This window comes from Daldinia decipiens, assembly GCF_022478715.1.
Source record: "Daldinia decipiens strain CBS 113046 unplaced genomic scaffold F4813scaffold_58, whole genome shotgun sequence".
NCBI lineage: Eukaryota > Fungi > Ascomycota > Sordariomycetes > Xylariales > Hypoxylaceae > Daldinia > Daldinia decipiens.
This window is the reverse complement of record NW_026054601.1, coordinates 1-130,622: the sequence shown is the minus strand read 5'-3', so window position 1 is coordinate 130,622 and position 130,622 is coordinate 1. Positions and strand designations below refer to the sequence as shown.

The 130,622-nt window shown below is 47.2% G+C and overlaps 43 protein-coding genes and 2 non-coding genes across 45 annotated transcripts in view; 25 read left to right on the top strand and 20 right to left on the bottom strand.

The window, feature by feature from the left end:
* F4813DRAFT_400558 (uncharacterized protein) overlaps window positions 1-1,495 on the bottom strand; it is a gene marked incomplete at its 5' end in the record, with an annotated part of 3,455 nt that extends 1,960 nt beyond the window's left edge. The window contains one exon of the mRNA XM_049248282.1: window positions 1-1,495. This exon is cut by the window's left edge and continues 1,960 nt beyond it. Coding sequence (XP_049094823.1) covers window positions 1-1,495 — 1,495 coding nt within the window.
* Window positions 1,496-4,936: 3,441 nt separating this feature from the next.
* On the bottom strand, window positions 4,937-7,121 carry F4813DRAFT_376736 (glucosidase II beta subunit-like protein-domain-containing protein). The gene is made up of 2 exons (XM_049245158.1): window positions 6,819-7,121; window positions 4,937-6,659 (listed from the first exon to the last, which is right to left on the bottom strand). Exons 1-2 carry the CDS (start codon window positions 6,921-6,923, stop codon window positions 5,283-5,285), a joined length of 1,482 nt encoding a protein of 493 aa, XP_049094822.1. The 5' UTR covers window positions 6,924-7,121; the 3' UTR covers window positions 4,937-5,282.
* Window positions 7,122-12,137: 5,016 nt separating this feature from the next.
* F4813DRAFT_289594 (uncharacterized protein) lies at window positions 12,138-14,531 on the top strand. Its single transcript, XM_049240605.1, has 2 exons — window positions 12,138-12,554; window positions 12,622-14,531. The coding sequence occupies exons 1-2, from the start codon at window positions 12,234-12,236 to the stop codon at window positions 14,416-14,418; spliced, it is 2,118 nt and encodes a 705-aa protein (XP_049094821.1). The 5' UTR covers window positions 12,138-12,233; the 3' UTR covers window positions 14,419-14,531.
* Window positions 14,532-16,222: 1,691 nt separating this feature from the next.
* F4813DRAFT_376719 (uncharacterized protein) lies at window positions 16,223-18,934 on the top strand. The gene is made up of 4 exons (XM_049245157.1): window positions 16,223-17,027; window positions 17,079-17,188; window positions 17,256-18,148; window positions 18,221-18,934. Exons 1-4 carry the CDS (start codon window positions 16,869-16,871, stop codon window positions 18,673-18,675), a joined length of 1,617 nt encoding a protein of 538 aa, XP_049094820.1. The 5' UTR covers window positions 16,223-16,868; the 3' UTR covers window positions 18,676-18,934.
* On the top strand, window positions 18,935-20,621 carry F4813DRAFT_376715 (RlpA-like double-psi beta-barrel-protein domain-containing protein-containing protein). The gene is made up of 2 exons (XM_049245156.1): window positions 18,935-20,485; window positions 20,556-20,621. The coding sequence occupies exon 1, from the start codon at window positions 19,587-19,589 to the stop codon at window positions 20,400-20,402; it is 816 nt and encodes a 271-aa protein (XP_049094819.1). The 5' UTR covers window positions 18,935-19,586; the 3' UTR covers window positions 20,403-20,485; window positions 20,556-20,621.
* Window positions 20,622-24,080: 3,459 nt separating this feature from the next.
* Window positions 24,081-26,501, top strand: F4813DRAFT_289423 (general substrate transporter). Its single transcript, XM_049240604.1, has 3 exons — window positions 24,081-25,809; window positions 25,882-26,100; window positions 26,161-26,501. The coding sequence occupies exons 1-3, from the start codon at window positions 24,665-24,667 to the stop codon at window positions 26,414-26,416; spliced, it is 1,620 nt and encodes a 539-aa protein (XP_049094818.1). The 5' UTR covers window positions 24,081-24,664; the 3' UTR covers window positions 26,417-26,501.
* Window positions 26,502-26,752: 251 nt separating this feature from the next.
* Window positions 26,753-27,792, bottom strand: F4813DRAFT_289416 (uncharacterized protein). The gene is made up of 2 exons (XM_049240603.1): window positions 27,625-27,792; window positions 26,753-27,571 (listed from the first exon to the last, which is right to left on the bottom strand). The coding sequence occupies exons 1-2, from the start codon at window positions 27,637-27,639 to the stop codon at window positions 26,993-26,995; spliced, it is 594 nt and encodes a 197-aa protein (XP_049094817.1). The 5' UTR covers window positions 27,640-27,792; the 3' UTR covers window positions 26,753-26,992.
* Window positions 27,793-32,561: 4,769 nt separating this feature from the next.
* Window positions 32,562-33,640, top strand: F4813DRAFT_289342 (uncharacterized protein). Its single transcript, XM_049240601.1, has one exon. It carries the CDS (start codon window positions 32,686-32,688, stop codon window positions 33,217-33,219), a length of 534 nt encoding a protein of 177 aa, XP_049094816.1. The 5' UTR covers window positions 32,562-32,685; the 3' UTR covers window positions 33,220-33,640.
* Window positions 33,641-33,892: 252 nt separating this feature from the next.
* F4813DRAFT_394300 (aspartate aminotransferase) lies at window positions 33,893-35,589 on the top strand (the record flags this gene model as incomplete). The annotated part of the gene is made up of 5 exons (XM_049247542.1): window positions 33,893-34,015; window positions 34,104-34,146; window positions 34,276-34,326; window positions 34,423-35,072; window positions 35,140-35,589. 5 exons carry the CDS (start codon window positions 33,893-33,895, stop codon window positions 35,587-35,589), a joined length of 1,317 nt encoding a protein of 438 aa, XP_049094815.1.
* A 365-nt stretch (window positions 35,590-35,954) lies between these two features.
* F4813DRAFT_289388 (uncharacterized protein) lies at window positions 35,955-37,480 on the bottom strand. The gene is made up of 2 exons (XM_049240602.1): window positions 37,129-37,480; window positions 35,955-37,037 (listed from the first exon to the last, which is right to left on the bottom strand). Exons 1-2 carry the CDS (start codon window positions 37,273-37,275, stop codon window positions 36,063-36,065), a joined length of 1,122 nt encoding a protein of 373 aa, XP_049094814.1. The 5' UTR covers window positions 37,276-37,480; the 3' UTR covers window positions 35,955-36,062.
* A 195-nt stretch (window positions 37,481-37,675) lies between these two features.
* On the top strand, window positions 37,676-38,855 carry F4813DRAFT_376708 (uncharacterized protein). The gene has a single exon (XM_049245155.1). The coding sequence runs from the start codon at window positions 37,858-37,860 to the stop codon at window positions 38,737-38,739; it is 882 nt and encodes a 293-aa protein (XP_049094813.1). The 5' UTR covers window positions 37,676-37,857; the 3' UTR covers window positions 38,740-38,855.
* On the bottom strand, window positions 38,856-41,632 carry F4813DRAFT_376707 (tryptophan synthetase). The gene is made up of 4 exons (XM_049245154.1): window positions 41,366-41,632; window positions 41,154-41,241; window positions 39,892-41,090; window positions 38,856-39,829 (listed from the first exon to the last, which is right to left on the bottom strand). Exons 1-4 carry the CDS (start codon window positions 41,411-41,413, stop codon window positions 39,026-39,028), a joined length of 2,139 nt encoding a protein of 712 aa, XP_049094812.1. The 5' UTR covers window positions 41,414-41,632; the 3' UTR covers window positions 38,856-39,025.
* An 872-nt stretch (window positions 41,633-42,504) lies between these two features.
* Window positions 42,505-42,598, top strand: F4813DRAFT_t142. Its single transcript has one exon. It is a non-coding gene; the product is annotated as a tRNA-Arg (tRNA).
* Window positions 42,599-43,093: 495 nt separating this feature from the next.
* Window positions 43,094-43,609, top strand: F4813DRAFT_394296 (DUF1674-domain-containing protein; the record flags this gene model as incomplete). The annotated part of the gene is made up of 1 exon (XM_049247540.1): window positions 43,094-43,609. The coding sequence occupies one exon, from the start codon at window positions 43,094-43,096 to the stop codon at window positions 43,607-43,609; it is 516 nt and encodes a 171-aa protein (XP_049094811.1).
* Window positions 43,610-43,998: 389 nt separating this feature from the next.
* Window positions 43,999-48,196, bottom strand: F4813DRAFT_289269 (Rxt3-domain-containing protein). The gene is made up of 2 exons (XM_049240600.1): window positions 45,722-48,196; window positions 43,999-45,661 (listed from the first exon to the last, which is right to left on the bottom strand). The coding sequence occupies exons 1-2, from the start codon at window positions 47,923-47,925 to the stop codon at window positions 44,389-44,391; spliced, it is 3,477 nt and encodes a 1,158-aa protein (XP_049094810.1). The 5' UTR covers window positions 47,926-48,196; the 3' UTR covers window positions 43,999-44,388.
* A 5,281-nt stretch (window positions 48,197-53,477) lies between these two features.
* F4813DRAFT_289241 (uncharacterized protein) lies at window positions 53,478-55,008 on the bottom strand. Its single transcript, XM_049240599.1, has one exon. The coding sequence runs from the start codon at window positions 54,569-54,571 to the stop codon at window positions 54,080-54,082; it is 492 nt and encodes a 163-aa protein (XP_049094809.1). The 5' UTR covers window positions 54,572-55,008; the 3' UTR covers window positions 53,478-54,079.
* A 1,041-nt stretch (window positions 55,009-56,049) lies between these two features.
* On the top strand, window positions 56,050-62,987 carry F4813DRAFT_383713 (SPX domain-containing protein; the record flags this gene model as incomplete). Its single annotated transcript, XM_049245977.1, has 9 exons — window positions 56,050-56,132; window positions 56,216-57,404; window positions 57,457-57,801; window positions 57,857-58,638; window positions 59,547-59,632; window positions 59,712-59,772; window positions 59,839-62,171; window positions 62,233-62,341; window positions 62,396-62,987. The coding sequence occupies 9 exons, from the start codon at window positions 56,050-56,052 to the stop codon at window positions 62,985-62,987; spliced, it is 5,580 nt and encodes a 1,859-aa protein (XP_049094808.1).
* Window positions 62,988-63,329: 342 nt separating this feature from the next.
* Window positions 63,330-63,728, bottom strand: F4813DRAFT_394291 (uncharacterized protein; the record flags this gene model as incomplete). Its single annotated transcript, XM_049247539.1, has 1 exon — window positions 63,330-63,728. The coding sequence occupies one exon, from the start codon at window positions 63,726-63,728 to the stop codon at window positions 63,330-63,332; it is 399 nt and encodes a 132-aa protein (XP_049094807.1).
* Window positions 63,729-64,470: 742 nt separating this feature from the next.
* Window positions 64,471-67,091, top strand: F4813DRAFT_376697 (HbrB-like protein; the record flags this gene model as incomplete). Its single annotated transcript, XM_049245153.1, has 1 exon — window positions 64,471-67,091. A coding segment is annotated over exon 1 (2,203 nt), but the record flags the coding sequence as incomplete, so codon positions are not given.
* A 2,957-nt stretch (window positions 67,092-70,048) lies between these two features.
* F4813DRAFT_289124 (LIM-domain binding protein-domain-containing protein) lies at window positions 70,049-73,869 on the top strand. Its single transcript, XM_049240598.1, has 7 exons — window positions 70,049-71,047; window positions 71,124-71,332; window positions 71,798-72,241; window positions 72,332-72,640; window positions 72,708-73,022; window positions 73,078-73,104; window positions 73,200-73,869. The coding sequence occupies exons 1-7, from the start codon at window positions 70,747-70,749 to the stop codon at window positions 73,686-73,688; spliced, it is 2,094 nt and encodes a 697-aa protein (XP_049094805.1). The 5' UTR covers window positions 70,049-70,746; the 3' UTR covers window positions 73,689-73,869.
* Window positions 73,870-75,948: 2,079 nt separating this feature from the next.
* F4813DRAFT_t143 lies at window positions 75,949-76,068 on the top strand. Its single transcript has one exon. It is a non-coding gene; the product is annotated as a tRNA-Leu (tRNA).
* A 703-nt stretch (window positions 76,069-76,771) lies between these two features.
* On the bottom strand, window positions 76,772-78,315 carry F4813DRAFT_289076 (microtubule-associated protein). The gene is made up of 4 exons (XM_049240596.1): window positions 78,140-78,315; window positions 77,937-78,062; window positions 77,519-77,736; window positions 76,772-77,443 (listed from the first exon to the last, which is right to left on the bottom strand). Exons 2-4 carry the CDS (start codon window positions 78,024-78,026, stop codon window positions 77,392-77,394), a joined length of 360 nt encoding a protein of 119 aa, XP_049094804.1. The 5' UTR covers window positions 78,027-78,062; window positions 78,140-78,315; the 3' UTR covers window positions 76,772-77,391.
* Window positions 78,316-78,917: 602 nt separating this feature from the next.
* Window positions 78,918-81,377, bottom strand: F4813DRAFT_400544 (WD40 repeat-like protein; the record flags this gene model as incomplete). The annotated part of the gene is made up of 5 exons (XM_049248281.1): window positions 78,918-79,505; window positions 79,584-80,212; window positions 80,258-80,664; window positions 80,711-80,753; window positions 80,804-81,377. 5 exons carry the CDS (start codon window positions 81,375-81,377, stop codon window positions 79,317-79,319), a joined length of 1,842 nt encoding a protein of 613 aa, XP_049094803.1. The 3' UTR covers window positions 78,918-79,316.
* A 942-nt stretch (window positions 81,378-82,319) lies between these two features.
* Window positions 82,320-83,760, top strand: F4813DRAFT_289011 (protein prenylyltransferase). The gene is made up of 3 exons (XM_049240595.1): window positions 82,320-82,375; window positions 82,430-82,465; window positions 82,520-83,760. The coding sequence occupies exons 2-3, from the start codon at window positions 82,457-82,459 to the stop codon at window positions 83,720-83,722; spliced, it is 1,212 nt and encodes a 403-aa protein (XP_049094802.1). The 5' UTR covers window positions 82,320-82,375; window positions 82,430-82,456; the 3' UTR covers window positions 83,723-83,760.
* A 37-nt stretch (window positions 83,761-83,797) lies between these two features.
* Window positions 83,798-85,430, bottom strand: F4813DRAFT_383708 (phosphoglycerate mutase-like protein; the record flags this gene model as incomplete). Its single annotated transcript, XM_049245976.1, has 4 exons — window positions 83,798-83,982; window positions 84,022-84,097; window positions 84,164-85,108; window positions 85,164-85,430. The coding sequence occupies 4 exons, from the start codon at window positions 85,428-85,430 to the stop codon at window positions 83,798-83,800; spliced, it is 1,473 nt and encodes a 490-aa protein (XP_049094801.1).
* Window positions 85,431-86,307: 877 nt separating this feature from the next.
* On the bottom strand, window positions 86,308-86,958 carry F4813DRAFT_394283 (NUDIX hydrolase domain-like protein; the record flags this gene model as incomplete). Its single annotated transcript, XM_049247538.1, has 1 exon — window positions 86,308-86,958. The coding sequence occupies one exon, from the start codon at window positions 86,956-86,958 to the stop codon at window positions 86,308-86,310; it is 651 nt and encodes a 216-aa protein (XP_049094800.1).
* A 1,068-nt stretch (window positions 86,959-88,026) lies between these two features.
* Window positions 88,027-89,638, top strand: F4813DRAFT_376662 (uncharacterized protein). Its single transcript, XM_049245152.1, has 5 exons — window positions 88,027-88,354; window positions 88,411-88,627; window positions 88,701-88,944; window positions 89,000-89,063; window positions 89,123-89,638. The coding sequence occupies exons 1-5, from the start codon at window positions 88,052-88,054 to the stop codon at window positions 89,453-89,455; spliced, it is 1,161 nt and encodes a 386-aa protein (XP_049094799.1). The 5' UTR covers window positions 88,027-88,051; the 3' UTR covers window positions 89,456-89,638.
* A 157-nt stretch (window positions 89,639-89,795) lies between these two features.
* On the bottom strand, window positions 89,796-91,877 carry F4813DRAFT_400542 (uracil phosphoribosyltransferase-domain-containing protein; the record flags this gene model as incomplete). Its single annotated transcript, XM_049248280.1, has 1 exon — window positions 89,796-91,877. The coding sequence occupies one exon, from the start codon at window positions 91,875-91,877 to the stop codon at window positions 89,796-89,798; it is 2,082 nt and encodes a 693-aa protein (XP_049094798.1).
* Window positions 91,878-92,520: 643 nt separating this feature from the next.
* Window positions 92,521-93,358, top strand: F4813DRAFT_288958 (uncharacterized protein). Its single transcript, XM_049240594.1, has 2 exons — window positions 92,521-93,279; window positions 93,342-93,358. The coding sequence occupies exon 1, from the start codon at window positions 92,746-92,748 to the stop codon at window positions 93,205-93,207; it is 462 nt and encodes a 153-aa protein (XP_049094797.1). The 5' UTR covers window positions 92,521-92,745; the 3' UTR covers window positions 93,208-93,279; window positions 93,342-93,358.
* A 1,250-nt stretch (window positions 93,359-94,608) lies between these two features.
* F4813DRAFT_383704 (uncharacterized protein) lies at window positions 94,609-95,283 on the bottom strand (the record flags this gene model as incomplete). The annotated part of the gene is made up of 1 exon (XM_049245975.1): window positions 94,609-95,283. The coding sequence occupies one exon, from the start codon at window positions 95,281-95,283 to the stop codon at window positions 94,609-94,611; it is 675 nt and encodes a 224-aa protein (XP_049094796.1).
* Window positions 95,284-96,038: 755 nt separating this feature from the next.
* F4813DRAFT_383703 (putative dimethylaniline monooxygenase) lies at window positions 96,039-97,929 on the bottom strand (the record flags this gene model as incomplete). Its single annotated transcript, XM_049245974.1, has 4 exons — window positions 96,039-96,807; window positions 96,871-97,672; window positions 97,721-97,804; window positions 97,878-97,929. The coding sequence occupies 4 exons, from the start codon at window positions 97,927-97,929 to the stop codon at window positions 96,039-96,041; spliced, it is 1,707 nt and encodes a 568-aa protein (XP_049094795.1).
* A 505-nt stretch (window positions 97,930-98,434) lies between these two features.
* Window positions 98,435-100,175, top strand: F4813DRAFT_394277 (major facilitator superfamily domain-containing protein; the record flags this gene model as incomplete). Its single annotated transcript, XM_049247537.1, has 6 exons — window positions 98,435-98,575; window positions 98,629-98,824; window positions 98,882-99,101; window positions 99,162-99,308; window positions 99,360-99,733; window positions 99,790-100,175. The coding sequence occupies 6 exons, from the start codon at window positions 98,435-98,437 to the stop codon at window positions 100,173-100,175; spliced, it is 1,464 nt and encodes a 487-aa protein (XP_049094794.1).
* A 700-nt stretch (window positions 100,176-100,875) lies between these two features.
* Window positions 100,876-104,160, top strand: F4813DRAFT_394276 (uncharacterized protein; the record flags this gene model as incomplete). The annotated part of the gene is made up of 5 exons (XM_049247536.1): window positions 100,876-101,312; window positions 101,366-102,212; window positions 102,295-102,452; window positions 102,515-102,669; window positions 102,734-104,160. 5 exons carry the CDS (start codon window positions 100,876-100,878, stop codon window positions 104,158-104,160), a joined length of 3,024 nt encoding a protein of 1,007 aa, XP_049094793.1.
* A 280-nt stretch (window positions 104,161-104,440) lies between these two features.
* F4813DRAFT_383700 (uncharacterized protein) lies at window positions 104,441-105,324 on the bottom strand (the record flags this gene model as incomplete). The annotated part of the gene is made up of 4 exons (XM_049245973.1): window positions 104,441-104,674; window positions 104,764-104,862; window positions 104,931-105,048; window positions 105,104-105,324. 4 exons carry the CDS (start codon window positions 105,322-105,324, stop codon window positions 104,441-104,443), a joined length of 672 nt encoding a protein of 223 aa, XP_049094792.1.
* A 264-nt stretch (window positions 105,325-105,588) lies between these two features.
* F4813DRAFT_288670 (uncharacterized protein) lies at window positions 105,589-107,440 on the bottom strand. Its single transcript, XM_049240593.1, has one exon. It carries the CDS (start codon window positions 107,100-107,102, stop codon window positions 105,762-105,764), a length of 1,341 nt encoding a protein of 446 aa, XP_049094791.1. The 5' UTR covers window positions 107,103-107,440; the 3' UTR covers window positions 105,589-105,761.
* A 1,109-nt stretch (window positions 107,441-108,549) lies between these two features.
* On the bottom strand, window positions 108,550-110,031 carry F4813DRAFT_376624 (NAD(P)-binding protein). Its single transcript, XM_049245151.1, has 4 exons — window positions 109,856-110,031; window positions 109,748-109,800; window positions 109,524-109,692; window positions 108,550-109,471 (listed from the first exon to the last, which is right to left on the bottom strand). Exons 1-4 carry the CDS (start codon window positions 109,897-109,899, stop codon window positions 108,829-108,831), a joined length of 909 nt encoding a protein of 302 aa, XP_049094790.1. The 5' UTR covers window positions 109,900-110,031; the 3' UTR covers window positions 108,550-108,828.
* Window positions 110,032-111,156: 1,125 nt separating this feature from the next.
* Window positions 111,157-112,459, top strand: F4813DRAFT_376622 (uncharacterized protein). Its single transcript, XM_049245150.1, has one exon. The coding sequence runs from the start codon at window positions 111,259-111,261 to the stop codon at window positions 112,018-112,020; it is 762 nt and encodes a 253-aa protein (XP_049094789.1). The 5' UTR covers window positions 111,157-111,258; the 3' UTR covers window positions 112,021-112,459.
* Window positions 112,460-113,451: 992 nt separating this feature from the next.
* On the top strand, window positions 113,452-114,136 carry F4813DRAFT_288622 (uncharacterized protein). Its single transcript, XM_049240592.1, has 2 exons — window positions 113,452-113,668; window positions 113,738-114,136. The coding sequence occupies exons 1-2, from the start codon at window positions 113,551-113,553 to the stop codon at window positions 113,884-113,886; spliced, it is 267 nt and encodes an 88-aa protein (XP_049094788.1). The 5' UTR covers window positions 113,452-113,550; the 3' UTR covers window positions 113,887-114,136.
* A 338-nt stretch (window positions 114,137-114,474) lies between these two features.
* On the bottom strand, window positions 114,475-114,815 carry F4813DRAFT_394270 (zf-CSL-domain-containing protein; the record flags this gene model as incomplete). Its single annotated transcript, XM_049247535.1, has 2 exons — window positions 114,475-114,549; window positions 114,660-114,815. The coding sequence occupies 2 exons, from the start codon at window positions 114,813-114,815 to the stop codon at window positions 114,475-114,477; spliced, it is 231 nt and encodes a 76-aa protein (XP_049094787.1).
* A 360-nt stretch (window positions 114,816-115,175) lies between these two features.
* Window positions 115,176-118,266, top strand: F4813DRAFT_376617 (ABC transporter transmembrane region 2-domain-containing protein). The gene is made up of 3 exons (XM_049245149.1): window positions 115,176-115,994; window positions 116,047-116,262; window positions 116,315-118,266. Exons 1-3 carry the CDS (start codon window positions 115,488-115,490, stop codon window positions 117,719-117,721), a joined length of 2,130 nt encoding a protein of 709 aa, XP_049094786.1. The 5' UTR covers window positions 115,176-115,487; the 3' UTR covers window positions 117,722-118,266.
* A 1,565-nt stretch (window positions 118,267-119,831) lies between these two features.
* F4813DRAFT_383696 (putative sugar transporter) lies at window positions 119,832-121,647 on the top strand (the record flags this gene model as incomplete). Its single annotated transcript, XM_049245972.1, has 4 exons — window positions 119,832-120,709; window positions 120,785-120,969; window positions 121,079-121,289; window positions 121,374-121,647. 4 exons carry the CDS (start codon window positions 119,832-119,834, stop codon window positions 121,645-121,647), a joined length of 1,548 nt encoding a protein of 515 aa, XP_049094785.1.
* A 1,634-nt stretch (window positions 121,648-123,281) lies between these two features.
* Window positions 123,282-125,821, top strand: F4813DRAFT_288568 (uncharacterized protein). Its single transcript, XM_049240591.1, has 2 exons — window positions 123,282-123,562; window positions 123,625-125,821. Exons 1-2 carry the CDS (start codon window positions 123,424-123,426, stop codon window positions 125,268-125,270), a joined length of 1,785 nt encoding a protein of 594 aa, XP_049094784.1. The 5' UTR covers window positions 123,282-123,423; the 3' UTR covers window positions 125,271-125,821.
* A 9-nt stretch (window positions 125,822-125,830) lies between these two features.
* On the top strand, window positions 125,831-126,874 carry F4813DRAFT_376607 (uncharacterized protein). The gene is made up of 4 exons (XM_049245148.1): window positions 125,831-125,863; window positions 125,914-126,315; window positions 126,380-126,441; window positions 126,499-126,874. The coding sequence occupies exons 2-4, from the start codon at window positions 125,949-125,951 to the stop codon at window positions 126,595-126,597; spliced, it is 528 nt and encodes a 175-aa protein (XP_049094783.1). The 5' UTR covers window positions 125,831-125,863; window positions 125,914-125,948; the 3' UTR covers window positions 126,598-126,874.
* Window positions 126,538-127,710, bottom strand: F4813DRAFT_288550 (Adaptor protein complex sigma subunit). Its single transcript, XM_049240590.1, has 3 exons — window positions 127,387-127,710; window positions 126,675-127,290; window positions 126,538-126,610 (listed from the first exon to the last, which is right to left on the bottom strand). Exons 1-2 carry the CDS (start codon window positions 127,453-127,455, stop codon window positions 126,793-126,795), a joined length of 567 nt encoding a protein of 188 aa, XP_049094782.1. The 5' UTR covers window positions 127,456-127,710; the 3' UTR covers window positions 126,538-126,610; window positions 126,675-126,792.
* A 268-nt stretch (window positions 127,711-127,978) lies between these two features.
* On the top strand, window positions 127,979-128,743 carry F4813DRAFT_394264 (uncharacterized protein; the record flags this gene model as incomplete). Its single annotated transcript, XM_049247534.1, has 3 exons — window positions 127,979-128,011; window positions 128,094-128,280; window positions 128,343-128,743. 3 exons carry the CDS (start codon window positions 127,979-127,981, stop codon window positions 128,741-128,743), a joined length of 621 nt encoding a protein of 206 aa, XP_049094781.1.
* Between the last annotated feature and the right edge of the window lie 1,879 nt (window positions 128,744-130,622).

Below are 130,622 nucleotides of genomic sequence, written 5' to 3'. Positions count from 1 at the left end.
AGGGCTTCGCGAGAGTCGGGGTTGCAGTACCTCGACTGCGGTTGGGCATAGGTTGTCTAGAAATATCGTTGCCGACCATCATTTGCTTGTCAAGTCGCTCAATCTCCTGTAAGGGTGAAGTCAGGCTGATAACATTGTTCGTAGGCCGCGTACGAGTCGATAATCTAACGCCTCCGCCTGGTGTACCAGGTGAGCCCGAAAGCATCTGACTTGAAATTGCGCTCTTTTGATCGCCTCGACTCTGGTCATCAATCTTCATCGTTGGCGTCGGGGAACGGTCACAATAGCTACCATCCATTCCTACCACATCTGCCGGTGGCTGTAACCCTACCCTGTCGCTTGTATCCTTAGCGCCGTATATGCTAACAAAGGAACTTTCGCTGAGTACGCTGAGATTAGGACTAGCCATACGATTAATCTCGCTAGGATCAGCACTCGACTCGGAAATTTTTCGCATATGCATTGCACTAGTTCGTCCTCTTAAGACCGCGTTGCGCAAATTCTCAGTTTGTTGGCTGTGCTCGGAGAGGAAACTGGGTACTCGCCCGAGGCTATTCACATGCGCAGTCAAACGCGGCACGCCGAGGTTTACCACCTTGGGGACAGTAGCTACGGGGGGCGTAACGGTCGTGGCAGATTCAATATTAGGTTGATCCGGTGAAGAATGGCGGTACGAGCCGTCCGCCTCGACTCGTCTAACCATTTCTCTTTCTCGAACCAACTCGTCAATCCGAGTTTCTAGTTCTACTATTAGTGTGACGGCCTCGGCGAGGGCGTCATCCTTCATGTCCAGCTCGCGGATAATGTCTTCATGAAGCTCTATCATCTCTCCGTGTTGAGACTCAAGTTTCTCAACTCTCTCTTCTAACGCTGTCTGCTTCTCTCGTCGATGGTATAGCTCCAGCTTGAGATCGAAATTCTGTTTATGCAATGTTGACAGGGTCTTCCCATTTAAGTCAGCTGCCAAGTTTAACTTGCTAGAAAAGCGCATGTTATTATGAAAATTTCGTACCTGTTCCATGTGCCTTGCCCCCATCCCTGCATCTTTGGCCAATTCGTCGCTATTGTCCGACCACTGCCGTCGTCCCACAGAGGTAGCGCTCCTCTTAATAGGTGAGCTCTGCACATCTCTATCCCGGATGTCGCCGGTAGAAGCGCTCAAGTCGGTGCTTGGTTTGCTTGCATGTCTTTCGTTTCTCTCCCGCTGTAACCTTTCTTGCAGAAAAGTAGAGGCAGACGCTGTCGGTTCCCGTAGCTCATTGCTAGATTCCCTGGATAATCGTGACATAGGCCGAGTACCTATTGAGCTTCTGCTATGGTGATATTTATGTATCGGATGCGAACCTGTATAGGAAGCTTCCCGGGGGTACGAAGAGGTGCTGTTTGCACTTTTAGACGTCATCTGGGTGTTCGCGGTGCTGGCACTACTAGCTCGTGAAGGTGCGCGAGGGTACAACCGCTCGCGTGATTCCTTCTGACTTCCGCTACCATCCATAACGAACAATATTACAATGTTGTCACGTACTCTTTGCTAAGGAAGGTCTGGTGGTAGTGAGGGCGACGAAAACAATTGGCGACCCTATCGTTTGGAATAACCTCGTTCGATCGCGTGGGAAAAGAACAAGCAAAATTAGAAGTATAAAGTAGCGATTCATGTAATGACGAGGCGAGTCGATTCGTAAGATATGGGGTCGAAGGTGGGGATTGAAGCACGGTATTTGTCTGTTTAAGGAATTGTAAAAGATTCGATATCGAGATGGAACTTTGAATAATGTACAGTACGATAGATGATGTACTTCATACGATGTACGGAAAAATCGAGGCGCTCAATGGCCTAGGATAAGAGGCGTCATCAGCGGTCGAGCAGCTCAGTGGCTTGAGCGTCTTAATGCGTAGGTAGGTGGGTATGTAATGCGACAACTTATAAGTTATAAGTTATAACCAGGTTTGCTAGGACCGTTCTATTGTTGGCAGGTCGGCCGTTGGCTATTTGTGGTTCGCAATTCGCAAGTAATTAGTAGATCTAAATCTCTACCAATGTTTTTGTTATGCTAATAATAACCGTTGAATTGCTGTTGCTCCACAACTGCGCAGTGTAGAAGATGATTTTCAGCTGCAAGAGAGCTTGAAATAATAAAGCTGCTTCAACCTAGAACCACAGCTTATGAATGCGACCGTTTACCCATAAAAAACTGCGTTTACAAAGGTATTTCAAAGAGGCTGAGAACTCGAGATTTGTTGTCACACCAGTAGAAGGAAGACTATGTATATCGAGATAAGAGGTTGTTGTGTCTTAGGGAAATATGCGCATAGTTGACTCGTTAACTAGAAGAACCAATAAGAATAGAATTGATGCCCAAGAAAACAATGAGAATGAATTAAATTAAATAAAAGGCCGGTCAAAACTCTCACAAGGTATCCGGGGTAATAGAGATAAAGAAGGCACACAATTTCTATCACCCGGGCGATTATGGGATGAGGATTTTTCAAAGGGGTGTGTGACGAAGTTCACGACGATTAGGATGGATCATGGGAATTAGGTAGAAAAAGAAATCAGAGAGAACATGCACTAATTTCTTCTCTAAAAGCTATCGATAGCTATGTACTCCTGCTTCATCTCCGTACCTAACGTAAGAGTAGTTCCCATGCATCTAAGTCCCCCGTTTGGTCCCTTCGCGTCGGGATCTCTTCAAGCTAATGCATGTGTCTCAGGGGAACCTGCATATCAAGGGTTATCATTACTGCAAGTGGCTAAGGCCAGTTTAGAGGTTATGCTAGGAACAAGGGGCTAGCTCAAATATTAGCAGCTGACGGTTATGCTAGGCTGACTGGAACTGCTGGAAATGCTGGGAAGGCATGCCGATTTTGATATTCTAACCAATTAACTTAACCCTAGTTAAAAACCCTGGTTAGGGTTTGGTTACAGCCCGCCGTGAGCCGGGACTAGGTATGTACTCAGTAAACCTGGCTTCCATAATGCTGGGAAAGACTATGATTGGTCGAAGCAAAACATTCTCACAGGGTTCGTACAGGGTAGTTTAAAAGTGATCGTTTCCGACAGTTACAGTGGGCTTTTTTATTTATTTCTTTCCCACAGTGATGTGACGTTCAACACCATTGGAGCATCACTGTTCGGAGCCCCTGTGCCGAGCGCCTCACGTTTGTAAGAACTAAGAAGACATGAATACCATGTATGATAGGTAGCCTAGGTACTTTATGTAAAAGCAAGGATGTGGAGAGGAGCCTTTGCCTACATAGTAACCTTTATTTTTTATTTTTATATAAACTTGTGTCGGTACGGTAAAAGATCGCGAAGTATATTATGACCTCAAGTTTCGGTAGATCGTAAAGGAACCCATTGCCCATTCTACAGATCACCTAGGTATCCATTCGATGCACTTCCCCACGATGGCGCGAGCCTTGACCCTATCTATTATGTACATACATACTGGAGATAAAAGTCCACCTAGTGGGACTTGTATTGTATTCTAATTCCAGATGTCGTCATTAGCGGGACCCTTAAGTTGTCACAGTCTCGGTATCATCATCGTAAGTTAGATGTAAATGTGATCGTGTTACACTTCTCCTTAAAATCTCCTTATCAGTAACCTGCCCATAAATGAGCCTGGTAAATTTCTCTATACTAAATCTACACACTACCTGCCTGCCTAACGAGCTCTAGCTCTCTTTGCCCGTACTAGACAGGTCGTGATAGCATAGACTCCCCAAGGATAATTCGTCAATCAAATTCGGTTTCGCTCGCTCTCCATAATTATTAAGAATTACGAGTTACTCTTCGAGCTAGAATGTAAAAGGACATGAATATAAAGATTGGCATCCAAGAGTAATGAAGGGATAAGGGATGACCTAAACACCAATAGCATACCTGGTAGCTCAAACTCGATCAATCAACCTTTAGCTTAGGTACCTATATATCCAATCCTCAGCGTCAAAAATTACGTGGCCCAGCTATCAAGCTAATAACAAATAGCATGCAAGCTCCAATACTCCCACCATCAGGCGTATTGGTCGCAGAAGGGTATTACAAAGCTTATAGGGGCGACGTGGCAATCTGCCCGCAAGATTTCTACCCATTCTTGATGTATCCTATTGGTGATGTATGCGGCATGACGAGAGCATATCGTGAATATTGATATGCCATCATTAAATCAAGCTAAGATGATGGATCGTTGATATGATTTCCGGCTGCGTGAATTAATATCCTGTCCCTACACCCACAGCACATCTATTGGCTAGAAGTCTACCGATAACTATAATAGTAAGACTTCGCTTGGCCTTCGAAGCCCTTCGTCATATTCCGGGAAAATGCTACACGTTTTGGGGGATTCGATAGCAATGGAGAAGTATCCAACGATTGACGCTATCCTGGTATCAGCTAGACAGGTCTAGAGTTAACTACTACCTAATACCGGCCGCATGTCTTATAAGGTATGGTATATTATAGCCTTATCACAAATTAGTTAGATTGCCAATTATATATGCTCAGATATTTCGTTAATGTGATAGCATGATGGCGAAATCCTACGAAGAAGCTTCCTACTCGTTCGAATTATCAAGTGACGAGTAGATCGAGCAACTGAATCGAGAAGTATATTTCTATATATACCTTAATCTAGCCACTCTGACCCTGAATGAGCGGGATCATAGGCTTAAAGCTTAACTATGTGATATATGCCAGTCCGCCATACTTTCAAACTCCAAAGTTTCTAACGAAACACTGCAAATTCGACGAGAGGATTGTTTTCAGCTAACACGTAGTATTCAACATAAGCTACGACCACCTGTTTTCACGTAATCTTTTTATTTGACCTCGCGATATCGTTACCTCCTCTACGTTATATCTATGTATTGTGCCACTTAAATCATCCGAATAGGCAGCACACCAGCTATTAGTAGGGACATAGAAGCTGATGGATGATGCCATTAGCCTACTTACCTCTCCGTGCTGGCAGAGTCCCACTTGGTCTCGGCAGACTTGTCTTGAGGGTAACAGGATCGGTGAGTATCAAGTATTAGTCGTGTCACAAATCAGTGTGTATTGCTAGTCTGCCGTGAATGATGTATTTGTGTTCCCGTTAGGGGTAGATAACGAATCTGAGATGTGGTGCAACCCAAGAGACATCAATACGACTACCATAACGTGACCGGTAAGGATCAAGGACATTATCTCGTGTGGTCGACAGTCTTGTTTCGGGATGCTGAAGATGAACATAATTAATCCTACCTACGTAACGCCATTTGCTATGCCAATAACCTGTATTTTACAACTCCTCCTTGAAAAATTTCTCTTCGCTTCCTGCTTCCTTGTTTTCGTCATCATCATCGGATTTCTTGATTTCGTCGGAATCAACCACACTGTGAATCTCCCGGCCGTCTCCTGGAACTTCGACAACCTCGAGTTTCCAGCCCCTATCTCCTGCTAGCTTTTGCAACTCTTTCCTCAGTTCCTCAATCATCTCGGGATTGAGATCTAGCTTGGCTAGTTCCTCGTCAGTGAGTATTTCGACCTTACTACCTTCCTCTTTGCTGGCCCCCTTGGCCACCACCTCGACCAAAGAAGGGATGTTCGAACTTCGGAAGTTTCGCGGAGGAGCTAGCTGGTGTGCAGCTTTTCCGTCCTCACCTCGTCCGAGCATCTGTCGCCCTCCAACCACGATTCCACCAATCGTGATGGGAGCTTTCGCCTCTCCTTTGGCTTGGCCTACCATAGCCGACTGCGCTTCTAGCGTCTTTTGCGTATGCCAATCTGCCTCCTCTGCTTGCGACACGATGGTGCGACAGCTAATAATATTCGCCTTCTCCTCCTTGGGTGGCTGGAAAGCAATGTCTACGCATAGACGAGGGGTATGAACTACCATAAGGTATGCGCATGTTGTTACCTCTTTGATCCAACCAATACGGTCTTGGGTGCTGCCTGGACTGCAATGGTATTGTATTTCGATCGTCCGTTCTCGACCAGTCAGATCACATATAGTGCCGTCCGCCATTTTCTGAACCAAATACCGCTGGTCGCCCTTGATCTGGAGTTCTGTATTCGGTGGTACCGTAGTAGCAGCCTGCCCCTTGTCACCCGCGGGTGCAGGTTGTCCGCGGCGCGAAGAGCGTGTAGTGGAGTGCGGAGCAGGAACTCTTCCAAGGACGTATTCTGCAGTATTGGGATCTCTCATGGGGGGGCCGCTCTTGACACTGGCGGGAAGCGCATGAAATTGCACGACGTCGCGACCGTAACAAAAACTGTAGCTCCACCAACCAGACATATAGTAAAGACAGTTACCGTCAAGGCCGTTGATAAGATCCCAACCGTGAGCCGAAGCTCTTGCGAGTTCGCGGGCCTCCTCGGCCTTGGCTAGCTCAGTGGCTGTCTTATTAGGTGCGGGAGGAGATTCAATAACCGGTATGGCGCATAGGTAGCGATGGGGAGGAGCGGTCATGATCTCATAGAATTCGGCGAGATTTCGATCGCCGTCACCGATACTGCTATCAACGTCGGCCCCATCCTTAGCAGGTTGTATATTAGATATGATATCGTTCTGGCCTGGCAAGTTGGTGTCATAGCTGGCGGGAGAGGGGCTAGCCCTTTCAACTAAGGCCTGCGCATCGATTTCTGATATATATGATTCGGAAAAGACTACCTCGAACTGGCGACGTACGTATTAGTTAGATACGGTGGTGGTAGCCGAGAGGGTAGACTACGACCATGTCTACCTACCTATGTAGGTAGGCATTTATATATATGTGTGTGTATTATATCTGCATATATCTGTATATATGACTATGTGTATAGACATGTAACATACCTGAGGATATGCTAGAAGATCGTGGTGGATGCTGAATCCTGGCTGGCGAGCCTGGCTTAACCCCAGCAAGCCGCCTAAGAGGAGTAGCAAGTTTTGACGGCACATTATGCCGCTTTGTCTGGGGATATATTACATGGACACAATCACTGTAGTTGTAAGTCTTCGTTGAAGTTGTATACGTGGTGTTGTATTGGTATGGGTATGGGTAATTGTAGTAATCGTAGATGCGCCGGCGGCTGCGCTTCGGGTTACGTACATAATGACAAGGTGGCCGATGGAAGATGGCATTATCTGATCTGCAAAAGCCGATAACGATAACGATAACGATAACTTACATAATGTCCATCTTACATAAGGTTACCCATAAGGTAATTGCTGCATGACCCGATGATTTGCCGTACATCCTTGGTTTGTTTTCTTGAAACAAGCTGGTCGGCAGCTAGCGAGTCTGTGTTACATTACTATTAAGTCGGAGGGGGGGGATACGGCACCCCCTTAGATACCGCACCCCGGTAACAACAAGGATGAATTAACCAATCATACAACAGGGTTTTACCAGGGCTCTACACTTTTTAATATAAATTCGATGTATTTTTAAAAAAACTTTTTTACACTTTTACTTTTATTTATTTAACTAATTAAAAGCCCTCGAAGAAGCCATTCAAGCCGTATGCAAAGGTATATTGTTATAAAAGGCTGCTTCTAATTGGGCCATTCCAAAATCTACATTTGCTGGACAAATCAAAAGCCGCGAATCGATTATTAAGGCCCATTCCGTACAATAATTTTCCGATTTCGTTTTATTTTACAAGAGCCTCAAAACGCCTCAGTTTCGGAGATTCTTATCGATAATAAGCCTTTTGATTAGGTGGCTATCCCTAAAAAGTCACGTGATATTGTTGAAGTCGCATAAAAATATTTTCGAATTGAACTTAACGAACCAATCAAACGATTCATCTTTGAAAAGGTGGGGAAAAGTGTGGATATATACTCATACCAATTGGCTATCCTCCAAGCTAAATGCGATAGCTTAAAATAGCTAGTGGTTCGGCTAAAGCCCGCAAAACGGGTTAAAGTTAACCCAGACCCAAATAATATTTTTGTTTAAATAGAAAATATTCATCGCATTAGGGAGGAGCTAGCGGCAAGGCTAAACCCGATTAGGATTAGCGACCTGGTTTTATTGGCTGGTTTAAATGAGCTATGCTTAGAATGGCAGTTAGATATTTCTTAACCAATTATATATTAATAATTTACCTTTTTCCCTGTAATGTACCGCGTTATACCTAAAAAGGTTAAAACCAATCCGGGGTGCCGTATCTAAGGGGGTGCCGTATCCCCCCCCTTCGACTTAGTACGAGGATACATTCAGACATCGTACGTAGGTACCTACCTCCTACCTAGGTACCTATGTACATACCTACATCATGTGCGTAGGTAGGTCCACCTTATTCATTTTACCCACTGCATGTTTTAATTTTTGATATCCGATATTTAAATCAGACAAAAGTCTCTAGACCACTTAGAGGTAAGACCAGGTTTGTCTCGTTAATCCGTTCTCATCCTCGCAACACGTCTCGACTTTCGTTCGCATAATGATAATTCCCTTCAGTGTAAAGATGGTCTCTTCTAGACGATCATCACCCCCACCCCGTAGCATCACTTCTCAGCAATTCCCGAGATATGTCCAGGTTATTACCTTCTAGAACAGGACTCTTGCTCGGTTTGCGGAGTGCGTACCTATCTCCTTGTCACCGAGCATGCCGCCGGGTTGCTCCGGATTGAAGATCCACATCTCTCGGTCCACCCGTCAATTTGCGGAGAACTGCCGGTGATACTATGTAGAGCTTTGATCGACAAACTGCCACATAGCAGCCTTAGACCATCTGGACCATCTGGGCCGTCTAAACATCCGGACATTGGATGCGGCTTTGTTAGCAAGAGAATTTGTTCTCCCCTCCATCTCTCCATAACTCCACGAGTAAAGCAGTAAGCGCACAAATCCCACTACTACCACCGCCGGCGTCTATCCGTAAGCCACTGGTTAGCATCAACCTCTTAGGCATGTCACACTACATGTTGGAGAGATCTAGGCAATAAGCACCGGAAGCACGATCTAATCTCCCGCATCACAGCAAAGCACGTTCTCGTCCTACTTCCTTACGTCAATTCCGCAATGTTCTGTTATCCGACGGATGACGATGATATGATGCCCGGAACGCATTTCTTGTCGCATATGGCTTGAAGCACCAATAATACATCATCGTTAGACATCGTCGGAAGTCATATTGCAACGAATGCCAAGCCACTGAAATTTAATTTTACAAAGCTGCTGTGGTGACGTGATGGTTGAATATTAGGGCTTATCCCTGAGCATTAGATATGATATGTCGACTGAGCAGACGAAAATAGTATACCTATCTGAAATCACCATCTTACATCGAGATATGTTCCTCTATTAGTAGGGATCGAGGAGAATTAGTTGAATCACCAACGTCATCATTCTTGACCTCCTTAACAACTTTACTGGGTTGGATGAACTCGGATGGGCTTGAACGTGGCGGCTACGAACGCGCTGCGAGAGCTTACCGACTGCTATTTTCGCTGCCCGATTACATCCAACCTACTGTTCTATGCATGGGAAGCATGAGAAGCATGGCCGTGCATGCATAGACGGGCGGTCAGCCGAATAAACAAAAGTGTGTGTGCACTGGGCATTCAACATCTTTGCGTGCCATACATACAATATCCGCCGGCAGCCGCTCGTCTAAGACCAGATGGATCTGCGAATATCTCTGAGCAAGATTGGGCCGATACCAAATCGAATAGGACGCACATCTCTCCATTATCCAATAACTCCCTCTCATCACAGAGCATTCATACATAGTAGTTTCATATGCTGCAAAGCCTCGTAGTAGGGCAACAACAGCCACAGCCAGCGATGAACATGTTGCTAGTGGTATTTTACATATTACATCCAATCTTAATGCTTCAATATAATAATGTACGATATACGTACATGCTCTGACATGTCAGGACATGTCCTGGTGCGCGGCCCACCGTCGGCCGCCAGGGATCTGGTCCGCTTAGAGAATCATCAGCCACTCAAAAGGGTCGCGGGGATGGTCGCCTCACTCTCAAGAAATCCACTTGACTCATCGAGACCCAATGAATACCAAATTCGTCGAAAACAAGGCAAACATTGGCAACTAGGATATGCAAGCTATTGCATGCATCTGTCCTTGACTCCTTGGACGGTGGGCACGAGGTTCTCCCTTGCAGACCGGTGCGTGGTCCATCTTTGGCATTTCTTTTTTCCCCCGGCGCCCATAAGCGCAGCACGGGGAAAAGAGAGATGAATGACTTTCAAGTGGACCTCAATAAGCAAGATTCCTTTAAGCGAAAGGAGCGGCCGTTCTATTCGTACATACATACATACTCATACTACCTAGGTACTACATGTTTTGTATGTAATCCGTATACAGCACTCTACCACATACGGATATGTACACAGCTTACGCACGACCGACCCGATAAGTCGATCCTATCGAAATGCAAGATGCAACCGGCGAGATTCTATCTCCCAGTTCTCCATACCTGGGTACCGACTTGGGTAGTACTTAATATATGTACTAGTAGGTATGAATTATTCTCTACCCATCTCTGTATGCAACCCCACGTTTTGGATGACGATGAGCAGAGAACGGATAAGGGAAACATGCATGACCAGGTGTGTGCATGCGTGGCTTTACAGCGAAACGAGAAAGATCCGGAAAGGAGCCCGAAGCTCAGAGAGAACACTCAGAGAATCGATATTTTTCACATTGTCGACATTCTACGGAATATGCAAAATTGCAACAACTTATTCTCCTACCCCTACCTATGCAGTCAGGCCTTACTTACACTACTATGAGGACCATCGGGCTCCGAGGATTTGCCAATGCCTTGAGAGATGGGATTCACATTTCCTCCATCGTCTTAGGCTCTTAGCTGGACCTAGTCTTAGCCCCTCTGCTATTTATTATCATCTACATAGAGATCCAAGTGGACCTTAGTCCCCTCTCCAATACCGAATTCGACAACTCGTCATTACAAAAATTGGAACTGACAGCGGCGCTACAATCTTAGCTACTCGTTAGACGACGCATCTAAGCCAAACGCTATCTACACTAACTACCCGCTTCACCTACTATGATCCTTTTGGATTCCGATAATTCTTAGTAAATTGCAATCACATGTGTTAGTTACGGTAGCATGGCTCGGTAACATGTCATACACTGCTGCTTACAGTACCCTGTCTACGTGTTTCTTTAACACCAGACTCCCGTCTGTCGCCCTGATGAGTTTGCAGAAACAACCGTGTTGGGTGCAATATGTAATAGTAAAAATGGTCGATCGCTGAATTGGCTGACTGCGTCACTCGGGCGAGGGGCCCCCCTTGTAAGGGTACTGGCAAAACTGACCTGTAAGATCCCGTAGCAGAGGTTCCAGCGTTGAACTCGCTCTGCATTTTGCAAGGTTACATCACATCAAGACCGTCAGTACTTGCAGCTTGTACGTACATGTTAGTTAGTTAGCCAGGCGCTGTCGTATTCTGCAGAACGAGACGATCCGGATGGTGCAAGTTTCCCATCGGCCCTGTCAGCACGTCTTGAAAAGTCCAAGATCAAAGTCCAAGTGGGCATCTCTTGCAGCAGAATACACAGGTCTGACAGGCCATGACGGTCCATCATACCCTCCGGAAATCCCTCCCCAGCGGGCTAGTATCGACTGACATCGCTCGTCCCCAAGCGCCCTGTCAAATCACACAAGTTCCTGGGACGCTAGCTTGTTTGGCATCCATTCAACGTTGCAAGGGTTTGGAGCCAAACCCGGCCAGGTTGCAAGGCCAAGAGTCGATCTAAGCCCGCGGGATCCTCGTAAATTAAATACCTACAAATCTACATACCTACATACCGGTACATGCAGATTGGGCAAGCGTATCGTGCGTGGGAGAAGAGCGGGCGAGGATTACAGACCCGCTGCAGCGCATGGTCCAAAGCCTCGTCTTGACTGACTGGTACATAATTAAGCAACGTCCTTTTGGTTTTCTGGTCTTTGGGTATCCGAGTCTGTGTTTCGCCCTTCCTTTTTCCCCATACTTTTCCCAGATCGGATTTCAGTCCGTCAATAGGTATTGTTCTCGCCTGATAGATCTTGTGTCGACGAGACAAACATAGCATCAATCATCCTTGTTGGGCTTTCTCTCGTCGAGGGTCTACCCAGCGAGGCTGTTTGTATTAGTGTGAAAGGGGGAGAAGGAAGAGTGAAGCGTTCTAGACGGTTAATTTCGCCTCGTCTATTGCCTTCCTTTCAGCATCGTTGAATTTACACACCATCATTGACCACTCTTCGTGCGAACCGGATCTTAGCATCATGAGTCATTGCTCAAATCCGGATCTTGAGATTAAGAAGCTCCGGGCTCTGCTGAGGAATAAGGACGAGGATCTTCGCAGAGCGCAGCAAGAAATATCGCAGCTACAGAATTCTGTTTATCAATCGCAAATAACACAATCCTCGAGCCCGAGCGTATCTGATGCTTCTGCTGTTCATAATGAGTTTCAACTGTCGAGTACTGCCACGCCTGCCGCCCCTGCCACACCCTTCCATCAAGATGGCATGTCGAGAAGTAATACAGTTCCTCGCAGCAATGGTATCCATGTGCATAATCGTCATGAAGGTGTTGCACGACAATCTGTAAGATCACTTCTGACCACGTCCTCGTGTGTGACTGGTCAGCTCCATACTGACGGGCGTTTATTAGAATCGGCACAGCAGTAACGTCCACACTATCAAGCGTGCCAGAACCATGTCTCAACAAACACCAACATCGCAGAGGATGGACCGCGTCGGTTCGAATATGTCCACACAATCTGCTGGCCCCTTCACTGGCAATGTTCCGATATCCCCCCAAACACGGATTCACAACGGCGGTATGCAGATGAGAAGTGCTAGCACGACGGACTTCGTAGATAGAGACGAACCTATATCATCATATGCCCTTGTCCACTCGCAGTCTATGCGGCCGTCTCAGTCGTCAAGACATCGACATGACATGCCTACCCTCTCCGAGTTAGGGCCTATGACTGGCGTGATGCTTGACCCCGAAGTCTATTTTGCACAGCACCCGTACCATGAAGAAACTCCCCCTACCGTAGAATCTTTTGGTTCATCCGTGCCATCGCAGAACCAAGATGTTGACGTGCCCCAATTCAATATTACTAATGTGTCAGTCTGCGGTTCGATGACTACAGCGCCTACGTATGATACTGCGCCAATGACCCGACAGAATAGTTTGTTCGATAACCAGTCTGTGTCCGGCGGCGTACGGATGATGAGCCTCGGATCGCAGATGTCTCAAGGCGGCGAAGTACATTATCACGAAGCTTCTCAACAGAATAACAGCAGCGGCGATAATTCGCCGCTAGGGAAGAGACCTTATTGCAGCGAAGACGCTCTTATTGCTGTAGGGTCGAGCCTCGCCCCTCCATTCGCCCATCAATATGCCCCTTCGGCACCTACCGACGCGTTCCTGGCGTCGGATATGGAACGATCGGTATCCAGTGCAAGCATGGCCAGTACTCGGTCAAGCTCATCCCTCAAGGCCCGGGCTAAAGATACGCTGAAGCAGCAGTGCCAGCGTGCTTTAAACGCACCGTTGAAGCCCAAACCCAGCACGGAGCAGGATCCAGCAGAATCACAGGCTAGTGCTAAGAAGGATGGCAAGACAGCCATCGCGAAGACCAAATACGTGCGGCCGAAGCAGCCCAAAGTCTATTGCGACCAATGTGACGAGCATAAAGACGGATTCCGTGGCGAGCATGAGCTTCGCCGTCATAGGGATGCCAAACACCAAGCTACTGTTAAGAAATGGATATGTGTCGATCCGGTTGCGCATGGCCTCCCGATAGGTATACCAGCTGTCAATCCTCTTAGTAAGTGCAAGGCCTGCAAGGCGCAGAAGAAGTATGGTGCATATTACAACGCGGCCGCGCATCTCCGCCGCACTCACTTCAAAGAGAAGCCGTCGCGGCAGAAAAACAAGGGCAACGGTAACAGCCGCGGCGACGAGGACAAGCGCGGAGGTAAGGGCGGTGGCGATTGGCCTCCTATGAGCGAGCTGAAGAACTGGATGAAAGAGATCTGGGTGAGCAAATACGAGCAGGACGACGACGACGACGCCGACGAAGACATGGCCCACCCTGTTGTGGATGTTGAAGCCGGAGGTATGGAATCGTATCCTGCCGATTTCAACATGCCGCACAAGGTAGCAAACCACGATGTGTTCGAAGTAAACTATGGCAATCTAGTCGTCAACACCGACGTCGGCTACATGAACGGGATGCCGCTCTCGTCCGCCGACTTCAACTTCAATAATGGCATATCGCCCGCCACCATGTCGCCAAACTTCAACTCGGATCTTTCGGCGATAACTCCCCAGGACCATATGAACCAATATAGCTCGGCGCTTTCGTCGTCTGCGACCGTCACTCCTATGACAGCTTACCACGAGGTACCGCATGTGGACGAGTTCGACTTCAACATGGTCTACCCTCAGTGATTCCCTTCGTCCGAGGTGATCGAATCTGCCTAAGCCCCTTAGCCTAGCCAAGTTGCGCTTCTAGTCGCTTTTTGCGCTGTTGTTTCCAACACGATATTCTTCGCTTATTATTTGACCCGTACATAAGCCGTACATACATTATTACTTCGTTTCGAATTGCATTTATTCCACTGGTTCAATAGAACTACGTATTCGTCACCAGCTCGTTCTCCGGCTCGGCGTAGCTATGGTAATTGCCCACCTCCTGGGTTCATCGAGGGGTATTAGCACCGTGGCGAACTTATACCCGAACTGCATACGAATACGGCGTTTTACCACGGGGGTGTTAAGTTTCGGTTATACGCGCCCACGGCCCCCTAGTGAACCATACCGCTCCAGTAGATGGTGCGGCTGTCGTTACTTGTAAATACGGTTCCCGATAGGGTATCTACAAGGCGTCCCGGCGACCTAGAGGCAGCGCCTCGCTTTTAATCATTTCGATTCTCGTCGCCAAGGCGCGGTTCTGGCGTTTAGAAACAAACCTTTTTCTTGCTTTGTAGGACGAGCTAGGGGAGGTGGGCGGCCCTCCAGGGAATCGCCGTCCCCCTGCGTTTACGTGTGTATATACTTGTCGCCTAGGCGGGTAGACGGTATGGAGAGGGATCCGAGTTTTGACATTTTGGCTTAGCGCGGAGTTGAGGAGGCTATAGCAAGCACAATACGGCGGCGGCGGCGGGCACGGCAGTTGATAAAAGGAGACTGGATTCTTTGCTGTTGTTTTCTCTCCGTCTTGGTCTCCTGGATAATGTCGGTGCGTGGGAGCGGTTATGAGGAGAAAGTTTCAAGTGCCCTGAGCTCGGCACGGGGTTGTGATGTTGGCCATCGGGTGAAAAGGGAGTGCATTAGATATGGGATGGGCGTGCTGGTTGGGTTTACCTATTCTTCCCCCTTTTTTCTCTTTTGACGTACTCGATTGTATTGTAATGCCTTTAATCAGTTCTAGTGGTAGTTGGATACTCCCCCTTATGGAGGAGTTGCCGTCCGTCCATGTATTTGGCGGATTAGCAATTAAGGTGCGAAGAAGCACACTTGCCAACTCAGTTTCTATTATCCCAATTCTTCTCGCTACTTGTGTCTCTATTTGTGCTTATGAGGCTTGAACTAGAATGGCCTCTCATTGTAGCGGTACAGAACTAATTAGCCAGAGCCAATACAAAATCACCGAATTCCTTATATAAAGGCCGATGTCTTTCGAACCCCCTTACTATTGGTATTTATTTGAGCTATTGGCTGGTTTTAGGATATATCTTTCTCTTACCATACCATATGTACTCTCTTGCACCGCCCACTAACAATGATTGTATATGTCGCAAAAAAAGAAATTCAGCTTGCTTCGGTCCGTCCCAGCTTCACTCGGACCGGTTAGTTCTCTTATTCTAACCCCCAACATCCATTAAATGATACCGAATTCGGGTTCAACGCCGGAATTTGGAATCAAGCCCGGTCCAACATATTTAGCGACGGAATGTTTTCCACATCGGGTCGCAGAACGGTAACAACCATAGGATGAATGATACGATGGACTGGTTGGTTTCAACTCATTGGATCCGGGTATGCTTCCGCGAGTCATAGGTGTCTCGACCCCATCAGGGGCATTCTCCATCCTTGATAATATTCTACTATCTCCCACATAATATCGGCAGCCATCCGGACGCATCTAAACGTGTACATGTCACATACATAGTAGAAAATCCCGGCAACGCGGGGGCATAGGATGATCCTCTTTGGGTGTGCAGCATAGCCTTGTTCCATATTTAGACCATGCGTGCTGTTGGTAGCATATGGCTTTTGGCTGTTTCATGCCGACATGCACCCGCAACAAGTGCATAATGCTTCTATTGATACCTTAGGTAGGTAGGTATAGTAAGCTGGTCGAATAGTCGTCTTATCTTGAATAATTAAGTCGGCTATTACTTTGCCGCAAGGGACGGATTAGTTCCCCTACATAGCCTCACATACTCTTAAGCGCTGATGATATAATACAACCCCCTTTGCTCCTTTTCTAGGTAGCTATATCGTCATTATCAGTCTCGTCAACCAAGAGAAGAATATAGTCAGCTTCTAACTTGAAGAACTACCATTGCATACCCATGTAGCATCGGAGCCCGCTAGCGTAAATATTGCAGTAAATTGGTTCCCCAGCACGAGGCTTTGAGAGGACATTACACGGCATACAATGTCGTGCGTGGTCCCTAGATAGAAGTACCGCCTCGTTCTGATAAGCTGACACAGGATAGGCCTTCTGCACCTTATTGTGACGGATCCCCCCTAGCTGAGAATGGTTGGTTTCAAAATAGCTACCGTATATAGTTGGTGCATATCATATCAAAAATGAGTATGCTTCCATAACGCATCGCTCAAACCAACTCCTTTCGTATAATCGGCCGCCGCCATATCATTTTCTAGACACAATGGGTTCATATATTTCAGTTGTTGACTGCAAGGCAGACTACAACATCACCTTAGATTGTTCTATTGGAAACACCACTATGGGCGAAACATCGATTACAAGGATCGGGAGCTATACTAAAGGACAATTTCCTGGAGATCCGGATATTGCTGGCATAGGAGTGCGTTCTGTACCAAGCCCTTGCGATACGCGGAAGCTTATGCGAATATAGATTCTTGCTGTTTTTGTTGCCGTTACCTCATTTGCGATAATCACCGGCACCGTGTCGATTATTTGGAAATTAGCAAAGAGGTTCCACTGGAAGACGACCTATAATGAAAAGTAAGAGAAACACAGGCTTCTGTGACTTGAGGGGTTTTATGATTTAGTTAACATACCTCTTTCCTAGACAGAAGAAGGAGAGACAGCATTTTACAAGTTTCTCTGATATCTTGGAAACTCTGGTCCTGGCTTGTAGTGATCAGCAGGTCTTCACGGGAGCTGCGTACGCGCTCACACTTCGGTACTGGAGAGGCTGTACGATCTCGGCCTATCACTATAACATCGTTGCGAATATGATGCTTCTCACCTGCGCCACGCACCTGATATCGGTCACCATCGTCCGAAACTATTGGAAGTTTCCATGGCTGGCCGCCCTTCGCGTCATCTCGATAACAGCTGTTTTCGCAGTCACGGGATTGCTCATGACCAACCAGAATGCAGACATGGAAATGCTATTTCCCACTGGAATACCGGACGCCAATGCGACTGATAGCTCCATCTTTCTCCCAGCTGCTTGCTTCCAGGGCGGATCTCATACGACCTTGGATACAGTAAAGGAGACTACTTTGAATGTCCATGCCTTCTTCAAGGACAATATTGCTCAGTCGACACCACGCAACAAAATCCAAGGCTGGAATTTATACATCCTCACCCTTCTCTTCTACGGGGCCGCTATAGTTGCCGAGTTGGTTAGGTTAATTCGACGTAGCAAAAGTAGACCCGGCTGGAGAGGTCACGTCGGCAATCAATTTCGAAAGTGCGGTAGCCTCGGAACGGCCGCAAGGAAGATCTCGCAGTGGGTATCCACGATCTACCTTCTGGCTGGCGTAATCTTGAGCTATGTTGTTACCGGCATATCGACACGCTATATATTCGAACTTCGAAAATGGGTTGATAGGTCAGGATGGATTAACCCACAAAACAACCAGAACCCAGAAAACGACGCCAAAAGCTTCGGCCAGCTAGTTCCTATAATTTCTAGCGTGTTGATCGTTTTTAGCTTCGCTCAGATTATAAGTGGTATGTTATCTTTCCTCTTCATCTTGTATGTCGTCTTCTTGGCTCATGCTTACTTGGTTTCTCTGCCTTTAGAGAAATGCACAAACCACAACAACCGTAAGCATAGCGACGAAGAGATGCCGTCGCAAGCTGGCACCGTCGAATACCTCGGTTCATCTAGGTACAACATGGTGCCTCAGTCGACTCCAGAAAAATATAAGCCGATGCACTATAGGTCGGTAGAAGCAAGTGCGGCCAGCTTTCCATCGCAAGTTGGCTTAGAAGACCAGTTGCCTTGGGGGGAAAGCGTGAACTCTGGTGGGATGGTGGCCACGCCACTGCTCAGCGGTAGCCCTTATTCCTCTGCCTCGGGAACACCAGGTACGCAACAGCCTATGACGAATGATTCCCGCCATAGCATCTTGCCCGAACGACATACACCGAAGTCGCGCAGTTTAATTAGAACTTCGAACCCTTCTCTGGAGTCGATGTCGAGGCCAGAAGGTGGGCCAGCAAATACCGACGGGTTATGGATTCGGCTGTCTTAGGGTTAAAAGATGTGTTATACCTTGTAGGTAGTTGTAATAATGTAGGTTAGTGATCTTGGGTTGGGGGTATTAGTCTTGATTATTTTGCTGAGTTATACTTTTAGCTGTACTTGTTATTGCTCCTATTGATATCCGTTTCTATAGCTAAGACTTGAGAGCCTTTAATTTATACAAACGAAGAAAATATGCGGATTAATGTATCTGTATACTGGAATCCGATCTAGGTCAAACAATGCAAAGATGTTGTATTGAGATAAATGGAGAATTGAAGTGCCCCTTGCTTTAAAGATTCAAATACCTACCCCTTAGGTTATAGGCTTACAGGCTTACAGGCTACAGGCTACAGGCTACAGGCTACCTCAGACTACAGGCTTACACAGGTACACTGAACACCCCTGCATTCGTACCTACCTACCTTTTCTTCTCGGTACTTGTGACAAGGTGGGTGCCCTGTCAATTCCCCGCATCCTTGCCGCCTTCTACCAACCCCCAACCTCCAACCCCGCCGAAAAACGAGAAACGGTCAAGAAAAAGGAAACAAAAGCTTGTTTTCGACTTCACGTTACTCGAAGTCATCTTGTTTTTTTCTTTCTTCTTTTCTTCCTCTTCTTCCTTAGATCGCATCATTTTCCGTGCTATCATCTACTCCTGCGAGCTTGAAATTAACACATCACCAAATCCGATATCCCCTCAATGCGTCTAGTCCAGAGGATGAAGATGCCCTCATCTATAATCGTCTTCGGCCTGCTTCTTTAGTTTTCTACCCGAATACAATTCTTTTCGATTCCTTAACAGAATGATAAAGAGAGTCTGCGATAGCCTTCGCTAAACCATCGTTTTGGCATCACGACCACATCACTCGTCTATCATTCATTATTAGGTCGTTCTAGATTATCAATGCTTTTGTCAGGATGGCAGACCGCGGTGGAGATGTCCCGACTGTACTTCCGCCAATCTATCAACTTCCAGAATGGGAGACGATAACTCACCCTCCTAAACCTCGACAGTCCCTGTTAGGCCGTATCCTTCCTTCGAGGGATGCTCTGGATGAACCGTTATCCGTCTCGGTTCAACGTTCAACAACCGCGGACCTTGAGCAAGCCAAAGAAGAGCCTGGTCGAGCGTCTACGCTCCCAACATATGCTCCTTCAACTGCCGAGAATAACACGACAAAATCTAGGCTTGTTTCTTCGTTGCACAAGCGTCTAGATTTGGTAGTTCCACCACATCGAACCTACTTCGGACGCTCGCGACGCTTTCTGTTTCTCTGCATCCTCCTGCCTGTCGCCATCTTTCTCTTCGTCCTTACCCCGCTGGCCATCGGCCTTGGTGTTGGTTTATCACGCCGCTCGTCCAAGACGCAACACTTGCCTCTGCCGAGCAACAAGAGCGTGTTCACTGGCGACTTAACATACTACGAACCTTCTCTGGGTGCGTGCGGCATACAGTCGAACAGCGGCGAGAATATCGTCTCCGTGTCTCACATTATCTTCGATGCCGCGAGCCAAGGGTCTGATCCGAACGCGAATCCGCTTTGTGGGATGAAGATCAGAGTTACGAGAGACTTTGTCGAAGCCGGCGTGGGGAACCGGAGCGTGGACGTCACGGTGGTGGACCGATGTGTCGGTTGTGCGGCTACAGATCTGGATTTAAGTACTGCCGTGTTTGAGCAGCTAGCACTGCTGGACACCGGAAGGGTGGTTGGCAACTGGGCATGGCTGAGCTGAAGAGCCCGTATGAGATCCGAATATGAGTGATGAAAGGCATATTGTGTTCTGTTTTAGGGGCGTCATTTGCATACGGAGTTCGGCTAACGGTGGTTTAGTATACCCCTTCCGCTATGATTTCGGGATATGTTGAAGAGTGTACGAGCGACTGACTAAATTACGATTCAAGCCCAGCTAAGAATATTTGACATCTCTAAGCACAATGCGCTACAGTGACTAGTTTAACTTGACAAGAAATCAATTGATATGAATTGATTCATGGATTTTCTAAATTAGAAGCCGGGGTTGCGGCTAAGCCACGGTGAGCCCGTCAAGGCGTCACCCCTCTATCGGCTTTAGATGTAGTGGCAATTCTTGGCCGGCTAGTATTAGGTACGGAGATGTCTCCGCAGTCAAGAGTTGAAGTGGCGAGTGATGATTGTCCGCCAAGTATTGATTTTCATCGTGTAGGTATACGACTATTTAGCCATCTTTGCCTCCGGTAATCACCGCTCCACTAAAAAGTTCGCCTACCGTAGCATTCCGAGGTGTCGGGTATAGCACTAAGACCATATTAAGGAAAACTAATGATGCTTCTCATTTGATATACCCACCAAAGTCAGTTCATCATGTGTACATGTACATAATATCTACTTACCGATAAGTTAGCCACTAGAGGAAGCACGCGTTTATACAAGCAGAATGCCGTCAAAAAACATGACTGATACTGTGGTGGCTAGGTAGTATCAAGTATCTTTCTTGACGCCATTTTGACAAGTCAAGTCAAATCCTCGGCGTGTCCCGGACTTAGCCAACAATCACAACAGGAGAGGAACATTAGGTTAGGATAAACTAGCAGATTCTTTACATACGAAGATCATCTGGAAGACAGTTCCAGACTCTAGTCTAGTAGGGTAAACGGGCTCTATTGCGGGGATATATCAAAACAATGACGAAAGGAACTTGGACAAGGGCAAAAACGAAAACACCGACAAAAACAAAACGTACAACACCAGGGATTCGCTGGTCGTCACCGACCCAACTACTAATCCGGCAGTAACTGGTTTATCGAGGGGAGAGCGGACGGGATCCCGAGCTTTCCAGATCTTATGGTCGTACGTGAAGGTTCGGTCTGACTTTTCGACTTATAAGTGTTTGTAGCCTTCAGCTCATCGTCGGGTTACGTAATCAAGCCCCCCTATTTATCCGTCCAAAGTTCAAACAGAAGATACCTAGGTTACTATAACATGATGGTTTCTGAACCGGAGTGCACACTTATGCATATTTGAGTACATATAAACAAGTTTATTAAAACGTCATCAAAGATCATCGTTCTAGAATTTCATAAATAATTAACTGGGCTGTAATGTAAACCCTTGCATAAGACACCTATATCTTGATCTTGTTGATCTGCGTGGTTTATATGCTAGTGTTTGGGATAATATCGGAGATCGATCTGTTATCATCCTATAAAATAAAGGATAGAGATGGGTCATCTGCGTTTTGGATCACGTTTGAAGATACCAATGCGGGAGATACTTCGAGGCAAGTGGGTAGACTACAGCTAAACGAAATGATCCTTATTCCTTTTCTTGTTTTGTATATCTACGCCCTTCGACAAATACATATTGATTGTCGAAGATGCTTGATGGGACATAGGCACTGTGTTTCCTAAGAGCGGTGTAAAATAATTAGGGGTCGATAGACGGAATATGATATCGTTTTCAAGATTCCAAGATTATAAAGTGAAATAGTCCTCGATGATATAAAATTGGCGGATGGCGTGCCTTGAAATTCCGGCATTTATTCGCAAAGGATTCAAGATAAGGAACCAGAAATAGATTAGTGGACCTTGGAAACGGATTCAGTCGATACAACGACGTCAATTAACCTTATCAGGTTGTAATCTCTACTATCATAGGCTTATTAAACATCGACGCTAGTAATGCGATCGGAACCGGTTTACTGACCAGTTTCGGAGAGAGCCCGGCCTCATGTTGACGATCCTACAATGAGTGGTGTAGGTATCGTCCGAATTTGGGCCGCCTGCACGTCTGAGGGTCATCACCATTCCTAACCCTTGGTCGAGGGATGATCTCCAAGCTACGCTTAAGAATTTAAGAGGCAGAGATATTTTGGCCAACGATATTGTAAGGCTCTCTACTGCAGACGAGTTCTAAAGGATAGATGCTGCTATAGCTGTCTAGGCACGCCGATATGTCCCAAGTGAATATGGCCTCAACAACATGAGACCGGAAGCTGAAGCCATCGTTGTAGCTTTCTACGACAGGGGTAAGCTCCAATAATATCTCTCAGAGACTCAGAGAAAGGTGCTGATGACACTATCGAATGGATGAGTATCTCCTACGAGATGTGGCTTTGATGGGGTAAGGCGCACGACTCCGTGGGGAATGCACGTGTGAGAGCGGAAATTTGGTTTCTGGGACGACGGGGATGATTGTTTCTATCGTACTACTACCAAGGAAAATTACGACTTCTATCCCGATTAGGGCTCGAGAGAAGCCAAAGGAGACGGAGAACAGGAATAAGCCCGTAAGCGCCTTTGCCATTACGCAGAAGCAACTGCTCCAGGTCATGCTCCAGGCTGTGGAGAAAATACGGGGTGCAAGATATGAAACGGGGACCAAGAGTGAGGCTTTCATTTAGGAGAAGCAATAATACTACCACGTCTACACTCGTCGAAACCGGGTTTGCGGTGGGTAACGCCGGGGGTTACTTAGAGAAGGAACCGGATGAGATCACGAACGAGAATATTAGGCCGCCGAGGTATACACTAGATGAAGTTATTGACGACAGTGCCCTCTCGGCTTTGCATTACATTTTATCTTATCCCCCAGAGATCAGATCTAAAATGGGGTTATTAGTGAGGAGAGGTGATGTGATCCCCAGCTTTATTACGATGGAAGGCCCGAATATAAGTTTGGGACTTATGCGGGGATATGTTTTCTCCTTTACTAGTGATATGATAGCCCCAACTTTCAATCGAACGGTGAACGGTGAACTACATTGTATGTATGTGAACAGTGGGATCATTCTAAATAGACTCTCTCATTGTTCCATCGGAACGCTAGGATACTGTGTATATATCCCGTGACCAAGCAGCTAAGCTGGGGGGGATTAAAATGGCACTGGTACGTAGAAGACGATACAAGAACCAAAGTAGAGGGCAAAAAAGTGGAAAGACGAGATTAATAAAATTAATACTTTCCATTTTAATAAAAGTCTCGATTGGAAAAGAAAGACGCATGTGACCAGAAAATACTATGATATAGCGCGGGGTCTCTCCATAGTATTAACAGTGCCGTACCACTGGTGCTTCAATATCATCGTTCTATCGCATGGGGTAACAGGAGATGAACTTCTTTTTTTTTTCTTGTCTCTTAATTTTCTTTGGCCATAGTCTCCTCACCTCGGCGACGGTGCAAAAAGAAAGAAAGAAATAAGAAGTTTTTGTTGAACTCGAGACCCAGGGCAGAGCCGCTTTGGATCCACAACAGGACCGACTCGGTACTTGCTCGGCCAGCCTAAAAAGTCCCCTTAAGATTTGTTATCCAATGACGCAGTCTGTTATGCTCGTATGAGCGAGAATTCGATTTACTAAGGACAATCAACTCTAATTTTTTAGAATAAGTACATCAATTCAATCAATTGTTCAAGTCGGGGACATGTAAGAATATAATCGGTATTCTGTATAAACTCGCGCGTGCACATTCTTCCTAAGGGGGCGAAGTTGGTCTCGGCATCCGGCGCTCGTTAAAAGCTAATAAAAAAACTAGGAAAGCCGGATCCGCCGGAGAGCGGCTCTGTCGGGACTAACCGCAGCTCCGCTCTTCAGTTCAGCATGTACGTGAGTTGCTCATGAGATGGGCCCATATATGTGGGTGCCCTACCTAATGGTTCCACCGGGGCCGCCGATCGACATTGGTACCTATCCCGACGTAAGGACTCGCGCGACACGCCGTCACGAGTTCGATGGGGTGATGACGCAGCGGCCGAGGTCAGGGGAAGGAAAGAAAAAAAAAAAGAAGTTAAGAAGTTTTAGTCTTAGTTGGTTTGTTGCGTATAGTAGAGTTTCTTCAAGGTTCAGGGAACACCGAATACCTTTAAATAAGACCGTAGGCCATGGCTACCCCTATGTATATTGAAAGAGAACCCGCACATCTCAAGCTTATCTTCAGCTTGACACAAGTTACTCATACATCATCTCTAATAATAATAATAACAACACATTATCATCGACAGGACAGCATAGTCAACACAGTATGCCATTCCTAAAACACCACACCGATCAGGTGGAAGCACCACATGCCGGGACTTCGAGCACGGCAGGCTCTGCTACCAAGCAGGAGCAGAGGTTAGAACCCTCGGCGGTAGCGCAACAGAGGGTTACCTTCATGGCAATCTTCCTCGGCGCCGTCGCGAGTATAGGAGGTTTCATGTTCGGATATGTCAGCGGTCAGATATCAGGTTTCTTCAGCATGAACGATTTCGCCCAGCGCTTCGGCGAAAGGGCGGACAACGGAGAATACATTTTCAGCGCGGCGAGACAAGGAACGATCATCGGTCTTCTCCCGGTTGGGTGCCTGTTTGGTGCCTTGATTGCCGGACAACTCGCCGACATTATTGGCCGTCGCTTGGCTATATCGCTTTCGGCTCTGTGGTCCTGCGTCGGAATTGTTATCGAGATATCGTCCGAGACGGTCTGGGCACAGTTTGCCGTCGGTCGTCTAGTCACCGGTATCTCAATTGGTGCCCTTTCCGTTCTCGTCCCTATGTATCAGTCCGAGAGTAGCCCGGCCATCATCCGCGGTGTCCTAGTATCGACATACCAACTCTTCATCACCCTCGGCATCTGGACCAGTTACATGGTCGACTGGGGCACTGTCGACATGCAATCGAGCGCATCGTGGCGTATTCCTAACGGTCTCGGTTTCCTCTGGTCCTTGGTCCTGTGTCTCGGCATCCTTGTTCTCCCCGAGAGTCCCCGACACGCGTACCGCAAAGGTCAAGAAGACGAAGCACGCAGGACGATCGCCAAGTTGGCTGGAGTCGACCCCCACCACCGCAGCGTCAACGATCAGATCACTGAGATTCGGGTAAAGCTAGATGAGGAGAGGTCCAGTGGTAAAGCCAGCTGGATCGAGATATTTACCGGACCCAGGATGCTCTACAGGACTCTCCTGGGTATAGTACTCCAAGCTGGTCAGCAGCTGACGGGTGCCAACTTCTTCTTCTACTACGGTACAACGGTTTTCAAGTCAACCGGTCTCAGCGACAGCTACGTCACGCAAATTATCCTCGGAACTGTTAACGTCGCAACTACGATCGTCGGTCTATACGTTGTGCAGAAGGTTGGACGTAGAAAGGCGCTCATCGCCGGTGCTGCTAGCATGATGGCCTGCTTCTTGTAAGTTTTTCCCCCCTTCCGTCACAGAAGCTTCGTTGTATTTTCATCGAAACTAACTCTTTGTCACCATAGTGTCTACGCCTTCGTCGGCCATTATGCTTTGGATTCGACCAACCCTATGAACACTCCCAAAGCCGGCTCAACTTTGATTGTATTCTCTTGTCTTGCGATTGCTGCATTTGCCATGACTTGGGGACCGCTTGTGTGGACTGTTGTCGCCGAACTCTACCCTTCTCGATACAGGGCTCCTTGTATGGCTTTGGCCACCGCTTCTAATTGGTTCTGGAATTTGTGAGTATAACCCGTCTACGATCTATATATACCTATGTAAGATGCTAATAGATGACACAGCATGATTTCGTTCTTCACTCGATTCATTACCGACACTATCGACTATTTCTACGGCTTCGTGTTTGCTGGTTGTTGTGCGGCTCTCATCTTTATCGTCTACTTCTTCGTGATGGAAACCAAGGACCGAAGCCTAGAAGAGATTGACACCATGTATCTTCTTCACGTCAACCCCATCAAGTCTAGTTCTTGGGACGGCAGCAAAGTGCCGGAAGGTGTTACTGAGGGTTCAACTCACAAAGAACACGCCACCGTTTAAAAAACGAGAATGAAATATAGATTGTAGAAATAGCATAGACTGCATAAGTTAATTTTAATTTGAACATATCAAAAGTACCAGTACCTACCAAGTTTTGCGGCATATTCTCCAGAGAGATCTTTTGAATTTGAATAATCATTCAATATTCACCTCATAACGGTCTAACCTAGTATTATATAGTCTAGTTACTGATTTACCTTGCTATTATTTTCGCACTGTGAAAGGATTGGGCTGATTGCTAGCAGGTAAGGCGAAAATGTGGTCAGAAAAACTGGAGTATACAACAACGACGAAGTGGGCTGCGGCGAAATAAAGGATGCATGTAAGAAATAATACATTTTATTGGCGTCCAGCTTCAAATTATTAATGGAGCTCTTCGGAGATTTGTAAAGCCTCAAGAGGGTCACGAGCTCTTACTATCTGGCTACTGACTTGCCCTCCCACCTATACACGAACCACCTAGTTTAAAGGCTTCTCCTGGAAGCGAACTTCTTAGTACTCAGTTATAACAACCCCAAGAAGCCTTCGAATTAGCTAAAGTTTTTATAGTAGACAACGCTCGGCCAGTCGATACCCCTATTCGTAAATCCCGTTACGAGTTTCATTCCTTGCTGCCTCCAGGTCACTCTCCCGATTATTATGGTCGTTGTTGGTTTCTACTTGAAGAAGCCAGTAGCTAGGATCAGCGAGCTGAGGAATCACTGGAAGAGGACCGTCGTATAAAGTCTCAGCTTTCCAGAATTCTAAAGCGTAGTTTCCGACAATAAGCTGCTGAGGCAGGTATTGCTGCAAGTTTGTACGCGTGGGTGTCGGCCCTTGGGTTTCGATCGAACCGTTCGCGGGCTGTTGGACGGAGAAGGCCTGTATGAAGGAGGCACAAGCAAGGTATGAATGCCCATAATGGGTCAGTCGTTCGTTGTCGCCGTCGCGAAGCGCTCTATGATTGTCGGGTTCATGCATCTGCTCAGACGGTAGTTTGTGTTCATCTGAGTTATGATTCGTATTATCAAGGGTAATTGCCCTTTCTAGGGTGTCTTGAATCGATGTGTCGACAGTAAGTTGTCCTCTCCCGTTACTTGCTGGGGTCATGCTGGGGTTGGCTTGAATAAGCTGTTCATGGCTTCCCTGTCGGTTTCTTCTACCGGGAAGAATCTCCTTGGGAGAATTAGCACAAACCAAAAGGTATACTATTAGTTTCTTAAACTCACAGCTTGATCAGACATGGCTAGGTACTCGTACTGGAATTTGCCTCAGCTCGTGATGTCTGCGTCTTCATTCTGCGTCTTCGTTCTTCAGATTGCAATTATTCCTGCCTAAGCACCGTCCTTCCAGCATAGTTTATGGGCATATTTATGGTCAGTCATCTCCAGAGTACCCCAATCGGTCCAGGAAAATCTTCATCAATTTACCCTCCCACAGTTACGAGGTGGGAAGTGTGATAAGTCATATCTCATGTAGTAATATCCGATTCGGTTATCTTCGAAGGATGGGGGGGGGACCTTTCGACGCCATTGTCCCTGGGTGGTTATGATCCAAGCTCCTGTAACCCCCTATCAAAAAATAATAAACGTCGGATGAGCATGTTTCTAGGCCCAAGATGATTTGTTCTATGCAGCTAAGGGCAACTGCTGATCAGTTCCCACCCTGGCCAAGGAAGAAGATAGAAAAATTATAAACTGGCTACGTACCAAGATCCACGAGGTGCAGAAAGCTATTGGCACTCGCCAGTTTCATTGAGAGTTATAGCTTTATTGTCACATTGAACTCATGCAGCTACCCGTTCATATTGTTACAATGCTACCGAATGAGATCCTTACATGTATGCGTGACAGGTGTCAATGCTATACCTAAAAGCATACGAGCTGAAATAATACTAGGTCAAGCTCTTGGCCTTTAATTCTGAAATGGCCTCATACGGCCTCATACTGATTTGTTTTTTATGGGCTGGATATGCTATATGATTTGGTTAGTCGTTGTTAAACAGACATATTTTCTCTGCAAGCCGACGAAACAGCTATCAACATCGGGGCTTAGGCAAGGCTTCTTTCTAACTGCTGGGATTGTCTTAGCTCGGTATTCATATCATACACCATTTGGCCACGGTAGGTACAAGCCCGGTTAATGGCGGTCTACATTGTGTATGGGATTAACGTAGCAATCAAATAACCTGAGCAAGGAAGGGGAAGTGGAAGGGGCCAATGTCCCAGCTATCCTACCTTCGTGGCCTGTAGACTAGATCTTGGCTGTCACAAATCCTTCGAAGACATATAGAAATACAACGCCATTTTCCGGCCCGGTGATGTATAACATACCTACCTAGGGTAGGCTACGTGTACGGATCGCCAAAGAGCCACCGTATGTATCCTTACAGGGTGAACGAAAGTGATGGTTATGTAAGTCTTAATGACTGACGTGGCTGCATGGTACTTTTTGGAGCCATTGCAATGAAATCGCCCTCGTTATGGCGCTGGGTGAGCTTGTGACGAAGAGTTGTGTCACTATCCTGGTTCGAACATTCGGATCATCCTCCTCGGGGACTAATACTGGGCCAATTCTAACTCAACAACACACATAAATTTAGAGGTTCATATGATAGTAGTTGAGTAAATGACAAATGACTTACAGTACAACTCGCTTGGCTTACATGGTACATACTCTCCGACTTGTGTACGAGTTACAGCAATATGGCAGCATTTCCGCAGTAACATTAAGTCATATGTCGGGCCGTATCAACATACGTATTTGTAAATGCGCCTAGGTCTAGACAAGGGAAACTTGCCTTTCTCTCTGAGTAATTTAAACATGACACCATGTAGCAATCTGCAAAGTAATTGGTTTATATGTTTTAAACGATATTAAGATCGATGATGCCTTGGATGGGTTAGCCGGTGCTCCCTTGAGGCAAGCAACTAAGAAACTTCAATGGAGAAAAAAAAAAATAAGGAACTGCGCAAACGCGTAGAATGTACCTTATTATTAGTTCTAGGTCTTGCGTGATGATTAGATAGTGCCGTTGGTGCCCAGAAAAAGGGGTGTGCCACCTCTCCCAGCGGGTAGATTGCCAACACCCTACATGCCGGCTCTAGGGATAGGTGACTAAGCTACAGTATATAAAGCACGCTTAAGTAGCTTACGTTCTCATTGATCTTCTTGGATTTGCTACTTTTTGCTACTTTTCCCGTGTGTATGAATTCCCATGGCGGTAAGATGCTGACTTTGCAATTAAGAAACAAGTAGAGACATATCCTGTATTTTTATTTTATTTTCAGGGGCAAATTTAGGCCACACATGTTTAGCGCGTATCGTTAGGTAGTAATCGTTGAACACGCGTAGAGAAAATATACCTCTATATGAATATACTGTGGATATGGTGAATGGTGAGTAGCTTTACCAGCCACTGATTTAACAATCAGACAGCGTTCTAAGGATGATTGTTACAGCCAACGAAAGAATAAGAAATTAGCCCTGATTATCAGTTACACAACATCATGCCGTCCCAATTTTCTAGAAGTTCAGGGTTAGCCAGGATAATGCTACTGAAATACAAGCTTCGGCAGGACAATGTAAAGCCTGTGTAGGTACTCATCTCTTTTTTGCGACTTAACACGCCATTCCAAAATATCGAAATGTTCGTAGTATTCATGTACGTGAGTCATACGCATGTTGGTTTGACAAGGCTGGGGGGGGTTTTACATTTTAAGCAACGGATACTGCTACGACGGAACAAGCCCCGGGATCTGTAAAAAAAATATTTGATATTGGCGATGCCCACTAGAATGAATCTTATTCGTCTCATTTTACAGGGCTACTAAACTAGTAATGGCAATAATTTCTCATATTTTTACTCAATGGTAGTGAGCGAAGCCTCTATTAGTATCTTTCGAGCTAACTAACCTAGGTTAGAGAGGCAATGAAAGAAGATCGCGATTATTCCTTTCTTGTACAACATACTACGGATAAGATGCCATCACTAGGTGTACTATAAACGGATAGCAATGCCGTGGCAACGTGGCTGGTGTGAAAACACCGACAAAAGTATCCAACATTGGGCAAATTAGGGAATATAGGCTGTCACCTGTGACCACGTAACATGTTAAGCTCTCATAGTAGGTAGATTAAGTATCTTTGAGCATTGATCCTAGGTAATAATAGGATGAATCATATCAGTAGCTAATTCCACAGTCGGTTTCTCATATTCAATCCAGCTAATTGATTTTGGCCCTTGAAGTCCTAACAGGTAAGGCTACCTCCCTCCGACCATAAAAGAACCCTCCAGGTCTTGGCTTTGTATCTTTTGTTGATATCGATTACATTACGAGGTTTCTCAATATTTAGTTATAATAGTATCTAATGCAATATTGACACCTTAATTTTTACCCTCTCCTGCTTGCTCTATTAGTACTCGAAGAATTAAGTTGTATTTACAATCTTAAGCTACCTAGCTGCTCGATGTTACTAAGGCAATATACTTGATGCTACTATAAATAATCCCGTCTCTGTCCACATTGCGGTATAACGCTTGAGCCTCTCGAAATAAGCGTGGTATCGTTAGAAAGCTGAGAGTTTAAGGCTTACAACGAGGCAGATTACTTTAAAGCAAGAGGCGCTTAACCCAAAACTTGCTTACGGGGAAAAGATGATATTTACTACTAACTACATACAACTAAAACTTGCGTCGCATGGCCAATAAAGATGACTTGCAGAAGGACCGCAGTGAAGTAAATTACCTACGCCAGGCGTACTGGGTAAGAATTTGGGGGCGCGTCTCGCATTCTTATAAATAAAGAGTCTGGATGAATCTAGGCCAACCAAATCTGAAACCTACGAGGCTGTCGAACATTTACGACTTGAAAAACAGCCGTTATGGGAACTTCATTTATGTGGTAGCAGCTGTTGGCCAAATCCCCTGAACGCTGTTTGGTTGGGGGGGCCGGTAGGATTCATGTTGGGTTACAGCAGAATGTCTTGTATGTTACCTTTCTGCTTCCCTCAAGAAGTAACCGTGATCATAACGCAGATCCTGATTGGCTTCCGTACAAAATAGCAGTACTCACTACTCACCGGAAAAGTCGTAGGAAATAAGTTGTGCTTCTAGGTATCCTCCACAAATTCCCCAGGCACACGGCAAAATATATATTATGTGCAAAATACGCCCTCTACTTCTGATAAGTTGAATACTACCTCGTATACTGGCCATTATTATGTATGTATGAAATAACTATCTATAACTAAGCAATAAATTAATAAGGTTACGCCAGGTTACGCCACCGCAGTCTTTGACATATCTCCTTACCGAGCGGCGATTTCAAGCTTACGAGAGATTAATCGAATTTCAGGATCATGGCTATGGTGGGTTGCGATGAGCTTATTGTCGCTACAGACGACCTTATGCCACATTGCGGCCCAGTCGCGATGTCGACATTTGTTAGATAGACTAGCCCCCTATATCCAAGGCAATTGAGAGATTTCCCAACCTGCATTGGTTCCCGCTGTAGCCGTATGATTGTTACACCCGCTGAGGCCTAGATCTGTGCCATCATACGCACATGGCAGCTGATATCAAGTCGATCGATTCTTCATCCTCCCCGCGAATCCTCCCTTACTACATCCTACATCACTCTATGATAAACATGCATTGTTTTCAGAGTGTGTCAGTCTCTGGGCCACCATGAGTCTAGGTTATATTTCTCTCTCAATCCCCCGCCGAGACCATTGTTAGTTTGGGCGTGTAGAGCACCTGGCTATCTTTGTTATTCCCATTATGAGACGTCTCCAAACACGTGGTGGCTTACTCGCAAACTATATCCCATTTGCCTCTGGTGTATAATAGCATGGACACAGTCAGCTTTGAGAACAAATATCTATCGAGTTTTGGCCATAATCGAATACCAGACTTGAGGTCTGCAGAACGCAAAAATTTAATTCTACAACTGTCTGGTTCAACTACGACGATTGCATTACCTATCAGGTACCTACCTAAGCTACATGTTATCCTGAGCAAAATTAGATTTATACTACCCATGACTAGGTAGTCTATATTTCACTTGCGTTAATAACCATACCATTCAAGAGCAGATCGCCACATTTCCTACGTCTACGGGCAGGCCCTTTGTCAAATGAGGCCCTGATAGCGAGTTTATCATCTTGTCATACCTTAGCCTTTCGATACCGCAAACGAGAGGACCGCAACGTTGAGAGTCGGCTTAAAAGAAACCTTATATTAACACCTCCACCCTGGCAGCGCTCAAAAGCTTTTGGTTGTACCTGATATGTCATCGAACGAAGCTGGCCTTAGCACGGGGCAGATCATAGCCATCGTCGCATCAACGGTGACGGCGGCGACGTTCCTAATCGCCGTTCTAGTAGCAGTGCGCTGCTATGTGATACGACGGCGGCAGCAGCGGCGCGACATCAAAGAGATACCGAAGCGTGAGATAGGAACATCATCAGATAGTACGGTGTCTCAGATAGAGCAAGGCAGTACCAATGAGCCTAGAAACTCAGCCGCTGATACCATCCGAAGCTCGATATGGGGAGATACAAGGGGTTCCGTCGACGTCCCTGCATCCATATTCAACAGCGATGAAGACGTCTGGGATAGTCGACAGTGGCCGCTACCACCGGGCCATTCAGAACGATACACGTTTTTTAGCGAGAGAAGTTCAATAACGATAGATGACACAGTAGAGAATGAGCAATTAGGCGGGGGAGATCACGACGGAAATATGGCCGGAAGAAGATCCAATATGGAGAGTAGATGTGATAGCATCTGGGGAATCTCCGAAGCAGGCATAGCGCATTGAGGAATGAGGGTTGTTTGTATGAGGCATGAATAATGATATGATGTCATTTGATAACTAAGATCCACGCCCTGTATGAGATATGTGGAAGACGGGTTGAGATATCAATACTGTGGCTTCCCTAGATGCATCGTGGATCAGCCCTTCATCGGCTTATTCGGATCTGATAAAGGAGAACGCCGGGGGACGGGGCTTGGATGATCAGCCGGGAATAAGCCGATTCGGAGTAGTGGATCTCAACTGGGGATAGGTATTGGTGCGCTAATAATTAAGCAGCGCTGAAAAACCTGGGGAAGGAACTGTTATCTGGGCAAAGAAGTAACTTTAGGTAACTTTAGGTAACTTTAGGTGATGTGCCAATCAATTGCCAGGTCCTTTACAGCTTTGTCGGGTCGCGACTTACTTAAACTTGATCTGACCTGGAAATAGCAAGCAGCCCCGGTCCCTGAGCTAATTCTCCATCAGCTAATTAATTCTCTATTAGGATCCGACATCGTTCGACAACTTTCCCAAACCATCTAGGTTAAAATTTACTCACACAACTTATTATTTCCTAACTTCGGACTTTAGGTAACCATCTGTCATTTGTGAAATCTTGAGTTTCTTGTTGTTGTTCTTCTTTTACCTTTCTTTCCCTTTTATCATCCTCAATCTCCGATAAAATACCTCTTTCACCATGCTTCCCGCACTCCGCATCGCCGCTCGCCAAGCTGCAACTCGTCGAGGATCGACCTCAGCTATTGCCTTCCAAGCTACGAGAGCTGGGTCCACCTGGGCCAATGTGCCTCAAGGTCCTCCAGTACGTTATTCTCATTGCCCTGTGCTCCTAACTTAATTGAAGCTATAACAAACGAATGAGAAATGCTAACGCTGGAATGAATATGTAGGATGTGAGTTTCAACGTCTTTGCTGCGGATTTATCTCGGATTCGTAAAGACCTCGTTTTTAGCAAATAGCTAACAGAAAGCTTTCCTACTACTCACCAGGCTATTCTTGGTATATACTTCTCTCTTAATATTGATAATTAAAGCTTGGAGTCATTCTGCTTACCTTGTGCAGGTATCACCGAAGCTTTCAAGGCCGACTCCTTTGAGAAGAAGATCAACCTAGGTATGTTAGGCATTCTTTGATTTCCCATTGCGCTCCCTATATCCCAATGGTCAAGGCGGACGTCAATACTCCCCGAATACTAACAGTCCTCTTCAGGTGTTGGTGCCTACCGAGATGACCAAGGCAAGCCTTATGTGCTCCCCTCCGTCCGTGCCGCCGAGGACAAGATCGTCGCGAAGCGCTTAAATAAGGAATATCTCGGCATCACCGGCCTTCCCGAGTTTACCAAGGCAGCCGCTGAGCTGGCTTATGGCAAGGGCTCATCTGCTCTTGAACGTCTGGTCATCACTCAGTCTATCTCTGGCACTGGAGCTCTGCGCATCGCCGCTGCCTTCCTGTCTCGCTTCTACCCGGGCGACAAGACCATCTACATCCCAACTCCTTCGTGGGCCAACCACAAAGCAGTATTTCACGACTCTGGTCTCAAGGTTGAGCAATACCGCTACTATGACAAGAAAACCATCGGTTTGGACTTTGAAGGAATGCTAGCGGACATCAAGGCCGCTCCCAAAGGAAGCATATTCTTATTCCACGCTTGCGCCCACAACCCGACTGGTGTCGACCCTACCACCGAGCAGTGGAAGGAGATTAGCAATGCCGTCAAGGCTCAAGGCCACTATGCCTTTTTTGATATGGCCTACCAGGGTTTCGCCAGCGGTGATACAAACAAGGATGCCTTCGCCGTACGACACTTTGTCGAACAAGGCCATGACATCTGCCTGGCGCAAAGCTTTGCTAAGAATATGGTACGTCAGCTATTTTCCTCTCCGCCTATTTGAAGCACCGTGGCTTGGCTAACGCGGATGGAACTAGGGTCTCTACGGAGAACGTGTAGGTGCCTTCTCCATCGTTGCCTCGTCACTTGAGGAGAAGAAGCGCCTCGAGTCTCAGGTCAAGATCATTATCCGACCCCTATACTCGAATCCTCCTCTCCACGGTGCACGTATCGCATCTGAGATCCTCAACGATCCGGCCCTTAACAAGCAGTGGCTAGGTGAGGTTAAGGGCATGGCCGACCGTATCATTTCAATGCGTGCCCTCCTCAAGGAAAACCTTGAGAAGCTCGGCAGTGCTCATGACTGGAGCCATATCACTTCGCAGATCGGCATGTTTGCTTACACCGGCCTCGATGCCGCCTCCATGGAGAAGCTAGCCAAGGAGCATAGCGTCTATGCCACAAAGGATGGTCGTATTAGCGTCGCTGGCATCACATCCGACAATGTCGGACGTCTAGCCGAGGCTATTTACAAGGTCAAGGGTTAAGCTGACCTCCTTTTCTACTTGAGTGAAGAAAGCTGGAAATTTTGCACACGGGGAATGTTCTGTACGATGTGAATATTTCGAGGGGAAAAGGTAAAAAAAAAGCACCATACCCGATATGATGGTACGAGATAGATAAATGACCTAAATGGATGGATTGGTTGGTAAAAGCACCTGTTCATTACGATATTCCTCTGAATGACAACGGTGTGGTATTCTTGATACATCTCTGCTATTTCCCCCCTTCCTGTCTTTTGCATCTACTTGGGTTGTCTCACCGAATGATGGACGGTAGACTGCCGATGCTTGTGATACCACCACTAGATACCTACACAAATGGAATTCATTACGATATGATATTACTGACGAAATAATAGCGCTTGAAATGTTCATTATGCCTGTGATCAACAGACTGGCCTGCTTCGGAATAACCAAGAAGAAAGTAGCGCGTTGGGGTTGGGGATTAGGTAAATGGATTATTTCAATCGATCCAAATCACCCTTGACTTCATTAAGCCGTGACTCCATCTCACGCCATACCCTAGCCATCTCGCGCATCGTCCGCTCTTTGCTGCTCGGTTCTCCATCATGCCCCCCTTTCTCGGCAGGCATCACTCCGTAGTCTTTTAGTTCTGCTTGGCGCACACGCAGGGTATCAGCAAGGCGCATCCGCGCATCACCCAAGTGTCGCTTATAATTAGTCAAGGCATGCCTCGCCTCGGGAGGGTACACGGCGCGTCGGGTGTCCCAGAGCAGGGCCTCGGCGGCAAGGGCCCAGACACGCACGGAAAGATTGGCCTCCTCGGCCCGTAGCTCGGCGGACCGCGCGGCGGGACCGTGTTTCGACTCGAGCACGCGGATGAGCTGGGCTAGGATGGCAGCGTGTCGCGCCAGATGCGTCGTTAAGTCGTACGCGGCGCGCTGGCGGGCAAGCGACAGCGCAAGCGCGGAACTGGATATGGTGGATAGTAAGGCGGTGGTTGTTGAGGCGACGGCTGGGACGGAGCGGTGGATGTAGGAGGGGTTGGTGTGGGGGTTGAGCACGCGGGCTAGGGAGTTGGCTTGGCGGAATAGGGTGTTGGATAGAGTGGCGGTTAGGATGGGGAAGAGAGAGGGGAGGTCGGAGAACGGAGGGCGGGATAGGAGGAGGGTGAGGGCCGGGGGTGATAGGGAGGTTGGGTTGGAGAGGAAAGGAGGGAGTAGAAGGAGGAGATCGAGGATTTCGGGGGGAGGGGCTTGGGATGCGGTGGAAGTTTGTGTTTGGGGTCTTGGTCTTGTTCGTCGATTTGGCTGGGATAGGTATTGTGGTTGCGGTTGCGGTTGTAGTTTAGATGAAGCGGCGCTGCTCGTGCTCGTGCTCGTGCTCGTGCTTGGTTCGGGACTGGCTGCTGCTGCTATCGCGCGGCGGAGGAGATGTTGTTTTGTGGCCTTGAGGCGGTAGGCTTTAAGTTCCTATATTAGGTAGATATGAGAACTTATGTTAGTCAATTGACTTATTATAAGTACATTTGTATTTGCTGGAAGGCGTCCGACTTGAACGTACATTGTGCACGGCATCCCGCTTCTTAGCTGCCGGGTCGTTGCTCCGTGTCGAGCCGTCGGGATTGAGAAGAGAGCCGGTGAGGGTCTTGTAGAGACGATCGAAGTTGGGGTTCTGCTTGAGGACGGCTTCGTCTAAGGGGGGAAGCATTGTGGTTTTTTGTTGGTTTTGTTAGAGGCGCAGTGCCTAATAGCAATTGGAAGGTATAGATTAGATTATTGTTGACTTGTTATATTTTTGCGATTCAAGTTCCACTAAACTACCTACATGTAGGTACCTATGTAGTAAGGTTAGAACTGAATAATACCTACATACATGCGCATGCCTCATGTACTGGGTACTTGGGCGGTGAACCCCGCGGTCGATAAGAATAAGGAAATCGCGAACGTGGAGCGCTGCCACATGACTTCAATTGCTCTATGCAGACACTCATAGAATGGATATATGCATATACCTTCTAAAGCGCTACAGTACTTATTTACATATCGGTATATAGCGCATTATGAACCAAAGAAAGTTATCTGCAAATCTTCAATTCCAAAAAGCTAAAGCTCGGGAATACTTATACCTTACAATCAATCAATCAATCCAACATCCACCACTAAATCCGGTGTCAATTCCACCGCTAAAAGGCCGACGCCAGCTTTTCTCAAATATCCATGTCGCCGTCGTAATAGCATAGCTCTCAATATAAGCGCTGCCAATCATACAGCCAACCGGCCGAAACACACCATGGCGCCAATACGACTCTCGGCGCCGTCGCCATGCCGTCTCTCCACGATTACATCCCACATATCCTCCAGCACCTCCTCCCAGCGAATACCCAGCACAACAACAACAATAGCAGCAGCAGCAGCAGCAACAGCAGCAACAACAACAACAACAGCCCTCCGCGCCTTCAGCAGCACCCCCCCAACCCCCCGGCAAAAACCCTCCCACCTAACCGTGCCCGCGGACAAAGTCCCCGCATACCCGTACGGCCGGTTCCGGACCTACAAGCAGGCCAACGAGGGCCTATTCGCCGGCTCCAAGATCCGCTTCGGCAACGTCGTCGCCCCGGACCACGGCAACAAGTCCCGCACCACCTGGCTGCCGAACCGGCACACCAAGCGCCTGTGGTCCCCGAGCCTGGGCGCCTTCGTGCGCACCCGCCTGACCACCGGCGTCCTCAAGACCGTCGACCGCCTCGGCGGCATCGACGAGTACCTCCTCGGCTCCAAGGCCCGCCGCATCAAGGACCTCGGCCCCGCCGGCTGGGCCCTCCGCTGGAAGATCATGCAGACCCCTGCTATACGCGAGCGCTTCGCCCGCGAGCGCGCCGCCCTGGGTCTGCCGCCCAAGAAGGAAGATGGCGGGGAGACGCTTCCCGGCGAGTTAGTTGCCGACGGCGTTACGTCTGAGGCTGTGCTGAGTGAGGTCGACGGTATGCTAGAGCGCGGCGACGAGTTTGTCATAGGGCCGGTAAAGGATGGCGAGGACTTGATCATCAAGGAAGACGGAGAGGCGATTGGAGAGGCTAGAGAGGCTAGAGAGGCTAGGGAGACTAGGGAGACTAGGGAGACTACTGAGGATGTTGAGAAACCCAGCGGCGACAACAAGGCACCTGGGGCATGATACGGCTTATTTTACTAGCTTCACGAATTCAAGGGTGTTCAAAAGCTCAAGTGTCGCAAGGCGCAAAGGTGGAAAAACAAGAGACAAGATACAAAAGATATGGCATTGTACCGTGTATATTAATTTGTACGAAATGCATCAAGATGCGCACACCTATATATCGCCCAATACCATGTATCATATTATTTTCACATTTTAGGGACCCTCCACGCCATCCAACGCCGAGTCTAAGAGCTTCGTAAAGGTTGTCCATTCTCGATCAACCCTAGAAAATAACCCTTACCATTTAGAAACGCAAATCCCATCCGATCTGGGGGCCTAGCTTAGGCAGCTCTTCCGCGACACTCTGTACATCCTTGTCACCCCTTCCGCTAAGACATATGACCACATCCTCGTCTTTCTTCATCGTCTTAGCCAGCTCGATAGCTCCGTAAATGCCGTGGGCCGACTCGAGTGCGGGTATAATACCTTCTAGCTGGCTCATAAGTCTGAACCCAATAAATGCTTCGGCGTCGGTAGCGGCGATGAATTTGGCCCTCTCCGAATCCTTCCAGGACGATAGTTCGGGACCAACACCCGGGTAGTCCAGACCAGCCGAGACCGAGTGTGTGTTTGAGATTTGTCCGAACTCGTTTTGCAGCACGTACGTCCTAACGCCGTGTAGGACACCCTTGGTACCTCCGGTCAACGTAGCCGAGTGACGGGTAGTGTTCACGCCGTCGCCGCCGGCTTCTACGCCTAGAAGCTTGACACTAGGATCGTTGGAAAAGGGATAGAACATGCCAACAGCGTTGCTGCCTCCACCAACGCAAGCCACAACGGCATCGGGTAATTTCCCCTTCTTTTCGAGCATTTGTGCCTTTGTCTCGGTGCCGATGACTGACTGGAAGGTTCTGACTATGGTAGGGAAGGGGTGAGGACCAATAGCTGATCCGATGATGTAGTGGGTATCCTCAAGATGGACGACCCAGTAGCGGAGCGCCTCGTTGACGGCGTCTCGTAGAGTCTTGCTGCCAGCTTCGACGGCGACAACCTTGGCACCGAGCAGCCGCATTCGGAATACGTTCAATGCTTGACGGCGGACATCTTCCTAAATTATATTGTGAGCTTTACTGCGAGTCAGATGCTGCATTCATGTAAAAGATAACTTACGGCACCCATAAAGACTGTGCATTCCATGCCAAACTTGGCGCAGACTGTGGCAGTTGCAACACCGTGCTGTCCAGCACCAGTCTCAGCAATAATCTTCGTTTTCCCTAGCCGTCTCGCCAGCAGAAGCTGCCCTAAAGCGTTGTTGATCTTATGAGATCCGGTGTGGTTTAGATCTTCCCGCTTTAGCCAGATGTTAGCACCTCCGGCGTGTTCCGTAAGCCGCTCGGCCAAGTGTAGCTGGCCGGGCCTGCCCATCCAAGGGTAGTAGGATCTGTATTCCTCCCAGAACTTAGGGTCGTCCTTGATGGCATTGAAGCCCTCCTCCAACTCAGATAAGCAGTCCATGAGCGACTCTGGCACGTATTGGCCGCCAAACTCGCCAAACCGCTCAGGGATCTTGCCATGAAGCGCAGCAAGTTGAGCTACTAGCGCGGCATCGTCATGCTCTGTAATTACGCCGTTGACCGTTACATCCTCGCCGCTGGGCTCTTTGGCCGCACTGATAGCCTCGATTACGCCGACTTCTCGGGTTGTCTCCTGAGAGTCTCGTCCACTTACATAGGCACAGTACTCCTCAACAACTTTAGCACCGTTGCCCTTCTCAGCCTTCTGCAAGGTCGTGATGATCTGTGAGCCTATAACGACACCATCGGCAATAGAAGCGACAGATTGGAAATGCTCCCGTGTCGACACGCCAAATCCGACAGCGGCAGGCTTGTCGCCACTATACTTCTTAACTCGCTGGAGCAAGTCGGGCAAGTTGGCATTGAGGGTACCCAGAGCACCTGTCACACCCATGCGGGATACGACATATATAAAAGAATCGGCCAGGGCACAGAGGATTCGCATACGAGTGTCAGACGTCGCGGGCGCAATCAGGGGCACATAGGATAAGCCTCCCCTGCTGCATAGTTTTCGAAAGGATACGGCTTCCTCGGGAGGGAGGTCACAGACGATGAAGCCATTGACGCCGGCCTCTTGACAATCTCGTAGTAAAGCGTCCTCGCCGTAGCTGAGTAAGGGATTGTAGTAGCCCATCAACAAAACTGGGGCAGTCAATCCCTTAGACCTGGCCTCGCGAATCATGCCGAGAGTGGACTTAATAGTGACACCATTGTCGAGAGCGACAGTGTTCGCGGTCTGAATCGTCGGGCCGTCGGCGATAGGGTCTGTGAAGGGTACACCAAGCTCGATCACATCTGTATTTTGTTAGTTACTGGCGTCTGCGCTCATCTTAGATCTGTCTATTTGCCACAACATACCGGCGCCACCTCTTTGCATTCCTACCAAGACATCAGGAGTGTCCTCAGGTTTGGGATAACCGGCAGTGACATATGTCACCAAGGCAGCCTATGCGTAGTTGTTAGTTAGTTGTTAGTTAAGTGGGAAATATAATCATATATGTATGCATAGCGTATACATAGCGCAAGAAAAAAAAAAAGAAGAAAAAGTCAAGTAATAAATTGGATCATACCCTCTTCTCTGCCTTGCAGCGCTTGAATGTCTGTTTGAGAGCCTCCATGTTGCGCAAGCCGAGTCAATTGGGTTAAGAGAAGCGAGAGACAGAGATAACTCGTAGGGACAAAGTTGGAGATTGACTCTTTATAAGAGAGAGTTGAGGTTGGAAGGTCTGAAGGTCTGAGTCAAAACGAAAGATGTTCTTGACTGGAGTTCTTGACCGGAGTTCTTGAGGGTCGGTACCTCAAAATGGATAGATATGTGTATTTCCGTTATGCCATATACAGATATTTTCCTAAAGCGATAATCGGAGGGGTGAATCATTTTTCTATCTTAACCCCGCCATCCCACTACGTTATGTATCCAAGTACCTAACCTAGCATATTGCAGGTGATGTACAATACAGCACCCTTGTGTGTACTTCCAATTATCCCTGTTTGCCGCTTCCCGAAGAGGTGGGCCGGCCCCTAGTAAAGGTAAAAAAATGCAAGGGACCAACCAGATTGATTGAGTCATAACGCCACTCTATGAAGTACGTAGTATTTATGTACATAAGGTATTTAGTTATTTATCCAAAACGAATCATTTTTCATTACTTCGTACAACTGCCTACAATCTCTAAATACCCAGACTTGATAGACTTGATAGAACCAAATTGCTCTATGACTACAGTACCTAACTATCATATCTATTACGCAGCCTTACAAAAGGTAACCTCCAACCCATAATAATAATAATACAATTGGCTAGATAATAAAAAAGGGAAAGACGGGTATACCCATCCACACAGATAAGTTGAAGGCTTAACGAAAAGAAATAGGAAAAAAAGAAACAAAAAACATACAACACCAGGGATTCGCTGGTCGTCACCGACCCAACTACTAATCCGGCAGTAACTGGTTTATCGAGGGGAGAGCGGACGGGATCCCGAGCTTTCCAGATCTTATGGTCGTATGTGGTTGTTGAAGTAGTTTTGTTGTAATATATACCTAGGTCATGGTGGCCGACCAGCCGGCATACAGGCAAACGTGTACCTTGAATAAGGAGTTAGATTTTTCGGCTTTTTAATAGGTCTACTACTTAACTCGGTCGAGCACAAACCGGATGTTGGATATAAAGCTAGTTTGCGAACACAAAGCCCCATCAACACCAATGGGGTTCATGGCCTAATGGTAAGGCGTTAGATTTCGGTTCCATCCTTGGATTCTCCGCCCTCTAAAGATTGCAGGTTCGATCCCTGCTGAGCTCGTGTGTATCTTTTTTGCCTTACTTACACTTATAGTGCTATTACTATCATACCTTAAAAAAAACCTTTTTTTATGGGCTGCTCCCGAGTCAGGATACTGACCTTTTACTAGGTAGTGATATACATAATAAAATATCTATCGGATAGATCTGTAGTGTGTGAGGCGATAAGCCAATCAGATGCAATCTCTCAAGAGAAAACGGAAGTCAAAAACACTTTCGATACCAAAGTAAATCCGCGCTAATATCAACCTCTCATCATATATACATACATGCATACATACATGCATACATACATGCATATATGCGTAACCTAGGTAGTCCCGTCTTCCTTCGTCCCTTTATCCATCATACAAATCGGAAATCATCATACAAGTCTGAACCATTCCATTCCCAATTGCCACATTTCCAGGAACAAGACCCTCGATTCAAGACAATCGTCTCGTAGAAATAAATCGAAATAGAAAAGAAAAAGAAAATAATGCCAAATACCCTCACGATGGCGTCCCGCCTCATCTACCTTACCCGACTCGCACGTCCATACATGCGCGCTCATCCACAACCATCCTTCCTCCAAGCACCCTCTCTCCTCTCCCTACGACACCAACGCCACGCCTCCAACAACTCCAACTCCAACCCCAACCCCAACCCCAACCTCAACCCCTTCCAATTCACACCATCCCCGCCGCGCCTACCACCCGACCAACAAGCCGAATTCGAACGACTCCAGCGCACAGCCAACACGCAAGAAGGCTTCAACCCGACCTCATCCCCGGACTTCAGCTCACCCATCGCTTCCGATCCCTCTACCACAGCAGCAGTAGCAGCAGCAGCAGCAGCAGCGCCAGCCGTCGAAGACGACCTCCCATCGGTCCCGCTGCGAAAAGGCGCCCCGCCCGAATTCGAAGGCGACGTCAACCCCAAGACGGGTGAGGTCGGCGGCCCCAAGAACGAGCCCCTGCGCTGGGGACCCGCGGGCGATTATAGCTTCAACGGGCGGGTTACGGATTTCTAGATGACTAGGTACCTACCTAACATACCTACCTAACATACCTACCTACCTTAGGCACCTACCTAATATACGACTGATCAAGGTCATGCGTCCTGACGTGGGTATTGGGTCACGTCAATTGAGGTCTGCGGGAGATACATACCTGACCCAGTCGAGTTACCGAGGTAGAACCCGTTACGAAGTCAGGCCGAGACGACCGTTCTCTGTCCGTTTGGTTATTGTGTAAAAAGACGGAGGAGGATGGTACCCTAGCCCTCGGCGAAAATAATCAACATCGTTATACGCGTTTACGTGTCTATCGCTTTGATCATGGTTACCTGCCACCTGCCTATAGGCACATAACCCGAATAACCTAATATATATCTCCACAAGGTACAAGTTGTCAGGGTGCCAGGGTCGTCTTAAGCTGAACGATTGCTCGATCAACAACAAGTTACGGAACCACCAAGCTATTAAACATAAGAGGTGGAAATAGCCATATCACTTGCGCAATATTGAAGTATCATCGGGTGGTTGTATTTTGTATTATCATACACTTTTCTTGCTCAAAACTCCGCGCTATGCTATATAGGGGAAGAGAAGCAACAACAGCCAGATAGGTAGATAGCTATCTTGGAAAATCGTCAAGGGTACGGAGTGTAGAAGAAAAGCAACGCTGTGCCGTATCCCTCTACTATGCATACCCCCCCAACTATAGCTTTTAAACATACCCGTTTTGTGACCGCCAATACAAGTCCTGCTACCTTCTAACCACTTTGTATTGATGTGATTCCAGCTCGACACTACGTAGAAGCACCTATAGGCTCACTCACTCCATGTTTTCCGGCTTCTTCTCTAGCATCAGCAGTCGTAATGGCATCTATCGTCTTTGCACCTTGGTCGTCCGTCAAACGGGGTTTCTCCCGAGCCCCGCCGTCCAGGTCGGGATTCATGTCTGCGTTAGACTTCTCTTGGCTTGATATTCTCATATCACCATTCAATGCAGCTGTAGGGCGATTCTCTTTATTGCCCTCTCTGTTGCCGTCGGCTGCCTTCCCGGCGCCCTTCTCCTTCCCGGCGCTAGAATCCCTTGATACGGCCACCTTACCGAAAATCTCCTTTTCCCCTATATCTACCACTTGGCTCCGGTTGACCTCACTCATGGCTTTTCTAATTCGTTCCCTGCGCGCCTTGCCGCGAAGCCTGCTTTGTGGCGCCGCACCGTCCACCCAGCGCACGCTTATGATCATAAAGCTAATCCCATCGTGGATTGACTTACGTCCGTTATAAGTCCCGCCGAATTCGCGGCTCTGGATACCGAAGCGCGTCGAGCTACTATATTTCTCGAGCGCGGGGAGCACGAGAAGCGTCACATGCAAATCTCGGTCAGCAGGGACTCGGACGGGACCCGAGACTGGTGGCGAAGTCAATACCTCGAGTTGTTGCTCAGCAGGTGCCGCACGTTGCTTCTTCGAAGTCGTAGGCTTGTACAGGTCCAGCAAGTCGATATCCACATCATCATTCCACTCGCCTCGAATCCAACCCGCATGAATACATGCAGCAACAACATCCGAGTCGTCTGTATAAATGTCCGTGCCCCAAACAGCTCGGCGAGAAGTAATCTCCTCGCGCGCGGACGGGCTTAAGTGTACACGAGGAATCTTAACCGTCAGGGTAGAATTTTCGTTCCCCTTAATCACGTCCATAGGCAAGGGGCGCGGGTTAGATGAGTAACCAAATTTGGCATGAGACGACTCTAGCTTCGTGGGCTTTAAAGTCACCTGATACACAATGTCGCCTAGGTGCTTCCGCGGCCGATCCGCAACGCTATCGAGCACCGCTTGAGACGAGATCTTATGTCTCGGTTTTGGGATAATAGTCGAGCCAGGTGCCGCCGTCTTCGAAGACGGGGCCGGCACTGCTCTCGGAGGTTGGTGGTGATGAGTAAAAGCAGCGAAATCTTTGTGTGTGGGAGAAGGTATAGGCGTGTTAGTTTTAAGACCTTTGAGCTGTCCATTTGCCGCTTGAAGGGGCGAAGGGGCTCTTTCCGTACCATGATGGTGATGATGATGATGACTAAAGAATATCACAATGAATATCGGTTGAAGCGCATGAATATGAGAGTTTGTGACTTACCGGTGATGGTGGTGGTGAGCGTGGGTTTTGGGACGTTTGGCTGGGCCAACTGGCGTGGCTCGACCGTTGCTATCATCATCACCCTTGCTATCATCATCTTTGGCTTTCCTCCGCTTTCCTCTCCGCTTTGTGGGGCCGTCGGCAAGTGCTTCTTGGCCAGGATGCTCTTCATCACGTCGCGGCGGGCCCGCATTTGAGAACTGGGGTTGCATGCCAGGTGGCACTGGGCTAGAGACACCGATACCGCGAACACCGCTTCCTATGCCGGAGAACATACGGCCGAATTCACTCTTGATCCCAGGCTCGCCGGCGGGACCCTGCAACTGAGGTTGCGCTCCTTGAACAGCTTGCGGCAGCGGGGAGACTCGTCCCTTGCGGTTGATTTCCTGGATGCCAAGGAAAGCCCTCTGATGGCCGGTTGGAGCCGGACCATCGTCTTGGGGACGCGGTCGACCCACTTCGAACACAACCGAGCCTGGCCCGCCGTTATACGCGACTGAAGGTGGAGGGGGAATCTCCTCGGTCGGTCTACCTCGATGAGCTGCTGGCGGCGGCGGTTGCTGCTGAGGATGGGCCTGGATAAAACGGTGCCTATCAGGCGACTCGAAAGGATGCGCAGGTTGTGGACCTGGTTGGCTTACGGGTACCACGTGAGGAGGCGGACCGGTTGCTGGGAAGCGTTCGTGAGGAGGTTGTGCAAAAGCAGGATGCGCCCCATATGGCGGTGCGGTAGTCGAAGGGAACTCGTTTGGTCGCGGGCCGGAATACGGCTGGCCATACGACTCTCTCGGCGGCGGTTGATCATACCCAGGCCGCTGCCAGGCTGCCGCATCTCGGGGGTCTGGTCTTCCATAAGGCGGCTGTCGTGAAAGCACCTGAGGACCAAGTTCTGCAGGGTGTTGACCATGCGGGCGACTCGGGTCGGATGTAGTCCTTTCTCTCCTAGCTCTCTCGCGCATTTCCATCTCCCTTTCCCTTTCCCTATCTCTTTCCCTTTCTCGCTCTCTCTCCATTTCCCGCTCTCTATTAGCTACGAAGGCGCGCTGCTCTTCGTAATGTATTCTTTCCCTCTCCCTTCGCTCTCTCTCCTGGAATTCTGCTTCTCGATCCGCAGCAAATCGACGCTGCTCTTCGTACGGCATGACTCGAGGTTGTCTTTCCGGCTCGTACCCCCCCGGGCCAGGAGGTCGCGTCTCTTCTCGTCTACCGTACACGGGTTCTCCAGGTGGTGGGCCCCTCCCCACGTCTCCAGGTCTCGGGGGTATACCATGGTAAGACCTTGGCTGACTATTCGGTCTAGGAGGTAAATTAGCAGCAGAGATCCGACCCGGTTGCTCCCTTCTCTCGTCGGCGGGCGGCATCGGCGGGCCACGTGGCGGATATGCTTGAGGGGTGTTGTATCGGGATAACTCAGGAGTTCCGTATATGCCCTGTTGCGGCGACCCAATTACAGCACCCCTATGATCTCTCGGGTCAAAAGGTCTACCTTGGTCCGGTGTTTGGGGCCTCCTATTATAAGAAGCGTATTCATTTGCAGGCTGCATCCTAGGTGACGCATGGACAGGCGCGGCATACGCAGGACCCGAAACAGCAGAAGTAGTAACAGGAGGCTGAAAGGAAGCTGGATGGCCGGGAGTTGGCTCGCGAGAGGCTGGCGGAGGACCTCCAAGTATTGACGATATCGACATGCTCCCTCCTGTGCTTCCCGTTCGCGGTATTGAATTGAGCGCGGGAAGTTCTCTAGCGGAAGGGAAAGCGCCCGGAGGACCGAGACTCACCGGCGGAGCCCTCGGCGCAGGTGGGCCGTTGTAATGACCCATTTGATGCGGATGAGGAACTGGAGGCGGCTGTTGATTTTGATGCTGAGGAGATGAGGGAGGAGGCATATTCCGTGTCAAAGAAGCATTAATAGATGATGAGCTCTGGTGTCGCGAATGAGTGGGCGCGGGATGCGGCGCGGGTTCTGACGCATAGGTAGGTGGTCTTTGTTGCGAGTAGAAGGGACTTGTGTCTGACGAATGTCGCTGGTGTTCGCCGTACGCGGTAGGACCTGCAGATACGGTATTCGAGGGATGAAATGGTGAAGCTGTTGTTACTGTAGAAGCCGGATTCGAGGCGGGTGGAAAAGGTGATCGGCCGTAGACTGGCGGTGATGCTGCATTACGAGTAAAAGGGTGTTGTGGTGGCGGCTGTCTCGAATCCATGGCCTTCCCACGACTTTCCTTTACCCACCTAGTGCTTAGGTAGGTATGGGGATGATGTAGTAGGATAGGCACGTCTGGGTAGGGTGAGCTAAGAGACCAGCAATAGCACCGGCTCCAAATACACCTCGGGTATTCTCCGTCGCGAAAGGGGGGGAAGGTAAGGCGGCGAATTTCTAGGTTTCTCTTCTTTATTTCTCCTCACTGCTGCCACCGATGTGTATCTTCAACCTCAACGCGCGCCTCTGTCATAAGGATGCACAAAACAGATCCAAGAGAGGAACAAGGTAAAAAGAGAATGATGACGTCGACGCGAAATAGTGTACTATGTTTTTCTTCTTCTCTCGGCAAGGGAGTAGTAGTAAGGTTGAGACAGACGGGTAAATCGAAGTAGCGCAGGAGCCAAAAAAAAAAAAAAAAAAAAAAAAAAACCAGAGATTCTCACTTGACCTTGACAGCCCAAGGAAGCACAGTCTCACAAACCCATACAATAGGTACACAGGCGCGCAGTATGTACACAGGTTTGTGGTGCTTCTTTTTTCCACGCTAGACCTTCCTTGAACTGCTTGGTTCAGTTAAACCCCCCTTGGACCTTGGTTGGTTGAGCTGGGGGCTGTATGGCAGCCCAGCTTTCATCAACAAGGGTTCGGATTGTTTAGATTTGCTTTAGAGCTTTGCACGAAAAGGTGTGAATGGGGGCGGGAGCTTATGAGTTGTGCGCCCAGGACAAGTGTGAGTGCCCCACTTACATGCATCTACCCTTGTACACCTTTATATATCCTGGTCGAATCCACAACGCCCACTTGCCAAGTACGCGGCTATCCGCACACCAAAAGTATCGGCCCCCTCTTGTACCTTACGGGTGGTCACTGTGTCAAGGGAACACGGAGTACAGAACACGCAGATGGCTCGCAAGTTGTTGTTGTTGTTGTTGTTTAAATCAAATCTAGGGGTTTCGTCGGCTGAGCGAACTGTTTTATGATTAACGGACTGAAGTGTTATCCTAAGTAATGGCGACAACCTAGCTAATGGTCAGGTGATTTAAAAATAGGAATCTATGTATGTAGGTTACTTGAGGAGCCGTTAAATTGACTTGAATTCTCGGTTGACCGCAATTGTGCACGTAACTTTGTACCTAGGCTAATGGAGACGGGGACAAGGAACCTGAGTCAATTGCCTACCCGAAACGGTTAGTGTCGTAGATGGCGCATCTAAAGCAGGGTCGCGCCAAAGAAAATAATAAAGTGGGGAAAACAACGTATATGATGACGATGATCCGAGGGACAAGATGAACATAAGACGTACGTGGATATGTACATAAGAGTTTGACGAGCCGTTTGCTTGAGTCTTAAGGCAATCTCTGATAGATAATCAATCAACCATCCGGTAGTTTTTTTTTTTTTTTTTCCTTTTCTGCCTCGTTGCAAATATCTATGCAAACAGATAGTGCGGGAACTAATAGTAAGCTTCCAGCAAGCTCAATAGAATCGGTAAAGGCCGGCAAATGTCGCTGATGACAATCATTGATGAGTTGGTTGCCAGTCTCGTTAACTCGGAATACCTACATAGGCATGTATTCAAGTATTGATGTGGGGGATGAAAGTTGTGTATGAAGTTCCGCGGTAAGAATAGCGGCGCTTATCAAAGATGTTGAAATATCCCGAGCAGTTCCAGGAACTCGGGCGAATCAGTGAGGTGGTGGTGGTAGTACCGTCGGAGTGTTAGTCGGTACTATAATGAGAGGAGAGATATCAGGGGAAATATTGGATACAGTCAGCGAAACCAAGCTCTTCTCACTACATAGCAGAATGGACGTCTGCTCTATAATGACCAAATGCGTATATTGTACTAATATGTATCAGGTATGCGTCTGTATATATATAATATGTTTTTGCGGGTGGATGTACGACGCTGCGGTAGAGTCACTCCCGCGCTCTGTCTCGCTGGAGATTACTGTCAGTGGACGATGGGGCATCCGACCTTGCATCATGCATTATTGCCGTCATGCAAGTCGCAGAAGTATCATCAATAACCCATCAACGGCCCATAGTCGTCTTATTCATGGGCGGCGCGGCGGAATGGGAGTCTACCAGCTGCAAACCATGTAAGCTTACGCACAGGGCGCCACGAGGAAACAAAACAAAACAAAAACAGGTATATATAGGTATCTGATGAGAACATTCGGAAACCTGGACAAATTCTCTACTCTGGAGCTGGCTGAACTGAACAATATAGATAGATGAATATTGGAGGTTGTCGGGAAAAGAAAGATTAGGTAGATTCGCCTAATGCGGCATCGTATCGATCGATTGGACAGGAACAAGCGACAGGAACAGGTAGGAGCAGGCCCCAGGACAGTTGCCAGCTATGTAGATGAGATGGTGCTTAGGTACATCCATGCATTAACTTAACTGGATCATGCATGTAACTACCTAGGTACCTAGGTACACATGCATACATTTGATACATGTACTGCATGTAGAAACCTTACATAAGTTGTAAAAGGACCTACACAGACGTCAAAGCATTCAAGTACCTGATTTTTTAGATGTAAGGACACATGCATGTATAATACCTAATATATACCTAGGTAGGTATTGTACGATATTTATGCCTCTATTTAAATTCATCCGTTTCATCCCCTCTTTCTATCATGGGTATTTCTCCAACAGGCGAGGAAAAAAAGACAAAAAAAGACAAAATAAGAAAAAATAGGAAAAAAGAAAAAAGAAAAAGGTCATTACCTCCGCACTTTTTACTTTACCATCGGCAACCCATTTGCGGGACTTGATGCGTGCAGGGATCAGATAAATAGTTTGCAGCTAACCCCTGTTACTAACCCCCTGTTGTTTTAGTCTTTGCCAGCGCATCCAGATCATAGAAATATGGGCTTCTTGTTGCCTTAACATTGCACCGAAGCTCTATACATGCTCGGTACTCCAACGCCCACCTATCTTATATAAACTCTATAAGTATTGTTCGCGTATTTGCAATTGCAACACCAGCACGATGCGATGCGATTGCGGCGTGTGCCTAATCTATATTTTATAAATTTACAAAGTCTTCAAGTGATCCAGATTCATGCCGACAAGAATGGTCTCTTGCATTCCCTTATTCCCCATCAACCCTTCACCTCTATCTTGACCGACTTTCCTCCAAGACAACTGTTATTCTAGTCCCTGTCAATCAAAAACCGTTCCCCTCTGCAGAATGCGGTCATCAGACCTCATAAATCTGCACAATTCATGCGGTGCCACGCTTAGCAGGCGTCGGTGTATCGTAACTGTATTCATAACTGGATATACGCGAGAAACCTTTAGCTGCTAGCAAATACAATGCTGTCTTTTTGTCTACTCCGACTTAACCAACCCGCGTTTATTCTAGCAGCACGTTGTTTATTTGTCTTAGAAACCAAGGTAGTAAGTCTCCATAGCGTTGGGCCGGACCAGGCAGAAAGGCACAGCTGCATGGCGATGTAACAGTAAACTCGTGCCAAATTACTGCATCCGGCGTTTAGCAGCCCTACACCGAAGTCCAGACGAATGATATGCATCAAATATTCTCGGTGTCGAGACCCTTCTTTGAGATGCCTGCCTGCTTACAGCAAACAAAGGAAGTTGTTTCGAAGTGAAGTTCGCAACGAGTTCACTTAACAATGTTGCTAGTATACATAGTATAAAAGGGGGTATCGTCGATAGCTTCACCTATTATGTTCTGAAAAGCATAGATTTATAATATCTTTAGTTTGCTCACTAGATTAGTTGTTTATAACAGGTATGTGTAATACAGGCATAATACTATGGTTAGGTACTTACCTAGGTAATCAGTCCACTTCAAATTCTTCATTATATTATTATATTAATATTCCTTCGAGCAAAAGAAAGGCAGCCATATCCCAGTCAGAAAGCTCACTGTAGACAAGAATAACATCATTATAACGGCGACGAGAGTTTTTATTAAATATCAAAAAAGCAACAAATAAACGAGCGACTCCGATCTATATTATTCCCCAGGCATGGTCAAAGAGTGCCACCAACGCCTAGCCCTTCTATCCTTCCTTAAATTTCATCCCAGCAAAGGTAATTCATATCCTCGTAGACGTAGACGAATATCTGGCCAGCAGCAGATCCTTACATGACCGAGCAAGCACCTGAGCTAGTTCCTTCGGGTGTGTGGAGGCCGCTGTCAGTGTCGCTGAAGTCAAAGAGACCCTTGCTATGGGTTGCGGGCTTCTGAGCAATTCTGGTATTCTTCATGTTGGCCATAATTGATATTGAGTTGTTTTGATATATTTATATCTCGAAGTATTGGTATTGAATTAATGTATATTGTAGTTTGGCTTTTTGGTTGTTTGGTTGTTTGGTTGTTTGGTTATTATCTTGGATGATTAACGAAAATACCTGGGCATCTCGTCAGATTTTATACTCAAAAGTCTAGATAAGCTTCTGGTTATCCCTGCCACGTTATTCTTTCACACATTCTTGCGAGCCTACAAATCTTTGAACGTGGTGGCGAGACTGGTCGTTTGACCTGATTTCTTCATGCCCCTTTTGTTAACTTCGTAATGGCACACACGCTAGCTTTGCGTCCAAGCCTATAAATAAGTTCTGCAAATTATTATTAACTTTTGGTCATACTTGAGTATTCTTTTATTCTTTGTATAAAAAATAAGATATCGTTTACTCGAACCCTTTCATTAATGTATTTCTCTTTGTGCAGGCTGCTAGAGCAAACGGAGGCACTGTCTACGGAAGTAATATCTTAGTCACGGGAATTTAGGAGAAACAAGCCCTACCCCTTGTGCTAAGGTAGTTTCTCTCTTCGTCGTGATGCTCGAATCATGCATCAGTCCATGTATGAGCTCCATCGGTACTGACTTCGACCTTGAAGACAGGACCACTGTCGCCGTTCGATAGAGCATAACCGTAGCACTCGACCTTTCTGTCATTATCTCTCTCCACCGTATCTCCTATCCGTAGACTTGAGATGACGGGATTCACCGTAATTTCCTGCACGGTTGGCTTGACGCTCTAGTTATCTGCTGACTCGCTGTCCGTAGCTTGCGGAGGGAACGCCTTGTAATCACGTTGCACGTAGTAATTATAGCTTTTCTCTTTCTGCACTATGACCCTGTCTAGCCACTTTACTTCTTGCGCATCTGCGAGCGCCATAGCAATGATCTGTACCGGGTAGCCGTGCTAGACGCTTAGTGACTTCCCATTCCGTTCGAGAGCTCCTTATCTAAGGCTAAGGCTTTGATTTAGTGGTAGCTTTCTACGTGCCTCGGCAATTATAAAACTGCGGACAAATTACTTGGATATAAATATCATTTTAAGAGCTGTAGTTTGTTATACGCCTAGGGAATGTGGCAATACGACATGTCAGATGCCGAATACTCGTTGAATTAGGGGTAGCCCCCTTTTTCATTCTAGTACATCGCATGAGCTTTTTCAGAAATCGCAGATGATGATTATAGATAGTTAACATCAAGTATGGCTAGTTATTATCACTACTGTAGTATTTTGGGCCACGTAGCGGGATCAGGGAGCTATATAATAGCGTTTGTTGATCTTATCATAGTAGTGATATCACATTATCTATATTGTTCTGATAGACCTTGCCACTGTCTTAAGCAGCCTCCTTAGCCAGGTAGATAGAAAATAGTAGCTCCTCGAAATCATCACCCATCCATCTAATCAAGCTGACGTTATATTTATCGAGTCATCACCCTCTTTAGTTGTAAATTCCAAGGCTGGAAGCTATACTGTATTTTATATACGGCCATCTCGTATAAGTTACCATCATTCACTCCAGCATTAGAAATGAGACTGTTATTAAGATATAGATAGCAGCATTTAGTAGTAACGACAAAGTAAAGTCCGCGATGTTGCCAACACCTATTTCATATATCATGATCATAATTTCCAACCCATGATTTTGGCGTTGGTGTGTTCTTTTTGTTTGCTGGTCTTGCTAATAGCTTGTAGGTAATATAATAAATCAAAGTCGCATGCTTGTACATAGATCCTTGGTATAATCGCCCCTAGGCCATCGAAACTAGCGATTTAATATTAGTCTTCCTAGAAAAGAAAGCAAATGTTGTATTCTGTGCTCTAACGAACCGTCTCTAATCGGCATGAGGTCACCTTCGGGTTTCCTATTGTTTCTTGGGACAGTGACAATCCTCACAGAGGACCTTGACTTTGATCATACGAAACGATCCTGGCTTGCCGCAAGTCTCGCAGGTAAAGGTAGTTAAAAGATATCGTAATCCATGATACGTTGTGATCTTCAAGATAGTGAACATGAAGTTGCGGTAATGTGGCACGGCACGTTGAATAATACCCTTCGCGGTCTCTTTGATGTACTCGATATCTTGTAAGAGGTTCACGAACGTTTTGGCAGCCTTGTTCACCCGTTCAAGTCGTAAGAGAGAACGGAGGCTACAGTTGTTGAAGACTACCATAATGATCTCATTAGGCAAATCAGCTAGACGACCCAATCCTGTCACGTCCATTTCAGCCAAAGGCTCGGACTCGGACCCAGTCGTGATGATTTGAAGAGGGCGGGCTGCTGCCGCTCGCTGCCGTCCAGCCTCGGCGGCTAGCCTACGACGACGGGCCTCTAGTTCCCGAGGTTGTCGATGCATATTGACCGGTCGATCGTTGAACGAATGTGGCCTATCGGGCAAAGTTTGTGCGATATTCTAGATCTGAGACTATGGTCTGTATCCGAAATGAATGATAGGTATTTATATGCATAGTAGAACCTTGCAGCCATGATCTTTCAGATGTTTCTGATTGGTCGCGCTGCAAACGCCCATTAGAAAAGGTATGGTTGCCTACAGACAGAAGGTTGGCTTGGCTCTGTATTCTGGTATCACGCAGTTTATCAAATAATATATAGCTATTTCTGTGTGAACCTTAGAGGAAGATATACATTTCTACCTGAAAAATTTCGATCTCTGTAGATCACTCTGTCAAGTCTGAAATTATTCTTGAAAAGGGGGTCTAGTCAGAGCTGGGCGTTAGGATAAATATGTAACCTAGACTCTTCCATGTATGGTTAGATATTACATTTCGTAAACTTATATTCGGGTTATTGAAATTCTGCCCGACAAAGAACTTCAAGCCAACTTATGTTAGGTTAGGTTAAGTAGCTATGTATATTCGAAGCTTTCAAAGCCTTTTGAAGGGGCAGAGAAAAAGTCTTGATTTATAAGACTAAAACCGACTAACAAGAGGTTTAGATGTCTACCTACCTAGGTACCTAGTTAGCTAACATGTTAAAGTAAGATACCTGGTACCTAAGCCTGTTTGGTTTTTTTTGTTAGGTTCAAAAAAGCTCAACATACATATATGGGATTAAAATATATCAACTTTCAAACAACTTTGTCAATACCCAATCAACTTGTACTTAGGTATTTATGAGGTATTTTGAGTGTGATGGAGGTACCTCTTCCCGTGGCTGGAGGCTGGTGGAGCTTGTATACATGGTAGCCACACGTGGGTCTTCAATAAGGTTCCTATTCGTCACCGGATTCTTTAGCGCATTAATGAACTAGACACTATGAACCCTCACCAGCTTATTACATATACACTATACGCATACCTATACACTTAACCTAGAGTACCTACATGTAGTGTATATCTATGTACTAGCATTATCTACTGCAACCGGCTTGCAATTATAAAGTGGGAAGAAAGTCATACTTCTTTACATTAGGTTAGACGCCGTTGTGGACCATCGCGTATAATTCTGATTTCACCATTTCATGCTGGACCTGGAAGGACGAAAAGCTTTCTACAGTTTCTACCGATTTATTCCACCCTCACCACTTCCACCATATCACCCTCAACGTTCCTGGTGACCCCCTCCTCTTCCTCTTCCTGCGATACTGCACACGCGCAACAAGCTCCCCACCATCCCGTCCGAACACAGACGGAGCCAGAGGATAGAGGAGGGAGTAGTGCTGGAATAATTGGAATTACTGGAATTACTGGAATTACTGGAATTGCTGGAATATCTGGAGAGGCCTACGAACTACAGCAGCTACCATCTGCTAGGGAACAGCGTCAAAAAGCTAAGAGGGACGAGAAGAGGCGCTGGCTTGACGAGCAAGACGAGATGAAGTTCTCTCATAGCATCCAGTTCAACGCTGTTCCTGATTGGAGCAGCCACTACATTGCATATAGCAATCTTAAGAAGTTGTAAGTTCTATCCTCGTCCTTGCTATCTCCTATCGTATATTATTTCTTAAATATTCCTAACCGTAAGTCATCACTCGCTGTAGAATCTACGGACTCGAGAAAACTGTGCACCAACCAGCTGTCTCCGACGTCGAAACACGACCGCTCCTACGAATCGAAGAACCCGAAACCGTCTTCGGTCGCGCTCTGGATGTAGAATTAGAAAAGATCTCGTCTTTCTATGGCGTCAAGGAGAAGGAGCTATTTGACGAAGTCGATGATCTGATGCGCGATATCGAGTCGCTCAATACGGATGACTACAACGAACCCGAGCTTGCCCAGAGGCCAGTCATGCAGCAGTATCCTGCCAGCGAACAAGTGACGCATACTCTTGGCACTCGGAGTTCTAAGAGCGCCCGTAGTACGCGTTCAACTGACGACGGTGTCGATGATAGCGATGACGACGACGACGATCAAGATGAGACCTCGGCTTTGAATAGGAGGCGCCGCTTGAGCCTTGGCGGCCGACGCCGCACGGTCCCGAGTGCCATGTTCGCTTCTACCGACTTGACGGTTTCGACCGATCTTACCAGGTCGCGTAGGTACAGCATCGGATATGATGACTATGCTGAGACGGCCCAGATGTTTTCTTCTGGCATCATGCTGAAGAAGCGTATCATCGGCCTTTATGTGCAGCTGTGTGAGCTTAAGTCATACGTACAACTGAACAAGACTGGTTTTAGCAAGGTACTTAAGAAGTTCGACAAGATCATCGACAAGGAATTTCGGCCGATATACATGAAGGATGCCGTCGAGACTTCCTATCCCTTTCTACGCGAGACTCTCCAGCACGTCGAGGAGAACATCGCTAAGATGGAGAAGGCCTATGCCGACACGGTGACGCATGGCGACGAGGCTCTCGCCAAGAAGGATCTTCGGTCGCACCTTAGGGAACACGTTGTCTGGGAACGAAACACGGTATGGAGAGATCTTATCGGTCTCGAGCGTCGCGCCGAGGCCGCAAGCCTTGGAAAAGGTCTTCTCGGCGCCCAGAACGACGGGATAAAGGTGAGGCTGCAAGGTGACGATGCCCCCGTAACACCTATTAAAGAAATTGAGACACCGTTTGGACGCTTTACTTGTCCGACCTGGCTGTTCAGCTCTACTATGTTTATACTTCTTGGCATCGTGGCTATCTTTTTGGTTCTACTCCTCGTTCCTATTATGGAGATGCCCGAACAGCAGAGCTGTTTAGCTATGCTGGTGTTTGTGAGTTTGCTGTGGGCTACCGAGGTGAGTTTTGACACATTATGTCTCATCGCCTACGTAACTAACTCTATTCAAGGCAATCCCTCTCTTCGTGACTTCTCTATTAATCCCTTTCCTCTGCGTGGTCCTCAGAGTCGTCCGCGATGATAGACCGCCATATAAGAGGTTAGACTCGGTAGATGCCACTCCTTACGTCTTCGCGTCCATGTGGACACCTGTTATTATGCTACTGCTAGGCGGATTCACTATTGCTGCAGCTTTGTCCAAATGTAAGATTGACAAGCGGATTGCAACCTTCGTCCTTAGTAAGGCGGGTACGCAACCGAGGACTGTACTCGTTGCCACTATGTTCGTGGCTGCTTTTGCCAGCATGCTCGTCAGCAATGTAGCAGCTCCTGTTCTCTGCTTTTCAATTATCGAGGTAAGTTTTGACCCCTTCCGAAGTGGCCTAACCTCTCTGACAAGAAGCTTCACAGCCTATGCTGCGCAACCTCCCTTTTGACTCTAACATGTCTAAGGCGGTGATCATGGGTATAGCACTGGCTTCTAACGTTGGCGGCATGCTCTCTCCTATCGCCTCACCCCAGAACGTTTTTGCGCTTAGCGTCATGGAGCCGGCGCCGACTTGGGGCGAATGGTTCTTTGTTGTGATCCCCGTGGGTATCGTATCGATTATTCTAATTTGGATCCTTCTTCTTCTCACTTTCCAGCCTGACAAGGGTACCACGATCGTACCGATCAGGCCAGTGAAGGAACGGTTCACTGGCTTGCAGTGGTTTGTGTCAATCATATGCATTGCCACCATCGGTCTCTGGTGTGCAAGTCATCAACTCCAGTCAATATTCGGTGACATGGGAATTATCGCCATTATACCCATCGTGTTGTTCTTCGGCATTGGCATACTTACCAAAGAAGATTTCAATAATTTCCCGTGGACAATCATCATCCTCGCGGCCGGGGGGTTAGCTCTTGGCAAGGCCGTGAAATCGTCAGGGCTCCTTCATACGGTGGCGGGAAGAATCTCCAACGAAGTGGACGGGGTAGACCTCTACGGAGTTCTACTAATCTTTTCAAGTTTGACTTTGGTGATCGCAACTTTTATTAGCCACACAGTAGCTGCGCTAATTATCCTACCGCTCGTGTCGGATATCGGAAAGGGCATGGACGAACCGCATCCTAACCTACTTGTCATGGGCGCGGTACTCATGTGTAGCGCAGCGATGGGGTTGCCAACTAGCGGGTTCCCCAATATGAGTGAGTTACCTACAGCCCTATTAGATGGAAGAATAATGACTGACATGTTGCAGCGGCGATAATGAAAGAGGACCCCACGGGGCAGCGGTACTTGAGTGTTAAACATTTTATCAGCCGTGGCGTACCGAGTAGTTTGTTGACTCTGGTGGTTGTAGTCACCCTCGGATACGGGGCCATGCGGATTATCAGAATGTAGAGGATTTGCCTAGGTTGAACTGGTAGTATGATGGTTGTATATGTTATACCTACCTAAGGTATGTTATAGAATATTAGATGGCTGTGTACATACGAGATGGAATATGGACGACTTTCTACATAGAATTTTAGATAATGTAAATTTGGACCCTGGTTATCATGCCATAGCTACTACAATCTGCGTATACTATATAAGGCTGGTTTGTGTTTGCATGTTGTACCTAATGTAAGGAAATTCAGACATGTGCAAGTACATGTGTTATTAGGTACCTATGTATTTAACACTGCGTATCCAATGGGAAGCATACGTGGATCCGGCATTTACTACTACCTAATAAGGGTTAGGAGCTTACCTATGTGGTCATAGCTTGAGGTATCAAAGCCTCAAAGGGTATTGTACCTTGTACCCACTTTCAATAGCTTCAACACAAACATTGGAAGTCTCCAACTCTCAGATGACATATGTACCTACAGTAGGTACATACCTTACCTAACTCATTACCTTATGTACCTACCTCTTACCTCCTACCTCCTACCACTTTGAACTTACACCAACTTAAACATACTTCTTTTCTTCTTCTTTTTTTAAGACCTATATAAAATATATGCACTTCCCACACGTCCTACACATTGCTACGAGGATCTACGAACCCAACTACTTCCATTGGACATATAAATACAACAATCAATGCCTATCCTCCCAGGATAGCTCCCGAGCACCATGCTCTCCGCATTCACGGCTCGCCCCATCATCGAGCTGAGGCCGCGCGACAAGTCTAAGATAGAAACAATACTAGCTTATGGTTTGTATCACCGCTTCTTAATAGTATCGTGCAACTGTTACCTATCTGATAATCTAATACCGTACTTGAGCTTGTATAGGCGATCGCGTTCTTGTTGGGCTAAACACGGGCTCTTTGAGGATTTACCGCCTGAACGACCTGTCACAATCTACTACTACCAACGGTACACACTCTCCGACTAGTCCACAACGAGAATCGAATGGAAGCTCCAGTACAAACCCCACAGACCTTTTGCGTGAAGTAGAGAAGTTCTCCACTCGCGCCATCGAGCAGCTTGCCATCATCAAAGAGTCTAATACTATCGTTTCCCTCTCCAACTACTACGTCTCCCTTCACGATCTCCAAACCTACGAATTAATCGAAACGATACCGCGAACCAGGAATGCCACCTGCTTTGCTATCACCAGCAACATCGTCAAGGATGCTGCCACCGGCATACCCGAGATTATCAGCCGTCTCGCTGTAGCTGTGAAACGGCGACTCCTGCTGTGGAGCTGGCACGAAAGCGAGTTACATGATGAGGTTACTGAGATTATGCTTCCTGAAGCCATCAGGACTCTTACTTGGGTAAATGCGACCAAGATAGTCTGCGGCATGAATGCAGGATACGTACTGGTCGATGTGGTTACTTTAGAAACGCAAGAGATCGTGGGACTGGGTGCCGCTGCGACCGGAGGGCAGGGTAGCAGGTTCGGTGCAGCCAGTATGGGTTATATGGGGCTCGGAGGTTACATGCCAAAACCGCTATCCACGAGGTTAGCCGAGGGGCAAATGCTGCTTGCAAAAGACATCAACTCGCTATTCATTGATGTGGATGGAAGGCCGTTAGAGAAGCGTCAGGTGCCGTGGCAGAGTGCGCCCGAGAGCATTGGATACAGCTACCCTTACATCTTGGTACTCCAGCCGCCCATCAAAGGTACATTAGAAGTGCGGAACCCGGACACATTGAGTCTCCTACAGACGATAGAGCTCCCCGGAGCAGCGCAGTTACATTTTCCGCCACCGACCGTTAGTCTTGCCCACGCCGGTAAGGGATTCCATATAAGCAGTGACCGTGCTGTATGGAAAATGGAGGCTACGGACTACGATACTCAAGTCAAGGAACTTATAGACAAGGCTAACTACGACGAAGCTATAAGCGTGCTCGGCATGCTTGAAGATGCACTGTTGAAGGATAAGACCGGCACCATGCGTGAGGCCAAGATGCTGAAAGCGGAAGTACTATTCAAGAAAAGGAAATTCGCGGAAAGCTTGGCATTATTTAATGAGGATGAGGTGCACGCGCCTGCTCAGAGGGTACTGAGGTTGTACCCTAGGATAATTGCTGGTGACCTCTCTGCTGAACCTACACAAGAGGAATCGTCAGAGGAGGAAGAAGAGCAAGAAGAGGATGAAAAGGTCAACGGCGACAAGGCCGCCAAGGGCGACATGCCTGTCGAGGTCGCATCCCCGTCTAAACCGGGCGCCTTCGCAAAGTATTGGATGGGACACCGCAAAACGGATTCCGATACAGCGTCCATCGCATCCTCTAAAAGGGGTGGGACTGATAATGAAGATGCCGCAAGCGTGAGGGTTATGCCAAAGAAGAAGAAGAAGGGCACGGATGAGGATGGGCCGTTAGAAGGAAAAGAGTTAGTCAAGGCCGTTCGCGAACTCAACGGCTACCTGGCTGGTACTAGAGCTCGTCTACAGCGATGGATCGACCCGGCAACTGGGAAGCTGAAACGGCGCCAGACAGAAGCTAACCGCGATTCTATGATAAACTTACATGAGAACCTCGACGTTCTACTTACAAACTCCCATTCGGAGTCCGATGAGCAACTTGAACACGAGCTGAAGCAAACTTTTACCTTGGTTGATACAGCACTGTTCCGTGGGTTAATGTTTGTTACCCCGACGCTTGCTGGTTCTCTCTTCCGCATCCCGAACTTCTGCGATCCCGCAGTAGTAAACGAGCATTTGCTTAAGCATAACCGGTATAATGAGTTAGTTGATTTTTTCTACGGAAAGAAGCTCCACCGCGAGGCGCTCACCCTCCTTCGCAAGTTCGGCAACGCGGAAACGGAGGGGGAGTCAGCTAAGCTGGACCTTAATGGGCACGTGGACGTCGAAGTCGTCATACCTGAACAGCTCCGGGGTTCGCATAGGACAGTCGGCTATCTACAGAGTCTGCCACCAGAGATGATCGATATCATTCTCGAGTTTGCTGACTGGGTCCTTCGGCGGGATCCCGACCAAGGCATGGAGATTTTTCTGGCAGATAGCGAAAATGCCGAGACCTTGCCGCGTGAAAGGGTTGTCCGGTATCTCGGCGCCATAGATGTCAACCTAGAAATACGGTATTTGCAACACATCATCACGGAGCTAGAAGACGGCACGCCAGACTTTCACAACCGGTTAGTAGAGCTATTAGTCCAGGCACTAAAATCAGGCGAGCGAGACGAAGCCTGGAGTAAGAAGCTGGATAGTCTAGTGGCATTCCTGAAAGCAAGCCAGCAGTACAGCCTTAGCAAAGCACTAAGCATAATTCCTCGTGATGGTGAGTCATCTAACCCTATAAATTATAGGGGAAATTAACAGCGTCGTCTAATAATATGTAGATTCTGTATTTTACGAAGCTCGGGCTATAGTATTCAGCAACATGGGCTCGCACAAGCAAGCACTGGAGATCTACGTATTCAATATGCAGGACTATACTAAAGCGGAAGAGTAAGTGATTACACAATCTATTGGTAGTGACTGTTAACTGACAAGAGATGTTAGATATTGCAATCACATTCACGCGCTACCTAGCTCTCGCCGGGAATCCTTTGCCGCTTCGTTGTCTGCGGACGAGGAAGATCGCGATCCCGACTCGAAGCCGTCTATCTACCACATGCTTCTCTCGCTATACCTTAATCCACCGGCACCTAACAAGCCAAATCTTGGCCCGGCCTTGTCGCTCCTTTCGAGACACGGTTCGCGTCTACCAGCAGAGTCAACTTTGTCCCTTATACCAGACGACTTGCCCGTGACGGAGCTCGAATCGTACTTCCGAGGCCGGATCCGCGCAGCTAATAGCGTGGTATCGGAGTCGCGCATCATCGAGGGGCTTCGCAAAACGCAGCTCATCAATACCCAGGCGTTGCTGCTGCTCGGCGACGGTATCTCCGGCGGGCAGAGCGGGCGCGGTAGGAAGGTAGTTATCGGCGAGGAGAGAGTATGCGGTGTCTGCCACAAGAGGCTAGGTAACAGCGTGGTAGCAGTGCTTCCAGATAATAGCGTAGTCCACTACGGATGTCTAGGAAGGCGAGGGCGCAGCATGAGCGGTAGCCGGAGCGAGGTGATCGCTGGGTCATGGGGGAGACACGGATAAACCAACTGATATCTAACACAGCTCATATACATAGCCGGGGAGCGAAATCGAACTATTATATCATCGGGGCAGGGGGTATTTTCGGGGCCCGAACGGTTGGTTCGTCAAGGCAGAAGGAATGGACCATTGTCGCATATATCGATGGCGCGCAGGTGTTCCGGTTCATTTAGGCCTTAGAGCATTCCAATGGGTATCGTTGCATGCTTCTGGAGAGCAGCGGCGATTAAGCAGGCAATACCCCCTTCGTGTAGTTAAATTGATAACGTTTTCTTGCTGCGTTGTTGGTTTAGAGAAGCATAGAAGAGTAGCCTCGAGCAAACGTCCACGTCGAGCATCCAGCCATCATTCCTCATCATCTTCTACTACCTCCTCCCCATAATTCTCCTCCTCGACCGCCTCGTCGACGCCAGCAGCCGTAATGCTCTTCCCGCCCCTTTTACCATCCCCAATGACAGCCGCTTCGTGAGCCTCTTTTTCCATGCGCGCTGTCAGCTCACTGTTTACATCGTCTTGTAGAGAAGACACTGCTTCACGCAGGGTGCGTAGGTATAACGTTTTGTGGTCTGTAGTGCCGGATTCGGGGAGGGAGAGGGATGTCGAAAGTGCAAAGGCTTCGGCTGACGATATCGAAGGGTCGGAGGAGTTGGAGTTGGTGTATGTTGCTTTTAGATAGGCTGCTCGGTTCTTTGCCGAGGTGTTATCGTCGGAAGAAGGTGCTGGGGAAGAGGCGGAGGGCGGCATTGTGGATGAATGTGAGAAGATGTGAGAAGATGTATAAGACCTGTAACCTGTAAACGATTTAAGAACATAAGGCATAAGGTATATGATTGTTTTTACTTGGGTGGAAGTTTAAGATTGTGGAACTTTAGATGATGGCGGGGCAGCAAGTAAAAGGAGCGCGGGGTGTGTGGCTAGTGCTATCTAGTACCTAAAGTAGGTACCTAGGTACATAACCATGTGGATGCAGCAGGTACATTCGATCTAAACGTACTTTTAGTGGCGCATCGTAACGTGGACACTAAGGTTTAATGTTGCATTCATGTTACATTTCATGTACCTAGTACCTAGTACATACGTTAGGTATTAGAACTTCATATCAGATCGGCGGCGCTGCAATAACCAACCTTTTCAACACCTAACCCACTTCTGTATTATACAGTTCTGCAATTGTATAATACCACCTATCTCCGCGCCGACTACTCGGCTACTGATAAATCTACATATTCAATCGGAGATATATTTGCGCTACTACACCCGTGTACGGTAATTGAGGAGCGCAAATCCATAGTCAAGATACCGGGGGTCGGGTGTCGATCATACATACCGCTGGTTCGGGGAGAAGATGTAACGGAATTTGGGAACTCGGACCTTTTTCTATCACACAATGCAGCCAGCACGATCCCAGCAGAGAGCACCGGGGAGCTTCTCTCCTCTCCCCGGTACTGCTTCTTCGGCTTCCACCGCCGCAGCCGCAGCCGCTTCCTCTTCCTCCTCCTCCTCCTCCTCCGCTTCCCTGAGACCTCAAATTCGTAGGATAGACACATCGTCAAATGACGATACTGTTTCCGTTTCTAAGACGAGAGCTCCTCAGAGCCCCGTTGTCAGTCCGCATAACTTCTCCCGTCCCACTCGACCTAGTATCGAGCTTCCGCAGTCGAGAACTGCCTCGCCATTGACCTTACCTCCTACTCGCGTCGGTCACGTAAGAAAGCACTCGCAAACCCAAGGCCATTTCGAACCCACGTTACCTTCCACGAGCATATCCAACCTTTCCCAAGTCGTCATGTCTCAGGCCCAGACACCAGCCTCGGCCCCAGCCCCGGCCCAGGCTACCGGCGCGACACTCTCGGCTAGTCAAATAGCCGCCCAGGCCGCCGTGATGCAGCACCAACAACATAGTCGTCATCGATCGCAAACCGTCCCTTTCCCTGGCAGCGATGCCCATGACTCCTTGAAAAGATCAGGCCCGAAGCCAATAACCGGTCACCGCAGCCCTCCTATGCTAAGTCTAACCGAAGCGAGCGCCCCGCGAGATAACGGCTTTAGCGCGCAAGGATATCATAACGGCCTGCTGGGAAGTCATGCTGCCGCTGCTGCCGCGGCGAATGTTGTCTTTCCAAGGTCTCCCCAAACTTCGCCTAGCATACCACCGCCAGATCAGTCTTTCCCTACACCTACGCCCCTAGCCGCTTCGGAGAAGCCTGTCAAGGCCGAGAAGTCCAAGGTCAAGCTATTTTCTCGGCCAAAGAAGATTGATACCAAGGGTGAAGCGAAAGAACGACCGATGCCGAGTCCCGGAAAGATTGGCTCTGCTCTGGCTTCGCTACAGCGCGCCAATTTTAGCACAACCAGCTTAGTAGATTCGCAGTCATTCTATAACCTGGGCAACTCATCTGCCGCCACAATCCGACCAGTTGACCCGTCTATGGAGAGAGAAGGCAAGGAAAAAGATAAGGAGAAGAAACACCACTTTCTATCGCGGCAGAAACATAAGCTTAGCAGTAAAGATGACTATCATCTCCCACTTTCCTCTGCTGCTAGCAACTCCCGACCCGTCGATCCTAGCGCGCCATCAAGCCTCTATAATTTCAACCTACCACCGAGCCCGGGTCCGAACAACAATATTGGTAAAAGCGTCAGCGGGCTAGACTTGCGACACGGAGGGCGTGCTCTCCGCGAGAAGCGGAAGGACGACAACGAATCGACATACGGGGTTGGCACGGAATGGCCCGGGCCTAGTAGTTTCGGGTCGGCAGCAGCAGCTACGCATTCTTACCTTTCGGAACCTATCGATTCTGTTAAATATGGGCTTCATAATATGTCTCTGGACGACGCCTGGCCGTTCTTGAGGGCCAAATTACTGGTCATTTTCGAGGGTGAGGATCTACGGTTGCCGGTGGAGGATTTCAACCGAGTTGTAACCATGCATATCCAATACTGCATACAACGCCGTCTGGCCCATATCATTATCGACGATCTACGAGATCTCCTTTCGACAGGCTTTGCCTCGCTTGACCACACACTGCGCACAACTTCTGAGGATAGGTTGATCCCCTCTTTAGTAGAGCTATGGATCTTCACATTCACAAATGTCTTACCTTATATGCAGGCAATCTTTCTCCCACTGGACCTAGAGTTCTCCGGCTGCGGATCCTTGTTGACCCCCGAGCAGGCGCGGGACTTCTGGGGCGGGGTGGTAGCTAATGCAGCACCGAATGCCCAGCTAGGCGGATCAAATGCCGAGCCGCATTTGTCACCGGCATCAAGCATTCTTAACGTTCGAAGGCTTGTACTGATCTCATACCGAGATTCCCTGATCCTTCCTCGGTACGAGAAGCTCAAGACTATATTCTCCCGGTTATCTCTTGAGCACTTGCCATCTTCGCTCGCCTCTCTCGCGTTAGCATCGCCGCCGCTCTTAAACGAGAGCATGACATCCCTCTCGACTTCACCAAATGATCCGTTATCGGGCCGCCCTGGAACAGCCATGTCGCTAGATCCAAGCGTCGCAAGCTACAATTCAACCTCAACGACAGTCTTCGGCAACGACTCAAATCCGTCTCGGAGCCGTGCTATCAGCAACGTATCTTTCGGCAGCGGGGTGTCCGACGGAGCCTCTACTGGTACCGGAAGTCTGCTCAGGTCCTTTACGCCGCAGACAAGAGACGGAGGTAGGGAAGTGCTAGGAAGCGTGCGGGAACAGAACGTGGAGGATAGCAAGCAGGTCACGGATATGGTAGGCCGTATGCTTCAGTGCATGAGCGTATTGGCTAGCGTCGACACAGGCGTCAACCCAGCCGATACGGACGAAGCAAGCAAGATGGTAGCCGAGCTAGGCCGGTTGCTCAAGTTAAATTGGCTGGGTAGAGGTCGGACTGGTAGGAACCGGAGGGGTATGGTTGGAGGAAGAGTTAAGCGACAGGACAACAATAGCTCTATCAACCATGGCCTCTTAAGGGAAGGGATACGCGAAGGTATTGAGGTAATTTAATTTTGTATCTACATAGCGTGTGTATTAACGCATCACTGGCGGAATTACGGCGTCTGGCCACACTGGATTGGTTTTAAGTGCATCACTAAGGCGGGCGACGAGAAAAGCTTTGAATTGGATCAATATCATATTATCTTTTGAATATCTAGCGGCTAGCCAAATGGTTTTAAATTCCAAGAAATCTATGTCTGCGTCGACCCCATGAAAAACGCATAATGAAATGGTACTACCTGGGATTTCGTTAGTAAGAAATTCTAGAAACGATGAATTGCTAGCAAAATATAAAATCTGCGGTGTCGTTCAGACATCCAAGGAAGGATTATGCTTTCATCTGCTCCTCAAAAGGCTCTGAGTGGAGCTCAAGTGGAAACTGCGAATGTGGTTGGAAATTTTCATCATGAAAACACCATGAATAGGATCTCGAGTATAGAAAAAGCCGACTAACCTGGACTAAGTTTGGAAAATGTTCCTAGAAAGTATACGGTATAGAAACCCTATTGTTGAGTTAGCAAAGTGCTGAGATCTTGTGATGCGAAGCGCAGCGGCACAACATGATCCCCAATCCATCCCATCACATGCTACCACAGGACGTGGATCGCGTGATGGGAAGTCAGACAAATAATACTGGCAAGTAACAGGCATCCACCGTAGCAGAATAGCCCGAACAGACTAGATTTCTTTCAAGGTCGATTCAGTTGGGAAAAGAAGACAACTTTTATAGGATGTCATCCTGTTGATTGGGGAAATATGCCGGAAAGTGGTATGCTTTTTGCATTGCTGGTGAAGGAGATAGAACAACAAACCTTTTAAAAAGACACTGCAGCAAGCGTAGGCATTAGTTTCGCAATCTGAACATGTCTATCTCCGGCTGTAGCCTCTAAAAGATAGATTGGGAAGGGGGAGAGAAGAATGTTGTGAGAAGGAAAAAAGATGAATTTCTAAAGCAGAGCGCGACGTTTGAAGCTTTTGAAGTCGCGCCAGCAGAGAAAAAAAAAAAAAAAAAAACTTAATGTGGATCGGGCGGGACCCGGGAGGTGGAAACGGATCAACCCCGCCGGGCGGAAAATTTGAGTGTCACGTGAGACAAACGGGCTGCTTAAGATACCTAAGGTTAGGTAAGGTTCCTGCCAATTGCCAGCTGCCAACGTTGCTGTCAAACACGGGCACTAAAAATAATATACATATTCCAACTTGCATAAAGTGTATGGATACAGTACTATTCAAATTGCTTATTCACTGTATGGATGCTGTTTATGTAATGTCTTATTGCCATACTACTTCCCGCAATCTTCCGAGTATTAGTCATTTCATACATGTGTGTATCCTGTGCATCTTTTCATTTCTGTCTTCTACATCTATCAGGCTGTCAGGTGACATAAAGTTAACGGATATAATTCTTTGAAGCAGTATTGAGCAAGCTGATCTCCTTGGTCTTTCGTTACCTCGTCCCTGGATGCAATAGTCCTTATGGCTATTATAGTTAACAGGATAAGAGCAAAAGCAACCAAACCGGTGTACTATGAGAGACCAAGTGATGTGTATTGTATGTATTCCAAGCTATTCAATGTCTTGGAGTGTAGTATAGAACATATAGTATGTTAAGATATGACTACGACTAAGTTGATACATGCTGTAAGCTCATGCCTACACGCCACACAAGTCAATGGCTTTAACTCTCCCACTCCATATTTAAATGCTGAGCTTGGATGGATACATGTCCAGGCAACAAAATGAAAGAGGATGATATTTTCGAAGGACTTATCAATTGAATGGCCAGGCCCAATATGAAGCCCAAAACGTTATCTTATATAAGTATAACTGCTAGTTAAGCCTATAAAATTCTACACTCTCCCGCTCTGCTATAACACTTCAACAATACATAAGACCTATTTATCCCCCTATTGGACCATCGGGGCTAGTCGGGAAGGAAGCGAAACTTAAAAGAAGTTAAGCTCTGATAAGACAGGGGCTAGGCCTTGTCAAATTACCACATATGCTGATATCGCGCACGTGGACTAGGTACAGTGCATTGGATACAGTATATATACTCTCGGGAATATTCATTACTCTTTTAGTGAATACTAAATCTCTGCGTAGATAATCTCGCACTGTTTACCTGCCACCTCTATTGGGCCTCCCCCAACCCAAAGAGCGAGAAAGATCCATTGGGATTACATACATCCACACATGTTCTCCCCCATCCACTTTCAATACCAACACTTCCACTAGACTAAATTATCTACACAGTACTCGGTACAATGTGTCACTAAATTATCATCGCATCGAATCTACCGAACTCAGCGAGCCGTACCACCTTTCGTCGGTCGCGACTATCGGATCCAACGAGAAGGCATATCGAAGAAAAGAATAAAGAATTAAGCGCGCGAAGTTCCAGCCCGTCCTCTAAGCCCCTCCCCCCAAACCCTATGTACATGTAGGTACTCTATGTATGTACTTACATACAGGGTACCTACCATCTAGCGGCGTCTAATCCAGAGGGTCAAGTCTCCCCGTAGGCGCGGAGAATAGCATATTCGTTTTATGATACCCTTCTATTCCATCTCATTCATCATATCCCTCCTTTTGCAAATAGCAAAATAGCCACCGCCTTACCTGGCTCAGCCCAGCTCGTTCATTTACTTCCACTGAATTTTACAGTCTGCCACTACCGCATTAACCACCACCTCTCTTCTTCTTCCTTTTCTTCTCTCCATCGTTACCTACCTTATACTTAATACTTTTCACGCCTTCTACTTACCGTGTCCCCCTTTCTTCCCCCAATTTCTCGCCCTTTTTTATTAGCCTATTACCCGCCGTCCGCGTTGTTGCAAACTATCGGGAACAACTTCGCTAGAAAATGAAAAAAAGATCGCTCACCGTTGCTGCTTAAGATCGAACCAACACTAAAATCATAATATAATACACCAACTTATGCACTGCATAAAATCATACCACGATAGCACCGTGTTAGCAATCTAGATCTACTGTCGATTAGTACTGTACTATACCGTACCTGGGTCGAATCTCACGACGCCAACGCCAACAACTAATAACACCCACTTGTATCGCATCGTGCACGTCCGCCTCTTTTGCTTCCGGCTGGGCTACCCACGCGCGCCAACGACACTAGCAACAACAGCGACGTAGCTCGGTCAATTGTTCCGACGACGGCGACGACCATACGATCATCATATCGAGATACATTCATAAAGTGATCGGTCTTTGGAGCGAGCCTCAGGTAGTGTATCTTGTCGCTAACCTAATCAGCCATTTTATTTCTGCAACCTCTGTGCTATCGCACAGCGCGCATCCGGAGATTCTATTATAATCGCGTTCTAGGATCAAACGAAATCATCCCTCATCAGCCTTCTTCTCTCTATACTCTACTCATTTCAACGCGATCTACATCTATATGTCTCTAATCATCTCCAACTTCGAATTACGCCTCCAGTCTGACCTTAAAACCGCGACGACGACACTAAAAAACTAGTATACACGTTTCATGATCGGCGATCGCATTGCGTCAAGTCGCATCCACCCATAGCATAACCAGTAGAAAGAGGGGGGAGCCTGTAGGCGTTTGCCCGTGGAGGGACGAGAAAAGGAAATTAAAAAATCCAAGGAACTGCTGCACGCAAAGCTCTCACCAAAGCCGATCGATCAATCACATCGGGACCGCGACGACGGATAAAAGCAACTAAAGCGTATGAAACAACGGTTACGGTTGGGCGTCGATATCCACGTCGTGGATAGTCGACACTATTAGAAATGATGGCAAGCATGGGACCCGGTGGCTTTCATCCAGGCATGCAGCAGCATCCCGGCGCTCATCCAGGACATCCTATGGGCGCTCCAGGTATGGCTCACAACCCAAGCCAACCGGGAGCTCAGCCGGGTATGCCTCCTCAGATGGCTGCTCACATGGCCGTATCCGGACCTGGTGGACAGGTCAATCCCGCGGCCATGATGGGAGCCATGCCTCCCGGTGCTGGTGGCCCCAATGCCCATGCTCTACAGCACCTGAACCCTCAGCAGCAGCAGCAGATATTCCAACAGCAACAATTCGCATGTAAGCCGAGAGATTTGCTCACCCTGGCTCAAGGCCGTATTGACGACAATCAAATCGTGCTAACAGCCCATAGTAGCAACCCAGAATCCCCAAATGATTGCCCAAATACAGCAGCAAAGAATGTTGCAGCAGAGGCAGGCGATGATGCAACAGCAGATGTATGGGGGCATTCCTGTGAATATGCAGGGGATGAACATGGGTAACATGACGGCTGCCCATTTCTCAGCTTTGAGAAACAACGCAAATATGCGAGTCGGCGGCAATATGGCCCATATGCAGCAACAGGCGCATCTTGCTCAGCAGGGCCAACATCAAAATCCTCAGCACGCTCAGGTAGTTATACGCACCCCCACGCGTTTCGAGCATCCCGATTCTAGACTTCGTGCTGACAACTATATTCACTTGCAGCATATGCTTGCGCAGCAAATGGCAATGCAACAGCACCAAGCCCAGCAGCAAGCGAATAACCAGATGCACCAAGGTAACCAGCCTGGCCATCCCGGACAGATGAATGCCCAGCAGATCCAAATCCAACAGGCACAGCTAGCACAATCGATGGCGCAACAGGTCCCGCAAGGCCCTCAAGGCCAGGGACCTCAACCTCAGCCCCAAGGGCAACCACAGCAGCAAGGACAGCAGCAACAACCGTCACAGCAACAGCAGCAGCAGCAGCAGCAGCAGCAGCAGCAGCAGCAACAGCAGCAACAGCAACAGCAGCAGCATCAGCAGCAGCAGCATCAGCAGCAACAGCAGCAACAGCAGCAACAACAGCAACAACAGCAACAACAGCAACAACAACAACAGCAGCAGCAGCAGCAGCAGCAGCAGCAGCAACCGGGTCAACAGCAACAAGGCCCACAGCCAGGTCAGCAACCGCAACAGAATTCGCAAGGTCCCCAGAGAGCCCCGACGCCGGCAGTTGCACAACCGAACCAACCTCAGAACCAAGGTCCCAATCCCGCACAAGGTAATCAACCGCAGCAACCGCAAGGCCAAGGACAACCACCGAACGGCCAACAAAGCCAACCTCAGCAACCCACCCCGCAGGCGTTACAGGCAGCCCATATGCAACTGCCAAATAGCATCCAGCAGCAGTTACTACATCATCAACAACAACAGCAAAAGAACGATGGCATGAAGGGCCAGTGCCTCTTAAAGCTGCTTCAGTTCGGCGAGCACCTTAGTGCCTATCCTGTCAGTACTAAGTTTTCTATACCTACCGAACTTGGCTTGCTGGGCCTTAACCATGTTTAAGACTAAACACTAATATGCCTCACTCCCTAGGGCCCTCGGACAAAGGATGACCTTGCGTACTGGAATAGCTTTGTAGCGCAATTCTTCTCGATGAGAGGCGTTTTTAGAATCTCTCTATTTTATATTGGTAGTGACACAGGTAATGAAGAGCACGCGGATAAGCAGTACGATATAACACAACCTGCGCTAGCACGCTACTTTCATACACATTACGAGAGCGGCATCCGAAGGATCAATTTGACGTTCGAGAGAGGCATTTCTGACAGACCATTGCCGAACGGTTGCCATTTCATCGAGAGCCAAAGAGCGCACTTGACCTACTGGTTCGACAATTCTCATGTAAGTTGCACAAGCTGCCCTACATATTCAACCCTGTATGGCAGCATTCTAACGGCTTGGCAATTAGCTCGTCGCGACAGGAATACTCCGAGCTCAGTTTGACAGCGAGCAAAAACTAGATCTATTAGAATTCGTCACGCAAAGCCACGAGGAGTATCACTCGAGGAAGATGGTTACCGAGGCGGCGAGACCGGCGCACAACTGGGTCAAAGAATGGCTCAAGGTTAATAACCAGGACTCGCGATTGTCGCCGGAGATGAGCAAGAAGGGAAAGGCGAAGACATTGAAGTCGCCACCAAATCCACCCCCGGATATTGACCTACCTCCGTCAGCCGTCAAACAAAACATAGGTCTCACAGAAGGCGTGTTCCAATTCCTCGAGGTACGAGCTCTTCGTTTTGTAGTTTGTGCGCTTTTACTAACATAGTATATCCTAGATCATAGAAGTCGTTGGACAGATGAATGTGAGTTGGATGCTTCCAATCAATAAAATATTACCGAGTCGCCTATGGACTCTATATGCTCTATATATCTCCTACTAACATGTACAATTGTTTAGCCATTGTTCAACTTTTACCATTCGCATCCAGGCCTCTCTCCTTACGCTGCACTTGAGCAGTACGTCAACCAGAATATTACCAACGCCCCGCAGCAACCGTTAGTGAATGGCCAACCTCAAGGCACTGGCCCACCCAACCCGCGGACTCCCAGTTTTGGCCAATTCCCCATGGGCACTTCACCAGCTACCGCGCATCTGCAGCTTCCCAATTCGCCTCACATGGGCAGCCCCGCTCAGGGACACATGCAAGCACCTGGCATGCAACTACAACAGAGTCAGCAAGGAACAAGCTCTAGCGGGCCCAGCGCTAATACAAGTCCAGCAAGCAATAAGCGAAGAAGGCCTTCAACGGTAAAGGCCGAGGAAGAAAACGGCGCCCCAACACCCGCGAGTATCGGAGTCCCTCAGGTAAACGGCGTTGCAATGGCCAACAAGAAGCCACCCGGAACACCTCGACTACAAAAGCGTGCGAAGGGTAACTCTTCATGATATCTCGCGCCCTCCGGAGTAGGCACGTTTGAGGAAAGAAAAAAAAATATAATAAAGCTGGCATAGCGACGTCGCATCTGATTACGGAATTCCGTACTGTTGTTCGGTCTCGGCTCGGTTGCTTTATACGCACTACTACATCGGCTGGACGTTCAGGATTTTGCATTGTTTTGGGGATTAGGAAGGTTTGGAGGCTCTGAGCGATTCCCACCCACGATTTGACGTTTCTGACAGGGCCGGATTAATCACCTGATATCTCTATCTTCACCATTATTCCCTATGGGGAAAGCAAAGAAAAATCGGCGTTAGTCCACGGTTGTACCATTTGATTCGAGCCGCTGAAAGGGTTATTATATGCGGATATGACTGTGCTGAGGAATTATTGCCAATTCCAAGCAGATTTTTCAAGTATCCGCCCCGTGTACGATTATTTTACATTGCAGCCGGCCTCGCATTGCGCCCTTCAATGCGCGGTGCAACCTATATCTTTTTCTGTCTCTTTCTTATTGTTCAAACAAAATCTGTCGGGTGCGAGTAGATGCAGGATGAAGAAGACATGGGTAGAGCGGGACAAGCTGAGTTCTTGGGAGGCAAGCGAGATATGATTACATACAAGGATTGGTACACGCATCTTCTGATGCGCTCATTCGAACTGGGATACTCATTGTATTTGGCAATATTCTCCGTATAGCTCATCAACTTGAGATGTGAACACCCTTGCTGCTTATCGCTGTATCTTACTAGCTATTCTCGTTTTATCAACTGTGGAATATAATACTACTAGCTTCCCTACCTGTGATTATTTCCATGAGCTTTTTGGGATGAGAACTCCACATCTGAGAACATTATATGTTAGACAATACATGACAGAAGAGATCCAAGCGAGGACAATTTTGAAATCTGCTTGGAGTTATTACCCCTTTGTCGATCTTGCCCAATGATATAATAGGCGTGGTAGCGAAAAGGTTGGCATTTCGATACTACTTGGATCCTCTGCTTAAAAGGTATAAGGCCAGAAGGCCGAAGATATTCGGCGCCATGGTCTTCTGTATTCGGACTAATCTAAGCGCAAATCTATCTAGGACAATATCAATGTATGAAATAGCTAGGTTAGATATGTAACAGAACAAGTCCGCCTTTTGCTTTTCGTCCCCCGCAACAAGACGACGAAAATAAGGGGTAACAAATGGGACAAGCCCATGCCTAGGTATCCTCTCAACTTGTCTGTTCTCAAGGTATTTGTTTGTGTTGATAACAATGTATTTACTACCTAGCTTATTTATTCCGAGCGTAGGTTATCTACTAGAAAATGTAGATATGCCTGGACATAGAACAAGCTACCTATTGTGAAATTTGGTAAGCTGTTGGTTCTGTTAGGATTCTAGATGAGCTATCTAGAACTAATGATACCTTCAATATGCATAGCCACGGGTTCATATAGTTGGCTTAGAGTTCCTTACGGAATGATTTCGTTGTTTCCAAGCTTTTTGCTCCACCTCCTGGCACATTCGTTGTAGTAGGATGTGATTTATATTTACCTCTCTTACGGCATGGTCTCACTCTAAACAATTTGTATGAAGAAAGCAATTTAAACTAAACCACGACATTTCGGCGGAGAATATGATCATCACTGCAGCTGGCGTATAAATATACAAACCTGGATATTTGCTGGAAAGGTTTATATTCAGGTCCTTGAGTAGGTGTTTAGGCACACAAGGTATTTACGTAGATAAGTAATAATGATGTCAAAGCCAGACAAATTGTAGAATAGATGCGTCAAGAGCTTGAGTATATCGGCTTTGCTAAGGTTAAGAGGCATGATCAGTCTTATAAAAGACAAAAGTCTTCGTAAAGAGAAAAAATATATATATACTGGTAACTAGTACTCTACCTAGCGAGGAAGTGATATTAGCAAAACTACCTAATGCATAGATGATGGAAACCCTTACTAGCCCATGGCAATCCCATCAAGATTCGAGAGAAATAAAAAAAACATCCCATAAGGTTGGTTGGCTCATGGAGAGCGCGTGTAGGCTAGTCAGTTAGTCCGACGGGGGATACTACCTAGGTAGGTAACCTGCAAGACGATTTCCCGACTCGACTCGTACTTCCATAAACACTGCCTTTCATCTTGCTTGAAGGTAAACAGACAACTACTGCGACCAAGATATCAGAAAACGACTTACTACTTAGGGGTAGTAGGTAGTTGCTACTTGGGAGAAAATAACGCGAGTTGTGAATACCCGCACTTGGAAGTAATGGTGAGATGGCCGAGTGGTTATGGCGCTGCGTTCAGGTCTAGCTGAATTATATCTCTTTCAAAGATATAAAAAATTTCGCAGTGGAGCAATCCGCGTGGGTTCGAGTCCCACTCTCATCATGTGAACTACATCCATCATTCGCTAATGGCAAATGATGTGATAATTTTTTTTTTCTTTTCCTCGAGGTGCATTTTTAGGTTATCATTTTTGCATTGCTTCATTGATATGATATGGAATAGGTACTTTATTATTCGCTCCTGGTAAACCTCGTTAAAAAGATAAATGGTGCACAAAGCTTAAGTACATACTTGGTCTTTAAACCCCTCCCCTTATTTCCTATGTACAGCGTGGAAGGAGGAGGGTTAGACAAGAGGACCTCAGCTAATATTTTTGGAATACAACTTGACTAATAAGTGAAATAGTATATAGCCGGTATCGTTGCAATAAAAATATCGAGCTCGGATAGTGAGTGGTATGGAATTGTCTATCTTGTCATGAATCTCAGGGGTTCTTGCACTGATATTCTATATGGAAACCATAGTAAGCAGGATAATTTAGGATATAATAAAATAAGAGAAGGAACTAATATCAATATAGTTTCTTCCAGAGTCCTCGTGATTCTAGATCGGCGGACACGATACTGCTAAATCTCGCGAGTCTGATATAAAAAGCGCAAGTATCATCTACTTTTACGGATGTGGACGGAGCAAGTCTAAAAAAGCACATAGTAAATAGAACTTCGTTTCCGGGTGAAGGCTATCAACCTATCTGAGACTGAACTACACACATGGAAACCATTCAATACATGGGGTGTGGTTACATATATATAATCTGGCAACATGTGATTGAAGCGTGGCTATATTAGAGGTATCTAAGTATGTAAAGTATCAGGTAGGACCTGTTATATCGTTTTTAACTTGTTTCAAGAAAATGAAGCTGGAGTTTATTCAAACGCTTTAAGCTATAAGGGAACCATATATAACAGGACCGTGCCCAGAGGGAGGCCTGCGAAGCTATGCACAGAGTAGGTTATCTAAGAAAGCGTCTGTTGGAGAACGCAAGCTGTGTACGGTGGTCCGGTGCTTGGTACCTAACACAGGTTATAGGTTACCCTAATCATTGGGAATAGCGATGCTTTAACGGATCTAACCGCAAATGCTCGTTTGTGCAAATCACCCTAGGCTCTGCATAGGATGAATTTATGGACAGGCCACACTGATATTGATTATATGGAATCAAAAAGGGTGCATCTAATTGTCATCTACACACTTGGGAACGCGATGTGACCAGGCAGACAGACAGACGCAACCCCTATCAGTCATCTGTCGTAACTATTCCTGTCCCTATCCATAATTCATCACCACTAATAATCACATCGTTGTTGTCCAGCCAGAGATAAACCGTTAACGCCATTGGGGGGGAAATCTGAGAGAGCGTACGTCTTAAGCGGCGTCGCCGAAAGTGTTCTCGCCCGAGTAAGTTATGTAGAGGAATCTGTAAAAGAAGATTGGTCAGTTAGCAAGTCATCACCATGGAGAACTGGAGGACAGCGGTCAGAGGTAAACGCACCCGTCTTCATCCTTGTGCTCCTCGTAAATGCTACTCATGAGAGCAGCGGTCGGAGGGAGGACCTCATCGACGAAGATGAAGATGGCCTTCTCCGGGGACAGCTTAATGCGCTTTCGGATTACGTAGACAAACTGGCCTACGGTGAGATCGGCTGGTACGAGATACTTCTTCTTGTCGATGGTTGCGATGTCTGATTTCTCGACCTTCTCGCAAATAACCTGTTCGTAGAAATACTGGTTAGATTCTGGGAGGGTTGAAATCGAAGAGCGGACAAAGCGGTGAGATGGTGAGTGCGGGACGCTAGAGGGGAAAGAATGACGACAGAAGCTAGGAAGACGACTAGACGAGAGGGTTGAATAGATAATAAAAATGACAAGACAGCTATGCATGTAGGAATATGAATGAAATGAATACATACTGGAATGCGGTCGGCATATTTCTGGCGGATGCGCTCGGCTTCGGCCTTGCGCTTCTCAAAGGGGTGTTCGTCCTTAAACTTTGATCGCATCTTGACGGTGTTGTTTGTTGGTGATAATAAGACGGTCTATGGGAGACGAGTAAGAAGAGGGGCGGTCGTATTAAAATAAGAAAGGTGAACTAGAAAAATAGAAGATGGCAGACGGTAGAAGATGTGTTCGTTTCAGTGGCTTTGTTTGATGATTATGATGATGATGATGGATGGATGGATGTTTGGTAAAGGTGTTGAAGTTTAGGTTAAAGGTTGAAGAGGCACGAGTTTGGTCTGCGGTGGGGGGAAGGAGTCAAGGCAACCTTTCCGGTCGCAGCACCCCAAGTAGGTAGTGTAGCAGCTCAGAGCCCAGGTGATTTGGGTTTGATGACCAAATTTACCTAGGTTAATAATGTACCTTATGGCAAAGCAACTCAAATGACTTGGACTGAGCCACTGTTGCACTAATACAGTTACCGATAAGCCTAACCTAGTGCAATATCTACTGTCTACATGTATTGTACCTAACAGGCAGAGGCAGAGGCAGGTACAATACCTACACTAGAGTAAGGCTGCCGGGGCGGTTATTAGTGCGCGGATGTCCACTGTATTACATTTGTATAGGCAGTTAGGTATTGGCGGGGCAGGAAGTAAGCGGGGCAAGTCTATGGGTACCTATTACATACCTAGGTAGGTAGGTATGTACATAGTGACCGGTGACTGGATGAGCAATTACATAGTAAAGCGTGACCGAGCCAAAATAGGGTTAGTTAGATCTGCCTCATAAAGTTGAACCGGCCTTCCTTGATGGTGGCCAAAGCTTCTAATAAATAATACATGGATGTATGTACTCATTTGTGTACTTATTTGTGTACCTATGTACCTTAGATAGGCACATGTACATATGTATTCGCACTTACAACAGGTACCGATCATTCCGTCACGCCGTGCTATCACTTGATCGCTACTTCACAATAAAAGAAGGCACGCTTTCGACAGGTCCCAAATCTTTGAGTTCTGACGAAGCATAATGGAATGACGTCGAAAGAATGGAGTATAATTATTTATTGTTCGTGGCTCGTTACCATGACTAATCCGATAGGCATCCTTATCGCGTTGGATAGACCGACCTCCTTTTACCTCGGAATTAGTGGTGAAGATCTGGTTGTTGGTATCAAGTTTCTCCTGTATCTTACCTGTCACCGACACTATCGAGTACGAAAGCTCGAACCACATTCGTTGGTCGATGGGTATGGGCTATTTTACTATGTACTTACATGACCTGCTTTCTTAATTTATCATGAACCAAGTTACGTTGTGCATGGTCCTCCCCCTTTTTTTTTGCCCTGCTCAGCGAATCACTTCGCCCTCCTTGTCGATGCCTTCCTCCATCTCTAAGATATCGCTCCTAGCTAGAACACCGCTGCCAAGCGTAGTCGCCTTGCGGGATGCCGCCCATACCTCATGAAATTTGACGCTCTCGTCGCTGCTCGCTACCACGATACAGCCCTCTTCGGCAGTGCGACTCCTTAGTCTCTCCTTTGTACGGTATGTATCGCTCGGACCACCTGGGTATGCTATGGCGTACAACGCGCGGTGTTCTCCCTCCTACGGTACGGCAGCTACCTGTCGACAGTCTGGCCAGCTGAACACGGCGATGCGGTACGGGTGGTCGGGTTGCGCGTACCCAAAGGTTGCTGCAATCTCCCGCCGAGTCTTGCTCCATATGAGAGAAGTAACCTGAGCCGCAACCGAGATAGTAGCGAGTGCGGCGCCAGAGTTTGCGTGGTAAAAGTGAATACATTTGTCATTAGATCCTCCACCAGTAGCAATCAACCCTTGACGCCACGGACAGAATGCGATAGCTTTCACAGCCGCCCCGTGGTGCCATCGGTGTTTCTCAGAGCCAGCCGGAAAGTATCTCAAGGCCGATGATGGATCGGGGCTGTCAGACGTGAATTCGGGCAATGACAATGGAGCACCATCTCCAGGGTTAAGGGTTTGTGGTGAAGTAGATTGCACTTCGCCGCTAGGCGTGTCAGCTATTGACAGCTTCGAAAGGTCCAAGTTTAGGTCACGCTCAGTATTTGTGAGACTGTTAATAGCAAAGAGGCAACACAGATTGTCATTTCCTCCTGTGGCGAACTGTTCGCCATCAGGAGACCAGGCGAGACCACATATCTGCTGGGAATGAACTTTGATACGAGCAAGTAGAGTCATCGTACCGCGCCAGTTTTCCCGAGCTACTTCCTAGGGTTCGGGCCATTCAACCGCGTAATAATAGACGTCGCCTAGGTCGTCGCCTACGAGGAGGTCTTCCGTCTTGACCAGGACGCCAGGATTGCGCCTGTTTCGAGAAGGTCGCGGGGTAGAGGTAGGACGCCAGGAGAGGCAGGCTATGGGTGCGGGATGATACGTCTCGAAGCGAGGGAGTAGGCTGTCGAAAAGTGATACTAAGGAGAGCAGACCGCTTGACCGGCCAAAGGCGAGGATTGACTTGCCGCCCTTCTCGGACGAGAATGCCACCGAAGTTAGCCACGAACCGTCCTTGAGTCCTGCATTTAAAAGCGTGACGCCTGAAGCTTCTGACCACCCATAGAGCAGATTGCCTAAGCCAACAGCCAACGTATTGCATGTGCGAGAATATGCCATTACCGAGCAATAAAAGTCGTCACGAAGGCCCGGAGCATCGAGGACCCTGGTAGATGTCAACAGCTGTATTGCTAAGGGAGAAACTTACGCACTTGAACGGGGCATTAGGGAGACACCGCTCCTCCCTCTGAATTTCTACAGCCGTTAGTCTCACTGAACTGTTGAGAGGCATGGGGTCTGCGTACTGGGCACGTAATAGTCGTTGCTCCACTCGCTTCCCGTCCATGTCGTCCTGGCTTCTCGCAGCAGTAGTCTCTCTTTGTGCTTACAGCGAGGAAACGTCGAGTATCCGTCAAAGTCTAAGATCCGTTGGATTCGGTCTATCTTTAGCGCCAGAGCGAGTCTGCCTTCGTGTTTCTCCTGTTCATCTTCGGATTTGGGTCGCGTATCCGAAAACGCAGTGGCATATAGGCGAGCATTCGTGCTAGAGCTCACCCTCCGCCCGCGCCCGTCGTCGACACCTCCAGGGGCTAAGCCGCCTACAGACCAGACGGTACCGTTGCTGACTTGTCGTTGTTCTAGGCTGTGGAGCCCTATGACGGTGCCGACACGCCGCTGGTTACCGTCGGATCGAGATGCCTGTCGGACAGAAAGGGGTGAAGATCGCTTCGGCGTAAAGCAAAAGACATCCGAGGCAGCATTTTCCGTACGATGAATCCGCTCTAATGGTGATAACTCATTGACTTGCTTGGCAGCTCGAAAGCGATCTTGAAGGGGCACATACGATGGTACAAACCGGTCTGGTGACGTGATAGGCATGTTGTGGAAAAGAAAGAATAATGAAAGCTACTGATACCATCGCTTAGGTCGAGAGAGAAGAATAAATTAGGGATTGTCGGATTTCGCGAAGTGGGTATGCGAGCCAGGTGCCCATTGAGGATTACGAGCGTTCCTCCATTGTTTGAAGAAGTGAGGGAAGGAATGAAGAGGCGAATATAGGAGAAGGAAGACTGCCTACATATGAGGTATTCCGGGAAACTGTTTCCATTTTGAGGAACGCCGATTGAAGCCATATGAAACCTTAGGTTATAATACTAATGGAGTTATGCTGGCAACTACCTCCTCAAACAACTTGGAAGACATGTAGAACCTGCTGTTTTATAATCACAATAACTAGGTTAGCCTTTTCGTAATTCCCAGGGCTCGTGTAGCTGGTAGTTTGTCATTCATCTTCACATGGAAATCGTATGAGATGACAATAGCTTTAGTCGTCTGGGTGTAAGTAAAGGTATGAAAAATATAATGAAGAGCTGGGCTGTATCGTAGAATGATGTCTTCGATTATTCATATTGGCATTGTCTTTTCATATTCTAACAATTCGTGCTTGACAAACTTGGCACTCATACCAGATTTGAATTTTATTGAAGCTCTTGGGGATGATAAGCTAGAAGACAGGCATAATAAAATGGGTAGCATGGTTTCTTTTTGTTTCACCCGAGCAAATATAATGAACAAAATTAGGGAGTTGACTTATTTCACTGCAACTTATGAATTTATAAATGTGAGGACAAGAAAGGATACACGAAAGGATATAGGTGAGGAAAGAGACATGTTTGTTTTACTCTGGTTAATTACCTAACCTAGGTAGGTAATTAAGTTATGTAAGTTGATGGAGCTTACCTAAGGACGGGAATTATTGCCCCACTATCATCATACCTTACGATATTATTCCCTTTATCCTTTATCTTATCGACGGCATTTCGTCAACTTACTTCTACTCCTACATAATACTAGGTTAATGCATTAGATAAAGACTGGTAATATAATCATATGCGAAATAGGTATACAGCTTGCTGTCTGTCCTCGTCTAGTAACCCCGCCGGAAAAGAAGCTTCGATATGGATAGCGTGCGTTTACTGGAAAGAGACATCGCGTGGCATAGCTGACGAGTTGCAAGATAGCACGGCGCAGCTCGCACCGCCCGAACTGCACGAACCGAAGAACAGCGCCGGCAGGATCTCGATAGGATTAGCAAGTATCGCGACCTCGAGGATTCCATCCGCGCTCAAACCTCGGCTAACAACTACGATTCCGCCTTGTTCCAGCTTACCTCTAAACTACTCCGTCTAAATCCCGAATACTACACAATATGGAACGTCCGTCGCCGCTGTCTAATCTCTGGATTATTCTCCGTACCCTCGGATGGATCATCGCTCTCGAAGGCGTCACTGAATACTTCTCAGAACGACACTACGAATCCGTCTTCAGACTACTCCTCTCATTCTTCCTCGGATGCGACCCCGCTATACCGAGACTCCCCGACAACTGGGAAGAATGGTATTACAGTTGAGGGCAAGCGAAGGGAAGACGTCGAGGCCGATGTCAACACGTTGCAGTCCGAGCTTGCATTCACCATTCCTTTGCTCCTAGAATACCCCAAGTGCTACTGGATATGGAAGTACCGTAGGTGGCTTCTCGAGCAAGCCATCGTACGACTCCCCGCGACGACTGCGCGCAATATCTGGGAGGCCGAACTTGCTCTGGCGTCTAAGATGCTGACCAAGGATCGCCGCAACTTTCATGCATGGGGCTACAGGAGGAACGTGGTGGCTGCACTCGAGAGTCCGTCGCTAGATGGCAAGAGCATGGTCGAGAACGAATTCGCCTACACCACAAGAATGATTAATGTTGACCTATCTAACTTCTCAGCCTGGCACACCCGAAGTCAGCTGATATTACGTTTGCTTGACGAACGCGGAGCCAACGACGTCGAAAGGAGGGCATTCCTCGAAGCAGAACTTGATCTTGTCCGAGAAGCTCTTAATGTCGGACCCGAAGATCAGAGCCTCTGGTATTACCACCAATACATGGTATCGCAGATCGTCAACCGCGCCGACAAGCCGACCATAGCACCAGCTCTAACCGTAACGGAGCGGGTGACCTATGTAAAGAAGGAGATTGATAATATCAAGGACTTGCTGGAAGACTATGAGGACGTGAAATGGATCTACGAGTCTTTACTAGAATATACAATCGCGCTGAAGGGTCTCGGAGAGCAGGTTGAAGATCCCGCAAAGTGGCTAGCAAAAGTCCGAGCCCTGGATCCAATGCGGGCGGGTAGGTGGGATGATGTAGAGAAGCAGCTGAGCGCTGCTCAGCCCTGAGTAGCCAACTATTGATGCTACTGCTACGTTCTCGATGCATGAGACAAGATGTGGGGTTTCCCTCTCGATTTCTCTCTAGACAGGCAATGTACCATTACATTTGCCTACGACCAAGCTGGCATCTGTCCCTACTAGCCCGTCGAAATAAGCCAGTAGGGCTTCTGCTGGTACCATATCTAGCAGGCCGAGGCTGGGGTTCGAGGATCTGAGCGGCTTACCACTAAATAAAACCCTTACGACAAACTTACCGCCATATATCCCTTTTGATTGCCCCTTACCAGCTCGTATATTGGATGTACTTGAGTTTCGAGATGTCGTCGCGTTTTCCTTTCCCTCGTACAACTCAAACACTACCTCACTACCCATTCCGGGCCACTGGGAATATTTCGCGTTAGCAATCCCCTGTTCGATTTTGTAATAAGATAACACAAAGCAACTTACCACCATAACATCGATTTGTAGGATACTTAGTAACCGACTCATGGACCCGTCGTGCGCGATATTGTGGAAGTAGATGGGCCCACCCTCGCCAGCTATCACATCTCGTAGGTGTTTACTCAGTTCCGCAATCCAGACACCGTACGTAGTAGCAGACGCGGCAAGCGAAGCATGGGAATCGCGGTATATCTGCGAATACTCCCACTGTCCCATGCGATACACGGTATCAGCCGTCGCCTGGTCAACGCATATAGACGAATTCGCGCCGTTTTCTAGCTTGCACGGCAGCGGTTTGGCGTGACACTGTCGCGCGGAGAGGTTGTCGAAGTAGTGGTCGAAACTCGCGTGGAAGCCGGAGTCGCTCGGGGACACCCCGGATATGTTATCTAACTTGCTAAACAAATCTGTAGCGGCTTCTAGATGGTGTTCCCAAGCCGCGTTAGAGGAGGACTTGATCGTGTTGAATAGATTGCTGCCCACTCCGCAACTATATTGCGGCTCGAGGCTGTCGACTCCGGCCCCCTGGATAGTTAGCGGTACGGCCTTAGCCGTTCCCCACATCCCGTTGATTAACATGCCGGCGACCTGACTCGTGATTACGTTTTGGGTCACACGATACGTCACGCTGGCTCTCCAGTCCTCGTCTTTTCCGGGGAGAAACCCGAGCAGGTCGTGGTAGACCTCGTAAAGGTCTCGACCGTGGATCCAGGAGTCGTCGAGCCCCGCAGAAGTTATCTGGGGGAATTGGCAAGTCCCGATCCAGCCTGAGGGCGTAAAGGGGTTGGTCGGTGATATATAGCCCTTCCAATAAACTTCAGCGGGTTGCTTGGTGTTGCTCCCGAAGGGGCTCCCGTAGTAATACAGTCCTTGGTCGTCGCAGTCCCAACGGTAAGATTCCACCGGGAAAGCATTGCTCGCGTATGGAGTTCGCTTGTGGTGTCGTTGGATCTAGCTGGGCTTAGTCGCTTGCCTTAGGACAATATGGTAGAAGCTTCAGACTAACTATTTCGACGTATCTAAGCTTATACTCACTTGCCGGCTTGACGTACTCTGTCTTCCGAACATGCGGCATGTTGCACCAGTTATACGTCCCATACTGCGCATCTGGCGTCTCCGAGGTGTTGAAGATGAACCCGTAGACCCCTTCGCCACGCAAAGCGGCAGTTAAGTTGTTTATAGACGTGTTGCTTGGAGGGTACCATCCTAAATCGTCTTTTTGCGCGGCGGTAGCTGTCGCTATAGACCACAGACTCAAGAACCACGATTTCATGGTGGTGGCTGGTCGGGTTTCCGTCAATTCAGAGTAGTGCAATGCGATGATTAGTGCAGCGTAGAGGGAAATGAAGATTAATGCAAGAGTAATCCCTTGTTGTCGGAATGGCATAGCTATTTTAAGTACTTGATGTGTAGACGTAGGGCCTTGTCGGCGTCAAAATGCGACTCTACCTACTTGATCCCCCCACGTGGTAGCGACTATTATGTATAGAGGTTCATCTGCAGACATGGGTTTGTTTACCTAGCGTGTGTTATTTTAGAATCCCATTACCACATGCATGTAGGGTTAGTGAGTTTACATGTCCTTGATGAAGAAAGTTACCTAGGTAGGTATTAAGAAAGGAGTTTACATATGTAGTATTGTGCTACCAGCCCCGAAAGTATCGCTTTGATGGGGCTTCATTTTAATGACTTCACTATATGTAACCTAAGTGGTAGTACTAACTAACTACCTGTAAGCACACACGTTCTCGCAAGGACTAAGCTGACTGGTTGGGGATGCCAGCCCAACGCCTCGAATGGCCTGGAGATTAGATTTACCTACTTCTTATAAACCACTGCATGCCAGGGATATGATATGTACCTTTTTAACCTAGGTTACTGGATTATGGCGTTTTTATTTACTATTAGATAGGTACCTAGGTACTTACCAGAAGATTCCCAAGTTGTACATTAACTTGTAAGTATAATTCTCTTATTATAACTAACGCTATGGCAAGCTATGGTATCTTAGGTATGTAGGCTAGGAGGTACTCATGCCGAACGCATCTAATTAAGCGCGATAGCGGAAACACGTCAAGGTCTCTCCCTCCCTCCCTCTCTTTCATACATAGGTATGTAGGTATATGAGGTAGGTATGCGTCAACAAACCATCAAAAATACTTCTGCGTCTGCGCAAAGTGCATCCCCGCCGCAAAATGGAACAGCTTCGCCGCGACGATCGTGCGCTCGGCCTTGGAATACTCGACCAGACGATCGTACAGCTCGCCGAGAGGCACGACGACGCGCTGGATGTACTCGCCGTCCTCGAGGCGCTGCTCGGGCTCGTCGTCGTCGCCCTCGCCCTCGCCCTCGCCCTCGCCCTCGCGCAGCTGCACCTCCACCATGGCCATCTGCATGTTCGCGTCGCTCATGCCCGGGTCGGCCGCCTGCACGGGGCTGATGCCGAGCACCCGGCAGTCGTAGCCCGTCTCCTCTTTAAACTCGCGCACGGCGGCCTGCTCGGCCGTCTCCTCGGCGTCGATCAGGCCCGCCGGCCATTCGACCGTGTACGCGTCCAGCGGCGGCCGGTACTGGATCACGAGCATGGTGGCGGCCGGCCGCGACGGGTGCAGGAGGATGTTGCCCATGGCGACGGCGTCTACGCCCGCTTTGCCCCGCGTCTTGCGCGTCGCTACCTCCCACGTGCGCTGCTTGCCGGCCTGGTCTGTGTAGTCGACTCTTTTGAGAGTCACCCATTTTGCCTGTTCGATGGGCAGTTCTGAAATCTTGTTGATGACGGGTTCTTGGGTCTTTTGCGACATCTTGAATGGCGAGGGGGGTTTATGTGCTAAGGAGCGGGTGGCTGAGAATGAGCGTGGTGTCGTCGTAGCAAGATGTTGGGTTTGAGTAGTCCAGCTTTTGAGCAGGCGGGCTTTTCCCATGGAGTTTTGGACTCACTAGGTTAGTGATCTTGTTGGATGATTATCGGAATTGCGAGGATGAGATTGTGTAATTGTGGATGAGATGGCTTAGTTACCTATATATAGAAATGCAAACAATAAGTAGTAACTAGGTAGGTTAGTTATTTTAGTATTACGTCATTGTTTAGATAATTAAGTATAACTACGGCATAATCAAATGGTTATTAATGTAAGTTAACAATTATATAGATAATTTTTAACATTTCCTTTCGTTTATTAAGTATTACTAGCAAGATAGGTAAACTTTGCATCTGTATATAATATTTCATTGTTGTAGTGGGCACGAAATGTAGAGTAAAAAGTGAGTGATATGGATTAAAGCAGTCTAGGTTAAGGGCTGGCTATTATTTGACCAGCCACTGAAATACCAACCAAAGTGGGCGTAGCAAATGTAATTTTAATAATAACAAATAGAGTATGGTATAATTCTATAAGACTTGTTAATATTGCGGTAATTTGCTGAAGAGTTGTTACAAGAGTCCTAGCTTTGGTGTTTAGCGGATTCGAATTGGATAACCTTGAAGCTCAATGCCGTATAGCTACGCTAAATCACTTTGTAAATGGACTTGAATTGTTATTATTTAGTACATGCTAACTTTTACGAGTAGATTGTGTTTTCTAGATTGTTAAAAAAAAAAAACACCCGGCAATATGTATCGTAGTCTTTGTTCCTGACAAACCCCTATCTTAATATCTCATTCAGGACTAATTAACAAACGCCACAGTCTTTGGCCAGCGGGCATATTACATAGATACTAATCCGGAGTGTCTTTATTTGTACACCATGCGCCTCTATACCCTCTTTGGAAAGTCAAAGCCTTTGTTATGTTATGAAGACAAAGCAGTGAAGGATTGACTCGCGTATATGGTCACTACGAGGAAGCCAGGTAAGATCTAGCCGCATTTCTCGATCGAGTCGATCGAGAATTCAATCATGTCAGGGTCGAGCGGGAACCAGATGTCGTGGTTTAGCGAAGGGGGTGCCGAAGCAGTCGCAGAACGAATAAAAGCATTTTTCGATCGCAGCGATAGGTTCCAATGGGAAGGCATAATTGGTTCAGGGGCTAACGGTTCTGTATATAAGGTCAAACACCACAACGAAGGTGGTCTATGGACATTCGCGGTGAAGATCTGTCATATAGATGTCGATCTTAACGGGAATAAATCATACGACGAAGATGACGAGGATGAAGGAGACGAAGTGTTGCAGCTTGCTAACGAAAAGCAATGGCTGGAGGTGCGTGTATTTTAACTCGAGCTTCTCTGCTTATATACTTACGATTTACAATATAGAGGTTGCGCAACTGCCATCATATCATCCAATCGTTTGACGTAAACGATGATCCGCTTAGACAGACGCCATACGATCTCGCGCCGCACCGGATGCGGACTTGGATATTCACAGAGTTTATTGAGAATGGTCCATTAACGCGATTGGTCGAAAGACATACCGAACTATATGGAGGGGAACTGTTTCCCTGCCGTCTACTATGGAGATTTTTCATGTGTCGTAAGTTTAGCCAGTCACCGAAGGCTGAAGTTGGTCTTCTTCGTTATCGAACTAACTCTGGGGCCGCGTTTAGTTATCAGATTTTGTCTGGAAATGGCGTATTGTGGTGCTCAGCAAGATGGCCGAGTAAATCTATCTACAGCCACTCTAGAAAGTCTCCGGGAGTTCCCTATTGGGTTTCTGGCCCATAAAGATTTGTCAAGGAGTAATATTGCGGTTGGAGGTCTCGTGCCCGAACTCCAACACCCTGAGCATGATATGAGCCCCGTATTGAAGCTATTGGATTTTGGAACGGCGGCATTAATGGACCCTAGCGAGTAAGTACTAGACATCAGCACCTGTGAGGTATAACACGCTTAACTATACATTTAGTCCTCGTTCGCTTGATGATTTTGATCGTACTGGCCCCCAAAGAAATATTAACGATATCGGCGAGGTAAGACAGAGCATTCCTACGAACCGTGCCTTATATAAATCGCTAAACCCCTGAAATAGGTCATGCAATATCTTGTATTACAAGAAGATGAAATGATGAACGAAACAGCAGTAGTAACCGTTGGCGCCGGAACTTTTGAGACCTTTGCAGGTAGCTTACACACAGCCCGCGACGATTTAATAGCTCGTGGCGTCGATGCTCAACTTATAGATCTTATATACTGTTGTCGAGTGGTAGACCGAGGGAGACAGCCTGGACTCATCGACCTAGCAATAGCCGCTCGTAACTGGGTTTCTCATAGGGGCGATTACGGCGTCGAACGAGAAACAGACTGGGCAATACAGCAGAGGATAGCTAACGTAATGTATAATGCCGAGACTGGTAGCACTTAAGAGGTCTCAGAGTAACGGTGATGACGATAGTGATAATCCGGACCCTGATGAGTATAGAGCAGGATGTCTGGCGATATAGTAGCATCTTAATAGCATTAGACAGCAAGAACGGTGGGAATTGACACCACAACTACCTCTTAATCTATAACATCATACTCTATAGCATAAGGAATAAAACACCGTTGTTTAGTTTCCATACCTCCTTAAACTTGATATTTAATAGATTTACTTAACATGACTTCTCCTTAACAATCTGAATTCTTTAGACTATAGTCACTTGATCGGCCGATCATGAAGTAAAAGCGTGTAGTTATGTTGCATAATTACAAGTTCTAGAGTACTATCTCGAAAGATGCGTCGTGTTGAAGAGACGATTGCCCGTATCAGTGCCGCCGCTTCCCGTGTACTTGTTGTCCGAAACGCGCAGGGCTATGAGTTCCAGCCCTGCCTCGCGAGCGTACTCCGATACTTGACCACCTGGAGAGATCGACTTCCCCTGAACAACCCCAGTGATTACTACGACGCGGACTCCACTGCTGAGCTTTCGCACGTACCGTGTAAATTCTACGATCGTGCCGCCGTTATTGATAACCGAGTCGACTAAGACTACGGTGCGGATATTGTGAAGATGGTCAGCCTTGATGTCGTCCGGGCGGCTTGCGTGGACAAATCGGGCGAGGGGGATGGCTCGACTAACACCAAAAGCCATGGCTTCACCACCACGCATCAACGGGACGATTAGGGTATCTTGCTCGTGGCGAAGCCGATGGCCGCTTGTCTTATTGCCCTGGACATGATCTATGGGGTACTCTTCGACGCCGACAAGCTCCGATAAGAATTCAGTTGCCAAGTACCACCCAGCGTTTTGGTGAGCTTCTCTGAGGTTGTGACCAGCAACCATTGCATTGCGCATAGGTGTCATTAATAATTTGGCAGACCGCTTCTCTGTAGCGTGCACTAGACGGAGTTCGTGGCTATTGTTATTCAAGGGGCCGGAGAAGATGGAATCGATAAACTTTGGGTCGTAAATGTTTACCAAGGGGAGTTTTCTGGTATCCAGTCGTGATGGGACATTTCTGGGCAACAGATCCTGGTAAGCTTGAAGGCCATTGTCAATGGCCTTTAGTAAAGCTGTATCCATCGACTTGCTTCTCGATTTCTCTTCGCCAACTATAACGACAGCTTTATTCGCTTGAACGAGCATCGCCAAATCTAGTGGGCTGTCCCCAAAGGCCCAAGTATGGAGTCCGTAGGTTGATCGGAGATGAAGAACTAGGGAAGCCTTGACCTCTGGGGTAACGACAAAGCCATCCGAGATACGTCCTCCGCCGATAACCTTCACTGCTCCGGATAGACCTTCTATTCGGAGGATCTTATCCCATATCTGCCGTAGACCACAAGTAACAACTAAAGCGCCAACGTGATTATCCTCCTTCACCCTCTGCAAAAGTGATCTAAATTCTGGCCGTAGAGTCACCGATGCTGCTACCATCTCACAGAGAAGGTCAAACGCATCATCACGAAAGCTCTCTTCGTATAGCAGGGCAGCTTGCCGAAAAGCGGAATAGGAATACCCCAATTTGCTGCTGAATATTGTCTTCAGTGCTACATCGTTTGCGAGCTCTGGATGACGCCTCGAAGCTATTTCCCAAAACAGCGTTCCAGTATCCTCTGCAACTAATGTTTTATCGGCGTCCAGTACTAGCATTGTATGCAGTTGATGTGCATCCTTCGCAAGGATGTCGTCTAGCTTGTCTGTGGCGCGGGCAAGATTCATATTTGCTGTATGGGACTGGAAGTCTCGTATCAATATCGAGATCTTGGAGAGAGGTAGCCACACTTTCGGGGATATCGACGAAAATAAAATGCCATTGTCGTAGCAGAGTTGACGCAGTTGAGTCTTCTCGGCTTCTTGCCATTTGCATAAGTGTTCGACAGAAACTAATGGGCGAGCTCTTCCAGTGTCGCCCGACCGATATATCGAAATAAGTTCGGGGTTGATATTCAAGTAGAGAATGTGTGTGTACACTTCCAAATCCTTTTGTGTACACACTATCTGTCCACCATGTTCGCCCTCTTCCCAGAACATGAAGTGCCCGGAAACAACTCCGACACGTCCTGCTATAGAGCAGCTCTGTGCAATGTGGTCGATGGCAAGCTTACGATAATGCTCCTTTTCAGAGTTTTTAAATTTCTTGAAAGCGTCAAGGCCTCCTGGAACAAGAGAACTGATCACCTCGGAGCCCTCATAAAAATCAAATGATTCTGCGATGAGTTGTCGTTTTAGTTCTTTGAGTAAATATGACTTTCCGCATCCTGGTACTCCGTATAGGCCAATGATCACCGGCTTCGGTAATGACGAGTCTAGAGTCTGAGGCCCTGATGGCCGGCTAGTCTCAGGATTAGCAGACGAAGTTGACATGGTGAGAATTTCTTAATATTTGAAGCTATATCAAGGGGCTCTTGGTAGAAGTGATAGGCTAATGAAGTCTTTAGGATTTTACAACTGCGTATAAAAGAGGGATATAAGTAAGGGCGTAGGATATTCGCAGTTGTAGCTTGGAGTTACATATGGCTTATTATCCCGCTCAACCCTAGATCTGCCCACGGGTATGTGCGTATCCCCGTCAACCTTGTAGCCTTTGCCTGCAAGGCTCCTAAGACATCAAGGTTCTACCAATATCTTGTCACGATCATGTACCTATTTACTCATATTCATGAACCAATTTCTTGTCTAGGACAGTAGATAAAGTATAGCTATCCAGTGTCTAACCCCTTTCATTGCTTAGAAAAAACACAGACTTTCTCCTGTATAATAGCTAGGTCCATAGGCAGCTCTTGAGAGACAATACAGTTGTATTCCCACTGTTCAATCAAAGAAGATGCTGCGGAATCATGCAGATGCCGTACGTATGTTCCCGAAGTATTCTCCCGAATGGTGGCGTAAATATTAAATTAGACGTCATCTTTGAGGGACAAGATGATCTGCGATTTCGATGCTTTTCCCTGTGCGACCTAGACATTTGTCCAATCACTTTCAGTTCACTTTCAACCACGATGAATTTAATAAATCTGTAGAAAAAAAAACTGTCCCTCATGAACAAAGGCGAACAGTGTGCGCAAACACGCCTGACTCTACACTTATACACGAGGTGGTCTATGCTAAACGCGTGAATCATTAAGAATCCTTAACTCGCCGACACTTGACCTCGTTTTTAACCACTACATATTCTTTAACTAAACACTCTTCAATATCCAAGCTTCAACCCTTGACCACAGAAAAGGCAAACATGGCTCGTACGATTGCCAAGAAACTTCTACATCAATGGCACAAACTCCTCGGCCTGCAGCGTCAATCGCCGCTATCATGGCACCGGGACCGCTTGCGCGAAGAGCTCCAGGAACGCCGAAATGCCAACACACCCTTGGAGAAGCTCAGCGAGACTGCAGACGTATTCTTCTCGATTAGCCGCGCTAAGTACGACGGCTTTCCCGTGCGGTCGCTTCCTCCCTTTTCCGTCGGCCACATCCTCGTGTATGCGTACATGCTGGCCAAGTTCACATCTCGTTGGGCGTTCTATCGGGTGGCTGCTTTCCTCTGCGAAGCTCCCAATCACGATATAGTGCGCGAGGTTGTGAATCCGTCTAAGGATAATAAACTAGATGAAGTCGCTTCCCGTCATCATATCGATCAGGGAAAGTTCAAGCGTATTGGACGCCGACTACGACGAGTTTGGCCTCTGTTCCCGTAGTGGTGTTGTTGATGTATACACCACTCTATGTGCGCTGCAGTTGATCGGAAAGAGCCATAGATACGATGCAAGGTAAATTGTCCCTCTGGAGAAACCATGCCACTGGATTTACTTGTCTAACACTCGACTTTTAGGAGCAGGTTATGGAAGGTTAGACTTGCTGGGCTATGGGGCAAGTGTACGTTGTCTTTGGCCTTGTGAAATCCAACTCAATTCCTCCTGCGATCTAATTCAAGGAGGCTGATAGCAGGCTCGTGGGGTTTATCTTGAACGGAAGATACTTTATACATATGGGGAGGCTACCTATGATTCACAATGATCAAGGGCTGAACAACCTGTTCTATTATTACTCTTCAATCTATTAAGCAGCTGGTACAAGATAGATTATAGACTAATATAGATAGAACCATTTACTCTCAGTCCAGGATGAATAAATTTTCTAAGTGAGTATGGTGTATGCAAGAAGACTCAACCACTCAGACGTTACTCGTGAAATAATAATTTCGACGAACCTAATAATCCACCTTTTCGGTTGCTTCTTCCCCTATTTTGATTATGACATCAATAGTATGATTGGATATTGTTAGAGCTTTATTATGAATTATATAGGGGTTGAATTGTTCAGTACATACTATTACGGAGTTAAACAAATCAACCCACCTAGTGCTTCTCATGAATAAGCCATATTAGTATCAAAATCTTGTATAAAAAGTTTAATCTTGCCCCAAAATAGTCTATAAGACTGTTTTACAAAAGCCTCTTGTTACATACTCTATTACTAAATACCTCTTGCTATTTTCCCTATCAAGGCGTAACTGATAGCTGCGGATTGGAGTGCGAATATTCCCCTATAAAGCCCTACTAACATCGTGAGCATAGTGGCACTACTATATGACAGCAATCTACTCAACTATATGCCCCAAAGTCACGAATAACCCAACATAGTCATTTTATGGGAAATACAGTGCAGCTGTGCAATTCTGTGTGGGTTGGGCCAGCCCCTGAAAAGGGACAAATTCAATAGGAATTGAGGGCCTGGGACTTTTGGAACGGGCTTAAAAGATTAAATAGAGCATGGGACAAACATGGTGAGTGAAATTTGAGGTTCTACTTTTCCGCTGGTTGAGTCTACTTCCTCGCAAGCAAACCTAAGAGGGTTGTAGCTTTATTTAGAAGTAAGGAGTCAAACTATTATAAATGAAATGGCTTAAACCACTTTATTAAAAGCTCGGTTCCAGAAGTAGAGGTATAATTTAGTTGGGTCAATTTCAAGCAAACTCTGTCTTCGGTGTATCAGCACGTTCCAACTAATTCACGAGAAAAGGAGAAGAATATGTAGGTTTCTCGATTCGCGTTGAGATTAATATTTCTATTATAAACTAAGCGTATGTAATAGTTATATTAAATGAAATCGACATGCCCGAAGAAAGGCGTCATGTGAAAATTCGACTCGTTAGTCGGACTCCACGCACCAAGTAACTGGTCCGGGAACGTGTCCGGCGCTACGACGGTGCGGAAGAAGTTCATCCTCCACGACGTCCCCTTCGCCTGTCCGTCGTCAACGTTGAAGAGTCCGAGCGGGATCTTGGCCGTCGAAACCCAGGTTTGCGCCTCCTTGTCCAGCGTCGTCTCGGCTGTCAGGCCGTCGACCACCGGCTGGGTCAAGAAAGAAGTGTCCATCGGGGCGCCGGCCGCGCGCACCTTAGACCTGTTGTAGATCCAGGCCTGGAAAGTGACGTTGTTCGGGCTGACTTCGAACTCTAGGTAAGTCTGCGGGTCGTTGGTCCCGCGATAGATGAAACCCTCCATTACTTCGTACGCCCAGATAGCGTCGTTAGTTGTCTGGCTTTCGTTGAAATAATAGTTCACCTCCTCAAATGCGGTGAAAGTTGCATGGATTGAAGTATCATCGTAGCAGATATCGACCTGAGTCTTCGGGAAGCTGGCCTCATCAGGTACGGATTTGTTATATTGAACAGTGCCCTTCCCAGCGGAACATGCCGGCGCCTTTAGAGATGGCACGCTGGCGCACACGGCACCGGCTACCGTAAGCAGAGACCCTACGCACAACCTCATGCTGAACGAACGAGCCATTGCGCCAAGTTTTAATCTAGAAATGTCGATTTAAAGAGAGCGATGAGGTGGTAGCTGAAGAAGTTGGAGAACACAAACGTGAGCCTCATCGTGGGAGGACCTGGTATTTGTTTTCTACCTAAGACAAAGGGTCCCGTGCGAGAGACGGTCCCGTGCCAGAGACGTTGGCGATTAGACTTCCCTATATAGGCATAATTACATCCTGCTGGAAGGAGGATTGCGCAGGCACTGTAACGTAGTACAGCTAGACGGGCAGCCCAACCTGCACGTGGTCCAGAGCATTCCTTGGTTGCTTGGCGTCGAAGCACGACGTTGGCGGAACTTGTCAGTTAGACCTTGCTCCAACATGCTGTTGTGTGTAGGTAGGTATCCCATAAAGTGTCTGAGGCGTATCGTAAAACTCACATATACGGATGCTGCGAGATTCTATTTTCATACCAGGTCTAAGCTTAATTTAGGACACAAGGCCATTGGCGTATGTAGAAGGAAAGGAGGCATGGGGCATAATGGCCCGAGCTTTACATGACAAACGCCACTGAGGCTTTTCTCGACTCTCCATTTTGATGAGACATAGGTTCCAGTCAAAAGGCTTGTGGTGCTCACCGAAGCACACTTATCCACCACCAGCACCACCACCACCAGCAAAGTGGGCGTGTATAACAATAACTAAATAAGTAATATATTGAGCAACTAAGCAAACCGAGATGAGTACTATTTTCGGTTTAACAAGCTGGAGTCTACCCCTTGGCTTGTCGTGCGAGATACTCGTGCCACACCTTGCCCAGGTCAGCCGGCATGATGGGAGCGAACATATTTCCCAGCCAGCCCTTCTTTCGATGCGACGTAACGCCGATCTCGTCAAACAGCCTATCTACATACGGAATGCTATCAAAGGCAGCAAAATTTCCAAGCTCGCCGTTCGACAGATAACGCCGCTTGTTCCAGGCAATCATGTGCGCGATGTCCTCTTCCCGCTCTGCTACGGAGGGGAGCGGAAACGCCTTGTCCCAGTAGGCTACTGCCCAGATAGCCTGTGCCTCGGCTGCGAATAGTTTCGCCCCGGCAACTACGTGGTTCATGAAGAGAATCGAGTCGTCGTGTACAGGAGCCATCGTGTGATAAAGTCGATAAGGCGTTCGTGGTTCATACTTATGGTAGTGCTTTGGCGGATTTCTGAGCATGACGAACCGCCTGAGGACCTGCTCGTCTGCCTTGCCGACGAGCTTCTCCCACTTCGCAGTTACCTCTTGTGGCTCAATATCCTTGGGATATGGCAATCCTAGCTCCATGAGCGTATGGTTTCCGAACATGCCAAGTCCGCCTTTCCAGCCTGTGCCGCACAGGACAGCATCGCAAGGGAAATGAGTGCCGTTCTCGTCGTTGAGATACAGTTCGTTTCCGTCCAGAAGCTTCACGTCGCTGCGATATACATAGACCTTCTCCGCGACAAGGGGCCAGAAATCTGCGAAGTGACAGCCTCCAGCGGTTCCGTTCTGCCAGATTATACTTGGAAATGTTAGCATCTGCCATGGGTTGAATTAAGCAGCAACTACTATGCAATAAACTCACTCATTGTCGTATTCTAGCTTTTCAAACCCTTTGTCACTCTTTCTCTCCCGATAACCAGCATATTCTCGGACTGATTTATCCAGAAGTGAAAAGATCTTACTGACGAGCTTCGCGCCCAGGTTGGTGCTGTGGAGAAGCCATGTCCACCACGATCGGTGAGGAGTCAGGTAACATGGCTGTAACGATGCCATGATCCTTGCCTGCAATGCTTCGCCTCCGTTTTTGTACGGCGTGGGCAAGTCGATAGGCGCGAAGGCTGCAGCTCCAAGCGAGCCGTTTCCGGTTTCGCGAATAATCCACGATACGGTTTTGCCCGCCTTGACTGCCTCATACACCATATCGGCAGCCGACTTGCCCGCGCCAATAACAGCAACATGCTGGATCGACTTATCTTGGACGACGTCGCATTGGCCAAAGTCGATCGAGTGGATGATCTTCCCACGGAAATGCTCCTTTCCAGGGAAGTTGGGTATATTGGGGACCGAACATTGGCCATTTGCCATCATGAGTCTCGAGGAGAAGATTGATCGCCGAGACTTGCTAATCGTGCCAACGCACAGGATTTCCCATTGGCCATTGACCTTCTTGATGGACTCGACGTGAGTGTTGAACTGTATTCTATCTCGCAACGTCTGTCCGGCGTGGCTCATGTTGTGGACATAATCTTCAAGATACTTTGTTGTATATTTGGCACGGAACAAGTCATACATACAATCTTCAACCGGTGGCCGTTCCATAGGCATGTCGGAGAACTCGGCAACGCCGTGTGTCCATTGTGTCCAAAAGCTAGGATAGATTCGTCCTATAGAATGTCAGAAAATAGCACGGATCGAGGTTTCAGATCCCGTACGCTCACTCCATACTCCTCCCACGCAGTAGTCGCGCTCCAGAATTGCTAGCCGTGTCTCGGGATGTGCTTGAAGCAGACGCTGGGCTGCAATGATTCCGGTAAGGCCTAGAGAGAGTCGTTAGTCGTCGTATTACACGGATCAGAATTAGGAACAAACCTGCGCCTACGACGATGACGTCGAAGCTGGTAGCAGCCTCTGCGGGCAGCATAGTGACGAAGTGTATGTGAAATAAGTCCGAGGCTGGGGGCGGTTGTGACGGGAATGACTTGGGATGAACTGGATATTCCCATTGTTTGAAAAAAGCACAAACCAACCATCTGCAAGTCGATAATAGCTTATCTACCTTGGTAGTTTCTACCAATCAACAAAAATAGATATTAGTAAATCTATCCCTTCCTTCAAGTCTTGTTACACGTTGGCTTTTTGGTGCCAACACAACCAGCCATTTACCATTACACACGGCATAAGCTGGATGACTTACAAAATGAGTTTCAACTGAGATGTGTAAGTCCTTCAGCTCATGTGATCTCCGACAAGGCGCAGGAGCTTCGAAGACTGATGAATCCGTTGCCTCGACATCTTCATCGAAGAGATACGCTGCTTACCTTTCGTAAGACAGGGAGGGTTTTCAACCTACACTGGACCAATGAGGTGCGGTAGTAGAATACTTACACTTCACCAAAGAAAACATTGCCTTGCTGGTTTCTCTTACCATGTCCAAGAAAGTAGTTGTCGAAGATGGCGAGGCCGACCAATTCCAAACCATCGAGGAGCATGAATACCCGGGCGGCCTACATCTGGCAGCTATCGTCGCTGCTCTTGTTCTTAGCATCTTCCTCGCATCCCTAGATACTGTATGTGAAGATGACATGACTTACTCAACTTTTAGCCCTCTAATTCCTGCCAGACTATCATCACCACCGCAATCCCTTCTATCACCAACGAATTCCACAGCCTCGAAGATGTTGGCTGGTACGGCTCGGCCATATTCTTTCCTATGGCAGCCACACAGTCGGTACGGGGGAAAGCGTACAAGTATTTTCCCGTGAAGCTCGTCTTCCTTTCAAGCATCCTCATCTTCGAGGTAGGCAGTCTAGTTTGCGGTAAGTGCCTACCTACGCGCCAACTTCTATCATACGCAGCATGCTAAGAATCAGAAGCACTCGCACCAAACAGCAGTGCTTTTATCGCCGGGCGGGCCATCACGGGCACGGGCTGCGCTGGCACCTTTGCGGGATGCTTCATCATCATTTCTCTATCTTCGAGACCGCGAATAAGGCCGGCCATGACGAGTTCGCTCTCTGCTACCTTTGCCGTCGCCTCGGTAGTAGGACCGTTGATTGGGGGCGCGTTTACACAGAACGTGACTTGGCGCTGGTGGTAAGAGAATCTCATCGTGTAGTATCGTACGTATGCGTAGACGGTCTAATATTGACCTAGCTTCTACATCAACTTACCTTGTGGAGGTATCGCCGCCATAGCCATGCTCTTTGCATTTCGACCTCCAAAAGCTGCATCGCCAACACCGGCGACTACAAAGGAAAAATTCCTGCAGATGGACGTTCCTGGCGCTGTTTTTGAGTTCTTGTAAGCCATCATATCCCCCAGAGCGAGACCTGTAGACTGACATGATCTTAGCATTGCACGCTGTTTCAACCTTGCTCTTTACTGGCTCCCTATCTATTTCCAGGCAGTGCGTGGTGTTTCGGCTGTCTCTTCTGGTGTACGGCTCATCCCGGTTATCCTAAGCTTGACTATTACTCAGATTGCTGTCGGTGGTATTATTACCACCACCGGCATTCACAACCCATTTCTAATATTGGGACCTGCGATTGCGGCTGTTGGGTCGGGTTTGTTCATGCTACTTGACGAGCAGTCTAGCGCAGGCCGATGGATTGGATTTCAGATCATACTCGGAATTGGAGTTGGCTTTTGCCTCACCATTCCGCTTATGCTATCGCAAGTCGTGGTGCAGACAAAGGATGTGTCGACAGCCACACCTATCATCATTTGTATGTCTCCTATCCGCTTGCTTGTCCGGTTTTCAACGTGCTAACACTCCCTCGAGTTTCGCAATCACTGAGCAGCGCTTTCATACTTCCCGCAGCGCAAGCAGTCTTTCAAAAAGAGCTTATGAAGGCGCTCCGCCAGTTCGTCCCTGATATCAACCCACTTGTAGTTTTCTCCGCTGGTGCGAATAGTGAAGCAATTGCGAGTTTTCCTAGAGCGAGCCAGGGAGGTATCGTGCAGGGTTACAGCAGCGCATTGCGGTCTACGTTCGCGATTGGTATTCCATTCGCTGGCGTGGCGCTGTTGGTTAGTTTCTTTATGCCCTGGTTTAGATACTATAATGCGTCCCAAAAGCCAACCGCCGAAACAGCGTTGACTCAATTGGAGAAAGTAGACGCAATGGGAGGTGGAAATGGTGGAGAGAACAAAAAAGCAGATGAATGAAGCGATGTCTATTCGAAAGTGCTGTAGCCTTGGATATATTTAAGGCTATAATTGGTATTCATATAGAACATCCAGGTCGATGAATATAGTATTATCCGGTCCCTATCATCAGCGTCACATTACCTCGCAGATCTATGCACGAAGCCAAAGAGACCCTGAATAATATACATTCTTCTCGCTAGACTTGCCGGCATTCTAGGGCAAATATAACTAAGCACATACTTACAAAGACCGAAGCTAAACTACTATCTCAATACAGGTAACCCCGAGCTAAATATCTTACACCCATGGTGTATCTGATACTAGAAAAGTGCGTGGGAAATACTTACTTCATGTCACCATCATAAAAGGTTGGTACATTAGGAATCAAGGACACGGTTATAGCCGATTTCATAAAGGGGGATGCACAGCCGACCGTAGGAGCAGGCTCTCTACGAGGCAGTACATAGTGCTGTTAGGCATTTTTACCAGAACCTTCGTTGATACTTTATTCAGCCCAACGTTACACGGCATGTTTTATAGAAGCTCTGATAGGTCGTAGAGCCAGCGATGTACGCCCAATCAGCTTCACGATCCACGAATCATGTGGTGAGATGGTTTGAATTATGATTTTTAAAGGAGGGATCCCCTGTCTGATTTTACCATAGGCCTTTCTCTTCGGTTTGGACTCTCCCCTGTCCCCCAGGGCGCATCCATATCAATGGATCCTTTCTCCATCGCGACTGGCGTTGCCGGTCTTGTTTCGCTTGGCCTTACAGTCTCGGGCGGATTAATTCAATACTGTAAAGACTATAAATCTCAAGATACAGATCTCGTCAAATTGACGCAACATGCCCAAGAGCTTGAATCATTACTCAGCCTTATTGAAAATCGAACTACTGGGTCACAGAGTCCTAATGGAGATATCACTACTTCGTTGCAAAAATGCCGAGATGCTTGCGACGCCTGCCTACGAGATTTTAAGCAGATGAATGCTAAGTACACCGGCTCGAAGCCTGGTCAGACCTTCAAAGGACGCGGCCGGAAACTCCTTCACGATTTGAAATATCCATTTGACAAAGGGAAGTTTGATGATTGTCGATTTCAGCTTCAAGAGTTCAATGCTAGATTGCTCGGGTACTTGCAATTGGTTAATCTGTAAGTCCCGGATTTGCATCTATCCTTCTTTACTAATTTGTTTTGCTATGGAGCGACCTTACTCGAGACATGAGATGTACTATGGTTCTCGAATTTGCGCAAGTTACTACAGCTGTCGACTCCGTAGCTAGACAACTTCAATCTTCTATCTCAGATGCCAACAATGCAGTGACCAGCACGATACGTGATAGTGTCGACCAGCTAGGGGATTCATTCCAGCGAAGTATTCAGAAGACCGAGAGTAATATGATAAATTCCATGGCAGCTAGTCTACACAGCCTGTCGGATAACTTTGAACAGGGGCAAGAAAGACAGACGTCAATTATTACTTATCAACTAGAACGGATTATCCAAATGGTACAAACCCAGAATACGGCACAGACAGCAGGTCCTTCAGTCGAAAACCGAGTAGCATTGGATACACATAGCATGAAAAAATCTTACCAAGATAGAAGCGCTATGAGGACACCATCTTCAGTGATGTCTGGAAGAGCTGGTCTCTGCGACTGCCCAAAAGCGCGGCACGGGTATTCCAGTACGCGACATAAAAAAGATTGCCTATATTCGTTTACCAATAAGAAGAAGCGGACTTTCTCTATGAGGTTTCAAGCTTTCCGACACCAAGTTATCTGGACATGGCAAATCGAATACTCTCCACTGGCGTGGGCTCGAAGTTGCCAAATACACCGCAATCTCACGCTTCGAGCCACTGTACCAAACAGCGCTCCTGCGTTTAGGATTATATCAAAAATGAGAATCGGTTTTCTCTTTAAGAATATAAGCACTACACAGGAACTAGGAAGAGCCTGTCAAAATTACTTAGTTGAACTCCAACATATATTTGCAAACGGTATGGGGTGGCCGACGGATGTAAATGAATATGGACATAACTTGATACATGTACGTTGAACCAATCGGCCATCTGAAAATACTCGTGGGATCTTGCTATAGATGACCTACTCACTATAATTTGAAAGCTTAGGAGACCCTACCATCAACTTACTGGTATCTTAGTCGGTTGAAATTAGTAAGAGAAGAAAAATTAGCAGGGGATGAAGAATTATCAACTATCCTATTGCAGTTCCTAAAGGCTTTAGTTCTTATGGGAGCACCGATCAATGATGTTGACAAGTTTGGGAAGTAAAGTTCACTGGCTTAAAAAGTGTAAAGGACCTCAGGACATTAGCTAACGAATACCCTAGCACGCCTCTATACACCATAATCCATCATACTACTCTAAATATAAGGACCCATATGATCAATGAGTTAGTAGATGCGGAGGCTACCGTCGGTGAAAACTACAACCCCGATAAGATCCTCAGATTCTTATCCTTGAATAACCCTAGCCTATATGACAGTAAGGCCCTTAGACCATCCCCGGTTTATCTTACGCGATACTCATTACCATTAACCTACCTTAGACTTCAGTTGCGCTGAATTCTTATATGAAGTGCTGCTTCGCTCAGAATCTAGCTTCGTTCGCCTTCGTACCGACCCTTCTCTGATATTCGAGCGTACTAGGGAGGGCCAAACAGCATTCCATTTAGCTGCCAACTGGCCTAGAGGCATCTCGACTCTGATCAAATCCGCCGGCTGGGCAATAAAATATATAATTAATGCGGAAGATACTAATGGAAATACTGCTCTGTCATACGCAGTAATGCTAGACGAACCGGATTCCGTCCGGTTGTTACTTGATGCTGATGCGATCATTGAGGAATCGATAATATGGGATCTTCATGAAAGATGGGAGGTGATACAGATTATAGTCACATATCTCGCACAGCTACAAACCGGATTATTGAAGCTTGCACTGCAAAACCTTCCAGCCGAGATAATCGACAAGCTTAGACTGAAGGAGGATGAAACCCTTGACTTTGGCGACAAGGCATTCGATGTTGTCAAAGCTCTCAGGCAACAACAAGTACCAATACCTGACATCTACCACATCCCAAAAGTCCGCCCGGTCTACCATTGGCTCAGTTGCAATGCCTCTATAGCCCAAATGTTATTTGACGCCGGGTTTCACGGGACAGATACAATATTTTCTGGATACACCCCATTAATGACTCTATCATACTACTATCATGGTTTAGCTTCCTGTTTAGAGCTGGTCTGCTGGTTTGAAGATCACGGCGCCGACCTCCATACGCCGATTCCTATCCCTGGGCGTTATACCTTCGCATCGAATCCAGAAGGTCTAGCGCCAATTCACCCAACTATACATAAAGCCTTGTATGATTTAGGTCAAGCATCATGCCTTTTAATAAATACAAATATGAAATTATCCACGGAAATCCAACCTCGATTCGCAAAGCTTCTTCAAGACGAATACGCAGATCCTTGTCTCTGCTATTGCACTCTTAGCGGGTGTACTTCAGCTTCGAAGTACGCGCGTGCGGTTTTTGAAGTTTACGGCACTGGTCCCCCTACAATAATACCACATTGGCAAAAAGTGACCGAGGGAGGAACGATTGGCTATAATAAAAGTGTGGTAATATTGGGCTTGATCCGCGTCATAACATTTGACGAGCTTGGTATGAAGCACACCTGTTGTAGCTACAGAATGTCCTCCTTCCAAGGGATAATTGAGCAAGGGTTGCTCATTCTCATGGAGCCAGCAGAGATTGAAGAAATACGAGAGGAAGACCGATATCTAGCAAAACAGTTGGACGCTTTAATGGAGGAGTTCGAGGCAAAGCTACAAGAGATGGATTGGCCACTGAGTAGGTTTATAGAGGAATACTGGGAGCCAAGAATGGGTGAGGTGAAGAAGGAGCGTGATAAGTTGTCGGCCGATGCGTTGCATGCTATAAAAGAGATTGGTGTCGTGCTAGAGGAATCTTAAGGGCGTTCTAGTCTGACTGTCGTGGTGTCGTGGTGTCGTGGTGTCGTGGTGTCTTTATTATTCTGTCATCTATCTCTCCATTAATATGGGATCTTTCTCGTAACATAAGAGGTAAATACTAAAATAGTGCATGAATGAATAAAAGGGGTGGTTTAGATTAATATACATCCTCTTCCTACAGTGTCATGTCTTGCTCAGGGGTAACACTCAGCCGCTGACCACGAGCACGTCACAATCTAGGAAGCCCATCCAAGACAATATCCGCGACACGCGAACGGAATCAGATCTTCAACAGTTCATTAGCTTCGATAATCCGATTTGCGTGACCATTAAGCACGATCTTCAGCATAGCCCTGGCAAGATGATCCACCGCAATGAACCCGCTCGTGTTAGCAGTAAGTGCGTTTATCAGCCCGGCGTACTTTTTCACGATTCCACCGGGTCGCACGGCCCAAACCTCGATCGTATCCTCGTTGGCCTCCGCGATATCGAAAAGACCTTTCTCGACTTGTCCCTAGAATATTCGCTGTTAGACTTCACGGCCACTAAGCAAGTCACTGTGAACTAGGGATTCTCTATAGTTATGAGTTATTGAGCTTTTACCTTGATAAGCCGAGTACCCTTCATCATCTTCAAGTTCTTGTTCTGATCCCACTCGGCAAACTTCCCGCTACAAAAGACGAATCGGAATTTTTGGGACCCCTTTTTTTAAAATTTTTTTTTTTAATCAGTCAGTCTAGTCCATTAACGTAGTAAGCAAGCTCACTAACCTCCGGCAGCTTCGACGCCAGCTCGCTAAAGGCTTTCGCCGCAGCGAGGGTGTAGTCGACCGAGACTTTCCGTGCCGTCTCCACGTCCGGAAACTGCGTGGCGCGGCCCCCGATGGCCCTTTGCCACGTGTAAGTCATTCGGGGCTCTTGGCGGTACTTGTTTTGAAACTTACCAAACGCAACCCTCTGCGCCGGCGAGCTGCGCTAAAAGCTCAGGCGGATAGGTGGAAAAGTCCTTGTGTTCGATTATGGTTAGTTTCGTACTCTTTGAGAGGTCCTCGGGTAGCGGCTTGCGAGTGAGGACGAATGCTTGCGTGATCCCCTCATCTGCAATCGCCTGTCGGACCACCTCGCTTCCGACGAAGCCTGTGGCGCCTGTGATGATGATTTTCATTTCGATGGCAAGTCTGACGAACAATATGAAATAGGTAATAGTTAAAGCAATGTTTGGGTTAACAAGAATAAGGTCAGAGGGGTTTAACATAGTTAGATTGTTGGTTCTAATATAGTCAAATCAAGAAATTTATACTGTTACATTGCACTATGCCAGTTACCTCTTCAGGTTGGCTAAGCTATATTGGGTAATTAATTATTGTTGTGAAGTTGTTGTGAAGTTATATAAACTTGAAAAATCATTATTTGCGAGGAGAACATCGTGGGATTTATTTGAGTGTTTAATAAGTCTCGATTAAATCCCGCTGTCAAAACAAGGAGCTAGCTAGCCTAGGGCGTTGAAGCATAGAAGGTTTCTAGCGCTGATGAAGACTAGCAGGCTACTAATTTTAGTGGCATATATTAGGTAGCGTACTTATTATACGTAGGTACTCAGTTCTAGGACAAGCCCTTGTACTCCTCCTTATACACAACCCCGTCTTTCATAACAAACTTTACCCTCCTCAGCGCACTGAAGTCCTCGGTCGGATTGCCATCAACAGCAATGATATCAGCTGCAAATCCTTTATCCAGCAGCCCAAACCTTCTACCACAAAGATCTCCACCGCATGCCTCCCAGCCGTGTAATGTCGCTGCTTGTAAGACATCGAGGACGGGTATACCCGCCTTCGCCATCAGTTCTAGTTCAAGAGCGTTCTCGCCATGCGCGAAGGCGCCCGTATCACCGCCAGCAGCGAGCTTGATTCCCCGATCGAAGGCAGCTTTAATGTGCTTGAAGATAGCTTTCATTGCATCACCGTCCCCTAATGAAATCTGATAGACTGCTAGTGTTGGCACGAAGATAGTGTTGTTCTCTTTCATTGCCTTTAGAGGTTCTTCGCTAGGCATGTAGCCGTGCTCGATAGATGTGACACCCGCCTTGGCCGCCATTACGACAGCATCGGGGCTCTGCGCATGAGCGCAAATGGGAGCGCCCGAGCGTTTTGCCTCTATCACCATCGCGTTCATCTCTTCTTGAGTGAATTGGATGATGTTCGGGTTTCTTTGCCCGGTGATAACGTCGTCGGACGGAGGAAAGGCAATGTCTTTCTCGCCTGCCCAGCTGGGCTTTGGATACCTTAATGCTCGCTTCCTATAGTCGGCATAGAACTTAATGATATCAGCACCAGCCCCCAAGCACCGACGGACAGCTGCTCTAACACCATCGACGCCATCCGCGGGGTCTGATATTCGAGGCGTAGTCTGGCCGACTCCAGGGAGGCCATTCTCCACCCGTATTTCATAGCCCCCGCTAGAAGCGATGCATTCCGTCGCCACGAACATGCGAGGCCCGGGGATGATGCCACGGTTAATGGTATCTCTAAAGCTCACGTCGGCATCTCTTAAACCTTCCGTACCTAAATCACGGTAGGTGGTGTAACCGGCCATCAAAGCTGCTCTGGCGTGATTCGTAGCTCTCACTACCCTTTCGACGAAGCTCTCATCGCGCATCTGGTTCAAGGAAGATACCTCGGAGTATGCATGCAGAAATATATGAGTATGAGCGTCGACGAGGCCCGGGAGAACAGTCAGGCCTCGGAGATCAATTGTGTTCGGTTGCGATGCATCATCGACCAGTCCGTCCCGCTTATACACCCTTGTTATTAAACCAGTGTTGACGTCAATCAAGATGGACAGGTCCGAAAGGAAGCGTTTCTGCTTCGAGTCGAAGAGAGAAGACGTGTGGACGGTGATCTCCTTGCTCATATTGACTGAGATGGGCTCTCTGAGAAGCATCATTTGAAATATAACGTATAAATGAGAATTTAAAAGAGATAAAATGACCTGTGTTATGGTTTAAGAATGATTGATACCTATATGTACTATAGTTTTCAGGTTTTGGCACAGTCAACGCCCTAATGTAGGTAGCCTAGGTAGTTCGGAGTATTGCCTATTAAGGGGGGTGGGCAAGCTGATTGGACGGTAACGAATTCAGCTCACATTGGCTTATTATTGTGCTCATAAATCTTCATAAGGGGCTAGCTCGGACGAGCTACAAACGCAATGGCGTAAAAAAATCTCATATTTTTGCGTATTTCTATTACAAAAGGGTGAGTTTATGTACTAGGATATACGAGCGGTGGCTTGAGGCGTTGATCCGGAAAGAAAAAGCAGAAACACCAACCTATTACATGACGCTAGGCATATCATATCTGTCCCATACTATTACCAAGGAGCGGTGAAGGATAATATTTCCCTAGGACTTAGAATAGTTGTATTTGGTAGGATGATTAGTTCCTAAGATTTGGGATATTCCCGTCAAGTTTTCAGTGCTAAGTCTTATGCTCCTGGTGAGTATTGAACAAGAAAACAATAGCCTTGGGTAGATTAGGTACTTAAGCAAGTCGATCTCAACACTCTTACCCTGCTCTTTTTTTCAGTATCAATTACTTCTTGTACATTCACTTTGAGGACAAGTTGGTCTTTGTTTACGTGGTTGACAAAAAAAGCCTTTTACTAATAGCTATTAATTATTGAGATTGGGTACTATTCTAAAATACTAATGATGAGCGAGAACCGCACCCTAAGAACTCCAACTCCAAGGATATAGCACGTCTTGACTCTTCTATCAAGACCATCAACACTACCCGGACAGGTGGTGCGATAATCTCTTAAAGAATGTGGTTCCATTTAGATGCAGAGCTTTGAACTCAACCCTAAGTCCCTAAACTTGGGTAACATCCTCACGCAGTTGTATCGTTAGAAACCAGCGTTCCTCGTTAGCAGAGCTAGACTATTATGTATAAATAGTTTAGCCTATTCTGGCATGCAGAGCGCATTTTCCAGGCTTAGTAACGATTACTTCCGAGTAAGGAGGCGAACAGGGCGAATCTGGGAGGTGTACAACCTTGGGCGGAGCCCATTCGCAACCACAGCCCGCATATGTATGGAAGTTCTTATAACACATTGTGAGAAGTTGTAATATAATAAAAGTATTGAATATTGTTAACTTTGATCGAGTACAGTTATTAGTTTTCCAGGTAAATGTTATAAGTAACTTCTGCGGCGTAGATAATATTTCCATCGTAAGGCATGGAATAACTAATCTCATTTATAGAATGACCTTGGAAACAATCATGAATAATGTAACTGTGTAATTATCAATTGCTTAGATTTTCCAGCTAGATTCAAGACTCTTGAGAGGTTCCTGATTATGAACAATGCACTATACACATGTTTGTGCTAAGCTGATGTACTAGACCAATGTCTTTATCCTAGTGTACAACCCGACTCCCACTAATGAGTCCAAAGGTAAGGTCCAATATTGGAACCATAACTACGAGTAATTAATAATTTATAGATGAGCGTCCATTATACTAGCGATGACTGATATTGTCGGTAGGATCAAGTAAAAAAGTGCCAAATGGTTTAGAAAACTGAACGCTATGCTACAACTCAGGGATGACGGTCCCGTGTTCATGATGTAGAAACTTGATTACAGATGAAATGCGAAATTGTAGCAACATCACTTCAGCTTTTTCTGGCTCTGATCCTCGCTGAGCAACTTCGTTATCTCGCTCATTCGAAAGGTGCGCCAACAGAAGGCGTCAATAACCCACTCGCCTATACATGTCCCAAACCATACGAGATTTGCCATCCCGCCAGACCAGAACCAATCCGGCCGTCCGAACCAGCGTCTGAATATCGTAGGAACCTCTGGGCGCAGAGAGTCGTTAACCAACTTTTTAGCAAACGTCTCGGTGGGGAAGGTAGACGCATTTTGACTGAAGACAACTCTCCATGCGAATATATCCTTAGCGCGACCATAGAGGCTATTTTCCGGTAGGCCACGAAGAGGTTGGGAAGCCGTATTGCTTTTGACCGTACCAGTCATCGATACCATCACGCGGACTCCCAAGGGTGCTAGTTCCATTCGTAAGGTGCGCGAATAACCTACGACAGCGGCCTTGCTCGCGCAATAGACCGAGCCAAATACATAAGGGGTTACGGACGAAAGCGACGAAATGTTGATGATCAAGCCCTTTGCTGCAATGAGCTGGTCTATAAAGGCTTGCACCATGGCCATTATTGAGAATACGTTGGTCTCAAAGGTCTGTCGGACATCCGGCAACGAGATGTCTGTCGCGGGATGCGTATGGGTACGGCCGCTACAATCCAATAAGCAATGCTCGAAATTGCGATAAGGAAATGCAAGCTTACGCATTATTCACGAGAATATCTAGCTTGCCACCTGTGAGTTTCGCGACTTCTTCATGGCATTGCTTGATGCTTTCGGCATCGGTAACGTCGAGCGGTAGGGTGCTCATGCCCAGCGCCGCGAGATCGGCCAACACCTCAGATCTTCGGGCGGTAGCAATTACATGGAGACCTATATATATATATATTAATTCAATGACTTCCTCGGATAAAACAGGGCGCTCTACCGCGTTGATGATATTCCAAGCATATGCCATGTCCAATACCACCTGGAGTACATCTACAAACGCGCATGTCAGCAACGGGATTTCAAGCAAAACCATCTCACAACTCACCCAGTTACGAGAACTGTCTTCTGTCCCGGTTTAGTTCCCGCCATTTTGATAGATTTAAAGCGCTAAGTATAGTTGGATTATTTGCATATAAAGTTCCTAACGGTCGTTGTTCTAATAGAGGCGGAAGCCTGTACGCGTGGGGTAGAGGTCTCTACTTCAATATAAGCAAACCCTCCGTACGCTGTCCACTCTTACTCTTCTCCTATTACACGTACCTCATTGGAAGCTACCAAATCCCCAAATCCCCAATTAATCCGGTTCCGAGAAGCCGAGGTACAAATGTATGGACTTAATCCTATATGGGATAGAAATATTAGTCCGATATTATTGCCGTCCATTGAGAGCTGAACTTTGTCCTGGTTTGTATTTATTTATCCTATTATTCGTAGATAGGTAGATTCAAATGTGCATATGCATCTAAATAAGCATTATCGAGGGTTATTAGCTCAATTGATACATAACATGCTCTCCTATTAGTTCCCACCAAACGCACGCTCCAGCTAACAATACATATTGAAGTGAAAATATATATTATGGAATAATGTAGGAGTAATGGAAATTATGAATACCTGGGCAGGTAATCATTTAGTAACTAATTTATAACCTAGGTAGAGAGTTCCTGTCAAGGATATACGTTAAAGCTAACCCGATTATTACCTAGTTTACAAAGAGATGCTTGCCTGAAGTACATAGTCGCAGGTCCAGAGACCGAAACAGTCGGAGCAAAATGCTTACAATGCCTACATCTGCTAGGTATTATACATAATCTATAAAACTGGAACAGTAAACCAACACTAAAAGTCCCGCACCTTCGTGGTGTGTATATAGATAGAGGGTCCTGCTTTAACTATTGTCGACTTAACGAGTTATAAGGTTATGATCGTAACAATAACTATGGCAGCGGCGTGGTCAGTAGTCACTGAGGTATTGTAACTATTAACATATCCGAGACTAGACCTGAAAAGGCGATACGATAGTTTGCCTATGACTGCGAAAGTGTGTTTTACCGCTCTTTTTAGTTTTTGTAGCAAATTAGTTCTATTAGGGGAACTGTATAGATAAACGATGTATAAACCAGTTTAGTTTCGGTTGCTTGCAAAAGAAACATATAGATTGTTCAAGTACAATCATATCGTTCAAGCATACATTGCTGCCTATGAGACAAACAAGTCGTAGCTGTCCAGAATGGTAATCCAAAAACACGCCCAAACAAGATCATTCTAGTGTAGTGAATGAATGGGATATATGAAACTGGTACTTAGACATATTTCACCGTAACATATCCACCGTAGCCGACAACATTCTAGACAATTTAGTTTATTGACGTAAACAGCTATATTTATAAGTCTGGTAACTAAAGAAAATCTACCTAGAGTTATAATAAAAAACATACAACATACACGATGTCACGTTCCGTTATTCCCAACCCGTTCGAGGTTATCGGGGTACACCAAAACTCATCCAAAAATCCATCCAACAGAATACCGGTTATGGATAGGATTATGAACGTACCTAAACCGAATGATCCGTTCCTTTGCCAAGTGTCGGAGTTCTATCATCCGATGTTCGTCAGTCCCGACTGGAAAGGCCGGTATTTTGACCACCTGCTCAACCTACCAGTCGAAGACTACGGCGGCCAGACCGATTTCATGGGTTGGCTTTTCCCGCTGCCGGAGCGGATTGGAGCCGAGTCTTCGCCCGAGGTGGCCGCGCCTATCTTGGACGAGCTGACATATATGTACATGCGCGGGTCTGAATCCATAGGCCAAAACCTGAAGCTTGCCCTCATTCGTATGCTCGACATATATGGTTTCAACATCCGGTATTGTAAACGCGGCGCTGTCGAGGACCCCGTTATAACCGAAGTTAGTGGCGGGACTGACAAGTTTCGATTCTGGGGAGCTACGTATTCCCATCATCATCAGCGTATAGCCCGCATCATCAGAAGCACCCGCATCCTTGGCTACGAGACTATAGGGGCGGCCGTGATGCGCGCATTCGTGAAAGCCGTTCATGATTGGGACCTATTCGGGAACTGGCCTTATGAAACGGCGGTTACGGTTCTAGACAGCTGGAAACGAGCTGGGGAGTCGCCATTAGAAGTCGCGTGGGATGGCAAGATTTATGCCCCATGGCTGTCAAAATACCAGAATTCTACGCTGTAGTAAGATAGCTTCCTAACCTAACGTACGTAGGGAATTGTAATCCTTGCTGAGATTTTCTAACCTACATGATTTAATGTTAATAGAAGAAAGGTACCTACCTAGGTATCCAGGTTAGTAGCGGGAGTGTATCAAGCTACAGAAGGCACATGAAATACATTTGATTTCAGAGGTCTTTGAAAATAATAGGTATCTTATACTACATATGCTGCCTAGGTAGTTATAATAAATACCAATGATCTTATTGTTACCTTGTGTGTGTTTATTTATTGGGTAACTACCGGGTGTATATGAGGTATTTGTAGTTAGTGTATAAGAGTTGTCGTGTTTTGCTCCTCTTCATCGAAGTTGACATCATTGTGCAAACGGAAGAAAGGAATGGACGAATGGCAGAGCATGCATGTCGCGATAAACGAAACTAGGTTGGCTATTGGTTGGAAGTTGCGACACTTCTATTTTTGCATTCCTCTGCAAGTTTGAAAGAACCAACGTCTTTAGTGTAACCCACCCTTGTTGCCGTAGAATGACGTATGTTTTGTTTCGTTAGATTAGGTACCTCCTAATCAGCAACAGCTCACCCGCGCCAACCCGCTGTCAAATTCCACCCGGTCGAATTTCCCTACTCAGATGTCAATGCAGCTAATTCTCCAATGCGCCGCCGACTCCTGACTAAATGGTCGTTCGTCGAGGATCTGCATGCAAGGCTAAGTGGATTTCGCCGAGAAGAATTGCCACAACTACGGAATACGGCATGGATATTGAATTAGTACTTACCTACTTACATATTAGCATTGATAAGTACCTAGGTAGGTATGCTTCACATAGATCTTTTACTTTAGGATTAACTAAATTAAATAGGCCCAAGCAGGCAGTCAGGTTCAAATATAAGATATGATAAATATATGATAAATCAATTAATCCGTCCGCGTAACTCAAGCCTCATGTTTCTGAAAACGCCGAAAACAGCAGATTCCGTTTGAACTGAGAGCACGTTGCGTTTCAGAGGTCGGTTTAATACCAACCTCTTTCGTCACTTATCACGCATACATACACTACATGTAGCTTATCTGCAGGAAATCTTGTTTCGCATCGTAATCCACATATCCCTGCCTTGAACTTTGCTCAATGGGTCCACACATCCATATGTACATCCATATGTACATCCATATATCCATACATCCACATGTCCATACGCCCTGTCCATACGTCCACACACCCAGTAACATACCACCATGTGCCCGGATTTTTCTTTTGGCAGCTTCTCTTATCCTAAAACCCCCCCGCTCGTCTTCCGCTTTACACTTTACAAGAATAACCACATATCTCGCCCGCATGAGCTGGATCTTTTCATTACTACTGTAGATACTGTAGTATTTCCTTCTGTCCTATGCGCTGCTGCCAGGCAGCTCAACAGTACGTTGCTTCCGTTGGCTGTACTACCACCTTATCGGCGCATATCACACGAACCGAAAAGATCGCATTGAGCTCGAATGATAGTATAATCATATACTGAAAACAACATCCTCAGCTAAGATGCGATTATTCAGCGTGCTTGCCACCGCAGTGCTTCCAGTCGTCTTTGCTGCTGCTCAACAAAGAGTGACGGCGCATTCAACAAGCATGAGAATCGAGGACCCGCCAGGTTCAATGGGTAGGTAGCATGTTAGATTTTGATCTCCCTCGCCATGAAGAAATGCGGCTAATCCTAGAGTCGTGATAGCCTCTACGCCTGTTCTTGTCAACTCCACCGGTTCGCTTGCAGAACCACTGAAGCCTTTGACGACTGTAGCTGCGGAGAAGCCTGCGTTGGAAAAAGCTTCCGTCATGGGTCTCATCGTCTTCTCGGCTGCTGGGCTGTATCTACTCTGAATTGGAATGAGTAACTGGGTCGGTTAGCATTTCACTGGCGTTTAGGGACATGATCATGAATTTTTGGAATGGTCTGGGCTTACTTCCAAGACGCTGATAGCGTTTTGGCATTAACGGTGTTCGCATTTGGATATACCCCACGTTTGCATCTTCTTGGACATTAATAGTACTTCTACATTGAATCACATCTGACCTAGCAGAATGATTGTCTGCGATCGTACTTCTTGCATAGGTGCTGAATATGCGGTGACCCGATTTAAACTGCATCTTTCTGCAGTTTAGGTTCCAGTAGATCACTAATCTTGCAGACGCGATATCACTACCGCCCCCCGGGGTAGAAGGTAACCTGAGGAGGGTAACTTGAGTTGAACCAATATGTCGCATCTCCGTTGATAGATAAGCTTGCAAAATGTGGCAATGTCTCGTCTTCACTGTCTACCCATATCAGGCACGAAGCGGTCCAGCTCCATAAAGGTGAGGTGTCATTGTGCTCCGGTTACTCATTCACGGCTCGGCACTTGTTGCTTTCGTGTATGCTTTATGCCGCTGTGTATCATATCATGCGATTTCCCTTCGAATCGTAAACGATTAGGCGGCGATGGGTACTTGATATTCAGACGATTCAGGAGCCGGAGGATCAGGATCAGGCTTTGGCAAGTTGTCCTGAGTGTCTTGTTAATATGTAGATTCGATTCGCCCTGGTAACAAGAGAGAAATATGAGACGAACTAGATCATAGATAACCCGTATCATTAAACTGCAGCTTGGACAAACAGCAATATCCGTTGCCTCATCTTGAAGGTCCATGAGCGATATCTCGAATCTATCGCCACACGGGCAAGGGAAGTGATAAATCTGTAGCGTCTTGTCAAAGGTCATATCTTCTATCTCGACCTCGTCGTAAACCGCGATTTCTTCGTCGTCGGCCATCGTAAAAGCGCCTATTGATTTGGTATGTAAATAGCACTAGATTTTCATAAATTAAAAGGGAAGAACGGAACAAATGACTCTTTTAGTCAAGCAGCCACTATTCTCAACGTAGAGAAATTTGTTTAAGTCTTGAACAAATCAGAGCCCCGCGCTCAGATACGGATCGGATAAGCACGGGCTTGAGCTTACATATGCAACAACCTGAGTCTCACCCCACACTGGGTCTACCTAACGACTGGCCACAAAGTGATTGCAGCCACCTGCGAGTAGCCACTAGCACCTAATTTAGCCTAATTAAAGCCACTTCAGCTGGGGGAAACCTTCGAGGGAAAGGCTGGGGTTAATCACATGCTTAAAAGCAAGGACGTCACCAATTAGACAATTCAACCGACAAACCCGATGGTATTGGTCGTATCCGCCGAGGGATGTCTAGGTTGCTTCCCTTCAAGTACATAGCTTCATAGCACGAGATTCGGTCAAGCTGTCAGCTATGCGCATCACAACCGCCAGCAGTCATGTAATAACGATACTTCAAGTTGTGTAATTTTAACCCGCTGACCTATATATCTTGATTTTATGGGATGAATTCTATGTTTTGTTTGGCTTTGGGGTAAACAAGGTTTGGAAATTTAAGCAAAATCCGCATCAACTCGTCTCCCATTATCGGTCACCATGGCGGTGCAATCCAAACTTGTTCTTCCCGATCGGTCGATTAAGAGTGCTGTTGCGCATTTGACGACGTTGTACGTCGATAATCGAACCCGGATTTCACGCGCCGTCTACCTTACTCTCCTCGTCGCACTCGTCAACCGCGTCCGACATGCCATTTCCGAGCAGAAAGCTGCGTCCGCACGCGAAGCGGCTAAGCGACGATCGGGTACAACCTCGAGCGACGGTGACGATACGACGAAGAAGAAAAAGGTCGAGCTGAACCGCGAGTTCTTTAAGTCGCTGTTAAAATTACTAAAAATAGTCGTTCCTGGCGCGCGGAGCAAGGAGACTCGGCTTCTCGTTAGCCACAGTTTCTTTTTAGTAGTACGGACGCTTATCAGTCTAAAAGTTGCCGAGATGGATGGCGCGATCGTAAAGGCACTTGTAAAAGGAAGTGGTAAAGAGTTTCTCACGAGAATTGTGTGGTGGATGTTGATTGCTGTCCCTGCGACATTCACAAATTCCATGGTAGGAAACTTAGTCCCAAATCTATTAGATGGGATAATTAACAGTATCGTAGCTGTCGTACCACCAAGCCGAGTTATCTCTTCGGTATCGAACTCGATTAACCCAGTACATCCACGACAAATACCTCTCCCAGCTCACGTTCTACGGGATCTCCGCACTAGATGATCGAATAAAAAACCCAGATCAGCTTATAGCAGTCGATGTTGCCAAGTTCTCCAACAGTCTGGCTGAGCTATATAGCAATCTAGCAAAACCAATATTAGACATGGTGAGAGCCTATGCGTATTGTGGCATTTGTAATATAAACTAACACGGGCTAGACTATTTACACTTGGTCATTATCAAAGAGTGTTGGCGGCGAAGGTGTTATGTTTATGTCCCTATTGGTACAGCTCTCAGCCGGTGTCATGCGCGCTTTAACACCTCCGTTTGGGAAATACGTTGCGGACGAAGCACGGCTTGAAGGCGAGTTCCGGTTCCAACATTCGAGACTCATCGACCACAGTGAAGAGGTGGCACTCTACCACGGCCACGAAGCAGAAAAGGATACTCTCGACAAGGGCTATTTTACGCTTATTAAACACGTCAACTACATATTACGTCGGCGATTCTACCACGGCGTAATGGAGGATTTTGTCATCAAATATTTCTGGGGTGCTTTAGGTCTCCTACTCTGCAGCGTGCCCGTTTTCTTCAAACTACCCGGACAGCTAGCCGGCACTTCTAGCATGGGCGACCGAACAGAGTCGTTCGTAACCAACAGGCGGATGTTGCTCAGCGCATCGGATGCTTTTGGACGGATCATGTTCTCCTACCGCGAAATCATGGAGTTAGCCGGTTACACGTCACGTGTTGCATCGTTATTGGACGTTATGGATGATATCCAAGCTGGTCACTTCGAGAAGAAGCTAGTATCTAGCTCGGGTACTGAGGATAACGCAGCAGTGTTGAAGGGCAGGGGGAAAGTAGTCGAGAGCAAGGACATCAAATTCATCGACGTGCCGATTATCTCCCCTAACGGAGATGTTCTCGTAAGGGCGCTATCATTTTCGCTTAAGCAAGGTGATCATCTTCTCGTCGTTGGTCCAAACGGTTGCGGGAAATCAAGTCTCTTCCGAATCCTAGGAGGCCTCTGGCCTGTGTATGGTGGTACTGTCTACAAGCCGCCTTTCACGGATATTTTTTACATTCCACAACGGCCATACCTGTCGCGGGGAAGCCTCCGTCAACAAATCACATACCCGGATAGTCTACGAAGTGTTCGTGCGCGCGGGGTCACTGACGCCCAATTACTAGATATTCTCAAGATTCTCTCCCTCGAGCATCTTGTAGATCTTTACCCCGAGGGCTGGGATGCAGAGGCAGAGTGGCGCGACGTACTCTCAGGCGGACTGCAGCAGCGCGTGGCCATGGCTCGTCTCTTCTATCACAAACCGCGGTACGCGATCCTAGACGAATGCACGAGCAGTGTGACGCTCGAGACCGAAAAGGTCATGTACGATAATGCGAAGGCTTTAGGAATTACATTAATGACGGTCAGCCATCGGCGAAGCTTGTGGAAGTATCACAGCAGGATCTTGCAGTTCGACGGACAGGGTCACTATGTGTTCACGAAACTCGACGCCGAGAGAAGATTGAAGCTGGAGGACGAAAAAGAGGACCTGGAAGTATTATTAAGACAGGTGCCGGAAATTGAGAGGAGAATTGGCGAGTTGACCGCCGAATAACGGCAGGGAAATGGAATTGAAGGAGGGAATATGATGTACATATATAAGAGGGATGGGATATGGGATTTTTAGCCTCGTGTACCAAGAACAGGGACCATCTATGTCCAGTGGATGCATCAACATGGTATGTTGGCAATTAGCTTGGGGACACCGCATTTCTGTCAAACACCACTACAGAATTTTCGTCTGTGCGGGATTTATTAATTGGCCTCAATGTGATCTCTGACTGTTGAGCCCCCGGCCTCTTCAGCAAGTTAAGAGATGGCGAGATGATCTATGTGGGACGTTAGAAAATCTCTATATCATCTACCCACTTTACCCCTCGAGCCTCGCCAGCTATAATGACATGGATATCACGATGAGGCTGGTCTCGAGACACTTATATAATAAACAAGGCGACATTAGTAAACAAAATTGAATCCGGTTTAGCTCGGGTTTACGTCTACTTCATTTTAACTCCAGGTTGCATTATGCGCGTACCTACGTAGTCAGGTGCATATCTGCAGGCAAGACATATATTTGATAGGGAAAAAAAACAATTAAGATAGCTAAGAGATGCATGTACACTGATGCAATCAATCTATCTAAAGTTGGACATGGAGACTATGGAGACTATGGAGACTTACGTATGGGCAAACATATCAGGTAATTTAGTTAGGCTTGACTACGGAAGTCGCCTTCAAAAGTTCTGTCCATAGGCCAGCCCCTGTCAGCTTTGGCCGCAGCTGTCGGGCAGCCTGCCCCACCTGGTAGTCTAAAATCGTAAAGTACCTATACTAAAATATACCCTCTATTATACATATTACCACACGACTAAAAATATTTAAAAAATAATTTCTTTAAATATTTAATAAATATAATAACTTCATTATATTATAGTATATATTTTAATAAATTAGCTTTTATATTCGAAATGTAATAAGTAGATTAAAGAACAATATATTTGGAGGTACATTCATTATTATGGCTGCCAGTTGCTGCCAAGCCTTGTCAAGCTGACAGGGGCTGGCCTATAGACAAAACTTTTGAAGGCGACTTCCGTACATACTATACATATGCAACAGTTACTCTAATTTAGTGTATGTGTAACAGGTACGGTACCTACATAGTATGTAATCCCCAAAATCCGTGTATAAAAAAACCCCGAAATATGTAAGCCTCGACCCTGAATTTTGTATCCACCAGACCGAGCGAAGCCGCGAACCAAAAGGTTCTAGTCGCGGCTTCTATGCCGTAACCCGTAACCGTTGTACCCGCATCAATGGCGATAATACGAATTGAAGGTGCTGGGGTGGTCCCTTCCACCACTGCACATATACTATGTACAATACATGCATACCTCACTATGTAATACCACCTACACTATACCCAAGGGTACCTAACCAACCTACACTACCTACCTACATATAACATGGTGGAGAGAAGAAGTCCCAGTCTCATGGATAAGAGACAATCCCCTAGTTTTTTTTATACCGACGAGACGCGTAAGTTGGAGATGCGCTATGTCATGCTGTCGCATCTTAGAATCCACCATCCCCTCAAAAGCCTAGATCATCAGTGCTTTTTTGTTTTCCAATGGACCCCCCCCCCCCCCCCCCCCTTTCCCTTCTTCAGTAGCCCCAGAATTATTACCTGCCGACCCGACATGGGAACCCTTCTTTTTTTCGTTTCGCTGTTTCGGTCCCATGGGGCTCCGCAATCGACGAGAAGCCGAACGCTGGGGGAGGTAGGGAGGGATCGGGTGGCTGGTTCTGGTTACGAACTTGTAGCTGCCTGGGTTAGCTGGCTAGGTGTATAACAGGTATCTCCGAATCAATAATTCCCTTTACTGGATTGCCCTTCCTGGGTGGTTTGTTCTTTAGTAGATCTCCTCCGATTCCCGCAGTAGAGCCAGCCAGCATATATATAGATAGTATAGTAGTGGTGGCGTTAGCTTTTTACCTTTACCTTTACCTTTGCTTTCGCCTTTGCCTTTGCCTTTGCCTTTGCCTTTGCCTTTACCGCTACCTTTTTTTAACCTTTGCCGTCTTCTCCTCTTCCTCCCTTTCCTCTCTCTTCTTCCTCCCCCCTTCCTCCTTCTATCCCGTCCCTATGATATGATCTTAGAAATATGACCTCTTCTAAACACTTCGGCCTTCAAGGCCACCTCCTAAGCAGATTGCAGACGGCTCTTATCGTCGCTCCGTCCTTCATCTTGTTTGGGTACAATCAGGCCGGTATTGGCGGTCTGATCACTCAGAACGATTGGGTTAAAACGTTCCCTGAGATCGACACTGTTCACGCTGTCGGCTCCGAGAAGAGCGAGAAGTCGACACTGCAGGGTTTCGTCGTAGCTGTCTTCGTTATTGGTGCCCTCTTCGGTGCGCTCTCGTGCTCGTACACGGGTGATCGGTTTGGCCGCCGCAATGTTATCTTCTTCGCTGGTCTGTGCACCTTGATCGGCGAGATTCTCGAAGCCTCTTCTTTTGGTCTACCGCAATTCATCGTCGGTAGAGTTGTCGTAGGTTTCGGCGTCGGACAGCTAAGCTCTCTCGTTCCAGTATGGCAGAGCGAAACTTCCGGTGCGAAAAACCGTGGTCGCCACGTCGTGCTGGATGGTCTCTTCATCTGCCTAGGTTATGTCCTTGAGTCCTGGATTAACCTGGGCTTCTTTGAATTGAAAACTGGGCCCGTCACCTGGCGCCCGCCCATCGCCATCGCGTGCGTCTTTTCGCTGGTCCTCGTATGCTCTATCTATATGTTCCCAGAGTCGCCCCGCTGGCTCCTCATGACGAACAAGAGCGAGCTGGCCCGCGAGAACCTCTCTATCCTTCGGGGCCTTCCGCAGGATTCGCCCGAGATCAATGCCGAGATCGAGGGCATTGAACTTTCTCTCGAGCTCTCAGCCGACGGCGGCGCCAAGCTAAGCCAAATCTTCAAGATGGGCGAAGACAAGCTAGCGTACCGATTTGGGCTTTGCATACTCTTGCAATTTTACCAACAGATGTCGTACGTAGCATATTCACCCCCCAAAGACCGAGGGCCGGCAATATGATCGAAAGAAGCTAACAGAAATTCGCGCAGTGGAAGCAATCTTATCAGCGTATACGCGACGATCCTCTTTCAAGAGAACCTTGGCTTAAGCAGCGAGCTGTCTCGCATCCTTTCTGCCGGGGCCTTAACTTGGAAGTTCTTGTCGTCGTTTTTGGCCTTCATAGCCATCGATCGCTTCGGTCGACGCGTTGTTTTCATCATTAGCGGCGCTGGCAGTATGTTCTATTCTCCTTCTTTAACTTGCCTTAGGAGCCACTGCTTCTACGACATGTCTCCCCAAATTTCTCGGTAAGAGAGGCGATTACTGACATGTTGTTCTTGAAGTGTCGTGCTGCATGATAGCACTCGCAGTTGCAACGTCGTTCCCCACGTCCAACAGAGCCTCTCAGATAGCCGCAGGCTGCTTTATTTACCTGTACAACACGTTCGTCCCCATCGGGTTCCTTGGCGCCAATTTCTTGTACTGCACCGAAGTCGCCCCACTCCGGCTGCGCATGGCCATGAGCTCGATCTCAACGGCCAACCATTGGGCCTGGTAAGTCCTTCCATAGTTCTTGTCCTCTTGGCCCTCATGCGTGCCAAGTCGATCGGATGATATATACTGACATGTCGGATAAAGGAACTTCCTAGTCGTCATGGTCACCCCCGTCGCCATCTATAGCATCGGCTGGCAGTACTACATCGTATTTGCCGTCATCGCCGCTTGCGTGCCCGTCTCGGTCTACTTCCTATTCCCCGAGACTATGGGGCGTAGTCTCGAGGAGATTGACCTCATGTTCAAGGACTCGCCGTCCGCATTGGCGACCGTCCGGTTCGAGAAGCAGCTACGCCGTGCCGGTTCGCCGACGTCGTCGCTTACAGAGAAGACCAAGCTTGACCACTCTGAAGGCTAGACTTTCTTCTCCCCGCTCTTGGCTATCGGTGATTCCTAGGCTTGGGCATATTGGATAAATCGGACCGGAGTGGACTTTATGAACCTGGATGATATGAATCTATGAAGTATACGTTTTTCTTGGAAATATGACTCTGTGCGTAGATAGAAACGCAGAATAGCATTACGTTTCTAGGATAAGCATATGTGAGCATATGTGATGACCGTATAGAGACGTGTTGTAGAACGCATTTTGTTGATTTGTCTAGTTTAAACAGAAGCCTAGACAGAAAGGAACAGCACATGTCACGTCAAACTTGCTGCCTGGTTGAGCAACACGACGCCGGCCTATGCGGGATATTGTAGCCTAGAGATTCTCTAGTTAACATCATGAGTTATTATTAAGTATTGAAGTTTCTACTGGTAACTTAGGCTGTATTTATTTTATTATATCTTATTTCTCGCTTATTTATTCGGTAGAGCGGCTTGGAAGTCGTATAACTGGTATTCTGCGAGTTCACTACTTTCGCCGTACATGAGGCTATTCAGACGTTCTTGAGGCTTATAATATTCCACGGAGCCGTCTCACAAATATATCCCTTTAAAACTCTATAATAGGTTCATCTGTAGTATGAATTAACTTTATTTCTGTAAATTATGTAACTATCTACATCGTACAAATCGTACAAAAGGTAGGTAGTATCGGGTGGTTTTAGACCTCGGGATAGACTTAAGATGATAAGAAACCCCGCGGGTCCCGCAGGTCCCGCGGCCCCTTTTCTTGGGGCTTAGCATTTAAACTGACTATTTTCTCGCTATATTAACGCTAATTTATTATTATTATTGGTTTATTTCTAGGACACATACTTTTATGTACAATCATGTGGCTAGTGGATGATGACAGATACATAGGTACCTATGTATGTGTCTTAGGTACCTAGGTACCTAGGTATGCTAATTGGATGTGTTGGCAGCTCGTGGCAATGGTCAAGTCGTCATTGTACATGTGCGACAATTGGAAGATGAAGTGACAGCTGAGCAGCTAGGATGCCCATTCCATTTATTAATAGGCTATCACATATGCCATACAACTCATATGCAGCAATAGAGGTGTTTGCTAAGCGCTTTTGTTAGGGGGCAGCTAGTGGGGTCCCAGTTAGTTGGACGGTGCCTGACTTTAAGCAGCCACCCAGCGTAAAGAAGGCAAGAGCGAAAGAAAGGCCAGAAAGCCAGGAAAGCATCATGCATCACCAAAGCCAATGCCCAGAACGTTTCGGAACATTTTGAACTTGGACTTGAACAAAAACTCAGCCAAACTCAAGCAACTCAGCCCCAACGCTGACGCATTCGATAACTCACTCGGTTTATGCTTGCCTCCTCCACCCGACGACCTTCATAAGTATAATTCTTGTTATTCTCGGATAATCGGGTCGTATAAACACTGCGATACAAGTACATATCAATACATACATATCTCAGCCTTTCACCGAGTTTCTATTTATATTTATATTTAGATTCAACCCAACCCCATGGTTGAACCTTGAGTCAACAGACAAACTCTACGTAAGGCTCCTCGACACGAGGTGGCTCGATCAAATAAGCTTCACTACGCTGGGCTGTCGCAGCATTTCAGGGCATTATTTTTACCTCTCGGAGAGGCATCTCATTTTCGTCATTCATCCCTGTCAATTGCCCTCACCGTAACAGGACAATTTACGTCTGTAGACGCGAATTCTTATATTAGTCCATTTATTCGCATACAATTCAGCTGTTTGTCGAACCATACGTCCCACCAACCATGGAGGAGCAGGTCGAGGCACGATCGCTAGCCTCGCTTAATTATTTGGCTGCCAATCCGCCCCAGTATCCGAAAAAGCCAACCGAAGAAAGGCAAAATCCGATCACTCTATATATTTCGAGAGTACCCGGCACGAGGGGTAGGCCTAGATAGCACAAAATTCGAATCAATCTTGTAGTTCTGTTCTAACAACCAGCCTAGACATCATTCTCTCAACCTTGAAGCCGCAGGTTAAGAATGTTACAGCAGAAGATGTAGCCAGCTCATTTTACTATGTCCATCTGAATACCCCCGAGGATGAGGCCCTCGTACCTCCTCCCGGCCAGCCTAAGCCTTCGTCGTCTCCTAGAACGAGCGGGGAAAGCTCGAGGTCGGGTAATCAGATCCATAGGAAACCCGTACCGGGGTCCTCGAGTCTTGCCTCGTCGCGAGTAGATGAAAACGTGCAGTTACCTTCATCCGGAAAGGAGAACCAGGCCGGTGCCGGCTCGGTGCCGCTTCCGACCCGAACTGCGGTCCAACAACCTGGTCCATCCGCTCCTTTATCCGAGCGGCCCCCGCCATCTCAATTCGCATCACCAACGAGTCCCATTCAGCGAAAACCTCTAGGACCAAGACAAGGTAATTTAGACTCTTACGAGAAAAGTCTACCGCCTGTGCCGGCCTATAGTCAATTTCCCGATTATCAAGCTGGTTTAAATGTTGATCAACCTCCTCCACTACCACCACGGTATAGCGAGCAGCCAACATTACAACAACTTACTAACCAGTATGCTTCTCCACATGGTAATGGTCGATCACCGTCACCTAAATCACCCAAGTCACCCACTAGGCCTTTCACTCCGTTTTCATTAACTCTTATAAGAAGAGACCCGAGTTCGGGGCAACAATGGAACGTTGGGAAGGTAGCATCATTTCAACTAGAGAACCCAGAGCTCATCAGCGATGACAAGCATCACCAGCCATCTCCTTCGATTAGCATACACTTAGAGACATCCGGCTATGCTAAGTTTCGCGGCATGCCCACCCACCCACCAACAGATATAAGATCTAGCCTTGATATACGCCCTGAGAGCGCATCGTCAGGATCTCGGCTACAGCGGTCCGAGTTTCTTGGATCTAACAAGGCCTCGAATACCTTTGAACGTCAAGTCATGATGGCATACTCGAAATCCTTCGCTACTAACTTGCGTGAAAAGTTCAATCATCATCGCAGTCGCTCAGAAGAAGAACGATCGGGTTCACCTACGATTCAGACTCAACACGGCCGTCACAGTAGCCAGGGGTCTACTGCGTCGTTTGGCGGAGACTTTGACGGCGATGCCCCTGTAATTACTCAGCCCGCACCGGGTCTCAAACCACGCGGCTACGTATTCTTCAGCCCATGGGGTGGCCGCTGCGAATTCGTAACCGGAAATGCTGGACGGAGTCTCGGGTGTAATCATATCCTACCCACGTATGGCGGCGGCGTTTTCAACCCTCTTGTAGACGGGCACGAGTCGGGGAACAGAAGCCACAAGACCAGAGGGCAGCCAATCAGCGAGCTGAGGTTCAATTTACCCAGCAGCGAGTTGTTTGCTGAGAAGCGATCTACCGAAGGAAGTGTCAGGACTAGGGATCAGCTGCAAAGCCAATTCAACAAGGTTTTGCACGGCCTCGAGCATGATGAAGACGGAGATTGGCACTTCGACATGAGTCTAGGAAGAGAGAAAGCAGGCGGCGGTAACAGAGGAAAGAGAGCCAAGATGGGAAAATTGATTGTGTTTGAGGAAGGCCTTAAGATGCTGGACCTCGTCGTGGCAGCCAACGTCGGAGTTTGGTGGACCTCCTGGGAACGAACGTACTAATCGCTACTCGACGTTATTACAAATTCGGGTTATAATTCCAATGGCAATGACAAATTTAATGGTGCAGAATAGGGGCAACGGTAGGAGAACCGAAAGTTAACGAAACCATCCGGGGGAATAAAATATAGACCGGCCTGCATGAGATACCAGGGGCGTACGTAGGATCAGTGCTTTGGAAATCATATTGCGTTCAAGCAAGCCAGCGTTGAATTAGTCATTAGCAAATAGCGGCTTACTCGGGAGCTGTAGTCAGGTATGGCGGATATACGACCTATACTATATAATAGTTTCAAGCCAGCTCTCAGCTTCATCTAAATATATTTGCTTTTACCAGTCGGTGGGTATCGTTGTTGATATTCTCTCTATGCATGATATGAGTTTAGCGGAGTATAAAAAGCGAAGCCAGATATGTGACTCGGTGATAGTGGATTACCTACCTATGTAATCGGTAGTAAAATAGTTAAGTGCATGCTTTGTTTCAATTATTGAGACTCTGGCGAATTAAATAAAGTTCTATATTTTTCTAAGTAGTTCCCTTTAGAATATCCGTTCCAATTTCTAAAAACCTCGAATTACCTATAATTCATTCTTAGGTACTAGTGTATCCCAGGGGGGTAATGAATTGTGGCTAATGGTTTCCTAGGTCGAGGGGCTGCGTGAGGTAGGTACCTAGGTTCCATGGTTTTTAACAACGCCACACTTCAGAAAATAAGCCCCGATTCAGAGATTCAAACTTCGTTACGGCGCATATCAAAACTAGTCGTCGAAGTAGAAGAACATCAGCCCATAATGTTCGCAACTCTAGCACGAAGGATGGCAGGAGGGCCTATACCTCCCAGACTGAGGAATACGACAACGGCACCTTTAGCAGAGGTATATAACACTCCATACAAGCCTAAGAAGATCTGGCCGCCAGATTTCTCCAAGCTCTCCCAGAAGGAACAGTTCCGGTTCGAGCGGCGCTATAAACGGAGGGTAAAGCTTGCGACTGCGCGGCCTCGGTGGGATAAATTTGTTCGATTGGTGCAGCTGTTCAGCGTGACTTGTAAGTCTAATAGCTGCATTTTAAACTTATGAGGACCTAGATTAACATTACATTTCTACGGTAGCTGTCCTGGTTTATTCGGTCTTGTTCATGGACTTGCAAACAGAGAGCCAGCCGTTCCAAGGGGTATGTTGATTACTTTGCACCAATTCTGCTACTATATGATCTAACTGGTACATCTAGTTAAGGGACAGGTTCTGGGGCGTCCTCGACGCATTCTCTCCCGCGCAGAGAGACGAAAGACGAACTCCCGATATAGCAGCCATTACGAATTCCAAGTAAAGCAATATCACCACTATATATTATAAATCTCACATCGCATGGTTGGAGTTTGGGGATGGTGGTTAGGAATGCAATACCCACTCGATGTCATTTGTACCCCGTATAAAGTCGGGATATTCTATTAAAATGCTTGTCCCAACCCGTAAACCTATAAAACTCCAGACACCGCGTCTATGCATACGTATTGTACGAGAATCACCTGCCGGGCCATACGAAATGCCCTCCCACGCCCAGTCCGGCGCCCAGTCCCGTGCCCCTAGACTCGTTGACCGGTCGCTTTGCGATGGTGCCTTGTGCTCGCACGCCAGCCACTATGCGGTCCAGGTTCGTCTCGATGACGACGCCGCCTACGATCATCTCGCTCAGGGCGGCGTGGAGGGTCTCGAAGTTGAAGATCAGATCGAGCTCGCAGACGTTCTCGAATAGCTTGTCCAGCGACTCGACGTACACCTGGATCAGGTCGAGGAGGGCTAGCGGCGACTCGGTCGACGTGGATATGATGATGAAGTAGAGGGTGGCATAGTGGCGGTAGGTCACGAGCGAGGGGACGTCATTGTGAGGCTCGGAAGCAGATTGCGAGGTGCCGGACGCGGCGAGCAGAGGGGGCAGAGGGAGGAAATTGCATGCTCCGTCGGACCGGTTCGAAACTAGAGTGAAGATCTCGGAGATGAGGCGCTGTTGGATGCTAGTTTCCTGCATGTAAGATTGTTAGGGTCGATCGAGTATGCCTGGAGGGGATCGGGGCTTCTTGGTAGGATTGTAAGTAAGCAGATACATAGCACGGCATACCAGTTGAGTATAGAACTTGGTCAGCCTGGGTTGGCCCTGGCCGTTAAAGACCAGAACTGCGTTTATCATGGCGGGCCGCAGTTGTAGTGTGTGGAGGAGTTAATGTCAATACATAGGTAAGCATTAAAGCTATATGTAGTTAATAGGTACATAATAAGGTACGGAATACCTAAACCAAGCATGTGAAGCATAAGTTAGTGGGGAGGTTTAGTGGGGGTATGCTGACTTAATTGACCGCCTCGATAACCGCAATATCCTGCCGAATCGTTTAGTTTGAGGCTTGATGGCTGTGCAATTGTGCAGATACGGAGGTGCCGATCCTCTTTAGCTCCTGACTAAGACAAGCTAAGACTTATGTACAGCACAGACCATTACCTAAGGTATTTGATCTCATTGTGTGATGAGATCTGTACTTCTGTACTTATTTTAAAGGCGCCGGAAATCCAGGAAGACCCCGTCAGATTTTCCCCTCTCCAACTTCTCATCTTCTTTTATTCCCATCTTGATTGGGACTACGCTCCGCCGTTCGCTTGAAGGACGGCGTATATAAGATCACTCTAAATCCGAGACGAGGTTATTTTAACATATCGTCATGGCAGCCATCGCCTTCATCGCTGCACAATGCGTCAGGCTCTCCTACGCCGGATACTATCCGCCGTGCCAGGGAGTCCTTTTCTCCAAACCAACATAATCCCTTTGATTGGGAGAGTTCCGCCTTAGGGCCGGCGGATTTCTTCCCGTCATTGGAGGGCTCGATCGAGCCTCTAGTTGGAAATTGGTCCCTGGGTTTAGAGAATGACGGTATAAATGGTGCCGAGTGGTCCCTCCCCCTTTTCGAGGGGGCAGGGAACTCAATTGTTTTTCAAAATGAAGAGTGCAACGGACAGCTGAACGGTCAGTTGGCTCTCCACGCCTATCCTGCTCTATCTCGTATGCACATACTAACAATTAAACAGCTTCAGACACACTACCTAACTGTGAACTCAGTCCAGATCTTCTATTCAATCCACCCATAGGTTCTCACATCTCGTCGCAATCAGACGCTGAAAACCAAAACGTTTCTGTCTCACCGCCTGAAATGCCCGAGTCTTCTTCCGGCCCAAGTCAACCCGCCAAGTCGCAGAGCCAATCGCCGCCCGTAGACGCAATCACGGCTCTCAAGCGCCGGCGCAACAACGCCGCGGCTCGCAAGTACCGGCAGAAGCGGATCGACCGCATCAGCGAGTTAGAGACGGAGCTTCGGAGCGTCAAGGAAGAGCGAGATGATTTGCGACTTCGCCTCGCTCGTCAGGAGGCGGAGGCGGCAACTTTGCGAAGCATGTTACAGCTGAACTCTGGGAAGGGAGAGAAAAGTTAGCAAATAGTTGGACAGCATCATGTGTGTCTCAAGTTTTTAGATAGCGTTAATAACAAATTGGAAGTTGCTTTTCTTCTCAGACGATGTCGACTCGTTCTTTTCCCCATGTGATGTCTTTGTTATGTCCCGTAGAAGGACTGCAGAATAATGTCGGTTGAGGGAACGTGATAGTCATCTTGGAATAGGGGATAGGGAGGGAGGGATATAGATTCCAGCATACCACATAGGCTTACTTATAGAGCATAGATTTCATTGGAGGTTGAATTATATTCATATTTTAGCTAAAGTTCTATATACAACATGGTATCGCCATTGCGTCTATTTATCCTCCTACGAAAATCTTACGATGAATGCATCACTATTTATGGTATGAGTAGCAAATTATTCACGATGAGAAGAAGTGCTTCGTTATAATTAGGAATGGGTTCATGATGAGTAGACATGAGTTAAAGTTGTTCATGATGAGCGAGGGTGGCTCGTGGATAAGTAAGAATGGTTCACGATGAGTGAGGATTGTTCATTATGAGTGAGAGTGATTCATAATGAGCATAGCCGTACTTTCGAAGGGGCTGTCCCGCTTAGTTACGCTATAGAGTTTAGGGGAGATGATGGGGTTCTTTCGTATTCGGCAAGATATGAGCCAGTATGATTCATTATGAGATATTGAGGGTATCTACGTGGCCAAGATGATATAATTGCAATCATCGTCTATATAATAATAATAATAATTGAAGAGCAACAGATCCAGTTCTTAATCTTGTGAAGAAATGCCTTCTTATATCTTTAGGTTCTTATATCCTTAGGTGTCGCCGGCGTGACTCACATTACACTCTACTTACGTCAATCAAACCTGGGGGCGTAGTTATCTATTAGTTATTATATGGGTTCCTTTTCGACCAAAGCGGACTATATTATGTTGACTCCGGACTTAACGATGGGGTCTTGGTCAACACTTATCAAATCCAAAGGGTTGTAACTTCGGAATCCCGCAGTTTTCGCTATAATAAATTAATCAAATAATTTATAACAGTTTTATTCGTTCAATGCCAGGTTCGGTTTAACGTCTTTCAATACTTATCGTGAAGGATTTACATCCTGACGGTTACTTAAGATAAGGACATGATATGGGGTTAAGTGACCTAGATATAACTAGTTGACCGCTATCCTCAATCTCCCCGTTTGTAGTGTACCTAGGTATGTCGGTTCACAACTTCGGTGTTTAATGCAAACTTTCGACTAATCATCGTAGGAGGCATTTTCTTGAACTCTTCCATGACATTTAAATTTAATATCAGAGCAGGCAATCAATCCGTCCTTGCAGCAATTGTAATTTATTTTCAGCTGCTTCCTTAATGCCATAGGTACATTCGTGTACGTACATATATGTACGTACATGTCGGTATGTACATACACAATAGGTACAACCTACCTTAATCTAAATATTTCCCTAACAACATTAACTAACCTACAGTGGATCACGTCAACTTACATACATACAATTCCGTTATCTCATTTGTTCTACCCTTGCCCTTTGCCAATTCCCCCACGCATAAGATAGCCGGGGATCCTAAGCTTAATTTTGTTAGCACTATTAGGTCCCCATATCAACATAAACGTCCCGTGTACATGGAAATTGTAAGCTGCGGTGTCTGACACCAGCTTTCTCGAAATGGTTACATGACGGCTCGGTATGGTGCAATAATGAACACACATGTAGTTTGTGCGTCTGCCGATCTTTTTTTTTTTTTTTTTTTTTTTTTTTTTTTTTTTTTAAGTAAAATAAGAAAAAAAGAGGAAAAAAATTGATTTAAAAAAGTTGAAAAAAAAAATTAAAAAAAGACGGTACGGACGTTTTGGCGTGGGTGAGCTGGGAAAAAAT

Coding starts and splice junctions, on each gene's coding strand:
- F4813DRAFT_376736 (XM_049245158.1), bottom strand. CDS start 6,923: ATGTGCCGTCAAAACTTGCTACTCCTCTTAGGCGGCTTGCTGGGGTTA. Junction 6,660..6,818: donor ATCTTCTAGCATATCCTCAG/GTATGTTACATG, acceptor GTACGTCGCCAG/TTCGAGGTAGTCTTTTCCGA.
- F4813DRAFT_289594 (XM_049240605.1), top strand. CDS start 12,234: ATGAGTCATTGCTCAAATCCGGATCTTGAGATTAAGAAGCTCCGGGCT. Junction 12,555..12,621: donor AAGGTGTTGCACGACAATCT/GTAAGATCACTT, acceptor GGCGTTTATTAG/AATCGGCACAGCAGTAACGT.
- F4813DRAFT_376719 (XM_049245157.1), top strand. CDS start 16,869: ATGGGTTCATATATTTCAGTTGTTGACTGCAAGGCAGACTACAACATC. Junction 17,028..17,078: donor CGGATATTGCTGGCATAGGA/GTGCGTTCTGTA, acceptor ATGCGAATATAG/ATTCTTGCTGTTTTTGTTGC. Junction 17,189..17,255: donor AAGACGACCTATAATGAAAA/GTAAGAGAAACA, acceptor CCTCTTTCCTAG/ACAGAAGAAGGAGAGACAGC.
- F4813DRAFT_376715 (XM_049245156.1), top strand. CDS start 19,587: ATGGCAGACCGCGGTGGAGATGTCCCGACTGTACTTCCGCCAATCTAT.
- F4813DRAFT_289423 (XM_049240604.1), top strand. CDS start 24,665: ATGCCATTCCTAAAACACCACACCGATCAGGTGGAAGCACCACATGCC. Junction 25,810..25,881: donor AGCATGATGGCCTGCTTCTT/GTAAGTTTTTCC, acceptor TTGTCACCATAG/TGTCTACGCCTTCGTCGGCC. Junction 26,101..26,160: donor TCTAATTGGTTCTGGAATTT/GTGAGTATAACC, acceptor TAGATGACACAG/CATGATTTCGTTCTTCACTC.
- F4813DRAFT_289342 (XM_049240601.1), top strand. CDS start 32,686: ATGTCATCGAACGAAGCTGGCCTTAGCACGGGGCAGATCATAGCCATC.
- F4813DRAFT_289388 (XM_049240602.1), bottom strand. CDS start 37,275: ATGCTTCCCCCCTTAGACGAAGCCGTCCTCAAGCAGAACCCCAACTTC. Junction 37,038..37,128: donor AGCGGGATGCCGTGCACAAT/GTACGTTCAAGT, acceptor TACCTAATATAG/GAACTTAAAGCCTACCGCCT.
- F4813DRAFT_376708 (XM_049245155.1), top strand. CDS start 37,858: ATGGCGCCAATACGACTCTCGGCGCCGTCGCCATGCCGTCTCTCCACG.
- F4813DRAFT_376707 (XM_049245154.1), bottom strand. CDS start 41,413: ATGGAGGCTCTCAAACAGACATTCAAGCGCTGCAAGGCAGAGAAGAGG. Junction 41,242..41,365: donor GCTGCAAGGCAGAGAAGAGG/GTATGATCCAAT, acceptor AACTACGCATAG/GCTGCCTTGGTGACATATGT. Junction 41,091..41,153: donor AATGCAAAGAGGTGGCGCCG/GTATGTTGTGGC, acceptor AACAAAATACAG/ATGTGATCGAGCTTGGTGTA.
- F4813DRAFT_289269 (XM_049240600.1), bottom strand. CDS start 47,925: ATGGATTCGAGACAGCCGCCACCACAACACCCTTTTACTCGTAATGCA. Junction 45,662..45,721: donor GCTCACCACCACCATCACCG/GTAAGTCACAAA, acceptor GATATTCTTTAG/TCATCATCATCATCACCATC.
- F4813DRAFT_289241 (XM_049240599.1), bottom strand. CDS start 54,571: ATGCATCGACAACCTCGGGAACTAGAGGCCCGTCGTCGTAGGCTAGCC.
- F4813DRAFT_289124 (XM_049240598.1), top strand. CDS start 70,747: ATGATGGCAAGCATGGGACCCGGTGGCTTTCATCCAGGCATGCAGCAG. Junction 71,048..71,123: donor CCAACAGCAACAATTCGCAT/GTAAGCCGAGAG, acceptor AGCCCATAGTAG/CAACCCAGAATCCCCAAATG. Junction 73,023..73,077: donor GCGTGTTCCAATTCCTCGAG/GTACGAGCTCTT, acceptor AGTATATCCTAG/ATCATAGAAGTCGTTGGACA.
- F4813DRAFT_289076 (XM_049240596.1), bottom strand. CDS start 78,026: ATGCGATCAAAGTTTAAGGACGAACACCCCTTTGAGAAGCGCAAGGCC. Junction 77,737..77,936: donor AATATGCCGACCGCATTCCA/GTATGTATTCAT, acceptor TTCTACGAACAG/GTTATTTGCGAGAAGGTCGA. Junction 77,444..77,518: donor GAGCACAAGGATGAAGACGG/GTGCGTTTACCT, acceptor CTTCTTTTACAG/ATTCCTCTACATAACTTACT.
- F4813DRAFT_376662 (XM_049245152.1), top strand. CDS start 88,052: ATGTCAGGGTCGAGCGGGAACCAGATGTCGTGGTTTAGCGAAGGGGGT. Junction 88,628..88,700: donor ATGGAGATTTTTCATGTGTC/GTAAGTTTAGCC, acceptor GGCCGCGTTTAG/TTATCAGATTTTGTCTGGAA. Junction 88,945..88,999: donor GCATTAATGGACCCTAGCGA/GTAAGTACTAGA, acceptor CTATACATTTAG/TCCTCGTTCGCTTGATGATT.
- F4813DRAFT_288958 (XM_049240594.1), top strand. CDS start 92,746: ATGGCTCGTACGATTGCCAAGAAACTTCTACATCAATGGCACAAACTC.
- F4813DRAFT_288670 (XM_049240593.1), bottom strand. CDS start 107,102: ATGATGCTTCTCAGAGAGCCCATCTCAGTCAATATGAGCAAGGAGATC.
- F4813DRAFT_376624 (XM_049245151.1), bottom strand. CDS start 109,899: ATGGCGGGAACTAAACCGGGACAGAAGACAGTTCTCGTAACTGG. Junction 109,801..109,855: donor AAGACAGTTCTCGTAACTGG/GTGAGTTGTGAG, acceptor GCGCGTTTGTAG/ATGTACTCCAGGTGGTATTG. Junction 109,472..109,523: donor GATATTCTCGTGAATAATGC/GTAAGCTTGCAT, acceptor ATTGGATTGTAG/CGGCCGTACCCATACGCATC.
- F4813DRAFT_376622 (XM_049245150.1), top strand. CDS start 111,259: ATGTCACGTTCCGTTATTCCCAACCCGTTCGAGGTTATCGGGGTACAC.
- F4813DRAFT_288622 (XM_049240592.1), top strand. CDS start 113,551: ATGCGATTATTCAGCGTGCTTGCCACCGCAGTGCTTCCAGTCGTCTTT. Junction 113,669..113,737: donor GGACCCGCCAGGTTCAATGG/GTAGGTAGCATG, acceptor GAGTCGTGATAG/CCTCTACGCCTGTTCTTGTC.
- F4813DRAFT_376617 (XM_049245149.1), top strand. CDS start 115,488: ATGGCGGTGCAATCCAAACTTGTTCTTCCCGATCGGTCGATTAAGAGT. Junction 115,995..116,046: donor CGACATTCACAAATTCCATG/GTAGGAAACTTA, acceptor ACAGTATCGTAG/CTGTCGTACCACCAAGCCGA. Junction 116,263..116,314: donor CAAAACCAATATTAGACATG/GTGAGAGCCTAT, acceptor AACACGGGCTAG/ACTATTTACACTTGGTCATT.
- F4813DRAFT_288568 (XM_049240591.1), top strand. CDS start 123,424: ATGGAGGAGCAGGTCGAGGCACGATCGCTAGCCTCGCTTAATTATTTG. Junction 123,563..123,624: donor GAGAGTACCCGGCACGAGGG/GTAGGCCTAGAT, acceptor CAACCAGCCTAG/ACATCATTCTCTCAACCTTG.
- F4813DRAFT_376607 (XM_049245148.1), top strand. CDS start 125,949: ATGGTTTTTAACAACGCCACACTTCAGAAAATAAGCCCCGATTCAGAG. Junction 126,316..126,379: donor GCAGCTGTTCAGCGTGACTT/GTAAGTCTAATA, acceptor TTTCTACGGTAG/CTGTCCTGGTTTATTCGGTC. Junction 126,442..126,498: donor AGAGCCAGCCGTTCCAAGGG/GTATGTTGATTA, acceptor TGGTACATCTAG/TTAAGGGACAGGTTCTGGGG.
- F4813DRAFT_288550 (XM_049240590.1), bottom strand. CDS start 127,455: ATGATAAACGCAGTTCTGGTCTTTAACGGCCAGGGCCAACCCAGGCTG. Junction 127,291..127,386: donor CCAAGTTCTATACTCAACTG/GTATGCCGTGCT, acceptor TCTTACATGCAG/GAAACTAGCATCCAACAGCG.